Consider the following 144,179-nt stretch of genomic DNA (forward strand, 5'->3'; position numbering starts at 1 on the left):
TATTGATTATTATTATTATTATTATTATTATTATTATTATACAATTGTATCACAGCGGCCAGTTGTTTCGCCGGATTTGGCATTGGTTACTAGTTGGGCCCCACCCAGGGGCCTAGGATGTTGTAACGTATTTTCGTAATATGCGTGCAGATCCAAGCAGTGCGGCTTTTTGCATTTGACTGATGGTGATTTTGTCAATTTTTAACTGTTTTAAATGTAATTCCAGTGCTTTTGGAATAGCACCCAGTGTGCCAATTACCACTGGAATTACCACTGCTGGTTTGTGCCATAGTCGTTGAATTTCGATTTTTAAGTCCTGGTATTTTGCGATTTTTTCATGTTCCTTCTCAGCGACCCTGCTATCACCTGGTATTGTGATGTCTATGATTGTGACCTTATTTTTCTCAACCAATGTGATGTCTGGTGAATTATGCGCCAATATTTTGTCTGTTTGTATGCGAAAATCCCACAAGATCTTGACCATCTGATTTTCGGTGACTTTTCCAGGCTGATGTTCCCACCAGTTTGTTGCTGTTTTAATATTATAATTTTTGCACAAATTCCAATGGATCATTTGTGCTACTGAATTGTGCCGCAATTTATAATCAGTCTGTGCGATTTTTTTACAGTAGCTGAATATGTGATCAACAGTTTCATCAGCTTCTTTGCAAAGTCTGCATTTGGCATCATCAGAGGATTTTTCGATTTTGGCCTTAATGGCATTTGTGTGGATAGCTTGTTCTTGCGCAACCAGGATTGGTGACACTGTTTCTTTCTTTAATGTACCTGTTGTTAACCATAACCAGTTTGTTCACTGTCCACTTTATCTTTTATTTTTTCCAGAAATTGGCCATGCAGTGCTTTGTTCTGCCAACTCTCCATTCTTGATTTTATCACATCTTTTCTGTATTCTTGTTTTGTCTGTTGGGCCTTCAGTAGATTTTTGTTCTTTACTTCAATTAATAGATGTTCTTGACTTTCTTTTAAATAATCAGCCAGTGCATGTTTTTCTTCTTCAACTGTTTGCTTCACTTGTAATAATCCTCTGTCACCTGATTTTTGGGGCAGATATAGTCTATCAGTAGCAATAGCAATAGCAATAGCAGTAGACTTATATACCGCTTCATAGGCCTTTCAGGCCTCTCTAAGCGGTTTACAGAGAGTCAGCATATTGCCCCCAACAATCTGGGTCCTCATTTTACCCACCTCGGAAGGATGGAAGGCTGAGTCAACCCTGAGCCGGTGAGATTTGAACCGCTGACCTGCTGATCTAGCAGTAGCCTGCAGTGCTGCATTTAACCACTGCGCCACCTTGGCTCTTACCACGTGGATGTAAACTGTAGTGCATCACCACGTGGATGTAAACTGTAGTGCATTGTCATTAGTTTCCTGGTTTTTTGGTCCAAAAGGTCCAAATCAGCTTGTGTCCAGTTAACTATACCAGCTGTGTATCTTATAACTGGTATTGCCCAGGTATTTATGGCCTTGATTGTATGTCCACCATTCAATTTAGATTTCAAAATTTTCCTAACTCTGTTGGTGTACTCTCGTCTGACAATAGTTTTTACTTCTCCATGTTTGATATTATCCAACTGCAGAATGCCTAAGTATTTGTAGGCTTCATTTTCGTTGCATTTAATTAGTTGGCCTTTGGGCATTTCAATTCCCTCACATGCAGTGATTTTGCCCCTTTTTATGGATACAGTGGCGCATTTTTCTATACCAAACTGCATTGAAATCTCGGTGCTGAGTACTCGGACTGTGTTTGTCAATGATTGGATTTCTATTTCTTACTTTCCATAGAGTTTCAAATCATCTATCTTTGGCTGTTTGGTAGCCTAATTTCATTTTTTTAAAATTACTGATAGTGGGATCATTGCAATGATGAAGAGAAGAGGTGAAAGTGAATCACCCTGGAAAATTCCTCACTTGATATTAACCATTCCGTAGATCTCATTCCCTACTGCCAACTCAGTTCTCCATTGTTTCATCGCCTTTTCAGTAAAGGATGTAATATTTTTGCTAATGGCAGTTGTTTGTAAGCATTTTATGATCCAACTATGTGGCAGTAAGTCAAATGCCTTTTTGTAATCAATCTAGACCATATTCAAGTTCGTTTTTCTGTTCTTACAATTTTCTAATATCATTTTATCAATTAGGAGCTGATCTTTTGTGTCCCTGCTCCTTCTTTTGTTGCCTTTTTGCTCTACTGGCAAGATGTTGTTTGTTTCCAAATAATCCATCATGTTATCTGCAATAATGCCTGTGAGTAATTTGAAGGTTGTTGGCAAGCATGTTATTGGTCTGTAGTTTTCAGGTGTTGTTCCTTTAGTTGCATCTTTCTGAATCTAGTATGTTTTTCCAGTTGTCAACCATTCATCAACTTGGCCCTTTTGTAAAATTTCATTCAGTTGCCTGGCCAATATTGCATGTAAACTGGTCAGATATTTGAGCCAGAAACCATGTAATTGGTCCTTTCCAGGTGATGTCCAATTCTTTACCTTTTTTACTCGATTTTGGACCATCTCAGTTGTTATTTCTAATCCTTGCATTTGTTTGTTGCCAATGCTTTTCTCAAAGTCATGTATCCACTTTGCTTCCTTATTGTAGTCCTTTGCATTTTCCCACAATTCTTTCCAGAATTCAACTGTGGCCTGTTTTTCTGGTTTTTCACTTTTGGTGTCACCATTCACATTAAGACTTTGATAAAAACGCCATTGGTCTGATCGAAATTGCTGATTTTGTTTATATTGGATGATTCGTGCCTCATATCTTTCAATTTTTCTAGCTGTTGCTGTTATTCGCTGTTTTACAATCTCTACAGCTTCATTGATGTTTCTTGTATCCAATCTATATCTTCTGATTAGCCGATCTATGGTTTTGTTGTTTTTAAGCCGTTGCTCATGCATGTTCTTTAAGTTACTAGCATCTGCCCTTAATTTTTTGACTTTTTGTTCTAATCGGATTTTCCACTTTGCCTTTGATGCTTTTCCTGTTGTGTGACTAGATACTTTGATTTTAATGCCTAGTTCATTAGTGACTATTACAGCTGCGCTGTACATTAACTGGTTCGTTTTCAAGATGGATCCCGATTCAATTGTTGAAAACACTGCATTAACCATTTTCATGATAGGGGCCAAAATTTTCTTAGATACAGTTTTTAGTGATGGTAAACATTGCCTTTCCTCATTAAGCAGAAAATGTTCCATGATCTTATCCTTCAATTCTTTTTGTTTTTGAGTTAGTTCATCAGTTGGTTCAGTGATAACTGGTTCTAGTGGTGGTGGTGTTATTTACTCCCCGAGAGCTTCTTCTGGGAGTTCTACTATAATGTCTTTAGTTGTGTCTTGAATATCAGTTATTTCTGCTTGTGATATTGTTTTTCTGGTTTTGCAATTTGCCTGAATTTCCTGAAGTTCAACTTCACTAAACACTTTATTCCGTATACCTTTGATCTGCTAGTCATTGTTCACTAACATTTGAATCTGGATATTGTTCTTTCCATAGTTCATACATTCGATTTAAATAACCTCTTTTTTCTGGCTCTAAGTTGTAGTAACAGGACATTATGGCATGGTTTTCATCTGCACTATATTTTTGTTGTTTTGTTGGCTGGTCCACTTGTAGCCCACTTGTCGATGGATGTCCAGGGACCCCAACATCCACCGCGGCCCTTGTTAACCCGCGCAACGACCGATGCGGTATAAAATTTTTATTCGTTTCTTTCACCATATTGTATGGGTTGGCAGGGTTTTTTTTATGGGGCCAGTTGCAAACCTGACCCCAACCCTCCTCCTTTCACATCCGGGCTTGGGACCGGCAACGGCGGAGTTGTTATTATTATTATTACTATTACTATTACTATTATTATTATTATTATTATTACACAATTGTATCACAGCGGCCAGTTGTTTCGCCGGATTTGGCATTGGTTACTAGTCGGGCCCCACCCAGGGGCCTAGGACGTCGTAACATATTTTTGTAATATGCGTGCAGATCCAAGCAGTGCACTTTTTGCATTTGACTGATGGTTATTTTGTCAATTCTTAACTGTTTTAAATGTAATTCCAGTGCTTTTGGAATAGCACCCAGTGTGCCAATTACCACTGGAATTACCACTGCTGGTTTGTGCCATAGTCATTGAATTTCGATTTTTAAGTCCTGGTATTTTGTGATTTTTTCCTGTTCCTTCTCGGCGACCCTGCTATCAACTGGTATTGCAATGTCTACGATTGTGACCTTGTTTTTCTCAACCAGTGTGATGTCTGGTGTATTGTGCGCCAGTACTTTGTCTGTTTGTATATGGAAATCCCACAAGATCTTGACCATCAGATTTTCAGTGACTTTTTCAGGCTGATGTTCCCACCAGTTTGTTGCTGTTTTAATATTATAATTTTTGCACGAATTCCAATGAATCATTTGTGCTACTGAATTGTGCCGCAATTTATTATTATTATTATTATTATTATTATTATTATTATTATTATTATTATTATTATTATTATTATACAATTGTATCACAGCGGCCAGTTGTTTCGCCGGATTTGGCATTGGTTACTACTCGGGCCCCACCCAGGGGCCTAGGACGTTGTAACGTATTTTCGTAATATGCGTGCAGATCCAAGCAATGCGGCTTTTTGCATTTGACTGATGGTGATTTTGTCAATTTTTAACTGTTTTAAATGTAATTCCAGTGCTTTTGGTATAGCAACCAGTGTGCCAATTACCACTGGAATTATCACTGCTGGTTTGTGCCATAATTGTTGAATTTCGATTTTTAAGTCCTGGTATCTTGCAATTTTTTCATGTTCCTTCTCGGCGACCCTGCTATCACCTGGTATTGCGATGTCTATGATTGTGACCTTATTTTTCTCAACCAGTGTGATGTCTGGTGTATTATGCGCCAGTATTTTGTCCGTTTGTATACGTTAATCCCACAAGATCTTGACCATCTGTTTTTCGGTGACTTTTTCAGGCTGATGTTCCCACCAGTTTGTTGCTGTTTTAATATTATAATTTTTGCACAAATTCCAATGGATCATTTGTGCTACTGAATTGTGCCGCAATTTATAATCAGTCTGCGCAATTTTTTTACAGCAGCTGAGTATGTGATCAACAGTTTCATCAGCTTCTTTGCAAAGTCTGCATTTGGCATCATCAGAGGATTTTTCGATTTTGGCCTTAATGGCATTTGTGTGGATAGCTTGTTCTTGCGCAGCCAGGATTAGTGACTCTGTTTCTTTCTTTAATGTACCTGTAGTTAACCATAACCAAGTTTGTTCACTGTCCACTTTATCTTTTATTTTTTCCAGAAATTGGCCATGCAGTGCTTTGTTCTGCCAACTCTCCATTCTTGATTTTATCACATCTTTTCTGTATTCTTGTTTCGTCTGTTGGGCCTTCAGTAGATTTTTGTTCTTTACTTCGATTAATAGATGTTTTTGACTTTCTTTTAAATAATCAGCCAGTGCATGTTTTTCTTCTTCAACTGTTTACTTCACTTGTAATAATCCTCTGCCACCTGATTTTTGGGGCAGATATAGTCTATCAGTATCACCACGTGGATGTAAACTGTAGTGCATTGTCATTAGTTTCCTGGTTTTTCGGTCCAAAAGGTGCAAATCAGCTTGTGTCCAGTTAACTATACCAGCTGTGTATCTTATAACTGGTATTGCCCAGGTATTTATGGCCCTGATTGTATTTCCACCATTCAATTTAGATTTCAAAATTTTCCTAACTCTGTTGGTGTACTCTCGCCTGACAATAGTTTTTACTTCTCCATGCTTGATGTTATCCAACTGCAGAATGCCTAAGTATTTGTAGGCTTCATTTTCTTTGCATTTAATTAATTGGCCATTGGGCATTTCAATTCCCTCACATGCAGTGATTTTGCCCCTTTTTATGGATACAGTGGCGCATTTTTCCATGCCAAACTGCATTGAAATATCGGTGCTGAATACTCGGACTGTGTTTGTCAGTGATTGGATTTCTATTTCTAACTTTCCATAGAGTTTCAAATCATCCATATATAGTAAATGCGAAATTTTTTCAGCTTCTTTGGCTGTTTGGTAGCCTAATTTCATTTTTTTAAGATTACTGATAGTGGGATCATTGCGATGATGAAGAGAAGAGGTGAAAGTGAATCACCCTGGAAAATTCCTCTCTTGATATTAACCAATCTGTAGATCTCATTCCCTACTGCCAATTCAGTTCTCCATTGTTTCATCGCCTTTTCAGTAAAGGATGTAATATTTTTGCTAATGGCAGTTGTTTGTAAGCATTTTATGATCCAACTATGTGGCAGTAAGTCAAATGCCTTTTTGTAATCAATCCAGACCATATTCAAGTTCGTTTTTCTGTTCTTACAATTTTCTAATATCATTTTATCAATTAGGAGCTGATCTTTTGTGTCCCTGCTCCTTCGTTTGTTGCCTTTTTGCTCTACTGGCAAGATGTTGTTTGTTTCCAAATAATCCATCATGTTATCTGCAATAATGCCTGTGAGTAATTTGAAGGTTGTTGGCAAGCATGTTATTGGTCTGTAGTTTTCAGGTGTTGTTCCTTTAGTTGCATCTTTCTGAATCTAGTATGTTTTTCCAGTTGTCAACCATTCATCAACTTGGCCCTTTTGTAAAATTTCATTCAGTTGCCTGGCCAATATTGCATGTAAACTGGTCAGATATTTGAGCCAGAAACCATGTAATTGGTCCTTTCCAGGTGATGTCCAATTCTTTACCTTTTTTACTCGATTTTGGACCATCTCAGTTGTTATTTCTAATCCTTGCATTTGTTTGTTGCCAATGCTTTTCTCAAAGTCATGTATCCACTTTGCTTCCTTATTGTAGTCCTTTGCATTTTCCCACAATTCTTTCCAGAATTCAACTGTGGCCTGTTTTTCTGGTTTTTCACTTTTGGTGTCACCATTCACATTAAGACTTTGATAAAAACGCCGTTGGTCTGATCGAAATTGGTGATTTTTTTTATATTGGATGATTCGTGCCTCATATCTTTCAATTTTTCTAGCTGTTGCTGTTATCTGCTGTTTTACAATCTCTACTTATTATTATTATTATTATTATTATTATTATTATTATTATACAATTGTATCACAGCGGCCAGTTGTTTCGCTGGATTTGGCATTGGTTACTAGTCAGGCCCCACCCAGGGGCCTAGGACGTCGTAACGTATTTTCGTAATATGCGTGCAGATCCAAGCAGTGCGGCTTTTTTATTTTTATTTATTATTATTATTATTATTGTTCTTGTTGTACAATTGTATCACAGCGGCCAGTTGTTTCGCCGGATTTGGCATTGGTTACTAGTCGGGCCCCACCCAGGGGCCTAGGACGTCGTAACGTATTTTCGTAATATGCGTGCAGATCCAAGCAGTGCGGCTTTTTGCATTTGACTGATGGTGATTTTGTCAATTTTTAACTGTTTTAAATGTAATTCCAGTGCTTTTGGAATAGCACCCAGTGTGCCAATTACCACTGGAATTACCACTGCTGCTGGTTTGTGCCATAGTCGTTGAATTTCGATTTTTAAGTCCTGGTATCTTGTGATTTTTTCATGTTCCTTCTCGGCGACCCTGCTATCACCTGGTATTGCGATGTCTATGATTGTGACCTTATTTTTCTCAACCAGTGTGATGTCTGGTGTATTATGCGCCAGTATTTTGTCGGTTTGTATACGGAAATCCCACAAGATCTTGACCATCTGATTTTCGGTGACTTTTTCAGGCTGATGTTCCCACCAGTTTGTTGCTGTTTTAATATTATAATTTTTGCACAAATTCCAATGGATCATTTGTGCTACTGAATTGTGCCGCAATTTATAATCAGTCTGCGCGATTTTTTTACAGCAGCTGAGTATGTGATCAATAGTTTCATCAGCTTCTTTGCAAAGTCTGCATTTGGCATCATCAGAGGATTTTTCGATTTTGGCCTTAATGGCATTTGTGTGGATAGCTTGTTCTTGCGCAGCCAGGAGTAGTGACTCTGTTTCTTTCTTTAATGTACCTGTTGTTAACCATAACCAAGTTTGTTCACTGTCCACTTTATCTTTTATTTTTTCCAGAAATTGACCATGCAGTGCTTTGTTCTGCCAACTCTCCATTCTTGATTTTATCACATCTTTTCTGTATTCTTGTTTTGTCTGTTGGGCCTTCAGTAGATTTTTGTTCTTTACTTCGATTAATAGATGTTCTTGACTTTCTTTTAAATAATCAGCCAGTGCATGTTTTTCTTCTTCAACTGTTTGCTTCACTTGTAATAATCCTCTGCCACCTGATTTTCGGGGCAGATATAGTCTATCAGTATCACCACGTGGATGTAAACTGTAGTGCATTGTCATTAGTTTCCTGGTTTTTCGGTCCAAAAGGTCCAAATCAGCTTGTGTCCAGTTAACTATGCCAGCTGTGTATCTTATAACTGGTATTGCCCAGGTATTTATGGCCTTGATTGTATTTCCACCATTCAATTTAGATTTCAAAATTTTCCTAACTCTGTTGGTGTACTCTCGCCTGACAATAGTTTTTACTTCTCCATGCTTGATGTTATCCAACTGCAGAATGCCTAAGTATTTGTAGGCTTCATTTTCTTTGCATTTAATTAATTGGCCATTGGGCATTTCAATTCCCTCACATACAGTGATTTTGCCCCTTTTTATGGATACAGTGGCGCATTTTTCCATGCCAAACTGCATTGAAATATCGGTGCTGAATACTCGGACTGTGTTTGTCAATGATTGGATTTCTATTTCTGACTTTCCATAGAGTTTCAAATCATCCATATATAGTAAATGCGAAATTTTTTCAGCTTCTTTGGCTGTTTGGTAGCCTAATTTCATTTTTTTTAAGATTACTGATAGTGGGATCATTGCGATGATGAAGAGAAGAGGTGAAAGTGTATCACCCTGGAAAATTCCTCTCTTGATATTAACCAATCTGTAGATCTCATTCCCTACTGCCAATTCAGTTCTCCATTGTTTCATCGCCTTTTCAGTAAAGGATGTAATATTTTTGCTAATGGCAGTTGTTTGTAAGCATTTTATGATCCAACTATGTGGCAGTAAGTCAAATGCCTTTTTGTAATCAATCCAGACCATATTCAAGTTCGTTTTTCTGTTCTTACAATTTTCTAATATCATTTTATCAATTAGGAGCTGATCTTTTGTGTCCCTGCTCCTTCTTTTGTTGCCTTTTTGCTCTACTGGCAAGATGTTGTTTGTTTCCAAATAATCCATCATGTTATCTGCAATAATGCCTGTGAGTAATTTGAAGGTTGTTGGCAAGCATGTTGTTGGTCTGTAGTTTTCAGGTGTTGTTCCTTTAGTTGCATCTTTCTGAATCTAGTATGTTTTTCCAGTTGTCAACCATTCATCAATTTGGCCCTTTTGTAAAATTTCATTCAGTTGCCTGGCCAATATTGCATGTAAACTGGTCAGATATTTGAGCCAGAAACCATGTAATTGGTCCTTTCCAGGTGATGTCCAATTCTTTACCTTTTTTACTCGATTTTGGACCATCTTAGTTGTTATTTCTAATATTTGCATTTGTTTGTTGCCAATGCTTTTCTCAAAGTCATCTTTCCTCTTTGCTTCCTTGTTGTAGTCCTTTGCATTTTCCCACATTTCTTTCCAGAATTCAAGTGTGGCCTGCTTTTCTGGTTTTTCACTTTTGGTGTCACCATTCACATTAAGACTTTGATAAAAACACTGTTGGTTTGATCGAAATTGCTGATTTTTTTTATATTGGATGATTTGTGCCTCATATCTTTCAATTTTTCTAGCTGTTGCTGTTATTCGCTGTTTTACAATCTCTACAGCTTCATTGATGTTTCTTGTATCCAATCTATATCTTCTGATTAGCCGATCTATGGTTTTGTTGTTTTTAAGCCGTTGCTCATGCATGTTCTTTAAGTTAGTAGCATCTGCCCTTAATTTTTTGACTTTTTGTTCTAATCGGATTTTCCACTTTGGCTTTGATGCTTTTTCTGTTGTGTGACTAGGTACTTTGATTTTAATGCCTAGTTCATTAGTGACTATTACAGCTGCGCTGTACATTAACTGGTTTGTTTCCAAGATGGATCCCGATTCAATTGTTGAAAACACTGCATTAACCATTTTCATGATAGGGGCCAAAATTTTCTTAGGCACAGTTTTTAGTGATGGTAAACGTTGCCTTTCCTCATTAAGCAGAAAATGCTCCATGATCTTATCCTTCAATTCTTTTTGTTTTTGAGTTAGTTCATCAGTTGGTTCAGTGATAACTGGTTCTAGTGGTGGTGGTGTTATTTCCTCCCCAAGAGCTTCTTCTGGGAGTTCTACTATAATGTCTTTAGTTGTGTCTTGAATATCAGTTATTTCTGCTTGTGATATTGTTTTTTTGGTTTTGCAATTTGCCTGAATTTCCTCTAGTTCAACTTCACTAAACACTTTATTCCGTATAATAAATCGCCTTTGATCTGCTAGTCGTTGTTCACTAACATTTGAATCTGGATATTGTTGTTTCCATAATTCATACATTCGCTTTAAATAGCCTCTTTTTTCTGGCTCTGGGTTGTAGTAACAGGCCATTATGGCACGGTTTTCATCTGCACTATATTTTTGTCGTTTTGTTGGCTGGTCCACTTGTAGCCCACTTGTCGACAGATGTCCAGGGACCCCAACATCTGCCGCGGCCCTTGTTAACCTGCGTGACGACCGATGCGGTATGGAATTCTTATTCGTTTTTTTCACCATATTGTATGGGTTGGCGGGGTTTTTTTTATGGGACCAGATGCCAACCTGACCCCAACCCTCCTCCTTTCTCATCCGGGCCTTGGACCGGCAATGGCGGAGTTGTTGTTGTAGTAGTAGTAGTAGTAGTAGTAGTAGTAGTAGTAGTTGTTGTTGTTGTTATTATTATTATTATTATTATTATCAGATCTATCTATGCTTTTAAATTTTTGCAGCATCTCTTCCAGTCTCTAGATGTGATGCGTTAAAAATACCAAGTAAACTCAATTCAAGCTGATTGTGTTTTAAACCCAAATTTAACAGAGATGCCAACTTTCTAAGTATCCCCTTAAATACAATGCAATATTTTCATAATGAAGTTTACACTTTTTTTTGCAACTAAGCCCAAGCTCTATCAGTTTCCTCTGTTATATTTCATTTATCAATGCTTTGTGTTAATGGGAATGTTTGTTTTGAAATGACATTTCCACAATTCAGCCAAATACCCAGGAATTTAATCTTATCCTAGATAGTTCCTGCTGCTCCTAAATATTATTTTATGGAATTAATGTATATTAAAATAATCTTTTTAAATATGGATAAATTTTAATCAGTGCTAGGAACTCAAGATAGATATATCAAGCTGTGGTAGTGCAGTGCTTAGAATACAGTATTGCAGGCAAACTCTGTCCACAGCCAGAAGTTCAATCCTGACTGGCTCAAGGTTGACTCAGCCTTCCATACTTCCGAAGTCTGTAAAATGAAGACCCAGATTGCTGGGGGCAATGTGCCTGCTGTGTAAACTGGTCAGAACGTGCTGTAAAGCACTATGGAGTGGTATATAAGTCTAAGTGCTATTGCTATATAGTCCCTTGCTATTCCCTGTGACATTTTACAGAAGTGAACGTTGAACTTTAGCGAAGCAGATAGGAAAAGTATCGACGCCTTTCAATTTTGGTGGTGGAGGAGAGTGAGAATACTATGAATAGGCAACATAACCAATTGATAAGATCATCAAAAATCAACCCTGTTCTTACTTGAGGCACCAATAACCAGGCTCAAACTTTGGACACATGATGTGAATACCCAACTATTTGTAAAAGGCTCTAATGCTGGTGTTAGATAGGGTGAACAGAAGAGACAAGACACAGACTTTTAGTATAAGCATTATATATGCCTCTGTCCATGTTTCTGGCATTTTTGCTTCCCTTAATAAGTCATTAAATAGTTCCAACCTTACTTTGCTTAATACTTCTTGTAGTGTTTGGTACAGTTCTGCCGGTAATCCATATGGTCCTGGTTTTCCCCCCTTCTTTTGCCTTTTGATGCCTTCTGTTACCTCCATCATTGTAATTCTTTCTTCTAGTGCCTTCTTAAATTTTTCTGGGATTTTGGTTATTCTCATTTTCTCTAAATGTTGCCTTTTTTCCCTCTTCTGGAACCTTCTCATGTTAATACAACTTATTGTAGAAGTTATCAATTATTTTTCTCTTTTTTCATTTAAATGTTGTATATTCCCTTCTCCATCCACGAATTGACTTATCAGCCTTTTTTCTTTCTTTATCCATCTTGTAAGACAACCAACATCCTGGTTTATTTGCATTTTCAAAAAAGTTTGTTTTTGCCGATTTTATTTTATTTGCCAAGTCCTCATTTTCTATCAGGTTCAATTTATGTTTTTGCAATTCCATCATATTTTTTACTTTTTTTATTTTGTGGGTTTTTCTGAAGTTCCGTCTCCAAACTTTTGTACTCTGATTACACTTCTTTTGAATTTGTCTATTCTGTCTATTCTTTTCCCCTAAGTATGTCATTGCGAGGCCCCTAATATATGTTTTATAAGTGTCCCATACGTTCTGTAATGATATGTCTTCCTTTCTATTTTCCTGGAAGAAATATGTCAATTCTTTTTCCATATATTGCTGAAAACTTTTTTTTCAATATTCTTGAGTTTAAAGTCCATCTCCCCTTTTTCCTTTGTCCCTTCCAAGTCACTGATATTGGATTGTAATCTGCCCAAGTGCCTATATCTATAGTAATTGTTTTGAGTGTTAGCTCTGTTGACATCCACATCATATCAATTCTTGACCACAACAAATGTCTGTTTGAATAGAATGTATATTGCCTTTCTTTCTGGTGTCTTATTCTCCTTTCCACCCAGAGAACAGATTCAACTTAATGTTAGGGCTGCTTCACTTAATAACCAAGAAAGAAACCACTCAACTCCATTTTGCAGAATTAAGAGTACTTTTACTGGTTATAAGTAGATAGTAGCTAAGCAAAGCTGGATCTGAGATAAAAGCGTGCGCAAACATAGATATCAATGTATGACATATTCCCCTCCCTTTGCTAACCCCAGCCCATAGTCCAATTCAATTACTCCACAGGTGTCATGTGGGAGACATCTTCAAAAATCATCATCAGGTTGGTATGCTAGAAGTTGGCCTTGGCGGGAAACTCCTCTCCCCGCTACATGTACAGTAGATGGTGAGAACAACTCCCTTCTTACAGTCTCTCCTGTATTTCCCACACCCAAATACCATGCCCCCCTCCCCATTTCAATGGCAGCTGAAAAGCAAGCAGCAAAACAGAAGCTGTCTGATTCCCTGTTCTGCTAGGAAGTTTTCAAACTGGATGGCTGTAAATTGTGGCCCGTTGTCAGAAACCAAGACATTGGGCAGGCCGTGTGTGGAGAAAAGTCTCCATAGCACCTTGATGACTGCCTCTGCCATGGTGGTGGTCATGAGGACTACCTTGAGCCATTTTGAGTATGTGTCCTCTACGAGTATGCATCCACTACTATGAGGAAAGTTTGACCATGTATGGGGCCTGCAAAACCTATGTGCATCCTGGACCAGGGTGCCTTTGGCTCTCCCATTCGTGCATGGGCACCTCTGGGGCAGCTGGTCAGGATTCTTGGCATGGTGTGCAAGTTGCTACTCACTCTGCAATTTCCACGTCCATGTTAGGCCACCACATATAACTCCTAGCCAATGCTTTCATCCAGACAATCCCCAGATGCTCCACATGCAATGGATTCAATACTGGAACTCTCAGTTTAGGAGGAACAATCACCCAGTCCCTCCACAGTAGACACCCCCATTCAGCAGACAATTCATTTTGTTTCAATACAAACCATTTAAATTCCACCCTAACCAGCCCTTTGTGTCACCCCCTCCACATCCAGTTCAGAACCTGAGCAATGGTTCTGTCTTTAGTAGAGTGTCTTGCTATTTCACTGGATGTTACAAGGCCAGCATTCAAACACTCAATTAGTAAGACTGGTGTGCCCAGAGTGGGGTCTTCCAATAGTTCCGGCAGTGGGCATCTGCTGAGGGCATTAGCATAGCCCAGAGTCTTTCCAGGCAATAGATGAGTCTGTAGCAATACGCCATCATATTGTCCCAATGCCAAAGGATGGGTGTCACAGGTGAAGATTAAAGGGAGAGTCTGGTTGTACTGAACCATCAGGCTGTCCACTGACAGCAACCATTTGACAGTAGTAAATGCGGCAGCTTCAGTTTTGCCCCAGGTCCATTTGACTTCTTTCCCCAAAAGCAACGGTGCAACGGTTCTGCTACAGTCGTCTTCTATTTTAAGAAAAAATTGTAAAAATTAAGTAAGCTGAGAAATGTCTGCAGCTCGGTCTGGTTGCAAGGTGTGGGGGCATCCTGAATAGCCTTAATTTTTGAATTTACAGGGTGTATCCTAGAGCCATCTACCAGGTACCTTATAAATTCAACCTTGGGCACCACAATTTGGCATTTCTCCTTTTTTTTTTTTTACATGGAGGCCCTTTTCTCTAAATCTATTTAAGACAATCCTCAGACAATTGAGAAATTGCTCCTTATTTGAGTGGATACCAGGACATTGTCGAAGTAGATGACTACTCCTGATATGCCCTGCAAAAGTCGTTCCATGACATTTTGTAACAATCCTGGTGCTATGTTGATTCCAAATAGTAGTCTATTGCATTTGAATGTACCCCTATGTGTCACAATGTTTTGAGCCTCCACGGTAGCATCATCATCGGCAACTGCTGGTAGGATTGTGCAAGGTCTAATTTTGCAAATATTGTACCATAGCCCAAGAGAATGAAGCAAATGTTGCATGATTGGTACTGGGTATGCGCTTTGTTGGAGGGCTTTATTCAGTGTGCACTAATAATCCACACAGATGCAGATCGACCCATCAGATTTTACTGGTGTCCCTATTGGGATTTCCCACTGGGCATGGTCGACAGGCTCCAGGATTCCCTGGCCAATTAATTTGTCCAATTCCTTGTCAATTTTGGGACAGAGGGCGAAAGCGACCCTCTGGGGCTTCATTCTAAATGGTGTAATCTTGGGGTCTAGGCTAAAGGATATAGTAGTCCCCATGTACTTGCTCAGGTCTCCACTGAAGACATCCTCAAACTCGCAGATTAATTTGTCAGCACTGTCATTGGTGATGGCATTGATGTTGGTTACCCCCATGCCTAGAAACTCAAACCAATCCAAGCCGAGCAGGCTTGGAAGGATGCAGCTGACCACCGTCAGTGTGAGTGTCCTGTCAAAAGTCTTGAATTGTACCTGGAAGGTACCGCAGCCAAGGACCGGGATACGGTTTCCCTGATAATCGCTGAGCCATAGTTGCTGGCGTTTCAGCTGGTTCCTCTTGAGGCTCAGGATTGCCTTCTCAAAGTTGCCCAGAAGGCGATGGTCAATGATGACCCAGTGTCAATCTCCATAATGCACAGAGGGCCCTCAATCTTAATTGTTACATGCAGTTTCTTATTTTGCGGCGTGCTGGCCTGCCAGATTTTTGTGTGGAACATGTCCATTGACTCCATCCATTTGTGCTTTTGCTGGGGCTTCCAGGTCTCGCATCTGGATAGCCTCGAATGTCACGGCTGGTTTGTTGTTGGCCTAGGCTGTTGCACGGCTGGTTGGCTGGCATGGCAGACTCAGACCAGGTGCCCCTTCATCCGAGAAGTCTTGCTCTGCTTTCTTGCGATGCACAGTGACAGCTTGGTGGGAACTCTGTGGGCTGCCATGTTTTTGGAGTGTTTCTGTAGACTGGGTCAACGATTCCGTTGCTCTGGCCTCATCTAATGCGATCTGCAGGGTGAGGTTTGTCTTGGTTAGTAGCTGCCACTGCAGGTTGATGTCCCTTACTCCACAGATGATTTGATTGAGCAACAACTCATCCAAGTCTCTGAACTCACAGTACGCCACAGCCTTTTGAAGTGTGGCAACGTACTGGTTAATGGTTTCTCCCTCTTTTTGGTTCCGCAAGTTGAATTCGTGCCACCTCACGAATTTGCACGGCTTTGGCCCATAGTGCATCTTGAGAGTGTTCTGTAGTATGGACCAAGTGACCGTCTATACTGGAGTTGGTTCGGAAAGTGTCTTTGTCATATCAAAAACCTTGGAGCCACAATAACTCAGGAAGAGAGCCCTCTTCCTGTTATGCGATAGGCTGAGAAGGTCGTTGGCCTCCATGAAGCACTCAAATCTCATCATATAGGAGTCCCAGCGCTCTGTGGCTGGATTGTAGGCAGCTGGTGGGGCATGCGTTGTCATTGTGACAGGCATAGGCAACTTTGAATTTCCTGCTCAAAATGGCCACTTGGCACCCAACGTTGATCGCTCCAACTGGGATAGCTCTTTTTGTGCCCAATCATCTTCCAATCCCACCCTCATTGCCAGTGTTATATAGGGTGAACAAAGGAGACAGGACTCAGGCTTGAGTGATAACAACAGCTCTTTATTCAGCAACTATATACAGATCCAGTGCTGGCCTGTCTGACAGCTTGTCCTTATATAGGGAACTATCAGATGACTCGGCCAATCAGCTCAAAGTATTTTCCCACCAGAAAGGAGGAACTTGGTGAAGCCTATTGCTTTAGTCTTAATATCTAACAGGTAGAAAGGTAGAAGAAAAGAAGAGGACAACCAATAGCAAAGTAGATGAGATTCCATTATAGTGCATTGAGTGCACCATTGGGAGACTTCAAAGAACATGTTAGGGATACATCATTGTGTGTGGGAGGGGAGGGAATCTATGCAGTTGCTAGGGATTGAAAACAATTTGAAATCATCCATCAGTCAATAGGAGTGAAGAGTTGCAGCACATCTTTTTATAAGAGTACAGGAAGCAATTAAAAATTGAGACAGCACACTGATCCATCTAGTGCAGAATTTTCAGCTCTAACCAGCCTTCCAGTTTCATACACGAGTTTTTTCTAACCCAATTTGTTGATGTCAAAAACTTTGGATCATTTACCGCATCACTGAACTAAGGGCTAGCATGTCCCTCTAATTCAGAGGGAGGCATTTCCACTAAAAATGTCCCAGTTTCCAGGAACCCAGCTGGTGGAATAGCAGTTGCTGCAACCCAAGTAACAGTAGGATTCACTGTTAAAAGTGGCTGAAACCTCACACATGACAGCAAGGAGAACAATTTCTGCATTCATTGCTTGTATTGGCTACCATAACTTGACTCCAAAAACCTAGCATTGAATGCAAAGAACTGAGATCCAGAATGCTGCATGGCATAGTGTAGAATATGTCAAAATATAAATAAAGATTATTATTATTTTAAGCCAGAACTTGGGATATTGTATCCGTAGATGGCAGCAATGTTCACTGAGAAATCTGTAACTAAAAGTAATTCTATACCAATTAAGTATGTATGGTTACCAAATCATGTAGCATAAATACAGTTGACTACTGTGAGGAAGCAAAGTGTCAAGACTTTTTTTATCCCTCTTTGCTGTTATATAGTAGTTTTTGGATTTTTTTTTTGAAGTCCAAATGTGATATCATACACCATTTATTTAATTCTACCCCAACATTCATTCTGGAGTTTGAAATAGATCAGGCTGAGAGTGAGTGACTGGCCTACAATCATTTAGTGAGCCTCTGTAGGGTCTTATATTTTCACCACCAACTCACCCTGATTCTTTGAATATTTCATACAGAATTGCTTCCAGCTGCACTTTGTAGTAGAAAATTGCTGCCTTATTGTTGTGAATTTCACAGCTCAGAGATGCAGGTCCAACTCCACTATCATGAGTATTTGAGGTTGTGGAACATTAATGTGTAAATTTATACAAATTAATGTACCGGTTTTGCTCTTCACAATGAAGCAGTACCATTTAGTAGTAGAAGTTAGTAGTAGTAGTAGTAGTAGTAGTAGTAGTAGTAGTAGTAGTAGTAGTAGTAAAAATACTGGCCTTTCCTTACTGACATAGTTTTTTCCTTTTCCCTCACCGCATTTTATTGTTATTTACATTCAATATATATTTACATATAATAGGAATTGAATATTTCCAATCTTTTTTCCAAGTTATTGCTGAAGAAATGTTTGCAATATATTTTATCATGTAAGTTAATGATATAAAGAGGTGAATATCATTGTTTTGTTTTCAACTAAACATTCAAGGATTTTCCCTTTTTGATATACAGCCAAAGGAAACTGAATAGCTGCTTAATATGTGTTCAAGAAATTGCCACAAGATGATTGAGCAAGATCAGCATTTTTTGCTGTTCAGAGACCAAACTGAATATTTATATTTGTTGCTAAAAATCCCTCTAGGTTAGAGTTCATAATAATACAGTGGGTTTATAACATTTTATCAATTATAAAGATGTGAAAGTATTTCTTGATTCATTGGACACAATGGAATTGCATTGGTGAAGTTTATCTGCATACCACACTTGCAATCTTAAATAAAAGGACCTCTTTAGAGGTTCGTAATAATTGAATCGTCCTGCACTGTATTATGAGATACATTACATAATCCAATTTCCAACAAACATCTATGAGAAAAATTATGTTTTCACCAAGCAGAAAAATCTACATTTTCTATGAATAATTAATTATATCATAAAATACTGTACCACTATCCACAAAAAAATATTAAAATGTACTTTTTGTTTATTGAGTGTGATCTTTTAGTTTTGCAGCAAACTTCAAGGCTGGAAACCAGTAACAGGACAGTGCTTGTAATGGAAACACTCAGAGGGTTATATGATGCACTCATTGCATGCAGTTCAGGGGTGAAATTCAGCAGGTTGTGACAGGTTCTGGAGAACCGGTAGCGGAAATTTTGGGTAGTTCGGAAAACCGACAAATACCACCTCTGGCTGGCCCCAGAGTGAGATGGGAATGGAGATTTTGCAGTATCCTTCCCCTGTCAGGCCCACCAAGCCACACCCACAGAACCAGTAGTAAAAAAAATTGAATTTCACCACTGATTGAGTTGCCCTGTTTTCACTTCAAAAATACTTCCTGCCTTCCAAAATTTATCACAAACTCCATGACACCACGGTTTTGCTTGTGCAATTCTGTTTATGGTATGATTGTGGAGGGTTTTGTTTGAAAAAATAGATTATTTCTTCTAAAATAACTTTCTATACATATATAAAATCTTATACATGATGCTATTTTCTAGAGACAAAAATACAAAAAAGATTTTTAAAAAGACTGAATACAAATATTGGCTGAATGCTGACCACTGTCCTTATCTTGATTCATAGTCAAAACTGCAGCTTGGGAAACTGTGGTATAGATCCTGGAGCAATGAATAAGGTAAATTTCCAGCCAGCCAGATCCATGTGCTATAATACCAAAATAAGAGTTGTTAATGTTCAGTGCTGAAAAAGCTTTTATTGTCACAGATTCTTTTATCTATATCCAGGTTCAGTGGGCCCCAGCTGAGCACAAGCCTTCTTGGTGTTTAAGGCAACCCACAAACAAGCACACAATGGGTAGTGTTTGCAGTTCCTTCTCACACACTTCCCCAGGAACTCCTACTACTAGAACTGAACTACTGCAATTCGTGTTCCCTACTGCTAAAGAAAAGCATTTCTGTCTATTAGCGCTAGGCTGCTCCCAGTGGGTCTATTCCCATAAAGCAATAGAAACCATCTGCCCTCTCACGTTCCGAACAATGCCAACATCATCTAACCCAACTCAGCTGCCTCTCTGCTTGGCTTTTACAGCTGTTCATTGCTGGACAGCTAGGCTGGCTAGGGAGAGGGTTGGGGTTAGGTCTTAAAGGGGCAGGGCTGCATCAGTCCAGGTGCTAGACAATTTTCAGGTGGCCTGCCCTCTCACATAAACCACTGAAACAATAAACCACTGAAACCTTGAAGTAAGCATAAATGGATGGCAATATCTACCCAATTGTGGCTGATTTTAAAAGTGATAAGCAAACTGGGTTGGACTTGGTTATTACTTATGAGAGACACTATCTAAAAATCTTAAAAGTTGTAAAACAGACCGGGAAACCATTATAATCTCTCTATATACTACTAAAACTCTCATTGTATTCATCTGTCTGTACTAAAATCTGCTAACTTAAAGAATATATTAAAAAATAGGACTTATGACTCCTGTGGAATTAAAATTTCCATGATGTTCAGACCAGGTTTTTTCGCAAAATTACGGCCAGCATCCTCAAATTCAGATGATCACAATTTCTGGTGTTCCCCTATCATCTTACAACAAACAAAGTCAATGGGGAAGTTGGATATCAGTCCTAGTACCACTGCTCGTGTCATTCTGTTTAGGTAACACAAACTTTTTATTGAAGTTCATTTGCCACAATTATTTTTTTCTATTTATGATCTATTATTTTCATAAAATATATCCTTCTTAGAATATATTCTTTTTATCTTCAGCATTGTCAGCATAAAAGTTTATGTTCTTTCTAGACTCATCAGATTGTACTATCTTTCTCTCAAAGAATGACCCAATGGATCACAGGGTTTTCTAGTAATTTTTAGGATCCACAGGGGAAAAAAAACCTTGTAAATGACTTACAGGTCACATTATGGAAGTCATGTTTGATCTGATGAAACTATACTTGATACTGCAGAAATTTCAATGGATTATATATCTTAGAATATATTAGAATTTGGAAGAGTAAAACACTGAGCTATTGCTAAAAATATTATCTACCAAAGGCTTAGTTAGCTGTCATTGCTAACTTGAAGATTTTTATAGCATTTGGCTAGCCATTAAGAATGGCATTACCACAGGATGCCAAATTCTGTAAGGGCTTTGTTTTGAATCGATCTCAATTTCAGTCTGGAAAAAGTGTTGGTAAAATTGATAGCCATAAATGTTGCGTCCGGCCCGACGCAGCAGACAACCGCAGCCAGAGCCGGAAGAAGATCTGATTGGCTCTGGCGCGGCTGCCGGCTGGCGGGAGAAACGCCGCCTCGCAATTGGTTCCCCGCCTCACAGCTGTCAGTATAAATAGCTGTCAGGCGGGCGCAGTTCTTGTTCTTGCGTTCTGAAGTGTTCTGCTGTTCTAATAAAGACTGTGTTGCTGAAACGTTCCTCAGTGTCTGCCTACTTAAAAATAAACCCCATGCTAATTATTTCTAAGAAAATGTGCTTTTAAAGATTAGTGTTTTTAAGTATTGCAACCAAAATTCAGGAATCATGAAAATTTTTGGACCAATTTTGTAAAAGTGTGGAAAGTATGGAATTGGCACTCTTTGATAGAGCTAAACCCAAATAATAGTTATTCAGATTAGATTTTATTAGATTCCGAAAGCACAATATATACCCATCAAACATATTACACAGCGGTTTCTATGACATTAACTGTGGTGTTTTCTTGCTTTTAATGGTTTAGATAAATTACAAAAGAAAGTTATACATGTGAGTTTTGAACTTATGTTAACCTTACGGATTTTAATTAATTACATCCCTCCAAAAATCTAAAAAATGTTGTTTTAGAACTTCAAAACAACAATTCTTATTAGATGGTTCTTATAAAAAAATCATAATCATGAAAGCATCTTCAGAATGTGCTATTGCAAAGCATCCTTTGAAAAGACGATTCGGGTTCGTTTTATTGCCAAGGCAAATGATAGACAAATACGAGGTAGCGTTTGAAAAGATTCGTCAGAGAAATTTACCGCAAGTTTAAGTTTTCTAATATTCTATTTTTCTATCTCTATGGAGCACTCCGCCGACCTCCTCCGTCCTCCCAGGATCACCGGGTCTGCGCTTCCGTTTTGTCACGTGGGCCGCTGAGAGGCGGAGATTCCGCGCCGCCGCGAAGTGAGAGCAGCATGGCGGCCTCTGGGAAGGCTCAACGCCGGAAACGCGGAGCTGCGACCCAACTCCCCAAGACCGACAACGCGGCTCCAGGTGATACCATCCTCCCGTGTCGAAGCGTGACTGATAGTTGGACTTACCATGGTGGCTTCTGCTTCTTTTTTAAAGGAAGCACTTGGACGCATGTGTTGAAGTCGGTTGTAAATACTATGTTGAGGTCGCTGGCTGTTTGGGGTCGGTGCTAATTACCGTAGCTGGGCTTCAAAATCCGCATCATTAAGAAATGCAAAGCACCTTTTAGCCATCCGTATTTTTGCAGGCCAGAGAGGGTATTCTTATCCTTACGTCGGGGTCTCCAACCTTGGCAACTTTAAGACCTGTGGACTTCAATTCCCAGAGTTCCTCAGCCATCTTTGCTGCCAGAGGAACTCTGGGAGTTGAAGTCCACACGTCTTAAAGTTGCCAAGGTTGGAGACCACTGCTTTATGATAAATTAAATTCATCTTAGTATATGCCAGACATTTGTAACTAACTTTTTAGTGTGTTCAGATTTGTTTTTTTCTTTAATATATTACTAATTGCTGTGAATGCTTTTAGGGCTAAAGTGCAAAATAGCTAAATTTGGAGTGGCTGTACTTTTCTTTCACGATAAGATGTATAAAGGCATACTGTAGTGTCAGCCTCCAGCAAGTTCGATATATGGGGAGATGAAGTACTTTTGTATGTCTAGAATGAGAGGGAACATCAACTCACTGGTGTCTGAAAGAAAAGAGACATTGCTTCACTGTTACCTGTTGTGGGAGGGGTTGGTTGTTGTTGTTTGCAGCAGCAGCAAGTCTTAAGGAATGCTCTGCTTTTAGAATTTTTTTCCAAAGCTGCAGTGTAAACATTCTGAAGAGGATTGCAAGAAAATATATAGAAGTCATCAGTTATTTAAATAAAATGGCTTATTTAGAACTTAGAATAATTTTATTATCACTTTGAATGTACACTGCCATCGGGCAGAAGACATCAAAGTATAGCCAGCCGAACAAATAGGTTTAAAAATAGTTTCTATCCTTGGGCTGTCAAGACTTTTAAATACAACCACAATCACTCCATGCACACGCAGAAACATATGACTAGTTTTTTTCTTTTTCTTTCTTTTTTAGTTTCCGCTATAATTTTGCACCAGTGAAGCTAAAACCAATTTTGTTGTATTTATTTTTTACAATGACAATAAAGATTATACTATACTATATACTAATTGGCATACATTAAAATAAAATTTCATTGCATATAGCCTCCTTTAATTATCCTTTTTATGAAAGTCTTATATGGCTGCATTTATAATCAGTAATTGGTGGATTATAGTAAAATTGCCACCAATAAAAGGGCAAATACCGTATTTTTCGGAGTGTAAGACACACCTTTTTCCCTCAAAAAAGAGACTGAAAAACTGGGTGTGTCTTATACACTGAATTCAGCATTTTTTGCCTCCCGAAACCCCACCCTCTTCACCAAAATGGCCGTGCAGATCCTATAGAAAGCTTTCAGAGAGCTCCTGGGGGCTGGGGAAGGCAGAAATGAGTGAAAAACGGGGCGTTTTTTGCTCAATTTTGCCCCCTCCAGCCCCCAGGAGTACTCTATAAGCCTCCTAAAGGCTATGCATACAATTTTTTTAATAAAAAACAGGCCTGTTTTTGTTTGTTTTTGCCCCCCCCAGGAGCACTCTGCAAGTCCCCTAAAGGCTATTCATGCCTTTGGGGGGGGGATGGGCCTGTTTTTGCGAAAAACGGACCATTTTGGGGAGGTTTACAGAGTGCAAAAACTTTTTTTTTTTTTTTGCCTCTTGAAAACTGGTGTGTCTTATACTCCGGTTTGTCTTATACTCTGAAAAATATGGTACATCTCCTTGCCAGTTGTTCTTTTTCTTGCTCCACATTGGCACTGTCATAGCATTGCTTCCTTTTGATCGGCTAGGGAGCCTCATTACTAGATGCACACTTGAGTGCTATTCTGTCTTTGAAGAGGTGGAATAGAACTTGTTGCTGAACCTTCTGTCTCGCCAGGTAATAATCTTCAATCCAAATGTCTTTATGTTTGAAAGACATTGTAACATAAATATTTTTGCAAACAGAAGATGAATCAGGACTTCTCACAGTTCCCGATGGATGGAAAGAACCACCTTTTACCAGAGAAGATAACCCTAAAGGGCTTCTGGAAGAAAGCAGCTTTGCTACTCTTTTCCCTAAATACAGAGAAGCTTACTTGAAGGAATGCTGGCCATTAGTGCAGAAAGCTTTGAATGAACATGTAAGAATCTTTACTTACACTTTTATAGAGATAATGTTTTCAATCTACTTAAACAGCATGGATTTTGAGGAAAGTCATGACTTAGCTATATTGATGGATAACAAGTATTTACTATAGATGACTCTCTTTTTCACTGTCTACTTTGTGAATTCCCAAATATGCAGATAAAGAGGCCTGTAGTAATATGGTCCATAAGCATCCTATTTCTATATTCACTGCACAAGAGTTCCTATAATACTTAAATACAATGTGTATTATATCAGTTATTTAGAAATAACATTATTTCAGATGATTTATTAATAAGCTTATGTTACAAACATGTTTGAAAGTAAAAGAGGTAATACTGATTCCAAGATTTTGGTATCCCCAGAGCAGGCTCTAATTAATGAGTTACATGCCTTAAAATGTGCCCATCTGATCATCCCCTCTGTTCTACCATTTGCTTGATTCTTCTGGCTCCAGATTGACTTTCCAAGTAAAAAGTGCAGGCTATTTGGAGATGGCAGAGAATAGATGAAAAAAGTAGGAAATAGGACCTGGAGATTTCAAAGGCTGCAGCGGAAGCATCATTGGGGCATGGGCCACGATCCCTAATTGACAACACAAATCCAAAGATGCTTCATATAACAACTTTTAATTTAAAAGGGCATCAGCTTGAGGTTTTTAAGTAAAACCCTTACCATTATGAAAATGTTTAGTTCTTCTTTGTTCCTAGATACCAATACTTTTTTTTTGTAAATTTTATTGATCATACATTTCTGAGATCATTAAGAATTTGTTCTGTTCTTCTGAGAATAGTTTGTTGTCCTTTGCTACAGCATATAAATGCAATTTTAGACCTAATTGAAGGAAGCATGACTGTCAGCACAACAAAGAAGACCTTTGATCCATATATCATCATCAGAGCCCGAGATTTAATAAAACTTATAGCCAGAAGTGTTCCATTTGAACAGGTTTGTTTTTCAATCTTTTTATATTTAATTCTTTAATTTCAATAGCTCTGATAACAAACTCAATCTGATTAAGAATCCTGATTCAGAAGTTTTCTAAAAGAAAATGAATATGTTATAATAAGATACTTGATTATATATCTCTGATTTCCATTCAGTCTGTACGTGTCCTTGAAGATGATATTGCATGTGACATCATTAAAATAGGGTCCTTGGTCAGAAATAGAGAAAGATTTATAAAAAGAAGGCAAAGGCTTATTGGTCCAAATGGATCTACTCTAAAGGTATGTCTTGTTCTTTTAACTCCTATGCATGCTTAATCAAAAATAGGTCCTCTGTAAATGTGACCTAAATGCTTGCTTTCATATTCAGTAAAATATATGCCTATGAGAATTGCATCCTGAAATGTATATTATTCTCTTATTTTGATGTAGGCGCTAGAAATATTAACCAGCTGCTATATCATGGTTCAGGGGAACACTGTTTCAGCTCTTGGACCTTTTAATGGTTTAAAAGAGGTAAGATCACCTTGGGATAGAACATTTTGCACATTCAATCCAAGTATTTCATTTAAATTTGTTAATGTTATATATTAGTATAAAATGAATATGCAATCAAAATAAATAACCTATATACTAGTCCATAATTGTAATAAAGATTTGATGTTGGGAAATTACCTAGGAAATCAGTAGTTGTATTGAAGTTTTATATATTGTATTAACAGAATTTTATCTAACAAGCTAAACTCTTTGATTATACTGTGCAAGACAAAACATGATATAGATGGAGCATTGTATCAAAATGTCTTGCTGTCAGAAATCTGATCGTTGCCAAACAAATCACAGTGGGCAGCTTAAGAATAGAATACAAATTTGACCTGATACAAATTCTTGCCCACTAGTAGCCCTTTGTGCAATATATATAATTTAACTGCCAATCTCCTGCTCCAGTTTATATCTTGATTAGTTTTCTTACATGGCTAAAGGATACATAATCATACTTACAGAAAATAACATTGTTTTAAAAATAATCTTCCAGTGTTAGAAAAGTAATCATCTAGGAATTAGATATTTTAACTCAGGGTAACTAACTACAGGTTACATGCAGCCTTTACCATTCATTAGCAGTTCCAGAGTTTTCGCCCCCTTCAGAGTATAAGATACCAGTTTTGCCTCTTAACATCCCCCACTCTTACTGTCCAACAAAAAATATCCAAAAGGAGAAATGGAACCTAAATTTCAGTCCTACACCTGCAGGACTTGGACGGGCAGAAACAGTGTTCAGTATGTGGCCACATGGCTGAAAAAGTTTGCTCACCTTTGGTTTAAATCATTAAAATTAATCAGTTTGCAATCTTGTCTTTTAAAAAAAAATAGGTTAGGAAAGTTGTTTTGGATACCATGAAGAATATTCATCCGATATATAATATCAAGGTAAAATAAAAATATTTGATCTAAAATCATTTTGGATGACTTGTTGATATGTTAGCTATTTAGCATCCCTTTGAACATGCTGTGTTTTGGGCAGAGGGGTTGTATGTTTTCCCAGAATTCTGCAGTGAAATTGATTGAATTGAATCCCAAACCCAATATTCAATAGACATCAGGGAATAAAAATAAACCCATCAAATAAAAATAAATTAATGATATCAGTTCTACAGAATGTGGGTTATAATTCTGACTTATTGTAAGCCATGATCAGACAACAAGGGAATGCAATAACTTTGCATCCTTAATTGATTCTTAGCTGTTTTATTTTCAGTTTCCCTGCTGTTCAAAATGGCAAAAAATTCCTCCAACTGCCCAAGGCAAGAGTCCATGAAAAGATCATGGAAGTTTTTTATACCTAGCAGTCTCTCAGTCAGAAGAGTATAGATTACAAATACATTTGAACACAAAATTCAAATAAATGTGCCTTTTGTTTTTTGCAGTTTATTGGTTCTACAGGTAGTCCTTGACATACAACCACAATACAGTCCCGAATTTTGGTCATATGTCATTGGAATCATTAAGCAGGTCACCACATAACATGGCTCAACTTTAGGACCATGTCATGGTTTTCCTTAAGTGACCATGCAGATTGTTAAATAAAGCCTGGGGTACCTCAGACAGTAAAGCAATCCTCATCTAGTGCAACCATATGCAAGTTATGGGGGTGCTCTAGTGTGGCTGCTTCCATTTAAATGGAAACGGCTTCCTCTATTGAAGCCAATCTCCTTTAGGAATGTGTGCTTTTGTTTTAACCCACAAATCTCAAGCCAAAACCTCTTAAATCCATTGGACTTAGCAGCCATACTGAAAAGAGATTGTAAGTCTTTTTGTTCAGCAATCAATTTTGAATGTTCGATGAAGGAACTGTCACATCAAGAACTACTTTTTAAAAAAAGTCACCTGAAGAGAAGAAATCATTAAATTGAGCTAATTTTTACTTATAATTGGATCACTTTCACCTGTATTAATATGTACAGTTACTAAATGAGTCTGTTTCATATCTGATATGATACCTGATTTTTCCTTAGGCTAAATAGTAAGAGTTTTTCTTCTAACTAACTGTTTGATTTTTTAATATGTTTGAAGACACTAATGATTAAGAGAGAATTATCAAAAGATCCTGAATTAAGATTGGAAAACTGGGAACGTTTTTTGCCCAAGTTCAAGCATAAGAATTTGAACAAACGGAAGGAACCAAAGAAGAAAAATGTCAAGAAAGAATACACTCCCTTCCCACCTCCACAACCAGAGAGTCAGGTCTGTTTAATCTGAAATTTTACTGAACAACCTAAAGCCTTGATGATGAAAAGGTTAGCCATCAATGACCTAAAGGAACTTTCTGACAGCTGGTGCCTTTAGTATATGGATACCAAACTATGATGTACCAGATGTTTGAGATGGTAGCCTTCAAATGTGGATAGTGAGGGAGATGGGCGGTCCCAAAATGTAATGAATAAATGATAACTCTATATCAGAGGTGTCAAACACAAGGCCTGTGGGCCAGATCCAGCCCGCAGGGTGCTTAAATATGTCCGTGGGACTGGCCTGGATATATCAAAGGACCAGCCCACAGTGCCTCTGCTGGCCAAAACAAGCCTCCTGCAGCACACTGCCGGCCAAAAACAGGCCGTGTGGACACCCCACGAGGCCCCCACGCCTGTTTTTGGCCAACAGTGTGCTGCTGGAGGTGTCCGTACAGTTTCTCTTCCCCCCTGCTCCCCACCCCTATGGAGAATGGAGAACTACCAATGATCCAGCCCTCAAAGAAATCCAGTTTGATACCCCTGCTCTACACCATCTGGATAGCACAGGTTCCCCATTCCTTATTTTAGTGTACTATAAAATTTAACCAAGGTTTCCCTACAAATATAGCCTAAAAATAACAATAACCAATTGCAGTTTATTAGAAATAATTGTCTTTCATTGCAATATATGTGTGCAGAGATTTGCTACCCAAAATGAACAGGTTAAATCAATAGTATAAATTGTGTATAAATGAAAAGTGTTTTATGTTTAACTTTTCAATTTTAATATGATTTGGCTTTGATGTTGCATTATGAAAACTATTAACTTCAGATTTTTTAAATAAGGAATTATAGCAACTTATTTTTTAAAATATGGAAACAAGGCAACAATTTTTACTGTGGAATATGTATGCTCATGTACTATTTTTACAGGTTGATAAAGAATTAGCAAGTGGTGAATATTTCTTGAAAGAAAGTCAAAAGAAGCGTAAGAGAATAGAAGAAATAAAGGTACAGTCCCTTGATTTCTTTGTTAATTAATTAATTAACAATTTCTTTGTTATAGTTTCTGGTTGTGTCCAGAACAAAGATTAATTTGTTAATTGAAATATGTATTTAATTTTGTATTATAAATAAATATGTATTTAATATATATATGTATGTATGAATGTATGTATGTATGCATGCATGCATGCATGTATGTATTTAATTTTGTACAACCAATTCCGTTGTGTTTAAGTACAATGATAATAAAGATTATACTATATATGCTACATGATCTTTTTTTATTTTTAGGCAAAGCAAGCAGAAGCAATTAACAAGCGACAAGAAGAGAGAAATAAAGCTTTTATTCCACCTAAAGAAAAGCCTGTTGTAAAACCAAGGAAAAGTAAGATTGGTTTCTTATTATTATTAATGTTTTATAAAGACCAGTCTTCATATTGAGAGGAAGCATTTTGATCTGTTACTTACAGAACAAATTAATACTTCCAGAGCTCTCTGTTGAGAAGACTGAGGACCAAAATTACAAATGGAAGTCTAATTTTATAAAAATATAATTATATTCTAATCCAAAAAAATACATTGGTTATTTGAAATGCTTATGGAATCAAGAATATCTCTCTTGACATTTACATTTTGAAAATGCCTGAAAAGTTAATTTATAAAATTAAGTTGTGATATGCAAGATCAAGAACTGATTCTCCCCATAAATAGTATTTTAAACAAGATGGGATAAATCAAAGTTCACTGATATTAAAGGACTCTACTCCTTTAGCATGGACTCTACCTACCTTTTGTAGACAAAAACAGTTACAAAATTCCTTTGTAAAATTACCTTCAGATAACTTCTATTCTCCCATAGTTCCTATTCTCTAATATTTGTTTTAAGACCAAGCTTACTATTCAGAGTATTAATAGCTAGATTAATCTAAAATACTATATTAATAGGCCTTGGAAGTTATTTAAGTTTAATTCATAGCTTTGGATCCAAAATCTATATCTTTTGAATTAAAAGCTTACATTGTAAAATAATATCTTTTAGCAACATCTTTGTAGGGCACTTTAATATAACTGGATTCATTAGCTTGGCATCTTAACTGATTTTTTTTTTGTGCATTTTATGCAACTCATTGAAAAGTTAATATATTTGTTATTTCTTGGAAATGTTTTCTATAATTCTTGGATAAGTCAATAAGAAAAATATACTCTTTTACTCTGTAGCGACAACTGAAACAAAGATTGATATTGATGCAATTAAAGAAAAGATTAAAAAAGCAAAGAAGAAGAAGCTTGGAGCACTACCAGAAGAAGAAGTTAAATTAAAAATTGCAGCAGGTGAAAAGAAAAAGAAACCATCTTTAAAGCTATAGCACTTCACTTTTTGCAATGAGGAAAGCTATGAACTCAGCTAATGTAGAAGATGAAAAGGTGAATTCCTGAAGGAAGAAAGGAAAAATACCTTTCCAAATTTTTAACCTAAAACTGACATCTTGCTCTGTTGTATTTTAAGCAATATGGGAAATAGTTCCATACATGTGATATCCATTAGAATAAACAATTGACTTTTAGCTGTTGGTGTAAAAGTGGCAGTATACACAGGATTATCATTGAGAAGATTTTATGCAGTATACAAAGACTTACCAACAAACTTGGATTTATTTGTTTTATTGCATGGGACTCTGAAAAATTGTTATCTAGAACATTACAAAAAATAACAGGTTTTCTGAGTGGCAGCTGAAACATTTTCTAAATAAATGTATATTGTTTCATTAATTGATGTTTTTTGTTTACTAGACTTTCATAAACTTTTTGGAAGAGGACTACTTTACATTTTGGTTATATTACTGGAGAATTTTGCTTTCCAAATGCTGGTTGCAGTTGAATGTTGAGTTACTTTTTTCATTCAGATCAACAAAGAGCCAGAGTATGATAAGCAGAGTAGAATGTTACTTTGTGAATGTTGTTATCAATAATAATTTTATATTGAATGTTTACCTGTCCAAGATCTTTTTCTGCTACTTGTACTTTTTTAATTCCTAAAAAAACATTTTGAAAATGTATCTAAAAATCATGGATGTCTTACTATTATTATCAATTCATTGTTTAATACCTTACAAAAGTGCTTATTTTTGTTCCAATTTATTTATACATATCCATTCTGGGATAATGTTGCTTCAGAAAAAAGACAGTTACAAAAGTTATTAAAAATGAAGATGTTCTCAGGACTAGAACAATGATGTAGTAGGAATCACTATCTGGCTTCACCCATAGTTCACCTACAAATAAATTATTTAAATAAGTTATTTACAGTTGCATCTAGGTTAATGACAAATCAATATAAACATAAGAAACTTGTACATTTGGAGCTTTCTAGCTAGATAATTAAAGATTGGTATTTCATTCATGGAAGTTCTGTTTTGAAATGTTTTTTTTTAAAGACCCTAACTTATGACAGGAGAGGAAGAAATGCATGCTAGACCTTTAACTTACCACAAAGTCTGTCTATGCAAGGCTCTTTGTAACATTCACTGCATGTTACTCCTGATTTATATGGCCATCTTGGATAATTCCCACTGCAAAACAACAATTTTGTCAGCTCACTTGATACAGAGACAGGAGAGAAGGTTGAACTTTTCAGGTTAGTGCTTTAGCTGAATTATAATCTGGAATAATTTTTGGTAAATACTGGTCATTAAAACCACAGAATGGTGTTATTAGAAACTAACACAGCCAAATACAACAGATGTTTTCTTACATTTAAATCAATGAAATGGACCCTTGAAACTGAAGCTGTAAACTTATTTGCCAGTATTTACTATTTCCAAATTATTTCAGTTTGATTTATGAAAGGATATTGAATTAGATTGAATTGTCCAGTTTATATTAAAGGCAAAAATAGTTATTAAATATTCAGTGATAGTGTTAAGTGCAATGAATTCTTTCTTTGTCAGCCTTTATGTTCTACTATTGTCACCTTACATAAAAGGGGGATTGAATACCAACTTTGCTTTAAACATTTCAAACCACTAAATAAGTAATAGTATTTAACTATAGTATTCCCCAGTTTTTATGTGCTCAACACCAATAAATGAATGGACAAATGTTTTTAAAAAATCACTGACCATATCAGTGGCATCTATAATTATCAAAATATTATACATTAAATTAGTAATTGAGAAATTGACATAGTGGCCTGAACTTGAAGGTAACACATGAACAAAGATTACTAGTTTAAAAAATGCTTTCTTGGAACTTTTTGCTTTATTTTGCTGTGCTTGTTCTAATTCTATTGCTGATAATATTTGAAGTTTGTGTTTAAACAAATTTAATGATTCAGTGAAGTTGGACTCTACAGTTCCCACCCATCTTGAATCTCTCGACTTTATATTTTCCATGATGGCTTTTAATGAGAGATTCTTTTAAGATGTTAGTTTTAGACTACTATATGTTTTGTCCAATACTTATTTTTTTTGTTTCTACATAAAGTTACAAAGGAGTTTATACATTATAACTTGTGTTACTGATCTGCTCTCCAGAGAAGGAAGAAAGCTACTTCCTTTCTTAGCCACATATTTCAAAACTAGGAACAAGAAGTGACATAGCATTTATTTTATTTCCACTTTTTTTTGCTGGCAAGTAAGGCCACAGGCTGTGTGAGACTTATCTCTCATATGATCGTATTAAAAGGGTGAATATCAGGTAAAGGTCTCCAAGAAAATATGTCATGGCACTGTAACTACAATAATAAGACACTAAGGCAGGGTCAAGATGTGTAAAATCAGAAAACTTCAGGAGATGTCTTTTTCTCTGTTTCAACTACATTTCTATCTGCCTTTAAAAAACATTCCCAGAGTGCCTTAGTTCCTCACCTCATAATAATATAACAAAAAAAAAACAGATCCTTAGCAGTAACAAATAATTACATCCACCAAAATAAAATGATGAAGCTCAGCTGAGAATTTAATTATTTGAAAAGCTTATAACATTAACAGAGTTGGAAGGGATCTTGTAGGTCATCTAGTCCAAACCCCCCCTGCCTAAGCGGGAGATCCTACACCATTTCTGACAAATGGCAGTCTAATCTCTTCTTGAAAGCCTCCAGTGATGAAGCTTCCACAAATTTCCGAAGGCAAGCTGTTCCATTGGTTAAATGTTCTCACTGTCAGAAAATTTATCTCTATTTCTAGATTGAATCTCTCCTTGTTCAATTTCCATCCATTATTCCATGTCTGGCCTTTGGGTGCCTTGGAAAATAGCTTGACCCCTTCCTCTCTGTGGCAGCCCCTCAAATATTGGAACGCTGCAATCATGTCTGCCATAGTTCTTCTCTTCACTAGACTAGCCATGCCCAGTTCTACAATTGTTCATTGTATGTTTTAGCTTCTAGTCCCCTAATCAATTACAATCAAAAAGATCATCACAGTCAAGGTTTTGGGGGTGGGGTGGGGGGAGAGACCTTGGATTCATCTAGTAGAATTATACAGTTGCTGCTTGCAATGCTTTTGTCCCTGACATTAACCAATCTTACAGGAATGGCCCACTATTGGGCCTTCCATTAGTACAGTGTTTCACAACTTTAAAATGTATGGATAGTGAGTCCCCAGCCAATTAGAAAATATTAACCATACTGGTTTGGAGCTTTTTAAATTGTAGTTTACATATCTGAAGTATGGGGAAGGTTAGCCTAAATTATTTAGGATTTTAAAACTTGTCCCAGCACTTTAAAAGGATCCAGAATATTGATTGATTTTCTCATAATTCAGCCCATTCCATGTAATTAGTTAATCTTGTATGGATAGATCTGGTGCATGATCAACCACATCTAAATTTGCATTCTGGAGATAGAAGTCAACATTTGTTTTTACGGTGGGTTTTAATATTGAGTTATAATTATTCATATCAAAGGAGTAAATGGTCCTGAATATACATAGGTACCAGTTTCTCAATTCCTAAAGGAGTTAAAGGTTTTCCTTCTAAGATAATTTCTGACAAATTGCAATTTAAAATCCTTACCCAGGTCCATAGTCACAAATGAAGTGTGCAGCATTAGATCCACGAAAGCCTTGTACTATAGGACAAAAGTGAACAGCACAGCCAACTTTGTAAGTTTCTGCCCAAACCATCTGAAAATAAAATAGTAAATTCTGTGCTAATTTATTGTACATGATGGTATTTTCGGTGATAATTTAGTGTATACGATTAGGCCACAGTTGTGCTAAAAATTGGACATCTATATAGCATTGTCTTTAACGATGATCACTTATAATGTAAATGCTCAAAGAATTGATTTACAGGCATATTAAATAAATTGCTGAGAGCTAATATATTGAAGTAGGCTTAACAAACTTATATGAAGTACTCTTGCTGCTTTGCCTGACCAAACTCACTGCTGCTGTTTTTTTTAGACAGGATGCATAGACTTAGATTGTGAAATTATTTTGAAAACACCACTTCTTTTATTTTTTCATATCTAAATACTAATAAAACTTTCACAATAAATTTCAGCTTTTTTACATACAGCCTGGGATGGGGATAGAGAAGAGTAGTGTGATGAACTTGTAGGTTTATTATGACTAAAAAGTGTTTCCTTAAACATATGGAAAATTGTTTCCATGGTCAGAGATGTGAATAAATGAGATTCAACTTTTATTTGCTCCAAAACTATTTATATACTAAAAACAACTGATGAAAACTTCTCTGTGACTTTATCATTCCATCAAGAATCATTAGAAATGGAGGATTTCTGATTTATTAGCTAGACCCAAAATATTAGAGAAGGAACATTTTCTGTGATTGGGCAAAGCAATATATTGTGTATTTCCTTTTCTTTCAGGTTATTAAATAAAACGGATGCAAGAATAGCTAGTGAGTTGCTGTTAAGCTTGAGATTGGGTTCAATTGCAATGCCACAACAAATGCCAACAGGGATAAGTAAGGCACAAAGCCATTGGACCATGGAAAATGGGGATTATTTTTAAAAAGTTGGGATTGGTGGGGTGGGATTTGTGATGGGTCAACATTTGCCTTTATAGATTGGTCACTTTTTTTTTTGCCTAGGCAATTTTAAAGTACAATTGCAGGCTTGCCAAGTTGAATCAAGCAATTTGCAAGTTGTAACCACATTAGTAATTTTTTAAAAAATAACTGCCATCCAGAGGTGTGTTCCTACCGGTTTGAATCGGTTCGGTCGAGTCAATAGTAACTTGGTCTGCCACACCCCCGAACAAGTGCACACCAAGCGTTAAGCCCCGCATCAAGTGCGTCTCTGAGCAAACTGACAGTAGCAGCAGCTGGAACCCACCCCATTAAAATACCCAATGGTTCCAGTCCAAATATTTTCTCCAACTATTGTGAAGTTTGGGTGGGCCTTCCCTGTGTTGAGATCAGGATTATGTTTAAATTGGCACATATTTGCCCAGCCAAGAGCAGTCTTCGCAAGATCATGGTCCCAGCTCTATTTTTAGAAGTCATATGCAAGATATAATTAATGACTTACCTGAGTATAGTGCCCACATACATGTTTACAAATTCGAGTAGCATAATTGTAATGTTGGACTTCACTGTGCCAAGAAGTGAGGGCTGAAGTCACATTAAAATACCCAATGGTTCCAGTCCAAATATTTTCTCCAACTATTGTGAAGTTTGGGTGGGCCTTCCCTGTGTTGAGATCAGGATTATGTTTAAATTGGCACATATTTGCCCAGCCAAGAGCAGTCTTCGCAAGATCATGGTCCCAGCTCTACAAAAATATAATATATATTATGATCACTTTATTTGGTATTCTTGGATTATTTTTTAAAATAATGCAATTGTCTTTTACAAAGTAATTCCCCATCCCACCCTGCCACATACCGGTAGATTTGTATATAATTTTTATTCTTGTTCTAACTCACTTCTACTGCGGATTGGGGAATATATAAACCAGTATGTTCAATGCCTCCTGCCCTGGCTTTGCACTCTGCTTTGTAGTTTTTACAAAAATGAGCTAGTTGTCTGCTTGTTCCTGACTCATCAGTATGGATATGAATGTAACTATATAAATAAATGTGCAAAAATGTAAAAATTTGACATTATTATGCATTGCATTGTACCATATGTTGTGGAGTAAACTACAACTACACTAAGACGAAATCAAATAAATCATTATATAATCTGCGAATCCAAACCGGCATACTAGTTTTGAAGAAAAGTCAGGAAAGGCATAAACATTATTTTATATACTATCTTTTTCTTTAAAAAGTAACTGGCTGTTAGAGGGGAGGGGATTCTGTGGGACCATGTTCATTTTGCATCACACTGGTTTGTGATTTTCTTCTCACACCTGCTATTTAAAATTTGCCTCAATAGCTGGTCACATTAAATGGAATACACATTTAATCTCTGGTTAGATACTGGTTCTCAGCCTTTCATCTGAGTTCAACCATGTGTGTAGTCCGTTTTCATAAAGTGCTTCAGTGGATCATTGGTTAGATTTACTCCCAAGGTATTCAGATTAAACTGATTCTAGCCAATCACTTGGGTAGAACTAGAACAACTAAAGCCAAGTCTTTTGTCTATGTAGACCACCAAGAAAGGGATAGGTGAAACAGCCCATATATTCATTACAGAGCTCCATGCCAAGGCCCAGAATGAACCATACACCTCAAACATTGAGTGGCTTTGATATTATGAAGTATTGCCAACTTGTTCTTGAAGCCAAGGTTCATGGGATGCTAGTAACATTTCTTGGAGAAAGTGGGTGAAACTTGGTATTCCTTAAATAATTTTAGACCCAATTGGTATGATTGTTTGCTGCACAAATGATTGGTAAGTTCAGTGACACAATTATCAGAACATGGCTTTGATACAATACCAAATTTGTTCCTCCCAGAAAAGGGGAGGAAATGTAATGTAGTGCAAAAAATGGGCCCTCTTTGAGATTTCTGTATTAATTATATAATTTCATTATTTTTGAATTTGGCATACAACCAAGCAGATGGTCTTGGGTGATAGAGACATATTTAAGGGGGTGGGGGGAAGATTAGTGCTTTGTTTGAAAATGTGCCTACCTGCTCAGAAAAGAGATAAATGAATGTTAGGACAAGAAAAAGGACCTAAAGGGTTAAAGTGTAACTGGTATTTTGACTAGCTATGTCTCCCATAGCAACTATTTTGCCAAAAGTGGGAGCCCTCACAGCTTCCATTTGGAATTGATGTTTGCTATACGCTTTCAAAATTTCCAAAGTTTCAAAAGAAACAAAATTAGTACCAAGCCTTGTCAGAAAATTAATTTCAGCACAGCAAAATTATCTTAAAAGAACTAGAAATATCTAAGCCAATTCTAAACATGCAGGGTATGAATTGTACATTGCTACAAATTATGATGATTTCCTTACCATCCGTTTCATGTTGCTAGCTGGTGGGTCCACCATTGATCGGAATCTATTATGCACTCTGACACATTCTTCAATAAACTGTGCATTTTCAATATCCGGTAAGGTATGTTGGGTATAAAAACAACAGCACACTTGCAGTTTCAGGAATAATAAAATCAGGCCTTTTTCTGTCATTCTGGACTGCTACACAATCAGCCAAAATAGTTTAAACAAAAGCCAACTTATAAACAAGTCCTTAAGGCTATTCCGTTTGACAACTTCTGCTTGGCTTTTACTTCATCTTTCTTTGGTTCCCTTGTTAAGGATAAAAGCACCCGGAAATGAATTTAACAAATAACTTCAAGCTGAAGGGAGAGGCTAGTGATGAGTCATTTTCACTACTGAATTGTTCCTTTTCTTACACTCTCTTATATAATCCTTCCTATCTTGTATGTAAATCTTAAGTAATGAGATAACATTAACATTAACAAAATTAGGATAGAGTATTGACACTTTTGAAATTTGGTACTGATGGACCAGTTTCCTAGGAATACTATGAATAGCCAATAAAAGCAAAAATAATCATAAAAGAAAAAAGTCCTCATTTGAGGGATAAATGAGTGGGCTCACATTATATTTCAGACAGATTATGTAGACACATTGAGAAATCCATGTTACTGGAATGTGTAGAAAAAAAGAAAAAAGATTGAACAGCAGTTAGATGAATGGGCCTGATTAGACTGGCTATGGGTCTACTGTTGAAAGACTTAAAAAGCCAGGTGGGATCAAATCATTCTGGAAAAGTCCTTCTGTGTGATTGATGCAACACGATGCAAACAATCAATAAAATATTCAATCAGGCAAATATTCATTATGCATCATTATATGGAACTTTCTTCTGCCACCACATCTCCTTCATATGAAGGTATCAGCTTCTCAAGTTAGTTACTTTACTGAAAATTAAGAATAAAAATCTTTGCAGTTTGATACCAGAAGTCCTGCCTTTTCACTCCACTCTACATGGGAAAAATGAACTGTTTACATGTCCTCCATCCATATCTTTATTTCATGTTTCTTACCTGATCATATGCCCACCCTCTCAATTCTAGTGAGATTTGAAAATGGCCTTTCACCATTGTCCTTGAAAGACCTTAACCCTAGAAACCATAAAGGGTCCTTGCAAATGGGGAAATAGACCACCTGCAAATTCCAATATTTTCTTGTACTTCCAAAAAGTAAGATTTCTCAGCTTATCTCTTGAATACAGCTTAGACCATGAAATACCATCAATTCAAAGTTCCTTTGGAAATACCAGGAAGGAGAGCAGCGGTGGCACAGTGGTTAGAATGCAGTACTGCAGGCTACTTCTGCTGATTACTGGCTGCCAGCAGTTTAGCAGTTCTGATCCCACCAGGCTCAAAATTGACTTAGTCTTCCGTCCTTCTGAGGTGGGTAAAATGAGGACCCAGATTGTTGAGGGCTATATGCTGTGAAGCACTGTGAAGTGGTATATAAGTCTAAGTGCTATTGCTAAGGGCCCTACTGCCGTGATGGTGAACCCATGGCATGGGTGCCATAGGTAGTACGCGGAACTCTCTCTGCAGGCACACAAGCTGTCACCCCAGCTCAGGTTAACCGCACATGCATGCACCCCTCCCGCCAGCCAGCTGATTTTTGTGTCTGCCACATATGCGGGAGATGAGTGTGCATGTGTGGGGAGCATGTGGTCACACGCGCATGCGCAGGACGGAGCGCAGGGATGGTGTGGCACCCCCCATGCACCCTGTGTTTGGTCTCAGGAGGCTTCAGGGAGGCCTGCTAGGCCCAAAATGGGGTGCAGGGTTTCGTGCACGCATGCGCAGGGGGAATGCAGGGTGGGTCATACACTCATGCGCAGGGGCACGGGCACAGAGGGGGGGTGTTGCGCACACATTGCATTATGGATGCGGGCAATGTTGTTTTTATGAAACTTTCTGTCAGTATGATGTGAAACTTTATTAGAATAGTAGTGTCACATGGTACTTACTATTACAGTAAACAAGAGCTGTGGTGGTACAGTGGTTAGAATGCAGTAATACAGGCTAATTCAGATCACTGCCAGGAGTTTAATCCTCACTGTCTCAAGGTTGACTCAGCCTTCCATCCTTCCGAGGTCAGTAAAATGAGGACCTAGATTGTTGGGAGCAATATGTTGACTGTAAACCACTTAGAGAGTGCTGTAAAGCACTATGAAGTGGTATATAAGGCTTAGGGCTATTCCCATTACTAAATTACTGCATCCTGACCTTGTGCTTTACTAAATCTAAATGCACTGCCTGAGCAACCATCAGCCACACAATTGTGTCCTATTCAATAATCAGATATGTACTTTCTGAATATGACTGCTGCTGCATGTGCAAGCTCGTGATGGCCGGGAACTCCTGCTCCAGCATGGGACAGATGAAAGATCGGAAAAAGCATTGCGTTCCTATCGGCGAGCCCCCGCAGGAAAAGGGGCGAGCAATGGGGTATGACCTGGAGGACCGGGCGGGGTGGTCAACTGGGGGTTTGCTCTCTCGGGCTGGTCGCCTACCTGTGTGGTTGTTGGCGGTCTTGCTGCTTTGGCGGCGAAAATGGCAGCGCTAGGCAGCTTCTAATGACACTGGCGCCCTTGGTCTGCCTCTTGATTTAAAAACCCAGGAGAAAACTTGGAGGAAATTCGGGGGACCTTTTGGGACAGCGCTGCGCTATTCTGCCAACAAGGGGTGGCTGGTCCAGATGATGCCAAACGGAATCAAGGGGCTGGCTTTGCTGCTGCCGCCACGGCTCTCCCCGCACCCCCCTCCCTTCTCCTCATTGTATCCTGGCTTGAGGTAGTCCCGGCAGCTTTTGCTTCAGTTTTTCGTGACTGGGAGAGCCCTGGAAGCTTTGGGAACCTACAGGATGGTATTGCCTTGTTGTCTGTCTTCACGGGGTGGGGTGGCTGCTTCATGTGGCACCGGACGGAGGTGGACAGCTGTTGGTTTACCATCACCACGACCCCTCCGGGCGCCCCCTCCCACCTCCCACCCACCCCATTTGATCGGATGCTTTCACACTGTGACTTTTCCTTGCCCTTTGGTAGCTTCCTGCTTTATTACTCTTACCACCTGGCCCTCTTGGCTTATGACCATTGGAGTGTTTATGAACTTTGGACTGCCTATGAACTTTGGACCTTGGTTTTCGGACTCCTGGATTTCCGGACATATAATCCGTTTTCCCTATTACGACCATTACTATCTATTATTACTCTAGAGACACCACCTCAACCACCCAGACCTCTGCCTCCCTCCATTATACTATCTGGGAGAGAAGACGAACTATTTCACCTGCATCCCCTTGTCATCGATCTGACCCTTGTGTCCCTACTTCATGAACCAGAGACCTTACTTGCACAATTTTAACATCAATCTTAATATAGCGCACCCCCACTTTTTCTTTGTATGTGGAATGTATGTGTATGCCTGTGAATGAATGAACCCACCTTCTTTTAAACTAGTATAATTACTTTATTATATTGTTGTATCTTTTAAACTGTAGTGGGGTATCTCTGTGGGGAATGCTTGGTTGACATGTATGAGGGGATTGAGAGTGCAGCCTGGAACTCCCTCCACTGAGTGCTGCAGCAGAAGTGGATGGGGGCGCGGATCCGCCTCTCATCCCAGAATGCATGGTAGAAACGTCCTGCCGGGAAGAACGGAGCCTACGGGAGGGGAAGAGGGGTCTACGGGTGCGGGGATGGGCCGGTGCATCCCAGTCATAGTTGGGAGAGGCAGGTTTGACGGGAGTTACAGGGCTAGCCATTACCGGGGAAGGAGGGTTCGCTAGGTCACAGTGATCCCTCCTTTGGCCCTGTTAGCTCCACTCCAGGACCAGATGGCGAGAGTTGTCAGGGCCCTGGTCTCAGGCTGCTGTTGCTAAATGCCAGGTCTGTGGTTCAAAAAGCTCCCCTCGTCCGGGACCTAATACTAGATGAGGGGGCAGACCTGGCATGTATTACTGAGACCTGGCTGGGTCATGAGGGAAGAGTCCCCCTCACTGAAATGTGCCCAGAAGGGTTTCGGGTGCTACATCAGCCGTGACATCAGAGAAGGGGTAGGGGAGTGGCAGTCATCATCCAAGAGTCCCTACTTCCTCGTAGGATCCCTGCTCCGGAGATTGTCGGGTGTGAGTCCCTTCTGGTGAAGTTGGACCTTGGGGGTCAAATGGGTTTGTTGCTAACGTACCTACCTCCCAACAGCGTTACAACAGCCCTGCCTGTGCTCCTCGAGTCAGTAGCCGAGCTGGTGGTTGAGCTCCCCAGGCTTATAGTGCTCGGGGATTTCAACCTGCCATCACTTGGTGAATGCTCTGATGGAGCACAGGAGTTCATAGCTTCCATGACAGCCATGGACTTGACCCAGGTAATTCAGGGTCCGACTCACTCAGCGGGACACACGCTCGACCTCGTGTTTCTCTCGGAGCAGTGGAGACGTGATCTAGATTTGAAGGGCATTAAGATCTTGCCATTGTCATGGTCGGATCACTTCCTACTAAGGCTCGACTTTAGGAAACCAATCCCCCACTGTAGGGAGGGGGAACCGATTAGGTGGTTCCGCCCCAGGCGCCTGATGGACCCTATGGGATTTCAGACGGCACTTGGTGAGATACCTGACTCTCTGGCCCACAGTCCGGCGGAGTCCTTGGTCACTGCTTGGAATATAGCGGCGGCGGAGGCTCTAACCCGGATTGTGCCTTTACGGCCTCTCCGCAGCAGTGGATCCAGGAGGGCTCCTTGGTTCACTGAGGAACTCCGGGAGATGAAGCGCCAAAAGAGACGCCTAGAGCGACGCTGGAGGGCTAGTAAGTCCGAATCTGATCGAACACAATTAAGAGCCTTTATTAGGACGTATCTAGTGGCGATACGGGCAGCAAAATACGCGCATTTCTCCGCTCTTATTGCATCCGCAGAATCTCGCCCAGCCGCCATGTTTAGGATAGCCTGCTCCCTCTTGAAAGGGAGGGATGCGGACGAACCCTTACAGGGTAGAGCTATTTGTTCAGTTTCTGTTGGATAGTCACTCGGATCCGGACAGACCTGGACTCCACTTGGACGGTACCAGCCGAGGCGCCGGGGGAAGGTCCTGATTGGATTTTATGGAGCGAGTTTCAACTTGTCGCTCCTGAGGAAGTGGACAAGGCCATGGGAGCGGTGAGTGCCTCCACCTGTTTACTGGACCTGTGTCCCTCCTGGCTGGTCTCGACCAGCAGGGAGGTGACACGTGGCTGGCTCCAGAGGATTGTTAACACCTCTCTTCTGGAGGGATCCTTCCCGCATCCTCTAAAGGATGCGGTGGTGAGACCCCTCCTTAAGAAACCATCCCTGGATCCAGCCATTTTAAACAACTATCGCCCAGTCTCCAACCTCCTGTTCGTAGGGAAGGTTGTTGAGAAGGTGGTGGCCTTTCAACTCTGGTGGACCTTGGATGAAACAGATTATCTGGGTCTCTTTCAGTCGGGTTTCAGGCCTGGTTACAGCACAGAAACTGCTTTGGTCGCGCTGATCGATGATCTCTGGCGGGCCAGGGATAGAGGACATTCCTCTATCCTAGTGCTCCTTGTCCTCTCAGCGGCCTTCGATACCATCGACCATGGTATCCTTCTGCAACGGTTACAAGAGGTGGGAGTGGGAGGCACCATTTTAAGGTGGTTCTCCTCCTACTCTTGGACAGGTCGCAGTCGGTGTTGGTTGGAGGACAGAGGTCGACCCCTAGGCCCCTCAAATATGGGGTGCCACAGGGTTTGGTCCTGTCCCCCCTCCTATTTAACATCTACATGAAGCCGCTGGATGAGATCATACGCCGGCACGGGATCAAATACCTTCAATACGCGGACGATACTCAATTGTATCTGTCCGCCCCGTGCCAACTCAGCGAAGCAGTAGAAGTGATGTGCCAGTGCCTGGAGGCTGTCAGGATCTGGATGGGAGCGAACAAGCTTGCACTCAATCCAGACAAGACCGAGTGGCTATTGATATTGCCTCCCAAGGTTAGTCCAGACATTCCACCTCTTAGCCTGGGGGGTGAAATTATACACCCCTCAAGAGAGGGCCCGCAATTTGGGTGTCCTCCTGGATCCACAGCTGACGTTAGAGCACCATCTGTCGGCTGTGACCAGGGGGGCCTTAGCCCAGTTCGCCTGGTGCACCAGTTGCGGCCCTACATGGACCGGGAGGCACTTCGAATAGTCACTCATGCCCTTGTCACCTCAAGACTGGATTACTGTAACGCCCTCTACATGGGGCTGCCCCTGAAGAGTGTTCGAAGACTACAGCTGGTCCAGAACGCAGCCGCGCGAGCGATATGGGGAGTATCTAGATACACCCATGTTACATCTATCTTCCACGAGCTGCACTGGCTCCCCATTGGTCTCCAGACGCGCTTCAAGGTGCTAGTCGTTACTTTTACTACATGGTTTAGGACCTGGCTACCTGAGAGACCGCCTCCTGCCACTTACCTCCCAACAACCAACAAGATCACACAGGTTGGGCCTCCTCCGGGTGCCGTCAACTGGACAATGCCGGCTGGCGGCTCCCCACGGGAGGGCCTTCTCTGTTGCTGCACCGGCCCTGTGGAACGATCTACCCGCAGAGATCCGAACACTTACCACTCTCCTGGCCTTCTGTAAAGCCATCAAGACTTGGCTGTTCCGGCAGGCCTGGGGCTGTTGATTGATATCCAGCCCCGCTTAGATGGAATGGATGATGTGGAATTTTAATATTGTATTTTTTATTTTTAAATTTTAAATATTTCTTTGTCTTGTTGTGAGCCGCCCAGAGTCCCAATGGGAGTGGGCGGCATACAAATTTTATTAAACTTGGAAACTTGCAATCATGCATAGACCTCCTACTGCCACATACCTCCCAACGGCCGATAAGATCCCACAGGGTGGGCCTCCTTAGGACGCCGTCAGCCGGACAGTGTCGGCTGGCCGGGCCTTGGAGGAGAGCCTTCTCTGTGGCTGCTCCGACCCTGTGGAATCAGCTACCCCCAGAGGTCCGGACCTCACCCACCCTTATGGCCTTTAGAAAAGCTGTTAAAACCTGGCTGTTCCAGCAGGCCTGGGGCTGTTGACCTTATTATGTAGGGTCCAGCCCCGATCAGAACGTATGCGTGTTGGGGAATTTTAAAATTATTTTTTATTTTGTTTTTCTTTTCTTGTTCTTTGTAAGCCGCCCGGAGTCCTCCGGGATTGGGTGGCCTATAAATCTAATAAATTGAATTAAATTGAATACTTGAGTTAAGGGAGTTTAACATATACAGAAAGTATGTGCAATTTATCACATTAACATTTATTAATCACAACTCCCTAATTTTAATATACATGTTTACAAAACATGGAACATATTAAATATATTTTGTTTTATATGTGTATCAACAGAATTAAAAGGCATTAAGAAGTGGACAAAATTCCATAAAAACAATGAATTGAACCAAATCTACTTTTAAAAAAGAAAACAGGAAAATAATGTAACAATTCATATAAATATAATCTTATAATTAATCAAAGTAGTCAAAGAAAGTTTTATGCATACAAAATACTGAAGATTATTTAGAAAAACTTAAACCCGGATAATAGATTTGTAAGCAATAAACAGCAGCAAATGCCAGGAACATTAACAATGGTCTTAAAACAGCAACAGCAATGCAAGATGGATCACATATAATCCGCCTTTCAAATGGTGGATACCATCGTGAATAACCTAGGATAAAAAAAGAGAGGGAGTGTAATGATCCTCTTTTCAAAGTAAATTTAAAATATAAAAGTCAATTGTAATACATACGTAAATTGTTTTCTTTCTCACGTTCAGGATTTCCTGTTTTTTAAAAACAAACAAGGTTCAGACAAGCCAGTTAAAGCTTTTAGAATATTTTCTTTTCATACATTTTCATTTCTTATATAAATGAATACATTAATTAATAGTAGCAGTGATGCCACATTAATCGGTCTTTAAAATACAAGAAGAGCTATCAATTTTTTTATAATGCAATGTTTACTCCTATTTCTATGAGATACTCATTTGAGCAATGGAAAGAAGCCCCACATAAAAGTTAACACTGCTCTACTAAAATAAAATCTGAAAAGACTGAATATCAAAATGATTTTAATAAACTATAATAGGATCCTTTTTTCTCCTCCTCGAACTACTATTTTATTCAGATTGTACTCACTACAGAGATTGTCTTTACAAGTGTCACCTTTTGGACAGTTACTGCATGGCTTCCCCTCTTTATAAGGACGTACTCCACCGTAATTGCCCCTAAAAAACAGTGGATAAATATATTCTTAATCATACCAAAAATTATTAAGTAGACAAAGATACGCTGAAAATTTAGCTGAAAATGTTAGCGACCTTCCCTGAAGCTCCCAAGTCAAGATGCCAAAAAGTGCAAAATCTTGAAGAAGTTTTGAGTCACAGTACATCTTACAGAATTTCAATTATTTTTTGTGGTACTGCTAAGTTTTCATTATTCTTGAAAATAATCTGATTTTTTTTAAAAAAATAACAATTAAGTGACTCCATGTTTAATGTTCTTCGGTATAATAGATGCACTTGTGTCCAGATGTCCCAAAAGTGTTTTTTCAGGAGGGAACTGGACTTTGTTTTTCTTTGAAGACGTTTCACTTCTCATTCAAGAAGCTTCCTCAGCTCTGATTGAGGATTTATATGCCTTGCAGATAGCTGATCATTGGAGGTTTATCTGTGTTCTCGGGGTCACCTAAGTAGTGCAAATAGGTGGGTGGGGGCTTCTTGGAACGGCTGAAAAGACTGTTATCCTGGTTCAGCAGTCCATCTGCATTTAAAAGACAAAAGCCACTCTTTGAAGACAACAAAAATATTTTTGACAGAGTACTGGTTTGAAAGAGGGATCAAAGAGGCCATCTATGTCAAAATTGAACAGCAAAGGAGAAGGGATACGACCTCATCTATATCCAATCTACAACAGTCCTTTCAGTCAGAGCGGAAGAAGCTTCTGGGATCAGAAGTGAAATATCTTCAAAGAAAAACAAGGAAGTCCAGTTGCCTCTTGAAAAAGCACCTTTGGGATAGTCATGACCTGGATGACTGAGAAGGTACACAGACATTGGGCCTTGATGTTATAGGGCCAACACATGGTCTAAACAACTGACTGGCAGATTTTGGGCCAGTCATTCCCCTCTCAGCCCAGCCTACCTCACAGGACTGTGGTGGGGAAAATAGAAGAAAGGATGGTGGTGATTTTAATCCTGGAACATCAGATGCCTTTTAACTTTCCATTAATCCTGTAGTTGCTACGTCCCCTTTCTTCCCTCCCTCGCCTCCTTTGCTTTGAAAAGTTGCGGGGGGGACGGGACAACTTTTTCATCCCTCTGTTGTGACAGGGAGCCTCAGTAGAGGGATGAAAGAGCCACATGTGGCTCCAGAGTTGCAGGTTGTCAACCCGTTCTAGAGGTTGCTGGCTCAGTGCAATGTATGAATTAGAGAATGGTACCTGTAACACTACTGCTGCACGAGCTGCGTTAGTCTGCTTCCGGGTGCAATTCAAAGTGTTGGTGATCACCTTTAAAGCCCTTTATGGAATGTGTCCAGGTTATTTGAGGGGCTGTCTCACCTCACTTCGATTGGCCCGTACCCCTCTGCAGGCAGAGGAGGCATGCTGCAGGTCCCATCATTATTATTAATCCAGCTGGGTGAGTGCAGGAGGGCCTTCTCTGCTGTTCCTCATGCCATCTGGAATATCTCCCCTCCTCCCGATGTGAGGTTGGCCCTAAACCTCCTATCTTTTTGTAAGGGCCTAAAGACATGGCTTTGCCAGTCAGCTTGGACCCTTGAGTAAGAGATTATAAAATAGGAACTTTTCTTTTTTAACAGTAGGAAAAGATTTACAGAATAAAGTTGCAAAATAATTCAAGTAAATTTTGGAATAAAAAAGTACCAATGACATTTATCTTGCCACCTTTTTTCCAGAACATAAATATATTTATCAGATGCATGAAGCTGGACCAGAATTTCTCAATGATTAAATGTGTTATCACATAACTGGACCAAGGGTAGGTTCTGGCAAGCAGTACTGCTGGTTTGCTTGTGCGCGTGCTTGATATGCGCAGTGCAAGTAAAATGGTTGTGCGCATGCACAGAACTGAAAAACAAGATGGCGCCACCTGAGGAACTGGTTTGGGGGTGTGACAGGCCTGGGAAGATGGAAGGAAGCAGGAAGTAGCTCCAACTGTTTTTGCCCTCCCCCCGTTCCCCCCCACTTTCATGGATGGTCTAGGAACTAAATATATTTCTAGTTATGTTCTTCTACAGTTTGAAATTTTTCTATTATAACTCACCAGCTGATTTTTTAAATAAAGTTAATAAAAATATGTCAAACATTTAAAGTTGGTACAGAAAGCAAACTAACTGAAAATAAATTGTTCAAGATTATATATGTAAATACATGAATACAATTTCAGATTTCTTTAATATGTATTAACTTACGCTGGAGCGTAATTGCAAACTAAAATGTTATTATTTTTTTCCTTTCCACCCATATAACGGCAGTAAACAACAGCGCAGCCAACTTTGTGTGAAGCAGCCCAAACTACCTGAAAAAGAAAGAACATCTATTTTGAATAATTTAAGTTTCTCTTCAATTTCTTTCTATTTTCATCTGCATTTGACTGAGGAATATTTATTTATTTTTCACATTCGTAAACCACCTATATCCATCAAAGAGGGAGTTAATTACATTAAGATTTGCCTAAAAAATAGATAGTCCTCAACTTATAACCACAATTGAGCCCAAAATGTATGTTGCTAAGTGAGGCATTTGTTAGGTGAGTTTTGCCCATTTTACGACCTTTCTTGCCACAGTTGTTAAGTGAATCATTGTAGCTGTTAAATTAGAGACATGGTTGTGAAGTGAATCTGGCTTCCCCATTGACTTTGTCAGAAGGTCACAAAAGTGGATCATATGACCCTGGCATTCTATAACTGTCATAAATATGAGTCAGTTGTGAAGTAGCTGAATTTTATCATGTGACTATGAGGATGGTATAATGGTCATAAGTTGAAAAACAGTCATAAGTCACTCTTTTCAGTGCTGTCACTAAATGAACTGTTTTAAGTCGAGGATTACCTGTACTTTGAAACAAAACAATCCTTCTTTAAAGTGTTAACATCAAAATATTGCAATCTGGTTGTATTTCACTTGAATTGGCCAAGGTGTACACCCCTCCCCACCCCTTATCTGTGAGTTTTTGCAGGCTCTTCAGATAATCAGATGTGAGGATCTCTGGAGTTGAGCTTTAGAGAGCAGCTGGGAAGGTTGCTGCTATCGTACCATTCTTGCTCCACAGTATCCTTGCCTGGCCAGTTAAGTTCCATTCCTGGGCCTGGTGATAAGAGTATATGGGATTTTAATCTGCCACCTAATCATGTAGAGTTCGGAATAGTGTCATGGACTTGTTTCTGATGGCCCAACACATACCAGAGGTTGCATTTTAGATCTTTTTTTATTATGTCTTGGGAAACTTGTAACTGATGTGATAGCAAAGGACATTAATATCAATCCATTGCCATAGACATATTACTTTGTTTACTTTCTTGTCTTGTTGGTGCCACTTTTACTACAGGGGGATAGGACCAATTCAATCAGGCTGTTCCAAGCAACTGATGAACATTATGGGGTTCCAAAGGTTTGAGGGTTTTCCAAGGATGTAGGAAGCTTCCAGCTGAGGTCTTGGCTACTGCATACAATGAGCGGCTGTCCTTGGACTGCACTGTCCCTATTTGGCTCCTCCCTGTGTGTTGATCCTAGAGAACATTTTAGTTTATTGAGGGGATTCAGGAGATGAAGGATCAGAAGAGACTGATCAAATATGAGGAAGAGCCATGTTAGGGATTACTTTGTGGATAAAGAACATAGAAACCTCACTATTTATCTGAAGGGGCTTAGTCTTAGGTGACTTGGGATGGGTTTGAACTGTTGACTCCTGAAGAATTGGACAGGATTCTTTGTGCTGTTAGCTTAGCCACTAATATACTGCATTTGGGGCCCTTCCACATTGTCAAAGCAGCCAAGGATATGATCTGTAATTGGGTCCATGATATGATGCCTGACTGTTTGCGGGAGAGATGGCACACAGTGATATGCCTGCCAGAATCAAAGCCAATTTATTTCCAACTTTCCCTTTTGGTCAGACTGTAGCTGCAGTCTAGGAACTCCAGAATTCTAGAGAAAGTGGATTATTTTGATCCATTTGAGTTGGGTTTCAGGCCAGGATTTGATACTGAGACCGCCTTGATTGTCCTTGTAGACTACTGGCAAATCTGCAATGGGAGTGATGCATCCATTCTTCTGCTCCTTGATTTCTCAGAAGCTTTTGATACCATCATCCATGGTATCCTGGACTGGCTCCAGGAATTGCAAAGGGAGTGGCAGTTTATTTTACAGTTGTTCTCTTGTTTCCTTCAGGGACAATTCTAGTTTATGTTGTTTGGGGAGAAAAGTCATTCTCGAGGCCCCTACTCTGTAAAATACCACAATGTTCAACTTTCTCTCTCTTTCTATTATTTCTATTCAACATCAACATGAACCCACTGTGTGATGTCCTACATCACTTGGGGTTTAGTATCATCAGTATCATGATGGTAATTAAAAGCAATGACTTTGACAAAGATCTGTTAGCCAAAGCCATGAGGAGAAAGACATGGCTTAAATCCAAAATAATGTAATGTATGCACAAATGGCTAAAATAGACATAGCACAACCAGACTTCCAAAATTCTATTATTATAGCCAATCTCAATAAAAGGAGTTGTAGCTTCCTGTGGAGTGGATTCTCAGTCTGGTTTACTTGACAATAAGCAATTATAGTTGCTGACTGAGACTTTTTGATATACTGTCCCAGGACATAAAGGCATGTAGAATGTGGAAGAACTATCTCTGACTCAATCCTACCAAGAGGAAGTGGCTGTGGGTTCTAGGACCACCTGGTTCTGAGTTATTTCATCTCTGACCTTGGATGGGGTTGCACTTCTCCATTCAAATCTAGGGAACTTTAGAAAAGTCTTTGTTCAGCTTCATCTGGTGCAACAGTTGTAGCCTTTCCTCAATTGGAAAGCCCTTCAGTAGCCACTCATGTCTTGACTATTTCAACACTTTATATGGGACTGCCTCAAAAGCAACTTGGAACCTTCAACAGGTCCATAAGTACAACAGTGTGAGCAGTTATTCACATGCCACATGACTATGTGACACCCCTGCTCCATAACGTGCACGGGATGCCAATTTGCTTCAAAATACTGGCTATTACCTATGAAGTGCTACATGGTATAGGAATTGTTATTTGAGGGACAGCATATCTTCTCTGGAAGCTGTCTTGCCAATTAGAACTAATAGTGTTGATGCACTCTGAGTTCTTCAATTAAACAATGTCATTTACCTGATCCCAGGAAACACCCTTCTCTGTTGCAGCACCGGCCTTATGAAATGAGGTATCTGCTGAGATCTGTATGATTCCCACTTTGTTGGTGTTCCAAACAGCTATACAAATCTCAATAGGTGGTTTTCCATTTTGCTCATTTTTTTTTCTTTGTTAAAGTCTAGTACTATTGTTTCTCTCTTAATATTGTTTTTATATTGGAGGTATTATATCTAGCAGAGACATCTGGAGTTGGGTATCATAAAACCAAGCAAATAAGTGAACAGATATTTAGAGATGAAATTGTTTTCTTTTTGAATTTTTCAGTTGCCTTTTACCATTCTATATGTTTGTAAATAAGCAATCTTATACAATAACTTCACCTACTAAGCAACTATAATCAGTATTCATAATTTACTGTCACAATGGAGTATATAAAGACAAAAATACATATCTTACCTGCGTATAATGTCCACATACACGGCTGCAATGATGGGTAGAAAAGGTATAGTAATTTACTTCACTATGAAATGCTCGAATTGGACCCTCGACATTAATTGGATTTCTGCTTGCACTTCCCAACCACATATTTTCTCCGGTTGGCTTAAACATACGATCAGGATGGTACCTTTGATTAGGATTATGTTTCCAAACACATTTATTTGCCCATGCTCTAGCAATTCTAGCTAAAGCTAAATCAAATGTCTGCAAAAGATAAAATTATCAGTTAAGCTTTTGATCATATTTATCTCCCTTAGTAAAAACACAAATATCAAACTGAGTCCCATCCAAATATTGATAGGAATTTCCATGCATTAGTTCATATAAAGAAAATTATTTTATTACATTCTGGAATTTTGCAGAAGATATAACATCTAAAACACTTTCAGAGATGATTCTTACTTATTTGTAATGTCTATATAAAAAGTTGATTTTGTATTTTTAAAACTATAAATATTATAAAAATAACATTTGTGCATAATAATAATACATAATATTTGTGCAAGAGAAAATTATATATATGCTTTGAATCACATATGTAGATACTGATTACATCAGTGATGTGCGGTGAGGTTTATGGCTGGTGAGGCACTGACACAGTGGTGGGTTTCAAAATTTTTTAGACTTGTGGACTTCAACTCCCAGAATTCCACAGCCAGGCATGCTCAGTTCCGATTTAAAGCAACAGCATTTGTTTTTCTCTTTTGCGAAAAAGTTTCCTTCGTTCTTTTTCTCTTCCTTCCTCCCTCTCCCTCCCTCACCCCTCTCTCAAACAGACACGCACACAGAGAAGTTGGATTGGACTATCTCTCCTACCCCCTTCCCTCTCACACTCACTCTCTCTCAAACAAACACAAACACAGAAGTTGGATTGGATATATTTTCCAATGGCTTGAAAGCAGCTCCTCTGCCATACCCCCCCCCAATTCCCCTGCTGCCTTCCGATCTGAGCCTTTGATTGCAGGCGGAGCCACGTTGCTTTTTAAACTTGTAATCAGTGAAGCTGGGCTTATATAGTTTTATCCAGCTGTGTGTGTGTGTGTTTGAAAAGGCAACGTGGCTCTGCCTGCAATCAAACTACACTTGGGGAGGGATCTACACTTGAGGATGAAGTTTGAATTCCTCCCCCTCCGTCCGACCCACACATACCTTGCCTGTCATCATGAAAAGAAAAAAAAATGTAAAAGGAAAAAGGCAAGAGCTGAGGTCAGGCTGAGCTAGTTGCTGTCAGAGTCACTGTGTGGATGACTCTGCTTAACTGTTTAAAAGAGCCTCTGAAAAAGCGCCTTCTACAGGAGGAGGCAGGAGAATGACGTGCCTCACCTACGTCAGGAATTTTTAGGCTTTTAACCCTTGCTTAACTCTGCTTGAGTGATCATAAAACGCCTAAAGTCAGACTAGATGAGGCACATTGTTCTCCTGCCTTCTCCTGTAGAGAGAGCTTTTTAGAGGCTTTTTTAAACAGTTAAGCAGAGTCATCCACGGTGACTCTGGCAGCAACTAGCTCAGCCTGACCTCAGCTCTTGCCTTTTTCCTTTTACATTTTTTTTCTTTTCATGATAACAGTGGTGAGGCTGTGCCTCCCTTGCCTCCCCTGACTGCACGTCCCTGGATTACATATTGAAGCAGAATGGTTGCGCGACAAACTGTTGCAATGTGGATTGATTCTGTAAATGACAGCTATATCTTTTCCCAAGATATTCTTTTCATCTTTCTATTCTTAGCCTACCTGTCAGTAAACTAGAATTTAACACAAACTTTACTTAATATGTGTAGATCTTCTGCACCTTTGCTTCCACCAAGCTTCACTTTATACATCTAAAGATATTAATGTAAGTACATTAAAACATGTAAGTGTACTTCAAAGCAATATGGTTTCAAAATAAATTATCAATTATTTTGGTGGCTCATAATATGAATATGAACTAGCATAAGATTTTCAGGTAAAATATCTTTCTGCTTACCAGATGTGAAGAAAAAACATCATGAACTATCACCACCTAGTACCATCTATAAATCCAGAGTTATTGTATATGGCATATGTTAGCAAATCTCATTTTTAAAGGAATAGAGAAAAAAAGCTACCAGAACCAGGACAAGATCATCATAATTCCTCTTCTCTAAGACGTTATTACTATGTTAGAAATTACTTCTGCTTTTACTTAGATCACACCCTTTCATATTGCCATAGGTTGTATATTCCAGACCCATAGTGGGTTTTTTAAATGCATTTCAATGTTACCAGTAGATGTGTGGATTAGCAGAAAGAACAGTAGTAATTATACAGGATAGAGAACAGAGTATATCTGCCTTCCTCTATGGCAGTAGTGGCAAACTTCAGTGTGGGTTGCATACAACTACCAGCCTTAGTTCTGTACATTATGGTCAGTTTTGGGATCCATCTGTGAACTGACAGATTTCCTATCACATGTTCTTTCAACTTTAAAATGTCCCCACAATGGGTAGAAATAACATACCCTAAAATGAAGAGAAGGGAGCTATAAATAACTAGAATCAGCAAAGTAAATGTTGCTACAGCATGAGATAGAATAATCTACTCCTCCCAGTGCAGAATTCAGGGACGTGCAGTCACTGGAGGCAGGGGAGGCAGGGCCTCACCAGTCTCAGGAGGAAAAGGAAATAATTTTAAAAAATAATTAAAAAGACCAAGGTAGTTGCTGCAAGACTCCAAGTCACAGTGATTTTGAGTCTGCTTAGTGTTAACTGTAGGGGGAGGCTAGGGAACTATGGGCCTCCTTTGCATAAGGAATTTTTCGCCTTTTAAGAGTTAAGCAAGGATTAAAAAGTGAAAAATTTCTTATGCAAATGAGGCATGTGATTCTCTCACCTCCTCCTGCAGAGGGCTTAGAGGCTTTTTAAAAACATTTAAGCAGAGTCATCCACATGGTGACTCTAGCAGCAACTATCTTAGCCTGCCTGGCCCTGGCTAGACCAAATCTTGCATTTTTGACACAGCTGGAAGGTATGTGGGTCAGAGGGAGGGGGCAGGGGGAAGGAATTCAAAATTATTGTAATTTGTAAGTAATGTTTTATTGTGAGTAATTTGTGTGTGTGTGTGTGTGTTTCTTCACTTCACTCAAACAAACTCAATTTGAGAGTTTGTTTGAGAAGAGAGAAAAGGGGCAAAGGCAGGGAGGGCAGCATAGTTTGAGAAGAGAGGGGCAGCCCTCTCCCCCCCACCAGGAGCCCCATCCTGCTCCCCTTTCCCTTTCCTACTCCTCTCCTCTTTCTTCGCCGGCTGCCACCTCCTCCGTCCCTGCCGCTGTGTCCGACAGGCGTCTCGTGTTTATGTCTGCCATAAACGCGATGCCTGGTGGACACAGAGGGGGGACGGAGGAGGTGGGGGGGGGCGAGGCGGCTGAGTGCAGCAATGGTGAGAAGCAGCACCTCCAATGCTATGTCCGACGGGCGTCTCACATTTATGTCCGCCATAAATGTGAGACGCCTGGCGGACACAGTGGGGGAGGCGAGGCGGCAGAGCGCGGCAATGGTGAGAGAAGCAGCACCCCCACCGCTGTGTCCAACAGGCGTCTCGTGTTTATGCCCGCCATAAACACGAGATGCCTGGCGGACACAGAGGGGGGATGGAGGAGGTGGGGGGCGAGGCGGCAGAGCGCAGCAGCGGCGAGAAGCAGCACCCCCGCCACTGTGTCCGCCAGGCGTCTCGTGTTTATGGTGGGCATAAACGTGAGATACCTGGCAGACACAGAGGCGGGGACGGAGGAGGTGGGGGGGCGAGGCGGCAGAGCGCAGCAGTGGCGAAAAGCAGCACCCCCGCCACTGTGTCCGCCAGGCATCTCGTGTTTACATCCCCGCCACTGCTGCGCTCCCCTGCCTCGACCCCCCACCTCCTCCGTCCCTGTCTGCTGCAGGTGTTCCCTTCCCCCCAAGCCATTTCATGAACGGCCACTAACGAAGAATCGGACCCCCACCAGCCATGGCATGATTCAACTTCTGCTTTTCTTTTCGAGGTGCCCTTCTCTGCCTCCCAGCCCCCCCCAAAAAACCTCCCACTTCCAACCGGTTTCCCCCTTTTTACTTTTTTTTTTTTTTAAATAAAGGATGGCATTGCCAAGCGGAGAGCGATGTGCCAGGGGGAAATGCCAGCCCGACCGAGGCTTTAATGGGCTATGGAGGCGAAGGGGAATTAATTGGGTTGGCTCTTGGTTGGCACCGAGGGTGCCCCGAGCGGGTTTCATGGGAAGAGGGCGGGGGGGGGCTTTTCTGCAACTGGCTGCGCCCTGAATGGAGGCAGCTTTTTCCCGGCTTCTTTATGGCTTTGTCAGCAGCGGTATCGCTTCGTGCGGGCGCGATTCATATGCAAATGGAGACGCGGGGAAGCAGGGAAGTTGGCAGGAGTTGAAGAAAAGAGGAGGCGGGGGGCGAGGTGGGGGAGCGCGGCAGCGGCAGGGACGTTCTTGCTGCTGCCGGGCTCTTGCCTCACCAACCGTAATCCTCACCGCACATCACTGGCAGAATTTATAACCAAATTCCTTGCTTGCCTTCTGATTTATTAAATGACAATCACCAATCTTTTCAGGCCAATTTTTTCAGCAGGCTGAGACTTCTGATGGGAGTCCAGCAGCCAGACTCCAATGCTCATTTGGAAGTTAACATTCTGAGAGAATTGGGGAAGGTCTCAAACTTCCAGCAGCTTGCTTGCTTTGATGCTTAAATATGCTTTTAACAACTTAATATTTTAAAACTTAATTTTTTTTTTACATGGTTTTGATTAACTTTTAACTTCTGGATGTGGCTCAGGAATCACTGGTAGCGTTCACAATGAGATGCTTATTGTTAACTAATGGAAACCTTGTGTGCATTAGTTTGCATTTTGTTTTCTTACATACATGCATTCATTTCCTTGTATTTATTTGTTGAATTTATATACTCTTTTACTGTAAAATTGCAGCTTATATGTAATTCAACACATACAATACCCCAAAATAGAGTAAAAATATACATAAATTAATTAAACCAAGCAATAAAAAATATTATTGTGAAAAAGATGCATCTATCTACTTGTTTGGGAAAAAGTAAACTCCTGATACCGGTAATAGGTACTAGGTCAGGGGTCAGCAACCCACGACTCTGGAGCCGCATGTGATTCTTTCATCCCTCTGCTGCAGCTCCCTGTCACTCAAAATATGTGTCACCCAAAATATGTCACTCAAAATATGTGTCGCAACCACCAATGTGTGACACCCGCCAAAATGCAATTTATTGAGCTTTTAGACCCCTGATAGGTTTTTTGGCTCTTGGTGTTTTCTTTTCTGTGGGAAACAGATTCAAATGGCTCTTTGAGGGTTTAAGGTTGCCAACCCCTGCACTGGGGTGAAAGTAGTCAGGAAAATCCCTACTGAAAACAAGTCAGGAATCATGGCCTGTTCGCCAAGGACTGCAAAATCAGGTGGAGATAAGCACCTTCAGATTTGCTGGTTCGAGCTTGGAAACTTGCTGAGTGACTTTGTCCCCGCCCCAACCTTTCAGCCCTGGTTATCCCATACTGTGGGAATGGGATCCACTTTGGAAGAATGATTCAATTGAAGCTCCTGGAAAAAAAACGGGGGCTGTTTCTTATTTTCCTGAGGTACCTGTTCTCCCCCTCGTTAAACTCTTCCAACTCGACGGTCCAACAAACTTTCCCCACTATTGCAGGCACAAATCCGAATGACTTTCGGCCCCAGAAAGCAGCACCCTCCGCGGGCAAACTATTATTTGGGCAGGTCTTCAAACTTGGCAACTTTAACACTTGTGGACTTCAACTCCCAGAATTCTCCAGCCAGTTTTGCTGAAGGAATTCTGGGAGTTGAAGTCCACAAGTCTTAAGGTTGCCAAATTAGGGAGACCCCTGTCTTTGGGTGTCCCCTAAGGGGCAGCACGCTAACAGGCAGAGCTGAGGCTTCTCTTTTCCTCACGGCTTCCCCCTCTAACGCCTTCGGGCCTCCTGCCCCCCCCCCCGCTCCCATTCGGCGGCAACCTTCCAACCGCTCACCATGTAGAGCATGTTGGAGGCAGAGGGCTTGACTTCGCTGCGGAACTTGTTGTGGATGTCGAGGTATTGCTTGATAAAGGTGCGGTTGGTGATGTCGGGTAAAGGCGCGTATTTACTTCTCACTTCCCCGAGGAGGAGAGTCAGCAGGACCGACGGACCACAGCACCACCACCACCAGAGGCTCCTCATGGCCGCGGCAACAGGCGATCTGGCGGGAAACTGCGCGCGCGCTAATGGCCCTCCCTGAGGCCGCCGTCGCGGGACAAGGGTGGCCGGCTAAGTCTTGCTAAAACTGTGAGAAACGGTTGCTTTCAGTTTCCAGAGACATCCTCTTCCGTTACGATTGCTAGCCCTCATCTGAAACTTTTAAGACTTGTGGCCGGCTGGAGAATTCTGGGAGTTGAAGTCCACAAGTCTTAAAGTTGCCAAGTTTGAAGACCTGCCATAAGGCATACTTGGCAGTAAATTCTACCCTAGACCTTGAAGTTTATTTCTCAGAAGTGGGATTCCACTTTGTTCTGTTTTTAAATCTAGGCAGGGTTTAGTTAGCAGTCTCCTGGAAAGAACCAAGTGGTGTTTTCTCTCTCTCAGAAGAATAAATATACTATGTTTTATTAATAGAAGTCTATTCCTTTTTCTAAATATCCTTTTCTATTTTGAAAAAAAAATCAGGATCTGTCAGATGAAGTTCCACTGAATGTCAACAAAGTATCTGCCTCCTATTCTTCTCATCTGCTCTGTGTGGGAGGCTGTTATTTTGAGTTAGGCCTGTAAAATGTGCTGTGTTTAAATAGATGTATGTATATGCATGTCATATTGAAACAAATCTAAGATGCTGTTGGAAGTCAAAGGACATGAAATGAAAGAAATGACTAATACAGGCAAGTAATACAAACTGCCTGGCGAGACACTATCTGCATTATTAAATATATGCATATATATACTCCTACTGTATAAATGTTAGAGAAATGTCATATACGTTTTGTGATTTTCTTCCAAAGAAAGTCACCCTTCTCTTCTGGGATATCAGTTTATATTTGTATATTCTTTCAAGAAAAGTCACTCTAAGACTTAGGACGCAAACAAAAGGCTGGATAGCATCAATTGAGTATGCTGGTCACTTTTTAGTTAGATAATATAACATGAAAATCATAGCAATCTAGAAGTAATAACATAGCAATTCAACTAATGATAAATCGGAAACTTTGCCTATTGACAGTTCTATTGTAAAGATGGTGTGTGAAAGTAATGCTACTTCTCCAAAATGTGTTACTGTAATTCACACAAAACCATAATCAGATAATGCAGTAAAGGCCTTTCCATCCAGTTAAGGGCTGAAAATAACATCTAATTACATCTATTATATCAATCTCAAAAAACCCTAAAATTTCACTATAAGGGAAATAAGGTCATATCTCTATAAATCTGTAGGGAAGAATCTGATTAAGACAATATCCGATTTAGATTTTCTTTTCCTCAATTTTCCTCAGTGGTATTTTGATAGGTCTCTGAGAGAAATTGAATCCTCAATTATCAAGTATTAATACTTTGAAAGACACTGGAAGATAAATTAACTTGCATCTGTCTGGGGTTTTAAATCAATATTACAATTCAATTAATGGAAATATCTCAAGTATACTTTTGTTCTATTTTATAGGGTGAGTTTCAATAAGGATGAGCAGTCTACAATCCTACCACCAGTTCATTACCTCTGAACAACTTTTGTGGCCTTTTGAATTCTATGTGCAGTTATTGAAACTAAAGGAACAAAATGTATTTCCATTTTGAGCTGGGAAAAACATAACTACAGTGGTATCCCTAAAATGAACATTTTGGTTTGTTCATTTTATTGATTGTACTTTTATTGGTCAATGACTGAAATAAAATTCTGCCTATCTTACTATATTTTCTTTTCTTATCATTGATAAAGCAAAATGTATCCCTTTATCTGTGAGTGCAAAAGAATGATAGCATAAAATGGACTGACAATATCAATCCCTCTTCTCTGCTTCCATTGCAACTCCATGCAGAATCATGTACTTCTGATTTTTGGGTCACCAGCCACAACCGTAATGGGTTTTCTCCCTGCCTTTGTTACTATCTTCCTTAGCAGATTACCAAGTAGTAGGAAAACACCCATTAATTATAACATTGTTGTATAAATGGGTTTTGAAAATACAGGTAATCCCCGGGTTACGAGCATTCCCTTAGTGAATGTTGGAACTTACGCGATCAGTGCCCCCTAGCATTTCCGAACAAGGCCTGAAACTACATCTTGCAGTACCACAGCAGTTGATCACCATTATGAACAACCACAGAGGCTCTGCAATATTCGTCTTGCATGTTGCTGGCAGAAATCGAGCTGAGGGATGTATCCGCCCCTCAGAAGCCCCGTTCCGCCCTCCGTGGGCCTCCCCTGGCCTGTACAGGCTGAAATGAGGGCCTGCAGAGGGCCGAACGGAGCTTCAGAGGGCTGTATCCTTGGGTGATCTTAGGCAGGTGGCCTGTTTCATCGGTAGGCACCCCCATGGCCTTCTGCCACTTTTAAATACCTCATGTGCACTTAACAAGCCTCGCATTTGATTAGCGAATGTGTGGGTAAAAGGAGGAAGTGATCCTGTTCAAGGTACGACATTCACTCCCACAAATCCTCAGGTTATGAATGAAATGGGCAGGCTCCATTATATTCGTAACTCGAGGACTACCTGTATTGTGCAATTATGCTATTTGCAGACTCTGCCTCAACTTCAGTAGGTTTGTTTGTCTGGCTTTCCTCCCACATCCCATCTGGGCAAAAAATGTGAAGTAAAGAAACATATGAGATTGCCTCCAATCATAAAAATGTTTCTACAAAAGTGTTTAATGAAACAGTGCCAAATATATTCTAATTTTGAAAGGGTACACAAATAGACACAGTGGTAGAGCAGTTTTAAGGGGAAACAGTCTTGCATATGATTGTGCAAGAAACTAGGTTTTGTACAGCTGGAGAACTAAACCTGACTTAGTACTAGTTCTATATTCCCAGGAGGAGGAAGAAATTGAAACTGACAAAATATTTATTAAAGCCTAGTTTGATACCCCTCAGTATTTTTAAGTTACTGCAACAAGCAAATGCAAGGCCCACTGCATCTAAAAATGTTCCACTGACATCAGTCCAGACTTGCACAGATAAATCCAAAATAAAATAGTAGAGACCTTCTGATTAATCACACCAAACATTTTTTGAAAGCTGAACCAAATTAAATGGCAAGCACTAGAATTAATGTATAGGAACCACAGGTAAATCTGAAACTATTTTTTGTATGGAGTGCCTTTACAATAATTTCATTTATTCTAAACTTATTCTGTCCACAGATTTTCTCAGATTATAGTTTCAGAATTCCATACACTTCCAAGCATAATTTGTATATCTGCAAAGGATGCAAGATCCAGCTTTAATTACATTTTGTAAACCATCTCTGTTAACTGCACTATCAAATCTTCACCCTTGTAAATCCATAAAATGAGGTGATTTCCTGACAAAACTATGAATATTCTAATATTTTTAGAATTAAAGAAACACGGTGAAATCAATTCCTTAAACATACAACCGTATCTACAATTTTATTTTAGATCTTTTGAAATATTGTAGCACTCCTTAGGCACTCCTTCATTCTCATTCAACACCTGTGGAGATGACCTTAGTTCCCATGAGAAAAATTGGTGCTGTGTCTGGCAGTACATTCCAGCCTCCTTCCCACCCCACGACACTGTGGCAATTGACAACCAACAAAATGGTTTGGTTCAAAATTGACAGCTGTTCTATAGAGTGTTTCTACTTAGAATTAGATAAAAAGGGGATACATTGGCCTATTCTACTATAACAATGTTCTCCCTTTCCCCCTGGTGAAATAGTAAAGGCTGTTCTGATAATCTAGAGACAACTGTCGAAAGTATAAGGGAAGGGGAGATGATAAGTATGGGAGGGGAGGAGAGATAATCAGTATGAAGCAGAGGTATCCATAAGTGGCTACAGTGATGCCAAAAGTTTGTATTGACATCACAATGAAACAGATAGTTAGGGTGGAGGAGACCAAGGAGGAAAGGCAACTTTGTATCCTAACATCCCCCAAACACATCCATGACACATCATGACTTCTTTTGAAGATAAACTGAGAAACTTTATCAGGTTTGTACATTTTGAAGCTATAGTAGAACACTGTAATATCAACCTAAGGAGGGACATACTACTTTAAAACTAATGTATCTAAGAATAACTTAAGGCTCTTTCAATTACAGGAGCATATACACTATGCCTGCAGGATATAATAAAATGTCAAAATGGCAGCTGTGATGGTATGATCTGTCCAGTTTTTTTTAATGAAACACAGATAAAAATAGTTGGAGCTTTGATCACACCACTGCGGCTATCAATTTGACTTTTTTGACCACACCCAGAAGATAAAAGGCTCTGAAGATAAAAGTACCAAGTTGTAGTGCACCCTAGTCAACTGTTCATTTCTTTTCCACTGCCACAATCCATTAGCAGAAAAAAATGTTTCAATACGATATTTCTTCTGGTCTGTTTTGTGACCTGGTTTACCTTGAAGGGCCGTGATAATAGGGACAGATGAAGACTGATAAGCGCCATAGATAGGACAACACAGAAACTAAATTGGCTCTAGTGGGGAGGCAATATAAAATTAATGCAATAAATTAATTTGTTTAATAGATTGATGGTCCATTAATCCTATTAATATACAATCTTGCTTTCCCCCAATTTTCGGAGGCTGTGCATTGATTCAGGGCAAGGGAAATGATTGTTGCATCATGTTTTGCCTGCAATTAGGCAGTTGACTGAGGGGTGTATATGTGTGAATTGATACACACACACACACACACACACACACACACACACACACACAGTAGGGTGAGATAAAATAAAAATGGAGCAGAGAGTTAACCCTTCAGATGACATGGCTATGGGTGGTAAACAAGATAGTTGTAGGTGCACTGATACATATACAGTGGGCACTCAGGTCACGAACACTTCTGACCACGACCAAATTGGGTGCCAATCAAAAAATCCACTAAATGTTTCACTCTGTTCACGAACACATCCTTGGGTGGTGATCAAACACAGCCACAGCGATTTTCCCTGTCTCAGCGATTTCCCCTTCCACGCTTTTTTTGTGTGCATGCACATGCACAGTCAGTTTTCCCGTCACGACCAAATTGTGTGCTGACTGAAGTCCTGGAATGGATTACGGTCGTGATTGGAGCTCCCACTGTACATATTCTCCAAAAATAAATAAGGCTCTTGTTTTATCACTTTACAGCTCAGAGGGTAAAGGCTATGTAAATTTGCCCAAAGTCTGCACAGTATGTAGTATTTAATATTCTATATGCCTTCCATCCTTCTGAGATGGGTAAAATGAGGACCCAGATTGTTGCAGGCAATATGCTAACTCTGTAAACCGCTTAGAGAGGACTGTAAAAGCACTGTGAAGCAGTATGTAAGTCAAAGTGCTATTGATATTGCTATTAAATTGTTTCTGATATCAGCTACATTTTTCAGTATCCATTTATATGCTCTATGACATTAGAATTTATGTGCCCCGTTTTTAATAAATAGTCTTTAGCTTTCTTCTGCATTTACAACAGTGATAATGAACTGAAATTGAATTCTGATTTCAAAACACTGGATTAATGATCCTGTTTACCCTTTTCTCATCAGCTTTATTGCAGAACTACATATTTATAATATCCTTTCCTTTCACAATTGTCAGCAGCGTTTTCCCCTCTTTTGTGAACAAAAGCGAGATTTTATGCTGGAGGTTCATGGCTAGGCTTCCGTTGACTTCACTCCTCTTCCTGCCACTTATCGCCACGCCAACAGTGCCTGGAGCCCATTAGGGGGAGCTACACAAAAATGAACCGAAGATGAAGGTCTTCTTCGCAAATCTATGGTTTGTTTGTCTTCCGCTCCCCTTTTCCAGCTTCCTTCCAGCCGGTATTGGTTTATTTGAGTGACTGTAACTGGGCGAGAGTATAGCCGACAGCCCCTTCTCGGAGGGCAGTGTTGTCACCGCGTGACGCCATGGCGATTTCTTCGATGCAGCAGGTGTTGGTCTCCGTCGTGCTGGTGCTTTGCCTGTTCGCAGTGATGCCGAGGATATTCAGTGGGGGAGGGAAGTCTCCGCGAAGTGCCAAAAGCTCCTCTGGCCGGCCAGCTCCTCACCAGCCCCCCCGACACGGTATCGTACCGGCGACTCCATCCCTTCGTGGCAGGCAAAGGGAGACCACGTACATATTGGCTTGATGTCAGGTTCCGTCTGCAACTAGGGGACTTATGTTAAAAGAAAATAGTCCAAAAGTGCCTTATCGATAAGTTCCTTAACATTTATACCATGTTCAACTGTAAGTGGAATTAGTTAGAGAAACTGGGACTTCCATAAGCTAGGTCGACCTTCCTTGGGCTCATGTCCCTGTTGGTTGGGTTAATATGTCCTTTCTAGACAGCCTGACCAGTAAAGTAAGCACAGTTGAAAGGCACCAGTATTGATCAGGTTGCTTTGGATTATTTCTTAGAAAGATAAATAATTGCCTTTTGTGTTGTAGAGATGGCTTTTGCTGTCTTTCTCTTAAGGAAAAACGTGTGTTGTCTTTATAATAATTCCTATCCCTTTTCCCACAAACTGTTAATAAAGCTAAAATAATACAGGGATTCTTAATGTGTTTGTTGACAAGGAACTATCCATACAAATAAATTTCAATCCCAGATTACAGCCCTAGTTTTTATTAACTGGCTTTGGATTTAACTGGCTCTGAATTATTAAAATGTTTATTCTGTAGGTGGAGCTGAGAAAATCCTGCACACACCAAGGAATTTTGAAACTCCTGAAACTAAAACATATCAAAGCATCAAGCAAATGAAGAATGCAATGGAGAAGGAGTTGAAGACTGAACGGACTAGAGGCAATGGCAGAGACTTTGCTTTAACCCTAATGCCGCTATATGCTATTAGTGTGGGTGTGTTTGCTTTGTACAAATTCTTAAAGGTAAATATTAAAAAAATATCAAATCTAGACATGGAGTTATTTTGTAATAAGCACCTTTATAAATATGTCTTAATTTGCCAAATATATAGTATCATATAGAAATTAAAGTTTTCTTATCTTAATAAATGTTGAGGTAAAAGTTAAAATATCATGGCACATAATCTAATGAAAAGTGCCAGTACACATGAGGAGTGAACAACTTACATCTCCAGGTCTACTTGTATTTTCTGCATAGTTTTTATGGCAGCTCCTAGAACATTTCAGAATACTTTTTTTGAGACAAAGGGGGAAAATAATGCATATATGAGAAGTAATTAAATTTGCTATATTTAAAAATTGCATTTTGTCCTTGTGTTGCTAACTTTTTGGGACTCACATTATGCAACTGAAAGCATAAGGAAATTATAATTTTATTATAATTTACTTCATCTCAATATTCTGGATATTCTTAATTTTATTAAAGGACTGAAAGTAAACAGAAAACATGCTAATGTAGGAATGTTTTGGAATATTATGTAAATATTTTGTTTACATTATATAGTACTGATACTTTTATTAGTCTTACATATTTGAGACACTTATAGAGATTGTTTTATGATTTTATAGATGAAATCGCAGGAAGAAAGTTTATCCCAAAAAGAAAAAAATGCAGAAGAAAAAACAAAAGAAACAGGTACGAATTGGGTCAAAATGTTTTGCTTATAGTTTTTACATCCTTATTAACTTAATACAAATTATCAACTGTTAACTTGATATTGAGATTTATACATGAGTTCATTAATCATGGCTTCTCCATTCAGACAAAACAATTTATTCCAGTTTTTATTATTGCTTCATTGGCAAGTGGAAAACTTTTTGTCTTCAAAGTACAGTTCTGTGGTGATAAATCCCCCCCCCCCACACACACACCTACCTTCTTATCCAAAGAGAACAATTTCTTACAACTGAAAACAGCCAAAAGTTTAATTTACTTTGACAGAATGTGAATGCAACAGCAAAGAAAAAAAGTTATGTGGAATAGCATTTCTTTAACTTTCTTTTTCATGATTGACATTCTTTTAGAAAGAGGGAACTCATGTTGTTACTAATTGCAGCAGATGAGTGCAACAGCTTTTTGGAGACAAAGAAGAGACTTGATTTTTTAGATCAGAAAATGGCATAGTTAAAAGCTTTAATGATTAATTCATCTGAAAGATTCACCTACCTGGAAAATCCTGATAAATAATATGTCTTAGATGTTGACACATTGTTTAAAGTGAATAAAGACATTCAAGATGAAATGACCCATTTCCTAGGCAGAAATAACTATTTATTTTATTTATTTATTCACTTACTTACTTACACTCCTTATTATGCTGAGAAACATCACCAGTAATTATAAAGAAATATATACATGGGTTCTTTTCATTCCAGATATGCTTATTGTGAGATTTCTATTTCAATTCCTTGTTAGAATGGAAGTTCTGTTGCAGTACATTGTTTTCCTTTGGCAAGATGGAATCATATCTGATTTCATAAACAGATAAGCTATTTAGCAGTGTTATTTTGGCAGTTAAACAATGACATCATCTCATTTTAATTTTTAAATAATATTTTGTTTTAACTCTGGGGAAACAGTATACTGTATAACTGCATCCAAAAGGGTTTAATCAATATTTTTTTCAAATTGGAAAAATTACATTGTTTATGTGGAAGTACTATTTGAGAATAAGGTTTGGAATTTATTGAATCTTACGTTCAATAAAACAGACTGCTAATTATACCACGTTGTATATACCATGACAGTGTAAATATAACTTCAGAGAAATACAGTATTAAAGTCTATCTAAATGGGACATTTATTGTGTTGCTTTTATTGGGACTAGATCAGTTTAAATTCCTCTTCAATGCATTGTGGCTTTGTCTGCTTGTTAGAAATAGTACTTCATTTTCAGTTCGAACCTTCAAATATTTTTAAATCATTTTTGAAAAATATCTAAGGCATAAAACAATTTGTTTTAGAATCCAGTAGGGATTCTTTCATGTGTATTTATTAGAAAAATGCTTTGTTTCAGATCCTACAATCTGAAAAGAACTGTATACTTCCACTTCTGCCTGCTGCTTAACCTTAAAGATGTTCAGTTTATGCTAGGTTTTAAAAAGTGTATATTCTCACTTCAGAGCATCAACTTTTGGAATTGGAGCAACATCTTGCACAAACAGAAAAAATGTTAAATTCATTATTGACTCAGTTAGATCCACTTTCAAGCTGGTGAGTCAAAATAGAATAAATCATAGCATTTCATTTAAATGTTATGTTGTTTATTTCAGATGTGGGAAAGAGATCTGAGAGATCATGGTTGTGAACTTAAAATAAGAACATAATGCCAATATATCACAAATGACACATTTCTTCTTATTTTTAGCAATGTTTATTACAAATATGTTTCACGGAGACAATTTTACCCCTTTTAGGGGCAAAAAGGAATGATAATTAGAATTTAAAGGTGCCATCATTTTTAACCATTTCTTTCAAGCACAGAATTTGAATTTATTTTTGAAAAACTTATACCACTACCACATTACTGAGGTAATTTACAATTTTTAACATTAATTATGCCGTTAAATAGAAAAAATAAAAATACTGTAAATCAAATGTACTTTATTTCTTTTGTTATACCTGTGTGTACAAGTACAAGTATGTAAAATATCTATAGTTGCTTATGCCTACTTTAAAGTAAATATGGCTGGATTCTGTTTCTGCATTATCAAAATAACCACAGATTTGTATTTTAGAACTTTTGCAGCAATGGCTTTTTAATATAATTAAAATCATGTAGTGACTGACAAATTGAAGGAATTTCCAGTACTTTTAAAGACTATACTGATATTATTCAACAATTCCATGTAAAAAGTAATTCGATTTTAAGTTTATAAGCTGGTTTGGATATAGTACTAATCTGCGTTTTAGTACTATATGTAAAAAATCCTGGAATTGCTTTAATACAGTGGACAGAAATATAATGAATTTTATATTAGCTTGGTTTTCACCTAAAGCTGTGTGGGGCTGATTACAAATGAACAAGTAATCTTAGTTTGAAATTTAGTTTCATTTAAGTAAAATATAGGTAATGTGGTTGATCTAAATTTACCAATAATACTAATGAATTCAATATTATTTTAATAAAATGGTAATTATTTTTTGTCCTGATTAATTCTGATCCAGCTTTTTGGCTTTTCAGTATTAATACTTTGGCTTCTGAGCAGAAAGATGAAATTATGGAACAACTTGAGTCGATTAGAAAGCTGATGAAAGAAAGTGGATTAGACAAATCGGCCATGAAACCACAAGGTACTTTTGGAGGATTTTAACACTCTCTAATAAATTACTACTAGATATCTTGATTATTTTAGTTTTCCTACTCTAACAAGTATTGCACTAATCTGCATGTTCTTTTGTGCATATGAATTGGCTTGTTCCATTTGATCTATTCTAAAGTTCCAAGCAAGACCAGAGTTCTTATTGTTTCTTACCCCTTCACTACCATATTATATATGACCTATTAACTGACTTATTAACTTGCTTTTAGAACAAACTGCAAAAACTTGCTTTATGATTTAATAGATAATATAAAAACTGGTGATCAATCAAACTATTTTAATACATTCTCTATTGTAACGAAAACAAAATATCTTGTTTCTAATTTTCTGGTAGTAAATTGGTTTAATTGCAAAAACAGTAACTTAATTTTAATGTTACTGTTTCCCCTTTTATATATTAAGATATCAGCCACCATACGTGCCAAGAGAAGCTTGAAGGTCTTATAGAGTCATTCAGCGAACATCCAGAAGTAAAAATAGATGAGAATATTTACAAGAAATGTGAGCATGATGCCTTATTTGAAGATATGGAAGAGTCTTACAGTGTAAAAAAGTATCAGCGTTTTGATCATGAATGCTTACTCAGCACAATGGAAGAACCAAAGAAGATGGATAATCAAGATACAACAGAATTAGATACTGGGTTAAGAAGACGTCTTAGGAACGAATGAACAAACTAATGAATATTGGACATACTATACAACACACTTTAAAATTTTAAAATATATTCACAATAATTGCTGTATATTTTAAAATGATTATGAAAATTTCCTATTTATTATGAATAAAATAATTTCTGCATATTCTGCACAGAAAGTGTATATTCTATCCAGTATCATAATCACAGTTTCACTTTTAAAGTTATTAAAGTGTGGGCATGGGCATAAAAATATTGTATTTGTGTTATACGGCTCTGCAGAAATTATTTGCAACAAATATGGAATGTACCAGTATTAATTATTTAGTTACTTGACATTTCATGTAACTTTAATATGGATTCTGATATTCTCTTTTTTGGGAACAGTGGAAACAGGTTTATTTCTTTGAGAAAAACTACCTATGTTTGAGACAAACTACCTACCTTTCATTAAATATCAATAAGCCCTAGATTTTATTTGTAACTGATTAGTATTGAAAATATAAAATGGAGCAGTTAAATATAATGCATGCATTATGATAGCTAATTATATGATGAATTGCCAAACACGTTACCCTGATTCTATTATTGTGCTTAATTTAGTAAGGTGTTTTGCTATTGTTTAATCATCTGATTTTTGCAGGCTATTGATGCAAATTTGACCATGTTATGCAGTTCCAAAATCCTCATAGATGATTAATTGACTGACTGACTATTTATTTATTTGCTCATCTCCCTCAAAGAGGGGCTCTGGGCAGTGATATCGCCCATCTGTTTTCTCAGAATAATGTGAGAATAGTTGCTAAGAATATTATGGCATTTTCTGTAGAAGTCATAAAGCAGGACATGACCATACACTCTACAAGGGTAGATTCTTTTTTCAAAGCTGGTTTCATAATTTATTTATTTATTTATTGATGATGGTAAAGTAGCAAATTGAATCCCTATAAAACTTTTTGATATTCATAAATTGATTGAGGTAGCAGGGCAATTTCCCTCTTCGTAGAAATTCTGTGACATTGAGTTTGTCCAGAATTTTTTCCTTATCCTTTATCATGGTTATTATTATAAAATAAGGGCAGCAGTGACTCTGGAGAATATATAACAGAGTTATTTATCAACCGTGCTCCCTTGCCAGGAAATTCAATAGTTACCACAATGTTAGAGGGGTTTGTCTTATAATGAAAAATATAATTTTAGGTAATGGGATACTTTGTCCTTTATTGAAAGTTAACACTGGCAACATATATTTTTTTATTGTAAAGTTTTAAGCCCAGATGAGAGTGGATTGGCTTGGTTGAAGGCCTGCCTATACGACTGCTAAAATATTCTTCCCCCAACAAAGTTTCTAGTATAAAATCTGACATGGAGTTTGCTAATAATATCTACTAAATTGATAAGCCAGTACTATAGTTCTTTAAATAATATGTTGTATCTTTCCAGATGCTCTTGAAAATGATGATAAATATAGCCAAGCCCCGTTCTGTGGTATATAGACTGTTTTTAATTGCATAAATCAAATTATGGGTTGCATGGTAGAAAAGTCAAGAGTATTGTACATCAGTCAGTATGATTTTGTATCAATTTGGAATGGATTATTTGTCTTCTACAGCCTTTCTAAGTTTAAGAACTAAAAATATAGTAAGTCAATTTAGGACTGCTTTGCCAGTATGAATGGTCTCCTAATGCAGTGTTTTTCAACCACTGTGCCGCGGCACACTAGTGTGCCGTGACATAGTGTAAGGTGTGCCGTGGGAAAATTACTTTATATATAGTCAATATAGGCACAGAGTTAAAATTTTTTAACATTTTCTAATGGTGGTGTGCCTTGTGATTTTTTTCATGAAAAAAGTGTGCCTTTGCACAAAAAAGGTTGAAAAACACTGTCTAATGTATAGACTTTAGCTGTCAGGATTTTTAAGCAATATGGACAAATAGCCAGTGTCAGATTATCCTGTGGATACCTACAAAAACCTAGCTTTCTGAACAAAGCTGTAATCCTGGGTGGAAAGAGAAGAGGATGAGTAGCAGTCAAGTGAATGAACTCGGTTACGGTGGCAATGAATGAAGATTTGAAGACCTAAAGGAATAGGTTAGGTACAAATTAAGAGATCTGTCATCATGGAGAAAATCTATATAGTTGTTAAGAGTTCACACCAATTTAGTCATAAATTAATAGGCTTTGCTGAGAATTCTGGAAACTGAAACAATATACATAAAGAACTTCAGGTTGTGGAGGATTGCTATAAACTACTGGCAATAGTCCATGTAACAATTTGATTTATGCCCGTGGGTCTCAACTTTCCTAATGCCGCGACTCTTTAATACAGTTCCTCATGTTGCGGTGACCCCCAACCATAAAATTATTTTGTTTTCTGTATTTTTTTGAAAACATGTGTTTTCCGATGGTCTTAGGCGACCCCTGTGGAAGGGTCGTTCGACCCCCAAAGGGGTCCTTACCCACAGGTTGAGAACCACTGATTTATGCAATCAAAAACAAATGATCATCTGCATTTGCTGCAGCATATTTGGCATTTATTGTGAGCATATTACCAGGAGAAACTGGGTAAAGGATGAGAAAAGAGTACAACTATTTTTATAACTGGAAATCTTATAAACTTTGCTGAAAATGGATAAAAATGAACTAATTTTGTGATTTGTTTAAAAGTTTTGTTTATGGGAAAAAGGGAACTAATGTGCAATATGAGAGTGAAGACAGTAATTGCTTAACTGCTGCAAAGTACATCAGAATTTGCTGCTTTTTATGTTTTCTTGGGTTTTTACTTTTAATTTTCTTTTATAATATTTTTATATTTCTATGTTTCTGTAGTTTTTAAAACCTTTGTACAATCTTTTAATAAAATTATTCATACAAAATAGAGAAAAATTGAGAAAGTTGGGTCTGTCCAGATTTATTCATTTGTCACACTGAAGTTCCAGACAATGGCCAATTGTTAAGATGAAGGAATTATAAAAAAATACCCCATAAACAGAATCCTTACGGATTAACGAACACCGGTGTAGAATAATTCTTATAATCTGCTGCCCTATAATAATTTTCGAAATTACCGGGATCCCTGTTTAGCGGAAGACAGCACAACCTGGGAGAAACGTACATCGGAACAAACAGGTTCTTCCTAAATAAAACCAGACGGAAATCAGGAAAAGGGAAACCCGGTTAGGAGCGCGCATCAGACTCTTCGTGGAGAGACGCGAAAAAAGGACGGCAGGAGCGAGAGCTGGAGACCGAGCGAGAAAAACGTAGGTGGAAAAAAAGAAGCGTCGGTCACTCGCGTCCTTTCCCCGTTTAGAGATCACTTTCTAATTTTCAAAGCGTGACGCGGAGGAAAAGAAAACGTTCCGGCCTGTTTACAAGGGAACCTTGGCAACCATGGCAGTGTGTGTACGTGCGCGCGTCCCCCAGCAAGGGCGATGAGACGCAGGTAGAATATTCTGCCATTAAAAAAACATAAACAAAAACAAGCCTGAAGCGCCTCATTACAGCTGTAAAGTGAAAACAGTTGGAAATGCCTATTTCGCCCTTCGCTTTCCTGACTTTGTACACCTGTTAAGTGTTATTTTACAGAAACAAGCTGGGTCAACGCATGTAAGAAGGAAGCGTCTGCCTCTCGTTTTCGGCGTGCAAGGCATTTTGTCTGATGGGTGTTGACCTGCTGCAGGGAAATCAAGCTTTGTTTGTCCCTATCCGCGAAAGCCTCCGTTTTGCTTAGTTCGCTACAAAATCAGTTGACTTCCTAGCTAGCTGGTTCTCGAGACAACAGGCTCTGTTCTGTTCTATTTGGCTGAGAAAATATGGATACTTCCAGCAGGTCCTCCAAGGGGTAGAACTTACTGTTTTCTTCTTGCTCTCCAGCTTTGATTTGAATTTTTAGTGCAAGTCGGATATTAATTATTTTTAAATAACTCAAGACAGGGAACATAATATTCTTCCCCCCCTCCTATTTTCCCCACTACAACACTGTGAGGTGAGTTGGGGGGGGAGAGGGAGGGACCCTCTTATTTTGTTGAAACCCTTCTTATAGTATCTGATCATCCCTCTCCAGTCAACTTTATAATTTTACTTTTCAGCTCCCATTTAAGTTATAAGTTCAGATGGATTTGGAGGTTAAAGGAATTGCTGCATCTCCAAAAAGACCAGTTCTACTGTCCTCTCAGGTACATTTAAAATTAACTTTACAAAATTAAAAAAAAAAAAGAATGTTCATTTTGAAACACAGACACACACTATCACTTTACCTTGTGATCAGAAATGTATATGCATCTTTAACTAGAGAAACAAGGCTGTACATAATTGAAACCTGGTTTTGTGTGTATGTGTATGGGAGAGTTCCCTTTCTAATAAACAAAGTGTGACCTGGTTTGGAGCATGGCACTGAGTGGAGTGACTAGGAGTGCTGCTTCGGAGATAGCCAGATATGAGACTTTGTGAGATTGGGCCAAGGGATCAGTTGGGACTCCTGCTTGCTTATCTTCCCCCCTGTAGTTTAGTAAGAACCCTGTTCTGTGACTGACAGTATCTTCTCATTTCACCAGGTTATGAAGAGTGGGTATATTCCAAGTCCCTTCCCTTAAATGTTTCCAGTTAGTGAGATCTAGGAAGCACACCTTCTCTGTAGCAGATCCTGTTCTATGGAATGCCTTCCCACTGAGATCTGGCAAGAACCCCTCTCCTAGCCCTTGAGGGGACCCTGAAGAGCTCAAGCATTGGGGTAGAATGAGGGTGAAGCCCAGTGAAGTTGACTGTTGATGTGTGGAGGAGTATATTATTTGGGCCCCGGAGGTTTCCATGGTAGATTTATTTTAGAATGTTTTGCTGTTGTTTCTGTTTATAGGCCACCCAGAGTTATGGTGCATAAGATAGCTACATAAATTTTCTAAATGAATAAATAATTTAGAGATTATTTTTGTTAGCTAAAGGAATGATGTGTAATTTTTTTAACTGGAAATGCTGAGTAATATTTCAGAAAAAACAGACCTGGATTTGTTTTAGATATCTTTCTGAAGAGCACATCATAGATCTGTTCTTCCAGTTAAATGTTAGGAAAGTGGAGAAAATTAAAGATATTTGCAAAGTGAAAGCAAAAAAGATTCATATTCCCAAACATTGCATATTGCTGGGTTAGATCTAAAATTATTACATTTCTCCATTTTTACAATTATTCTTTTAAATATATAATTATTTTCCAAAAGCTACAATTTTGTTGTACTGTATCTGCACCCTTAGAGCATACCAGTTATATTTATATAATCAATATAGTTTATATTAGGAGTGTCAAACTCAGATCCAGCCCATGGAGTACTTAGGCCTGGCCCACCGGCCCACCCTGGAAACAGCAAAAGACCATCCCATTGTGTCTCTGCCAGCAAAAACAGAGCTCGGGAGGCTGCCCATGGCCTTCCTGAGTTCCATTTTCACTGGCAGGGAGTTGCAGGAGGCTGTCGCAGCCAAAAATGGAGCTCGGGAGCCCATTTTCGCTGGCAGAGACCTCGGGCCACCACAGGCACCCCCGACATAAGTGACGTCAACCTGGCCACGTGCACCATGGCCACGCCCACTCGGATCCCTGAGGTCAAACACAACCCTCAAAGAAATCAAGTTTGACACCCCTGCTTTATATAATATAATCTGCAAAATTTAAATGAAATTTCTTTCTTGCAATCTATTTCTTGTTTTGGTTATAGGAAAGCCAGTGTTTCATTAAACAACTGTAATTTTTTTGTGTGAAATGGCCCTAGTGATCTTTCAACGGATTATGTAAGGAACACACACAGACACAAATATATATTACTAATAATACTATATAATAGCATTAATTTATTCTTTCAAATAGCCAACTAATTTACTTGTTCAACTATCTGCTTGAAAGGGCAAATTGATATGTTTTTCCCCAAAATATTGGAAACAACATATATATTATAATATTTATATATTATCTCCAATATATAAGGAAACACCATGAAGTAATAAAAGGAGGAGGAAGCTTACCCTACCCAATGGATATTTATGTTCCCTGCCAGGGCTCTGGATACCATACTTCAGAACAAAATTAAATAATCATATTTTTTTATTTAGCTATTAAAAAAGAATCCATCAGAGTTTGGTATAAGATGGGTGGTTATGTAAATGTTTGAAATAAATAAATAAAGTAACTTTTGATAGATAAACTTGTTACTCCATAAAGTACCACAGAACTGACCAAAATTCTTTTAAAATCCTAGCTTCCATTCCCTTGGATTTCCCCTGAATTAAACTACTATTCTTATTGTATTTCTTTGTTTCTTTTAATAATTGATTCTTATTTATGTTCACACTTTCATTGAGTATGGAGGAACATGAAAACAAACAAAACAAGCAAACAAAAGCTTTGTATTCTTTTTTCAGGGTTGGAGGCCAAACACAAGATTAAGCCATGGTCCTCGACCAGCCGAGTAAGTATTTTCCTTTTAAAAACTGTTTTTGCAAATATGATAGTATAATAGAATACTAATATGAAATAAATCAAACAGATCAAGAAACACTTTTCCCCCTTAAAATGTTCTGATCTAGGAATGTCACATTTTGTTTGGCAGACAGCTGAGAAGAGATGATAGTGCAAAGAAAGAAGTGTCTTGTGTTGTGATATCAAATCATAATTATGCTTTATAAAACTTGTCAAATATTTCACTGATGGAATTGCTGACTGTTGAGTGGTAGTGTCAGACTCAGAAATTGTCTAGCTTCATTAAAGGTTTCAATAGCTGAAAGTTCTGTGTTTTAAAATATTTAAGCAGACTGAAATTTCAGTATTTTTTAACTCTAATGTCACATTGTTCATGTGCTAATATTAATTTTAAGTAGCAGATTTCAAAGAGAGATTAGCAAAAATTGGCATTCCTTTGCTTCTGTATGCATGACGTTCTATGGCTGTCTAGATACAATGATTTGAAAATAAAAGTGATTAATATTAGAATTCCTCAAATGTATTTTTACTTTTATATCTCATCTTTCTTCTGGTAACAAAGCAGCATACACAGTATTCTTACTTGCCCATCTATTTTTAGCTACTCCTATTGATGTATTTTTTCTGCTTTTATTTTATTGTTCTCTTATTTTACTTTTGCTTTGTTTAAATTTCCTTTTCATTTCTCCAATTTTTATTTTTGTAAACCATGTAGAGTAGTCTACATTGAGATGGCCAGCAAAAAATTAATTTAATAATTGTTATTATTTTACTTATTTAGCAATATAGATAATTAATGTTCATAGATTAAGAAATAACAACAGAGTATAATGTTTAGTTCTATTAGAATAAAATACTATTATTTTAGAGTTTTGTATGTAAAGTTTATAAATATATTTGCATATGTGTGAAACAATTTTGCACAAACCTAATAAATATATTTATCGAAAATATACTTAAAGATGTTTGGGAAAGTTTTGGGTGGGACTAAAAGTTTTATGCATGCAAATATAGGGGTATATTGTTCCTATTGATGTTTGTATCAGGTATTGGCATCTTTCAAATTATGTGCTAGAGAATTTAGGAAAATTGCAAAGGTAGAATACTAGAGTTGATTCCTAATTAATATTATACATTAGTAATTCTCCATTTTAAGATTGTAATTAATTGGTAATCTCTCAATCTGTTTCACATGAATCTATCTAATGCTATAAATTAATTGTGTTCTATATGTTTCTTTCTTAATTAAGTTCAGAAAAAACTCAAATGTGATATAGATATTTTTTGTAATCAAGTGATATAAATGGAAGATGGTTTGTATGATAATAAGCAACCCCTCTGCTATCAATTAATTGTGAGAATAGAAATGGATGATTTTGACGTTGATTTTTAATCCATTTTCAAAAATCAGCAACCTTACTTTGAAGGAAAAAGTTGTGTGACATCTAAAAACCAGGGAAGTATTATAATTTTAAATTTCTAATTCTCCATAGTGTGCCATGTCTTGACTTGGGAAAGTTGGGAGATTCAGAAGATGAGGTAATAGCTATTTGGCTTTTTTGATATTATTTAAAAATATGAAAATATTAAATATGACAGTTGTTTGAATACAAACACTGGAACAGAAATGAAAACAGTTTTCATGGTCTATGTTAGCTTTTATTTTATTTTCATTTGCTAATTTTCCTGGATTTATATCAATTTTTTAAAGGAAGTTTATCTGCAGCTATATTTAGCAGTTAGTGATTTAATAAGTGAAAAACTCATTTTCTTTTATCTTCTTATTGTTAATTTACAAAAGCTAGACAAGTGTATAGCAAATACTATGCATTCTGAAAACAAAGCAGGTGATTAAATTCCAGACTATGGAAAAATAATTGCTAAGTATAATAAGGCCTAATTTAGGACAAATTGGCAATCGCTGCTTGTTTTCACTCTAATTTCATAGTGATGACCAAATCTGGCTGTAGGTTCTACCTTGGCTTACTTTCTCTAATAAGCAGCCAAGTCAGAGGTTCATTTAAACGTTTTAGAGTACTAAAGAGGGCTCCCCCTATAAAATGGAGGGTCTTGAAAAATGGCTTATATTTACTTTTTATAGTTAGTGCAACAAAGAACTTCTAAGTAAAAGTTGATTGCTTCAGAAATGATAATCTGTCCAGTTACATCATAGAAATTAAGATATCCGATAATATGTGAGCATAGCAATAGAAAAGAGCATTGTATTAAAGTATTAAAGAAGTAAAACGTTAGCATGGAAAAACATATCATGAGTCTCATAGAGTCCATTTTGAAAAAAAATACAATTTCACCTAAGCTGAAATTTCTTAACATGCTCAGTTAAAAAAAAGGCTTTTGCTATTCAGCCTGAGAAAGTTCTTATTTTTCAGTTAGTTTTCAGCAAGTTGGTTGCTAAGGGAAAACTTTAGCATTCCATTCTTATGCTCAAAATGTAAACTAAATTAAAGAAGGTAAACCCATATTAGTTTGACAGTGCAACAGTACTACAAAACTCATAGTATTAGTCTAACTTATGTGGACTACAATAGGCAGCATATACATTTAATACATTATTATTAATTATAATTATTTAAAATTTTCCGATCATTGCTATTCTTTGTACAGGTATTCCTCAACTTACGACCACAATTAACCTTAGCATTTCTGTTGCTTAAGTGAAACATTTGTTAAGTGAGTTTTGCTCATTTTATTTTTCTTGCCACAATTGTTAAGTGTATCCCTGCAATTGTTAAGTTAGTAACATCGTTGTTAAGGGACTTAGCTTTCCCATTGATATTGAAGGTTACAGAAGGTGATCACATGAGCCCAGGACATCATAAATATGAGTCAGTTGCCAAGTGTCTGAATTTTGATCATGTGACCATGAAGATGCTGCAATGTCACTTTTTCAATGCTGTTGTAACTTCAAAGAGTCACTAACTGAACTGTTGTAAGTCAAGGACTACCTGTATGTGGCATTTTACTTATCTGTGTATTTATTTGACACAAGTCCATAATATACCTCCCAGATTTCGTCTTGGTTTTAACTCAAAGTAAAGGGAATCAAAAACAAAAACCAAATAATTCTTTAATTTCAGAGTTAATTAGATACAGTTATCTGGTGTCCATTATATATGTTTGATTTGTTTTTAAATTCTTTACACATAAAAATAATACTGATGAGTAGCAAATCTGAGCAAGAAAATTCCTTAAGTTATTTGCTATCTGTACTGGTGCTGGGTTACTAGGATCTGTTTCTATCATCTCAATAATATGAAATTTCTGAATTTTTTAGACAAGCTTATTTGATTACATGTCTGTGGAGAATCTCAGTTGTCCATGTCACAGTTGTCCCAAAGATGCTTTTCAAAAGACAAGTGGGCTTCCTTAGTTTTTTCTTGAAAATGTTTTGCTTCTCATCCAAGAACCTTCAGAACTGAAGAAGCTTCTTGGATGAGAAGCAAAACATTTTCAAGAAAAAACTAAGAAAGTCCAGTTTATTTGATTACAGAGAAATAAATGTGTCTTATGTTTTAGGATGGAGATAATGGCTCACTGTACAATGGTGTACGACCTTACACTGGCCCTCCACGTGTATCTTCATCTTTTAGGAGGGGCACTCAAAGTACTCACACACAATATCATAACATAGAACAGGTAAGTTGGCTTATTGAAGGAGGTATTTTCAAACATAACTCTTCCAGAAACAAATCTCATCTAAATGTATGTAACAACTGAATCACTGTAGTTAAAATGATTAGCATTGTTTTAGGAAAGATAATATTCAACAGAGTTACATGATCACAGAATAATGCATACATTCTCATATCTTCAGAATTCCTAAGCAGATGAGATAATAAAAATTAGAAAATACTGTGAGAAAAAAGAGATTGATTCTATTGAAGCTGTGGGATCTGTCAGGGCCTTAAATTAAATAGGATAGATTCAACTTGTGCTCTATTTGGTGCTCTTAAACTTCAAATTTTTGAGTCATATGACAGTTGTATAAGCATTTTGTGTATTGGAGTATCTTTGTTTATTTTGAAATACCGGTTACCATTCTTTGGAATTTTTATTAGTGAAAATAACTGAAATATACTGATTTTTTAAAAAAAATCCTTCAGTTTTAAATAATATTTTGTACAGCGTGATTTTAGTTATCATTTTCAGAATCCTATTTTGAAACTCTGTCTGCCATAAAAAGTATCAAGCCTCTTATAAGCATGGTTAAGAGGAGCCATTATTTGAAAGACCCATTTATTATGATATTATATCTGGGTGAACAGGCAGAATGAAAATGGTCCACAACTTCCTTCTCTTAGATTACTCGATTTTGATACCAGAATTTAAAAATGGAAATGTTGCTACCTGCTTAGTTCTGAATCACAGCCAGCATGTTAGAATTGTATTTTGCCCTATAGTTCTGTTATTCTTACCTAGAAATACTTTCCCCTGTATAATAGGGCTTACTTTTAAATACAAATATATGATTTGTGATTAATGTTGCTAATTCCAGAATTAAGATATTCTGATTTTTTCTTCATTATTAAAACATATCACATTTTGTTAATTAGTTTAAATAATGATTTTTTTAAAAAAAAAGAATATTGTAATATGTATTTTCTTCCCTTTTTATTGTATAGGCAGCAAGGAGACATGACCTGAAGAAAATTGAGGTAAATAATTTAAGAAGTAAAATGAATCACATTTTAAAATAACAAATACGAATTTTTTTTGTAATGATGGTGATGATATGTGTATATTTGTTCTACTACTCTGTAACAAATCCTATTAGTAAAAATGTAACTTCATATTTTCAATTTTTTTTGCTTTAGATTTGCAGTTATATCTAGCATCTCTGCAAATCTGAACAATCTTGAGTTGGACAATTGATAAATATTTAAATGTTATGTTTGATTCCATTCAATTGATTATACCGTTATTACTGTTCTAATTATTTATTTGCAGCTGTCTTCAAAGGAGCAAAAAACAATACCAGAAAATCTGCCACTCCCAACAGACATATACAAGCTGAAATATCAGCAATATGAAACAGAAATGAAAGAGGGCTATAAGCAGTATTCTCAGAGAGCTGCAAAAAAGAAAATAAATAATAACCTGTTTCATGAACTTCCATGCAAGATAGCTGAAAAAAAGGTAACATTCATATATTACCCCAGCATAACAAATCTATCTAAAACACTGTATGGAGATTAGCTTCACTAAAGCAAATGTAGGGTGTAAGGTATAATAAGGACAATCTAAACAGTGAATAGATTTTTATTATGGACGAATGTAAGTGTTAAGTCCCCCCCATAGCCCCCCAATTCTGCTTTTTCCAACCTCTGCATATTCAACTACATTTTTCCCCTTTGATGCTCATTGTATTTCCCTCTTTGTTTTATAGTTCTATGTTCCATTTCTTTGCATTTTAATTTGTATATAGTTGCTTGGCTAATATGCTGTTTTCATTTTTGCCCTTAGTGATTTGTGAATTTGCACTGATAAGGAGTTGGCTTGGTCTTCTAGAATGGTAACAGTTTCCCAGTTGAAACTATGGTTAAGTCTGTCCACATCTTATGAAATTAAAAAAGTTTTCAGCATCTCTTCTGACAGCTAATTGGTGTTCATGGATGCGTTCTGCCAGTCTTCTGCCTGTTTGTTTTACGTAGTGGTTGTTGCAGTTATTATACTATATATTGTAGATTATTATGTTTTTTCTTGAGGGGCTACTGGGTCTTTTGGTTTGCTTGGAATGTTTTCAAGGACTTTAGTTGTCTTGTGTGCTATGCTGATTCCATGTGGTTGTAGTAATTTCTGAGATATGTGAATATTCAGCAATTTCTTTAAGGTCAGAGATAACATTAACATGTTTTGCATAATGGGTTTCTATTTATTTTAGTAGAAACAGCTGCTGTATACAAGATTTATAAATGTCTCAGTTCTTTTTAATTCTTTTTAATTTCTCAAAAATTCAAGAGGAGAAGTTAGATATAGGAAATATGTACAGGTTACTTCCTGTGCATATTTTAGCAGCAAGGAATTAAAATGAAATAAATAGTAGTGATAATACTCCCTGGCATCACCTATTTCATCCAAATATTATGTTTTGTTCCCATGCAGGATTTACCACCAGAAAAACAAAGAGTGGATGAATTCACAGTTCTTGATGAGAAAGCCCTTTTACAGCAAGGTTATACAAACAAACCATATACTATGCAGCATAGCATAAGAAAATTTGATGTTGTAAGTTTAGTAGGCTAAATTAAAGTACTTGAAAATTCACACATATTTTTACAGTTAAGCAATGTAAATAAATAAAATTAACCCAATATAACTTGGTTTAGTGCCCTTCTAGTTTAAGTACATACTGTAGATAATGATTTTTTATTGTGCACAGATGAAATGGAGCCAGTCTGGTCTGCTGCTTAAGGCTCCAGGCTAGAAAATGGAATATTGTGAGTTCTAGTGCCATTTTAACCATGAAAGGCAGGTGGGTGACTTTGGGCCAGTCACTCTCTCTCTCACCCAACCCACCTCAAGGGATTGTTGTTGTAGGGGAATTAGGAGGGTATTGGGTATTTGCCTACTTGAGTTATTTTAAAAATAATAAATGTGGGATGTAATTACTATCTTACTATTTTTATTTTCCATTAAGAATATAAACAAAACTTTATTTAAACAATTGAAACTCTGAGTTTAATATGTGTCAAGATGGCATAGAACCAGTTTTATGTCAGCATGTTAATATTCATGCATGGTTTGATGGCTGAATTGATACTAAAATATTTTTTTATTTATTAGATTTATATTCCCCCTTTCATTTAGGAAAGCAAGGCAGTGTGCATAATGCTATGCCTTATTTCTCTTCAAAAAGCTTTGTGAGGTGGTTTTCAGAGAAAAGTACTCTCAAATTCCACCAGAGGGTTTCTGTGTATGTGGGTAGACTACAATCTGAGTTTCCTGGTAGAGCTTTTTAACAGCTACACAATGAGTAAATTGTACTTTAGTTACAGTTTAGGATAAACTGTAACTAAATAAACTTTGTCTATTTATTCCCCCTTCCCTTGTCTATTGTGAGCCGCCCGGAGTTCTTCGGGAGTGGGCGGCATACAAGACAAACAAACAAACAAACAAACGAACGAACGAATGAATGAATGAATGAATGAATAAATAAGTCTGACTCCAATTTGAAACAAAAGTAATACTATTTTTAAATTTTCCTTTTGATGTAATCTGCCCATATTGTAGCTTTAAACCCATTAAACCCAATTCAATAAAAATGTTGGCTTTTTCCCTAGATTCTGCATTAATTATTTGTAAAACCTTTATAACAAGGTAGTGTTTTATATCTGTTTTATTTTTAAAACAACAGTCCCACTGCTGCTTTAAGAGTGCTAAATCCTATGGTTTATTACACTTGTAGCAATACTGTTGAAAGTATTTAAATGGCTCTTTTATTCTGTTCAATGGTTACTTTGCAGGAAGAAGTAGCAGCAGAAAGAAAAAAACAAGCTGTTGTAGAACAAGTGATGTTAGATCAATTGTGTAGGTAAGATAATTAAATGCTAATTAAGTAGCTAGAAAAGTACTAATATATAGCAGGGCTATGTATTTCCCTTGAAAGAGATGGTTCACAACAAGCAGAAGTACATACAAAGTTGTATTGTTGAATCATTAAACTAGCTTCTTTTTTCTCATAATATTATGGTTGCGTCTGGTCATCTTATCTATATAGTTGATTTACTATATTACTTGAAATTACTTGATTTACAAGGTCAAACCTAAACAAATAGCATTGTTATAATACAATACAATAGCAGAGTTGGAAGGGACCTTGGAGGTCTTCTAGTCCAACCTCCTGCCTATGCAGGAAGCCCTATACTGTTTCAGACAGATGGTTATCCAACATCTTCTTAAAGACTTGCAGTGTTGGGGCATTCACAACTTCTGGAGGCAAGCTGTTCCACTAATTAATTGTTCTAACTGTCAGGAAATTTATCCTCAGTTCTGAGTTGCTTCTCTCCTTGATTAGTTTCCACCCATTGCTTCTTGTTCTTCATATGTTTTAGTCTCTAGTCCCCTAATCATCTTTGTTGCTCTTCTCTGCACTCTTTCTAGAGTCTCCACATATTTTCTACATCGTGGCGACCAGAACTGAATGCAGTATTCCAAGTGTGGCCTTATCAAGGCATTATAAAGTGGTATTAACACTTCACGTGATCTTGATTTTATCCCTCTATTTATTTAATACAATATTTGAACCCAGTATTTGAAGAGCAGAGAATCATGCATCCATTCACAAGAAATATCACAGTAGCTGAACAGCAAACAGATTTGGGGAGGGAGGGAGCAAAAAAGATGTTAAATATGTTGTGAAGCTTTGTTCTATTTCTCCCACAAGTCATCTGTTGTATGTTGATTTATTTACTTTATAGTTCTCTGAGCATCAAAATTCAGTGGATCAGTGAATATGAGACCTGTTTGGGGAAGTAAATTTGAGATCAAATAATTGGTTATAAAGGGGAATTAAAAGGCAACAGTATTGCTTATTGTTGCCATTATGGAAACTTGGTGGGATGAAACCCACAAATGGAATTTTGGGTTTTACCAAGTAGATTGATAGATCTTTATAGAAATGGCTTGGTCAGATTTATGTGAAAAAGCAAAAAGTTATGATTTGATGTTAATGCCTTATTTTACTGTAACAGAGAGAGTCAGAAGTCAATCTTTTTTCTTTTTTATCTTTCTCACTTTTCTTTCCCCTTTCCACCACCCCACTACTTTTATTTTTACTTTGTATTTTGTATTTATAATACTTTATACTCAATAAAATGATTTACTTGAAATGGAATAGAAAGCCAGAGGGATTTAATTTATTTAAAAGAAACACACCAAATAAAAGAGGAGGTAGAATTGTATTATATATAAGAAATAACTATATCTCTACAGAAATAGAGCACAACAATGATAAAAACTATCTTGAATGCATATTGGGTCAATATAAGAAAAAGAAGCAGGGGAATGATATTGCCATAGATATATACTACAGGCCAGCCAACCAAACAGAGGAAATAGATGAATTTTTACTAGTCAATTAACTAAGGTATGTAGGAAAAACATCACAGTAGTAATGGGGGACTTTACTTCCCTGACATCAACTGAAAGACAAACCCTGCACCAACTGGAAGATCAAATAGGTTCCTGACAAACCTAGCAAACAACTTTGTCTCCCAAAACGTACAGGAGGGAACCAGAGGATCAGCCATATTGGACTTCGTTCTCAATAGCAGAGATGAAATGATAGGTGTTGAAGCTACAGGATCCTTGGGTGGGGGTGGGGAAATGATCATCCAATATTGGAATTCAACATAATATGCAAGCAAAAGCAATAGAACAAAGTCAAACTAGAGTCATGGGATTTAAGAGAGCTAATTTCAATAAACTTTAAAAAAGCATGGTAAGGATTCCATGGATAAGAATCCCTAAGAGGAAAACAACCCAAGAAGCTTGGGAAACTTTGAAAAGTGAGAGTATAAAAGCCCAGTCTAACACAATATAAATGAAGAAGAAAAATAACAGTTCTCAAAAAAAAAGCCAGCATGCCTGCATAAAGAATTCTCTGATAAATTGAAAGAAAAAAGGGACATAACTAAAGCAGATTATTAAGAGCCCATGCCTGCAAAGATGACATGAGGAAAGCAAAGGCTTAAAATGAACTAAAGTTTGCGTCAAAAGTCAAAAATAACAAAAAAGCGCTTCTTTCAACATGTAAAAAACAAGAAAAAAACTCAAAGAAATGATCGATCCAGTAATGCGGGAATGTGGCAAGAAGGTGACAAGCAGCAGGGAAAAAGCAGAACTGCTTAACTCGTTTTTTTGTATCCTTCCTTACACAAAAGGAAAAAAAACAGTCCATATGGTTAATTGTGTGACTAGATTATTTATTTTGTTGATTTATTTAAAAGTCTTAAAAACACAACTGTTAAATGGCTCACAATAACAATAAAAACTATAGTAATAGAAATGATAAAATTGTGCCTCAACCATCCTTGTCTGGTGCAGCCAAAAAAACCCAGTTTTGGCAATCTAATCTCATTCTGTCTCAATCTTGGGCGAAGAACCAGCATAGCTTTAGAGATATAACACTCAGTATCTTTCTCTGTGGCTCAATTCAGTGCCCATAAGAACATTGTAAAGGATATCATAAGCCATTGAGAGATCAGATCTACAGCTACGCCCTACCATTCTCCCTTGTCCAGAAGCTATTTGTAGTTGTCAAATGCTTGCATCCAGAGAGTGATAAGGAATAGAAAGATCAGTTGGGACGACCACTTCCTCATGCTTTCACTACTCCCTGAATCTGCCAGGCATCTACCCTAGGCTGGCTCAAGTGAGACCCAGATGGCTGAGGTCAAGAGAACAGGTGAAGGGACTGCTTTAGCATTAAAATATTTAGACTTCATATTTTGAACAATCATAATGTATGAGTAACCCCATACATTAGCATCACATAGTGTTCTGGATACCTGTGTTTACTGTATTAGAAGCAAATTTGTGCAAATGCCTTGTAGTATCTGTCACTTGAATGTTTTTATGAACTCTGCTAGGTTTTATGAGACAGATAACAATTTATATGAATTTGAAATATTCATAATACTTGAGTATTGCTAACAAAGAGGATAATGTATAGTGTATTTATACTCCTATCAGTACAATTTAGAAAAGTTGCAATGTATATAAGATAATTTAAGCACTTTTATGTTACATGAAAAGTATTGGTAATTTTATTGCTATTTCTCTTGATTGTTCAAGACTTATTTAACATGTAAATATTAATAATTAAATTTGAAATAAAACATTAAATAGATTTATAATTTGATAAACCAGTTCCGTATTATTATTTTTTAGAGCTGTGATAAGCGATCCAGAGCAAAATGGAAATTCAGATATTTATAAGATGTATCCTGTTCTTCCCGGATTAAGCACAGCACCTCTGCGCTTTAGAAAAAGAACATTACATGAAACAAAGTAAGAAATCTTACACTATATTGCTTTATGGATAATGTCCCCAAAATTATTTCAATATGAATTTTCATTAATTTCAGATTGCGCACCTAAATAAAATCTGTTTTTGTAATAGTAATGCTTATCCAACAATGGTTTTCAGCTTTTTAAAAAACTTTCATGTATTTCACTGCATTTTTAAATTATAACGTATTACTCCCCATTTTATAGACATGAAATAAATTAAAGAACTATTGCTCCCATGAGCCAAGAAGGTCTATGATTATTTGTAGCTCATGCCTTTATGCAATTAATTTGAAATATATCTATTGTTACTTTGGAGAATTTTTTTTTTCTTGGGCAAAATAAATCATTTATTATTATTATTATTATTTTTTTCTTCAAATGTTTTATTCATTTTCATTTTCAATTTTATACATTCACTTATATACTGAATATTTGCAATAATAATAATATAATAATAATAAAAAAAAACCCACCTCATAAACCCAACCTGTCACTTTCATACACCCCTTCTTCTCCCCCTCCAACTTTCCTTTCTCCCTCCAACAATCACCCCTCCTACTTCCCTTTCCCCTCCTATCTTCCTTTCTCGCCTTCCTCACCCTCCTTCCCCTCTCATCCTCCTTACATTCCCCTCTTCCTCCCTCCTTACTTCTCCCTCTTCCTTTCCTTTACTTCTCACTTTGGTGCATTTCTCTATTCATTAATCTATTCAGTTACTAAAAATTGCGCTAAAAAGAAAAGAAAAGGAAAAAAAAAAAGAAAAAGAAAAAAAAGAGAAAAATAAAAAGAAAAGATAAGGAACAACAGTATACAAGTGTATTCTTCTTATTCTATATATTGAGACTATATCTCCACCCACCCACCCACCCCCAATGAAGCCCCCTCCCTAATCCCCTCCGACTTCCCAGGTCCCACACCCGGCACAGTTCAATACCATTCACCTTCTAGAATATCTTATAATCAAATAGATTAACAATAATAATGAAAATAAAATAAAAAGAACACTCCGAAAAAGAAAAAAAGAAAAAAAAAAGAAATAAAAAAAGAAAATCTTTTGCATTATGCTCAGCCTCCCATCATTCTTAAAATTTAAACAGTATAGATCATTCCATTTATATTTTGTCTTCGTCCCTTGCTTCTTTGATATTTACCCCCATCTTCCTGTAGACTTTCCAAATAGCCTTTCTTAACCTTATATTCAAATAATAGTTTATACAAAAATCAATTTACCTTCAAATACAGAACAATCTAATCATACTTTCGCTACTCTTCTTCCTACCCCTCGTTTCTCATCTCCATTCCTCCCAAGCCCAAATTCCATAAGATTAGGATCTCGCTCTTCACTTTAAAATCCTGAGCTTTTTATGTTATACTTCAAGCATGTAAATCCGTAAAATGTGTGCCCAAAATCCATACCACTTCATTCAGTCCCAAGATCCCTTCATCAATATCCCGCTCCACCTTCCCTTCTGTCCCACTCCTCCCAACTCCATTCATCCCAAACCGCAATTCAAATAAATCTTGGTCTCCGCTTTCCTCACCCCAGAAAACAATTCATGCGCAGTTTGGATTAAAATTCAAATAAGTCTTATAAAGATCCCATACAATATCTGTCCAAAATAAGAGATGCTTCTTTCCGTTCCTCATCGGTACACAGCTTTACCATTTCATACCAAACAGGAATCCTAAAATTTTAATCAATCCAAGAGTTTAAAAAGTATTTTAAAGACATCGCTGGATCTTTATTCTTTACTCTTAAATCCTCAGTTTCCGCTCTTCTGCCTCTCCGGTAGGGGGAGAACAACTCCCTCCGTCTTGTAACCAAGTAAATTGCTGCTTGTCTTTCCTTCACCTTGTCTTTCCACATTTCCGAGTGAGTCAGGAAGCCCCGCCTTCAGAGTTTTATAATAAAAGTCCCGAGCTTCCGAAACAGAATTGAGACGAAATCTTTGATTCTCGAATGTAACTGTGATTCCAGCTGGAGCTCCCCATTTATACTGTATTTGATGATTTCTAAGTTCTTGGGTTAAAAAAGTATAGTCTCTCCTTGCTTGCAGCATCTGGAGTGGTATTTCTTTAAAGACAAACAAATCTTGCCCGTCGATTCGCAGCCTGTTGTTGTGAAATTTTTGGATGATCGCATTTCTGGATTCTCTTGTAAAAAAGTATATAATTATGTCTCTTGGAAGCTGTCGCTGTTCTGCTACACACGAATTCTGGCGATAGATTTTTCGAATATTCCAATCAAAATTAAATCCCGGACTTCCCACCGCTTGACTGAAAGCCTCTACAAACGTCTGTTTCAAGTTCTCTCCTTTCTTTTCGGGCAGTCCTCTAACTCTTATTGCAAACGCCTTTCTGTTATAGTTTATCATTATAAGTTGTGTTTGAGTATCTCTAATCTCTTGTTGTAATGCTTGAATGTTGGAAGTCAAATTAGAATTAGCCTCCTCCAAAGTTTCCAGTTTAGTCTCCATTTCTTCGATATAATCTGTCAAAGTAGACATAGCTTCAAAGATATCCGTCTTTATCTGGGCAATCTTGGTCTGTATTTTGTCGCATAAATCCAGCACAAATTCTTTGATTTCTTGTTTAAAATCATTAAGTATTTGAAAAAGAAGCTCCTGTGTTGAGGAATCTCCAGTAGGGGGTGTAGGAGGCAAGGGCAGCAATTTTCTAACAAGTTCTTTAGGCACATGCAGGGGGGAGCGTTTTGCCTGCTTAGACCTGGGAGGCATTATAGATAAAAGCTGAGAATAAACAGATAAACAGTATCTTCACCTGTTCAGTTCTCAATAAGTTATTTGTAGATTTTGCTTGTTAATGGAGCAGTCTCCAGGGAGAAGCCGGTTAATTACGTCATCAATCACCAACACAGTAAAAACGCCATTTTGTTGAACAAAGAAGCTTCAAAGGAAAACAGGGCTGGTGTTTAGATAGTTATAAAAATAGGAACATCTCAGGAGTAAAACCCGCTCGTGTTATTCTTGCTTTAAGCAGTTTATCATTGTCCTGAGGGGGGGGGGATCGCCTGTCTAGGGCTGCAAAAAAAAAGCAGCTAAGAAGAACTGGCTGGAGATAAGAGCTCAGTTACGCTGGATCTTTTCTCCGTTCGCAGCCCAAAAAAAAAAAGAAAAGGGGCTGTGAACTATGAATAAATCCTAGCACCTGAGCTTCTGCCTGCCCCTTTCTGCCAAAAAGGGGTGATATCTATTGATCTTAATTAGATATACAGACCAGAACTCTGAGAGGAGCTCCGTTGAGCTCCTTCGTCGACAGGCTCCGCCCCCAGAAGCCGTTACTTTGGAGAATTTTAATCAACTAGGATACAATTCATTTTTAAAAAATTAAAAATAGAAAATAAGGAAGACCTGATAGAAATTTATAAAGTGAAGCATTATAATGAAATTAAGTAGGTAGTGGGTTTTCCCCAATCTACTGCTAGAATCTGGGATCATCCACTCACACTCAATGAAGGGGGATCTGCATAGTCAAAATATTGTACTTAACGTGGATATTTCAGATGTTCACCTATGAAATTAGCTGCCACATGAAGTGATAGATTCCAACTTAACTGAAATTCACAGATGACAAGACTGTCAAATCGTTATTAATCATGTGACATCAAAGTAATATGCTTTTAAAAACCAATTGTTCTGAAAAAGCCCAGCATAGTGCTTCAGATTAGTATTTGATTAGACATGGTTAGAAATAGATTAATCATGGTTGGAAGCTGGGTATCAGAATTAAATAGACCATTAATTTAAACTGCTTTGCTATGTTCAGTTGTTCTTATATCTGTTTTTATAAAATTGTAGTCTCCCATCTAGAATTTAATATGCTCTCTGTGAATCTCTATTTAAGGTATGTGATTTCGCCCCCCCCCCCCCAAAATGAGCTAATCAGGGATAGTGTTTCAGATGTACTGTCACTGGGTCTAGCGATACACATGTATGGTGCAGTCCGTATAATGGTTATGTTGATTTTTGTTGGTGCATTGTTTTTACTTTGTCTATAGATTACTTGTATATTTTTGTTTCACTGATTTTATGGCTTTTTGCTGTTTTAATAATAATAATTAGTTTCCTATAGTCATGAGTTTGAGATAGGCAGTGATATAAATTTAAATAAATAAATAATATTCCACTAATTTATTTTCTGGCTACACTGAATGGTGATTGCTTCTTAACACATTTAGAATAATAATTTAATTTTAATATATAATATTTGTGTAATGTCCATTCAACTGTGTGTTCCTGCAACCAGGAACTAAGCTTTCCTAAAATGTTCTAGGAATGTATTAATTGCTGTGACTAATTTTGTAAAAATATCACTTATTTTATTGAAAATATGAATTATGTGCAATTACATACACACAGATATTTTATTAAATAAATAAAATCAACTTTACTGCTAATGGTATGAAGTACATAGTTTGAATCATCAGTAAGATTTTATTAAACATTGATATCTACTAGAAAGACTTTAAAAGGCTTCAGATTCTTGAAGATACCACTCATAAGCAGAGAAAATAGACATAATTTTATAGTTCCAGTGAAATATATAACCTGTATATTATTTTAAGCTTATTTGTAGTGGCAGTAATCAGAATTTGTTTTGTCTTTGCTGTATCTTTTCATGATAACTCTATTGAACTCTGTTCATGAACATGTAAATTCTACAAGCAGTGGGCATGCAAAATGACTTATTTTACTTGCATAGTAACTTATATTATATATGTTTCTTACAGAATTAAGACTAGGTCAGCACTGACAGAAAATATGCTTTCTAATAAATTACGGTTTGATGGTAGATTGATATTAAGGTATGCGTACAAAACTTTTAAATATTGTTTTCTGTTCAGAAGTTGCTACTTGCATAACCACATTTTAGTTCAATTGCTTTCCAATACAATAGAATAGCAACATTACAGTTTACATTAGACTTTCATCCAGTGTTGTTTATACTCATGGTGATTTGCTCTATGCATATTTCATGAAATCATAATCAAGTACTAGCTAGATTGATGAGAAAATGCTGACTTCCCTGTCTATGTAGGAGGGATAAACTAGTAAATTGTATTGGTGTCCTTTAATTGATTGTTGTGGATCTTGTGAATACAAGAATTTACTCTGTTTATCTTTCCTCCTTATGTCATGGTCCAGCAGTATGATCTATTGCAGGAATTATTGGTGTTATTATTTTACCTTAAATACTAAATACTAAAATATGTAATGTTTGGTCCTTAGATCTGTTAGTCGGGTGGAGCTTTGAGGCACTGGAAGTAGAACACTTATAGATAGTGGGCCTACTTTGAAATAACATGCATTCCCCAAGTCTCATATTCTGATCAGGATTAGTGGAGAACTCTCAGCAGAGGAAAACATTGGTTAAATTTATATTATATAAACTGTAGCAACATGAGGGTTGCTTAAAATGTAATATTTTTTTCTGTCTACTTGGCAGTTAAGGAATCATTCTGCTTTATTTATAAGAAGTCTAATCCTTTTTTTTTCCATTATAGAAATGGACGTGATGCTTGTCGAGAACTGATTGGATTTTACTTTACTTGTGACAAATCTTTAACTATTTATGAATATCGAAAGTTTGGTAAAAATAGGTATACATATATAAATATATAAAAGTCTCCTCAGAATTTTATTTAGCCATTAATACTTAGTAAAATCACTTCAAGAGTTTTTTTGTTTTAATTTCATGCAGAACAAATGCTCTACCATTCATTCTGAAAGGTATTTATATGCATCAGCGCGGACAGAGGAAAGGAAAACCATACAGACTTAATGATTTCTTTGTTGTAAGTATTCTAAGTCCAGATAGGAGGAAAGTATGAGCAACTTTTGGGGTCCAGAAACTACATGATTGCTGCGCAGTGGGTTTGAACCATGCAGGTATATGAACAAATAAGATGGTCTTGCAGGGTAGAGAGAAATAGACTGTTTTTACAGGAGTAAGTGGAGAAAATACTTTTAAAAAAGTATCACTGGTACAGTTTTGTTTATAGAGGCTTTTTGAGCTGGAAGAAGCACAGAAAATTTCTTATATTAAGGAAGGATGGTGTTCCCTCCCTGCAAACGGGGGCTAAGAAGATTTCATGGTCTTGAAAATGGGAATATGCTACAAATAATCTCTTATTTTGTAGTGATTCTGCTTGAAATAATTGAATGTGAATTTATTCACATTTATTTTCAGTAATCCTGACCAAAATCTACTCTACCTATGCTAGTACGTATCTTATTGTGCAGTCGCTAGGTCATGTCCAATTCTTTACTATCTCATGGACCGTAGCACTCCAGGCTCCCCTGTCTTATCTGCTGCAGTTTGCCCAAATTCATGTTTATTGCATCAGTGGCACTATCAGATCAGTGACATCTCATCCTCTACTGTCCCCTCCACCTTTTGCCTTTGATCTTTCCCAACATCAGGGTCTTTTCCAAATACTCCTCTCTTCTCATTAGATGGCTAAAGTATTTGAGCTTCAGCTGTCCTTCTGTCCTTCCAAAGAACAGTCGGGGTTGATTTCCTTTAGGATTGACTGATTTGATCTCCTTGCAGTCGAAGGGACTCTCAAGAGTCTTCTCCAGCACCACAATTCAAAAGCATCAATTCTTCAGCGCTTTAGCCTTCCTTATGGTCCAACTCTCAAAACCATACATCACTACTGGGAAAATATAGCTTTGACTATATGAACCTTTGTCAGCAATGTGATGTCTCTGCTTTTAATATGCTGCTTAGGTTTGCCATAGCTTTCCTCCCATGGAGGAAGTGTCTTTTAATTTCAGTCACCGTCTGCAGTGATCTTGGAGTCCAAGAAAATAAAACCTTTCTCTGCTTTCATTTCTTCCCATTTTATTTGCCAGGAGGTGATAGGACCAGATACTATGATCTTAGTTGTTTAAATATTGAGTTTCAAGCTAACCTTTGCACTCTCCTGTTTCACCCACATCAAGAGATTCTTTAGTAACTCTTCACTTTCTGCCATTAGAGTGATATTGTCAGCATATCTAAGGTTGTTGATATTTCTCCTGGAAATCTTAACGGTGATTCATCCATCCTGTCATTTTGTATGATGTACTTTGCATATAAGTTAAATAAGCAGGGTGACAACATGCAGCCTTGTCATATTCATTTTCCTATTTTGAACCAATCAATGGTTCCATGTCCAGTTCTAACTGTTGCTTCTTGACTCACATACAGACTTCTTGGGAGACATGTAAGGTGATCTGGTACTCCTTATCCCTTTAAGAATTTGCCATAGTTGTTGTGATCCACACTATCAAAGGCTTTAGCATAGTCAGTGAAGAAGTAGATGTTTTTCTGGAACTTCCTTGCTTTCTCCATAATTTAGCAAATGTTGGCAATTTGATCTCTAGTTATTCTGCTTCTTTGAAACCCAGCTTGTAGTTCTTCCATCTACTAACTGCTAATTAAATTTATTTCAAAGAACATAGGCAATACTACCCGGAACATTGTGAGCTGGTTTAAGATTGCCAGTAATGGGCAGGCAATGATACTTTATTTTCAATTGTTGTTTTCATTTTTTTTCTTGAATATTTTCGGTGTTTGTTGTTAAATGGATTCAAACCATGATTTAATGTACTTAGAGAATGCAGGAAGACATTTTTTTCTGATTACATTGATCAGATCCACAATCAAAGTAATATTCAGAAAGATCTTACTCTAATTCTTTAGTTGCAAGTTAAATAAAAAATACTTGCTTTTTTGTTGCTTTAAGGCTACATATCTTCCCTTGGCCACAAGAGGGCAGATGACCAGTTGAGGAAAATTACTGAGCTCAACTTTTATGATTAAATGAATAGGATTGTCTTGCTTCTTAAAGCGATTAATCCTTATTTATTTAATTTGGTAAAACATAAACCAACTTTTTAATCAAAGTGTTGAGAATCAAAACGCATACACTGGAACTTCTAAAAATGGAGGAATTTACTCGTTTAGGTGTTTATGGCTGGTTTCTGTTGGGCAATATTGAACTTCAGGATTAGACCATGGGGACTAAACCCTGATGCTCAACCTTGCCCCACAAAGGAATTTCTTTCAAAATATAGTTATTTGTCTCTTTTTTTAGAATTCAAGAAATTATTACTAATAACAGTATAACAATAATGTTCATTACAGGAGCTGCACTTTTAGGCTATAAAGAAATGTGTACATAGAGTCATTTGTCACTGTATTAACCTGACAGTAATTTGGGTAACAAAACAATATTAGAACATTTAGAATTTACAGCTTAAAATCTTGGGAGTATGAATTTTTACATTAAACCGAAGAAGTGTTAAGCAGATAACATAGTGTTTTATATCCTTAATACAATTATTCAATGAGTATCGGAATGAAGAATACTTATGCCTTAGTAAATGCATACATTGGATGCTGATATATAGTCTCTGATGTGGCTATAAGTGATAATAGCAAGTCTGTAGTCATTCTTATCCCTTCTTATCCCCACTTCCCGATTAGTTTGTTAGCCGCCCTGAGTCCCCCTGGGAATAGGGCAGCATACAAGTTTAATAAACTAAACTAAACTAAACTAAACTAAGTTTAATAAACTAAACTACAGCAAGTCTGTAGGCACTCTGTGACAATTATTTTTGCCTGTTGGAATCTGTGTAGATTTTTATAGCCTGAAAACTATATTGTTCACACACTATGCATTCTATATTAAGTTTTATCAACATCTTAATATATACACCTGATTAAGAGAAAAAAATAAACCAATTAAAAGAAAAATACAAAAGTTACTGGAATTACTGTATGAAACGTCTATATGGATTTTCTTCCTGCTTCTTTGAAGATTATAGATTTCTCAGAATTACATTTTTTTCTATATAAAGAGTGTTGCATCTACATACAACTGGACGTGGATTAGTTGAATCAAGATATTACTTTCTTTCAATTTGTCAAAAAAGTTACAAAAGAACTTGAGCAATTGAATGACTTAAAAATATTTTTCTGTTAGATGAGAAACAGAATTTTTCTGTTCTGTTCATCTATAAAGATAAGGAATTCAACTCTTAACCTTGAATAAATTCTGCTTCCCTTGGATCTCAAAAGAATATTTTAGTCTTGAAACTTATAATCCTGTACTCCAACTCTTCTCAGTTGTGGGATAAATTCAGAGGCAATAAGTAAAACAGTCAAAATCATGGAAGTTAGATGTTGTCTGTTAGTAAATGAGTATTGTGACAGAAAAGCCGCTTATTTAGAGATCATTTGGCAATTGAGGGAGAATGCACAAAATATTCATATATAATTGGGCAGGCGTACAGCAGAAAAGATAACTGGAGACAAAACAGTAGATAGATGTTGTCCATTAAAATTACTGTCCTTGCAGAAAACTGAATGGATAACACAGAAGATTTTATCTTGTATTGCATCATGCTTTCTAATTTTTCAAAGTCAGACATATTTGAAATAATTCACCTCTTTAAGATTGTACTAATATTTTGTGGAATAGAATAAAAATTGACTGTACTTTTAAATCATTCTTATATTATTGATCACAGGGGGCAGACCTAACTTTTTTGAGCCTTCAGCATCCTGGTCTTCCTGAAAGTATTAAGCAGAAACCATTGTTTACAATCCGTGTCACAAATATTGATGAAATGGCCAAAACATTTCTAAAGTAAGTGGAATTAGACTATCTGCTCATGAATCCTCTTTGTTGATCAAAAATATTTTATATATCTATTGGCTTGAGGGTTTGTTTGTGTTTCTCTAACATAAATGTTAATACCTGATTAGAGGTACACATAGCAAAATGTAAATATATGACTGGGTGTTTGTAGAAGATAGAAACTTTTCTGGAGCACAGAAAAAATGTGTATCTACATCTAACATTACTTATGTTATAGTTACTGTTTCTAAAAAAGGCAATTTGGAATTTGTTTGAAGAGAGGTACCATACAATTCAAAATGGCATTTTTTTTCCCATTTCAGGTCAAAGCTAATTTCCCCTTAAATTGCAGTCTTATATAATTCAAACAAAAAAGAATTGCAGAACTATATGTAATGTAGGTCCCTCAGAAATATTGAAATTATATGTCCAAGAATTCCAAACCAGTTCTTAACACATATGAAGAAAATTTGATTATTTAAGGCTAGTTAATAGTTTCATTTCAAAAGTTAGAATTAATTGACGGTTACATTATTGTTTATAAAGGAAAACCTGTAAATAGAAGAAAAGAATTACCAGTGTCTTACTGTAATGGTTATTTCATGCTTCTGTCTGATTCTTGTTGGTCTTTCTAGAACTTTAATGATAGTCTAATAAATCAGTAGGAGTTATTTCGGGTAAGAAAAAGAATATGCTATAATCTTCAAAAATAATAGATTAGAAGATATAGCCACTGATAATACATCATTTTGATATATAATGTAGTTTATTTGGCTTTGCCAAATAATTCATGTTTTATGAATTTAGAGATTATAAGAAGTAAATTGTAAGGTATAAGTCATATTTTTTGGCTTAGTATATTTGCATATCATATGTATCTATCCTATGACGACTTGTTCAATAATCCATAATTAGGCAGTCTATGAACTGGGCCAGTAAGTACTGGTAAGAGCAGGAATTTTAAAGATTTATATAAAATGGGTGTTGTCTAGAAGTCAGACTTTCTAATCAGACTTTCAAAGAAACATCTTTGGCATATTATGGATCTCTAGGAAGTAAAGAAGATGGTTGTGGTCTCAAATAAGCATGGCATGATACATCTTGAATGGGTGATTGAAAGTATCTCTTTATGGGTCTGTTGTTAAAAGAAAGTTCAGAAATAGTTTGTACAGATTGTGGCTTCTAAAGTGAAAAGTAGTAAGATGGAGAAAGATAATATATATTCTGTATCTTCTAATGGGATATTTCTAGCACTGTTGATTAAAATGCACAATGTTTTTTGCTTTTGCAGATTTAATAGATTCATTAAATGTTTTTATATAATGTCTGACTGAAATCCCATTTAATGTAATTTTTTTCTGGATAATATAAATACATATACAATATTTTACAAATCAGAAAATCTGTTTTTCCTAATTTATATGTAGAGTATAATACATATCTATGAAAGTAACCTTTTACATTTATGACTGCTTAACAAATGCATATATTTTAGGACCTATAATGTGGAAACTGAGGAAAATCCTATTGAAGATGATCAGAAGAAAACTTTGAGGAATATTCAAGGTTTGTATATTCTGTTTGCTGTAAATTTTTGTCTATGAGTTCTATAAAAATATTTTCATGGAACTTAGATTGTACTTTATTCTACAGTAATTGTATTTCAGTATACTTTCAGAATAGGCTTTTGATTGTAGCAGGGGTGGGTTCCGGCTGCTGCTACTGCTGATTCACTCAGGGATGTGCTGCATGTGTGTGTGTGTGCGCGCATTTGTGTGCATGCATGTGCAGTACTAAAAAAAATGTTTTTGCACATGCGCAGAAGCAAAAAACAAGATGGCAGTGCCTAAGCTGCCACCGAGAGAACTGGTTCGGGGGCATGGCAGGCCAAGCCGAACCAGTCCAAACCGGTAGGAACCCATCTCTGGATTGTAGGTAATATAATTTTTTGATATAGAAAAAATAATGAGAGTTTTCTTCGATATTAGTAATGTTCTGTGGGATAATTCTTTATGTGTAGAATATCCTAGGATAAATTCTGAGCATCTCCAGTGATTTCCTAATATAGCAGGATTAGAAAATAATTATTCTTCAGCTTTATCATACTATGTCATTAAAAGGCAATATTGAGGTAATTAGGTCATACTTTTTACATATTTGAAAACAATTACTGTATTTAAGAGAAAAAAATTAATCAACAATTTTAATCAACCATTTAAAATTTCTTCTCTAGATAATCTGAGAACAAAATTAAGTAAAAGAGGAGTTCGTATTGTATCAGGACTAGGAAAATATTTCCGCAAACTGGACAAGAAGCAAAATGGAAATATTACAAAAGCAGACTACAGGCAAGCACTAAAAGTATTTCATTTAGAAATGACTGAAGAGGTATGTCAAAATCCTTATCTAAGAGGGTAGATACAATTTAATAGGCATTTCTTCAACATTGTGGGATGTAATTCATGAACAATTTACAAAGATTGAAAGATAACAATTTACTGGAAAGAAATAGAACAGACAAAGCAGGAGGATGAGATGGCATTATATATAAAGAACATGTACAGTTTTTCAGATTGGGAATTTAAGAGACTCCAATTAGAGGTTTCATATGGGGGGAAAAAACCCAGTGATATTATTTCAGGATGGCCTTTGGACAACCTAGCCAGGCAGAAGATCTTGATAATGCCCTTCAGGGCCAAAGCACAAGGACTTTCATGGTTTGGGGGTATTTTGCATTGTGCTTTTACAGTCATTATGTTTATTGATTACTTTCTCATGTGTTTCAATCTGATGTTACCCCACATAACTTGTAGTTAGCAAATTGGTAAATATGAATGCATGCATATATAAATAAGAAATATAATACTAAAAGGAACTTGGTTATTTGGACATTCATGGAAAGTAACTCTTGAGGTTGGTGAACAGTGCAATTGCCCCGCAGGCAGGACCAGCCTGTTGCTTACTTTCTGCTGCTTACTTTTAGGCCATATTCTCTTTCTGTTGATATATGCCCCTATGCCTATGGCCTACCTGAGGCTACTCTAAGTTTTATGAGGCCTTCATTCTTGAAGTAGCTTCGAAGAATGCTCTTCTGTGTCTCTGAAAACCATGTGAAAGCATGCCTCATTCTTGCATGATTTTCAGAAGCTCCAGAGATTATGTGAGAGCACAGCCCTCTCATGTAACTTTTGCCGGGTCTAAAGGCTGCATGAGAGCATATCCCATTCTTGCACACTGTAGCCTCCAAAAATTGCACGCGGACAGGACACATTTTAAGCGTAGTTATTGGTTGTTGGTGAATGCTGGCATGTCATCCAAAACATAGTGATGTATCACTTTTGACATGCATGCTATAGACTCATCATCATTGTTCTAGCCAATAGGAGAAGAGCTGTAACATAAGCTGGAGGTGAATTATACTTACTTACCTGGTTGTTGTTATAGTAAATATGAAGAAAGCAAATGAAGCTAGTTAGTCTTTGTCTCCCCTTCTTCAACCTGATGGATTGTTTGACCTGCTGCTTTGGTGACATCTGAAACACTAAATATTAATGTTGGTGTTTTAAAATTTACATCAATTTTTTTAAAGAAATGCCCAATTTTAAGATTAATGCCCTGAAACATTAATTTGGGTTTTGCTAATGTTTATGTCGCAGTACTTACTTTGTTAGTTACATATGCAGCACTTAATTTAACTTGGTATTTTAAATCTAGGATTTTGAATCTTTGTGGTTAGTTCTACATGATGACAATGATGGTGAACTTGATTACACTGAATTTATTCGTGCTATTCTTGGAGAAATGGATGAATACAGAAAAGCATTTGTTAGGAAAGTAAGTAATCTTATTTAAGACTATAATTCATGTATTAAAAGTTTAATACTCTTAACCTGCATAATGCTTCACTGGTTTTGGGCGGGAGAATGTCAAGTTTTGGTTTACTGTAAGAAAAATTCTTTCTGTGTCATCTGAAGAAAATTGTCAGTGTGAAAATAAGTGAGTCAGTGAGAAATTTTTTTACTGTTTATGCAACAGGGAAAATGTGTTAAGGAATTGGTAGTGTTGACAAAAAAAACCGTTCAGATTTCTAAGTAGAAAATATATTGTTATAAGATATTGATTGAACAAAACTTACTGTCCTGAGAAAATTTTAAAAGCTTCCTTGCACGGATGTTGATTTCAGTTAGGAGTACCCAATTCTTTAATTTCTTTTTCCAAACATTTATGTAAGGTCAGTTATTCCACAAATAAAGATTGTACATGTAGCATGTTTATTTAATTTTGTTAATATTACTTTGTTTATTTTTATGTAAAAATAAGATGTGTATAAACATTTGTTTCATATATTTGATGCTCACATTTTTTTCTGATTTATTTTTAGGCTTATATGAAGCTGGATTACAATAAAATTGGCAGGATCCCTATGGTAGATATCAAGAAATGTTATTGTGCTAGAAAACATCCTCAGGTTATAGCAGGTATCTATATACTACTAAAACTCTTGTTGTCATAACTAGGTAAAACAATGCATTAGAAGGGCAACAATTTTTGAATCTAGGTACCTCAAAGCAGCTAATTTACAGATCTAAAATCTGGGACCCATGACTCCCAAGAGAATAAAATTTGTGAAATTTGAGGTTGCCTTGAGCTACTGGCTATTTCTGCGGTCATGTGATCTTCCTTTCCATTGTTCCATGACAGTTTCCCAGCCAGTTTTGCAGTTCCTCGCTCTATCCCCCACCCAGCAGCAGCCACTTGCTTGCATCCTTCTTGACTTATTCCACTCTCCCGCAGACTCTACCCATCCAATCCTCACCTCTTCTTCATCCACCCTTCCCAACCTACAAAGTCACCTGTGCACCAGTGGTGGGTTGCTAACTTGTTTACTACTGGTTCTCTCATGCTCGCACACTGCTTCTGCACAGAAGTGGGTGGGTGGACGGAGCCTCCGTCTGCCACCACTACCGGTTTGGCTGAACTGGGCCGAACCAGCAGCAACCCACCTCTGCTGTGCACCCTCCCCAGCCCATGCGGCATCTATGGCACACACCCACATATCCCTCCAAATGTAGATGGCACCTCTCACACATCTCATGTACATTCCTGACCTGCATCCCTGTGCATCCCCTCTCTTCCTCCCCCACCTGGCAGCATCATCTTACCTGAAGTTAATCTTGCAACTTCTGCTGGCTTCCCCATTGATTTTACCCCTGGGATGGATGGAAGGAAGGTAGGAAGGGGGAGGAAGGACAATAATAGCAAATTGACAGGGAGTGAGGAAAAGACAGGGGGAAGGCAAGGAGAGGAGGAGGCAGGGAAGCAAGAAAGGGAGGGCGGGAGGGAGGGAAAGAAGGAAGAAGGGCGAAGGGAGGGAGAAAAGGAAGGAAGATAATGACAGAATGACAGGGAAGGAGGTAGGAAGAAAAGGGAAGAAAAGAAAGAAAATGACAATGATAGGAAGGAGTGGAAGAAAGGAGGAGGGAAGAAGGTAGAAAGGAAGAGTGGAAGAGAAGAAGAAAGGAAGATCAATTTCTAATGCTTCCTACCAGTTTCCCACAAGGAAAGTCAAGGGGAAATAAGCAGGAAGTTGGACACTCCCACTGTTTTTTTTTTGCCTGTCCATGGTCATTCTGTTTTTCTGTTTAGGTAAGAAAATATCTGAAATGATGACCAATGTGCACAGCTTGTCTAGTTAATAAAAATGGTTTGTATTGCTACCATTTTTAGGTGCAGGGAGATTATAGTCATTCAGTTTAAAAAACACTTTAATTTATTATATCTGTTTTGGGTAATCATTATCTTAGTTTACATAACTTCAGTCTTTTGGGGCAAATTTACATTCTACCTTTGAGCTTCTAAAACCATTTGATTTCAAGATCCTTACCATGAAACTGTTCCAATGGCCATTTCTTTAGCTGCATGGTTTTCTGGACAGACTGACATTACTTATTTTTTTCTGCAGATAAGGACTAATCATTACATATATATCATGCTTCCATTAGATCAGCCTTAATATTACTTGCAAGCATTTGTTTTTTCAGGGTGCTTGATCATTCAAAAATATTATAAAAATACATTTTAAAAAATGGAATGGAAAAAAACAAGAATGTTTTTTTTAAAAAGCTCAGATGTTTCAGTATGAAGTATTTAATTCATGTGCAGTCTTAAATATTTGTCTGCTGAATGTACTTATGTTGACAACATAGACAACATTCCTATGTTGATCAACGGAACACCCAAGACCAGATTCATTTTTCAATTAGCTGCCAACATAATGATGTTGTTTTCTTTCAGCATCTTTTTTTTAGAATAGAATAGAATTCTTTATTGTCCAAGTGTGATTGGACACACAAGGAATTTGTCTTTGTTGCATATGCTCTCAGTGTACATAAAAAGACATGAAAAGGTACATTCATCAAGAATCATAAGGTACAATACTTAATGATAGTCATAGAGTACAAATAAGAAATCAGGAAACAATATCAATATAAATCATAAGGATACAAGCAACAAAGTTACAGTCCTGCAGTTATAAGCGGGAGGAGATGGGTGATAGGAACGATGAGAAGACTAATAGTAATACAGCCTTAGTGAATAGTTTGACAGTGGTGAGGGAATTATTTGTTTAGTAGGGTGATGGCATTCGGGGAAAAATTGATGTTGTGTCTAGTTGTCTTGGTGTGGAGTGCTCTATAGCGTCGTTTTGAAGGTAGGAGTTGAAACCATTTATGTCCAGGATGCGAGGGGGTCTGTAAATATTTTCATGACCCTCTTTTTGACTTGTGCAAGTGTACAGGTCCTCAATAGAAGGCAGGTTGGCAGTAATTGTTTTTTCTGCAGTTCGAATTATCCTCTGAAGTCTGTGTCTCTCTTGTTGGGTTGCAGAGCCAAACCAGACAGTTATGGAGGTGCAGATGACAGACTCAATAATTCCTCTGTAGAACTGTATCAGCAGCTCCTTGGGCAGTTTGAGCTTCCTGAGCTGGCACAGAAAGAACATTCTTTGTTGTGCTTTTTTGATGATTTTTTTGATGTTAGGTATCCATTTTAGGTCCTGAGATATGATAGAACCTAGAAATGTGAAGGTCTCTACTATTGATACTGTCTAGTATTGTAAGAGGTGGTAGTATGGTAGGGTTTCTTCTAAAGTCTACCACAATTTCTACGGCTTTGAGTGTGTTCAGTTCCAGATTGTTCCAGTCGCACCACAAGGCTAGTTCTTCAACCTCCTGTCTGTATCCGGTTTCATTGTTGTCTCGAATGAGACCAATCACTGTTGTATCATCTACGAACTTCAGTAGTTTAATGGATGGGAAATCTGTCCCAAATCTTCCGAAAACATTGCAATCTGAGCATGCCCAGGGCCTTCATTTGGTGTATATTGTAGTCTACTATATTTGGAGAAAGACATTATAATGTTTGGGATAAATGTAGGCTTAAAGTATGAGACAGAATTATTGTAAGCATCTGTGCAGTAACATTACAAAACAAAAGTATTTGCATACTGATGTTGTATGCAAGTATCTAAGTAACACTATTTTGCATTGTGACATGGTGATGCACATTTTGTTCTTTGCCCTCTGGACTCCTACACAAGTTATTTTTAGTAACATATCCCTTGAATTTTCTATCTTAACTTGCTTTTCTTTGGAAGTTTTTTTGTTTGATATATAATATATCTTTAACATACTGTAGAACAGAGATTTATTTTTTAATGTTTTACTACAGTTTTGACATGCTTAGTAACAACTTTAATAGTAAAAAATATTTTAACAGGTTATGCAACAGAGGAAGAAATTAAATCTTCATTTCTTGAAACACTGGAGGATGCCTGCAGCAATCCCAGTGAAGTTTCCTTTGGTGAATTTGAGGATTATTATGAAGGATTAAGTATTGGCATTCCGGATGATGAAGATTTCATTAACATATTAAGGAATCCCTGGGGAATTTAGAAGTGAAAAATATAATGTAAAAATTAGGAATAGAGATTCTGAACATTGTTAACTTTCAAAATACCTTTAATAAATTGGGGTTCGTAATCTTAAGGTACAGTAATGTTTAACGCATGGCTTGTTTCTCTTCTTGCAACATTAAAATAGTATTTTTTTATCAAATTGCCTGAGAGTATATCCCATGTAATAGAATAATATGTTTAATCAATGAATTGTGAAACTGGATAAAAGAATGTATACAAGATAGAACTATAATGTTGTGCTATGTTAAAACAATTGTATCACAAGTCATATATGGCCCTTTATTAAAGTGAATATTTTTATTTTGGTTGTTCTGTGAGCGACTGTTTTAATCCCACAATATATAAGCATAGAGAAGTTTAGGTTGATTCTATCCATCCAGATAGAAGAGCTTGATTAAGTGATCCCCTCCCTCCAAGAAACATTTTGTTTTAATTAATTTACTGCAGTCAGATAGTACAGAAAGTCCTTTATGAATATATTCTTAGAGTATAAGACGCAGCAAGGTTTTGAAGAGGAAATTTTTTTTAAAAAGTTTTTGCACTCTGCAAACCTCCCCAAAACGCCCCATTTTTGCGAAAATGGGCTTGTTTTTTCCTCCCAAAAGGGCATGAATACACCTTAGGAGGCTTGTAGAGTGCTCCTGGGGATTGGGGGGGGGGGGGGCAAAAACAAGCAAAAACTGGCCTCACTTTTCGTCAAAAAAGGGCCCATTTTTCGTTAAAAAAAGGGCATGGATAGTTTTTAGTAAGCTTATAGAGTGCTACTGAGGGCTGAGGGGGCAAAACACAGGCCGTTTTGCTCATTTCTGCCTTCTCCAACCCCTTTCAGAACTCTCTGAAAGCCTTCTTCTAAAAGCTATGCACGGCCATTTTGTTGAAGGGGCGGAGTTTTGAGAGGCAAAAAGTGCTGTATTCAGTGTATAAGACGAACCCAGATTTTCAGCCTCTTTTTTAAAAAAATATTTTTTTAAATTTAAAACAAATACAACATCCTTCTTTACATGCTATTGAAAGTATCAGTTGGTTACAAAAAGACTTTCGTGCATCTCTTCCACAGTCAACAAACATAATTCATATTAACTTAAGTATTTTAACTCAAATATTCATTCATGTCACCATCATCATATCTCCATTTTCATTTGACTATAATTGTTTAAGCGTCCTTAATCATAAAATATACCAAAATTTAATACATAACCACATACTGGCCTTTCAATTACTATTTCCAAAATCCTCCACTAACACTATATCCTTATGTCCTATTCTAGCTAAACATCCATAATATTTAATAACAAAGTTTTCTAATCCTCCTTTCCAAATCACTATTTAAAGTTTACATCCAGTTTCCTTATGTTATACCCATATCTATATATACGTTGTTATTCTTATCCCTTTTTTATTTGACTATATCCTATATCATAACATTTCCCCCCTAATAATCAAAACTTTGTATCTAACTTAGTTAGATGTTGTTGTTGTTGTTGTTGTTATTATTGTATAATCCAAAGGGATTGCTAATCTTCTTTACATGGGTACCATTCAATATTCATGTCCAATTATACTCATCATAACACTACACATTGTATACATTAGTAACATTATCAGTTATTTATTTAAGCTATATCTATTGTCAATAAATTTCACTAAATTTAACTAGTTTTAAATTATATTTTTCCATCTATCAACTTGTATCTTTCCAATAGCAAAACAGTCTCATATTTTCTGCCATTTGTGGTGCCAGTCCTCTAATCATCTTCTTGATCAGCTTTGTATAGACTCTTCTTAGCAACTCCTTGCTTATAAGATCTCTCAAATAATCTTAATGCCCTCTTTCTGATTCCTTATTCACCTTATCTTTGATTGTCAACAGTGTTATCAATGCTTTTGCTAATAGAATTTCTCTCTTTAAATCCATAGATTCTTTGGTTGTTTTCTTCTTATGTATCTTTTCCCCTGGAATAAATTTCCTCTCCATTTAATTCCTCTTTTAGTATTCCATTTTTTCCATTTTCAGAGACACACTAATCACCATAAATATCAGCAGTTTAATCTCTTTATATTCATTTTCCACTTTGATTTTTTTAGTTTAAACCCCCACATTTTGTATTTGATACATCCTCAATTTCTTCATCATATTTTGCTGTTATATGCTCTAAGTCTTCCAGTTTCTTCTCTATCCTTTCATATGTATTTGATAATTTCTGTATTTCTTTTGCAAGCTTGAGATTTCTGTTTTCTTTTGAAATTGTGCCATTCTCTCAGCTAACAAACACAGCTGCTCTAGCTTGGAAGGTTAATAAAATTAAAACATACATTCACAAAGAACATTTGTTTTCACTTTTCTCTGATTAAAAATATACTTCAAAGGGACATCTGTGAGCTTCCCTTCTTATCACTCTCTGTAGCCAAGCAGTGAAACCTTGTAGTGCCAAGTCAAAATAATCAGTGGAGAAAAAAAAAGTATTCCATTTTCAATACACAAACTCCAATCCACAAACCCTCCCAGCCTCCGAGCAGCAGTGACACCATTGCAAATCTAGTTTCTTTTGTATCTTTTTTATATTTCAAGTTAGAAAAAAAGTCCAATCTTTAAATGAGTTAGAAAAATACCCACCGCAATGAAAGAGGAAAACTAGTCCATAGGTTACAGAGAACAATAAAAGAAAAAATAGAAGAAGAAAACTTAATCCATCTTTTTAAAAGGCTTGCATAAATTCCATCCATGAAGATAACATTTAAAAAGTAAGATAATCACTGTCCAAAACCATTCCAAATTTAATTCCACCACTTGATTCTTCTGTTCTCCAATTTAGATTAATTTTAAGTTTTTTTATAGGCAGTCTCTTTTTAAAACAGTAAAAGTTCCTCACCAGCTGAAAACACTTTCTCTTTACGTATCCTTCCATTTTGGAGCTGCCCGACTTCATCAGCCTTGGCTGGATTTTTTGTCACCGGCTTTAAGAACTTCTCTTGCTTCTTTCAGGGACTTTGCGATATCCCTGAGGTCAGCAAGACATATTATTCCTGTTCACCATCTCTTTGGGATGGTTTAGGTCCGATTGGACCACCCAGCAGCAAAAGTATTGGCTGCGGTCTTGGAGCATCGAGACCGCACGTCCATAATGTTGCAACGTTGGCCCCTCCTCCCAAATTTTCAGCCTCTTTTTTGTGGGAAAAATGTCCATCTTATACTCTGAAAAATATGGTACTTTGTTATTCACTAATTCCACTGTTTATATGTGGAGTCTTTTACTTAAAATATAATATGTGCTTTTTAAATTCATCTAAATACTGTATCTAGATTTTTAGTATTTGATTTTAAAAACCGTATTCCTTCATTATGTTAGAATTCAGTTCTACGACTAACATAATATGTTAGCTTTGCTCAAAAGTATTCAATTTATATAACAGTTTAATTGATCTTGACTCTAATTTGTTGCCAGAACATTTTCGGAATCAAAAAACAGATTTGTCCTCTGTTAAATCCTGGACATGCAGATATGAACTTTTGGAGTTCTATCATTCAGAATACCATTAATCAGTCATATATAATCTATGCTATTCAGACATCCTCAAGGTCACATAACAGTAGTATTTGTCTTCACCTCCAAGTCTTGAGAGCTTGAACTTGGGAGGTTGGGAGGAAAAAAATAATGTTATTTCAAAACCATTTCATCAATTCAGCCAAAATATATTCTCTGTAGGCTAAGATATTTTTAAAAAGCTCATTCAAGCCACAGCAGACAGCCTCAAAAACAGACTAATGGTGCTGGAGTTGTGTGAAAGCTATGTTAAATTTGTCTGCAGAAGATTTAATGTTCCACCTAGGAGGAAAAAATGGAGCCTTTCTATATATACACTCATCAGGATACATGTAGGGATTGTCTGAATGGAATTCAGGAGTCTGACAAGGATTACTATTTCAATCTTTATTGATTCACCCATTCTACTGGAAAACAATGTTTTTCTACTAACAAAAGATGAAGAGAAGTAGGCCTATGCTGAGAGGCTAAATTACTGAGTGACAGGATCCTTCAGATGTAATTTTCTAATTGACCAAATTAGATAGCTGCCAAAAAAGTACATACGGAACAACAGAGGAGAAGACTCGCAGAGGGAGTTTTCAACACAATCACTACTTATGGAAGTAGTGGCTAATAGTACTCTTGGCAGCCTACTTCAGGGTACACTATGCTTTCAGTGCCTGAGGATGAGAATAACAGTATACCCTTTATTTAGCCAAATTTAATATGATAATTTTTTAGAAGACTTGGATGCAAGAAGGAACTAGTCTTAATGGATGTTATTAGACCTCCCTGACAATAAAAAGAAGTCAAGTCAAGGAGATACAACATTGAGGGGCTCAAAATATTTATTTCTACTAAATTCTAAGTTTTGGAAATTAATCTTGACCCATTGAATTTTGCAATAGTAGCATTAATAAAATTCAGCCACTGAAATATTATGGCACATCAACACACTTCCCCCTTCCCAAGAATCTACTTAAGAAGTAATCAGTAATATGTCAGTAATTTCAGTGTCAGAAGTTGGTGAGCAAAGAATGTCCACAATGTCTTCCATATCTAGAATCTTTCCACTTTGCAGCTTGCCATTCTCAATATGCTGCTAACTAACTATGCTGAATTGTACTTAGTGCAGAACTTCAGCAGACTGAATCTGATTATTTTAAATGGTGTCACAAAGGGAGATTTTTCATGACTACCCTGGGTTATAGGGACTGGCACTTACAGCTTTCTGTAATTTGTAGATAGTAGAAAGCTGTTTGAAAGATTACTACTATCATGGACTTTAAGCCTCCATCAAACAGGGCAAGAAATATGTTTTTCATCCTGCAATATAAGATGTGGAACTGCTTATTTAAGGTAGTCAATGCAAACATGGCAGAAATGTTGAATTTGATGTAAATTTTACAATTTGGGGGCATCTATTGTAGAGACATTAATTGATTCAAAATCCTCAATTGGAGCATTCCTTGTTAGCTGATTTCAGTTCATAGATAATTAAGAACAGTGTTAAGTATAAAATACTCTGAATAATGCAGTGCTAATTGTAACTAAACATCAACTTGGATATTTCTAGATTTTTAATAGTACAAGTATCTGATTGCAAACTAAAATAGTTGGCAGCGGGCTTGCGGTGGTGACGTCACCGTGTTTAGAGCGGAGGAAAAGGAGCTCTTCTAACTTCTAACTCTAACCTCTTCGTTTGGGCTCATTTTTGAGTGCTGTTGATCCTGAAGGGGCCAGCAGATTAAGGGGGATACTCTGTAGACGCTGGGGTGATAAGGCAAATCCTCCAGCGGATAGGAGAAACCCCCTAAATGGACGAGGAACTATCCTGCCATTTAGTTAGGGCCAGAATGATGGCGACCGCATAAGAAGGAAGGAAACAGAGAGAGAAGCAGTTAAAATTGGATACTTGTTACTATTACTGACAACCCAAAGAGGAGGGCAACGCGAAATTGGCAGAGAGGATGAGCTGGAAAGAAGAAGGCGTGAGGAAGGAGGCTGTTTTTGCAGTTCAATTTTGCTGAAAAGAAGTGGAGCTGAGATGCTGAGTTGGAAGGGACAGCCGGAATAAGTTAAAGGAATTAGCCACAGTGAGAACGAAAACCCGACATGAACAACAGGAGTGGAAAATAATATTTGCTGAAAAGATTTGGAAACTTCAAAGAAGAGATTGTTTAACAGTCGGGTTGGTATACTGAGTTCCTTTTTTTTCTGCTCACTCTTCCTTCTGCTGCTTTGTTGAACTTATAAGTACTTGATATTTATTTGCGTCGGAGCTTGGAACAGTGTCAGAGACAATAGATAGAGGACTGTCTTGGAAGGAGACCTTTGCTTCATGGATACTAACAGTGACACTGAGGAGAGGGTGACACCTAGTGGACTGTAAATCTGAACCGTGAAGTCTGATGCAAGAAAATTAATGGTGACATAAGCTGATACATACATACATATATACATACATACATACATATATATACACACACACATACATAGAGAGACTAATTACTAGAATTGAATACTTGTATAATTGATAAAATTGAGAGACATTTATTGGTATAACATAATAGTGTGATATATAAATTTATGATATATATTAATTAAAGAACCAAAAATCAAATAATCAAATAGGATAGAATACTACATAGGAATGTTTAGGTATTGAAACGTGATATTAAGGAAGGTTAATTATTGTTGAATATTGAAATATACAATTATTTATATCATTGATATTACTGATAAAGTAGAAGTAAAAGTAAAACTTATATGCAATTGTGGGCAAGGATAAATAGGGGGATAAAAATGGCAACTTCAGTAAAATTAGTGAAAAAAACTACACCCAATGTGATCTCAGCAACACCCCCCCTCCTCAAATCAAATCAAAGATCAATTGAGAGTGCGTTGGGGTTGGAGAAAGGTGAAAAGATGGCAGAAACAGCGGGACCAGCTCCAATGATGCAGAGTATGCAATTGATGCTCCAGATGATACAAGAGACATTGGTGAAAAGCCAAGAAGTGACAACTACTAATCATGAAGAGACAAGGAGGAATCATGAAGAAATGAAAAATGAAATGGGAGAATTGAAAGGAACTATCAAGAATGTAGATGATAAAATTGAAAAAATACAGAATGCCTTAGCAATCAATGAACAGAAAATCCAGTGTATGGAAGAAAAAATAGAACAATCAGATCAGAAGATGGGAAAAATGGAATTGGAATATAAACAACTTAATAAAGAATTAGAACTATCAATAATCTGACTTGAAAATGAAAGAGCTGCATTCTATCTAAGATTCCAAAACATACTGGAAGAGGAGGAAGACCTGAAAGGAAAAATGATTAAAATCCTCACTGAATCTCTTCAAAAGAAAAGAACAAGGGTTGAGAGGAGACATCGATGAAGCTTATCGGGTGCATACTAATTATGCCAGAAGACATAGACTCCCAAGAGAAGTGCATGTAAAAGTGCATCTAAAGTGCATCTAAAGTGCATCTAAAAAAACGAGAGATGAAGCGTACAAAAAAACCAGAGAAGAGACGATTACACTACAGGGAAAAGAGTTGTTCACGCTCAAACAGATTCCACGAAGAATTCAGGAACAACGTAGGCAGTACCAATTTTTAACAAACCAATTAAATAAAAACAGAATAATGTACAGATGGTTGGTACTAGAAGGGGTTCTGGTATCTTGGCAAGGAAAAAGATATAAGATAGAGAATATAGAAGAAGCACAGAAATTCTATGAAGTATACTGCAAGAGGGAAGTAGAACAAGGAAGCAAAGAGGAATTAGAAAGTAGAGGTCAAGAGGAAGAAACATCAGAAGACAATGAAAGAAACAGGAGAGAAGAACAGAGGCAAGAAAGAGAGAGAGCAGAGAAGGAACGCGCGAGAGGGAAAAGTCAGATACAAACTACAAGTAAAAAAAAACAACCCCAGCTAAAGATGGATCAAGAAATAATTATCTTGATAAACTTGAATGGACTGAAAGCACCAAAAAAAAAGAGCCCAGATGTTTAATAAAATAAGAGGGTTAAGAATGGTGAAATCAATTCAGGACTATAGCTGGCATATAGACTGTAGAACGAAAGAGAAAAAAGGAAATGATATGAAACTATATGGGTTTGTGGAAATACCATCCCCAAGAAAACATAAATTTAGATTTGAAAGAGACACCTATAACATAGAAAAAGAAAGGGAGGGAAGAAGGAAGGAAAAGAGAGGAGGAAAGAAGTAGAGAAGGGAGGGAAGAAGGAAGGGAAAGGAGAAGAGGGTGGAAGGGAGAGAAAGAGAAGGAGAGATAGTAGGAAAGGAAGAGGAAGAGTGGAGGAGAGGTAAGGGAAGAAGAAAGAGGTAAGAAGAGGTGGGTAGAAGGGAGAGAAAGAGAAGGAGAGGAGGGAGGAAGGGAGAGAAAGAGAAGGAGAGAGGGTAGGAAGGGGAAGAGAGAGGGTAAGAGTAGGGGAGAGGTAAGGGAGAAAGAAGGGGAAGGAGAGGAGGAAGAAATGAAGTAGAGAAGGAAGGGAGGAAGAAAAGAAAAGAAAGAGAAAATAAGGTGGTGTTACAACAGGCGCTAGCGATGGTAAACAAAGCAATCCAAACTGTACCTTATAATCTTTTAAATGGAATAACAATAGTGTAAGAATGGCAAAGAAAAAGAATAACTATGTGAATGTATACCTATAATTGTATGTAAGAGAATAAATGACAGTAAGAATATAAAGCACAATATAAGTCTTGTGATCTGAAAAGATGAATAAAATTTATATTTATAAGCTCCAATTTTGGCTTCATAATTCACAGGTATAAATTAAATCTGGGAATTGTAATGATCAGAAATTTATTTAAAGCTCATGACCCCAATCTTACATGGCCAGAGAATTCTATTTGGTAATCTGCCACATGATCTAGAAATGGAACAGAAGAGAAGGACAGCTAAGGAGATGAGGATGATAGGGATGTGGAGGGGTAGCATTTCAGCATTTTACCATGCTACTAATCTAGTATTCTGTTTTAGTAATCTACTGATCTAGTAATTTTTAAAATTTCCCAGTATTTAATCCTTCATGCATATTGTACTCTGGCTTACTTTACTTTAATTTCTGTGTAGTACTTTATCTTTTTTTTGGTCACATTTCTGTCCAACTGTGCAATGACTATATTAAATAATTGATTGATTATGAAAATGCACTCTTGGTATACGTAGTTTTATTTTGGGAATTGTTTTAATGAGATATAGAATGAACACATATTTCTTTTAAGTTTTATTTCTGAATATAAAGGCAGATGAAAAATTTAAGGGGAAATCCATAATTCTGGAAAACAGAGACATTGTGTTACTAATTCTCTGTATTCTGATCATTTAGCTAAGTATAGTACTCTAAGAAAATGTTTGACTTATCTTATAAATAGTTCTATGATTTAACTTTAAAAATGAATTAACATTCAATCAGTTATTGCTTGAACATTAAATGATTAAATGTGCATTATTAGTATTTAGTATTTAGTCTATATTTCTAAAGATATGAGGAAAAGCACCAGTCAATATATATCATTTCTGATTACATTTTAAAATGAGATCTGTTTTTAGTGAATAGTTATTGTGATAACATAAAAATAGTTATGTAATTCTTGATGCCTATTAACTAACATTTTGATACCCATGCTTTATTTCTACTGTAGAAGAAGCAGAACACAAAAACCTTTCTCTGTTTTAACTATTTGGATAACTATAGAAAGTAAAATGAAACTGTGCAATTACATGTTATATGTATTTGTTAACAAATCAAATTATTTGGTTATAAATAATCTTTTTTGATCCCTGTTGTAGGTTTGTTCATTGTGTTCTGTAGTTCCATTACATCTTTATTATGCTATAAGTACTCCTTCACTTATGACCAGAACTGAGCCCAAAATTTTCTTTTCTAAGCAAGATAGTTGTTAAGTGAGTTTTGCCCCATTTTATGACCTTTCTTGCCACAGTTACTACGTGAATCATTGCAGCTACTAAGTTAGTTACACTGTAGTTAAGTGGATCTGGCTTCCCCACTGACTTTGCTTGTCAGAAGTTTGTAAAAGATAACTACATGACCTGGGAAGCTGCAATTGTCATTAAATAAATGCCAGTTGCCAAGTGTCCATATTTTGATCATGTGACTACGGGGATCCTCCAATGATCGTAAGTATGAAAAATGGTCATGTCATATTTTCAGTGCTTGTAACTTCTAATGGTCATTAAGTAGAAGGCTGTAAGTTGAGGACTACCTGTAGTCATAATACAACTAGAACAAGTATTGTTCAAAGAACAATATTCAGTAATAACAATACAGTATATCTAAATATATACATTTCGACACTCACTTCAAGTAACTTATTTGAGTCAATATGAGGTTATAATTTCTAGTAACTTTTTGTTGGTCAGAAAATTTGGAAATTAGAAGCATAACGTTAGAATTCCTATCAGTTAAAAGGAGCTACATTTAAAAGAAACACATTTCAATAGCCTTTACTATAGTCTGAATTAAATTAAGCCAAGATATCAAAGTAAAACTTGCATGGGGCGACTTCCCAGCAGAATATACTTATCAGGGAGCAGGAAGAAAATCCACAGTTGATTACTGGATAATATCATATTACCTCCTGAAGTTCTTACAGAAGATGGAGGTAGACTCACGACTGGAAAGTGATCATAATACTCTCTCACATTGCACCAGAATTCTCTAAGGGCAGGCACAGCCTACCTACCCAGTTTAGAGACTCAAAATACCCAGGTAAAAATTAAATGGAACGAGAAAAATGCTAAGGAAGTTACCAAATGGATGTTAGCCCCTAAAACCTTAGAGTTACGTACATCTCTACTAAGAAATAACTGTGGGGGGTCTTACCTAGAGGGGTTTGAATCCTTAATTTTAAATTTGAATTCGGTAGATCACCCCCAAATGCTAGTTTCAAAAAACAAAAAATGGTTTGATAGAGATTGCGTTCAACTAAAAAAGATATATAATAATGATGAATACAAGAAAAGTAAAAGTGCCCCCTCCAAGGAGCACACTTACTACTTAAAGCAGCTGAAAGCACAATATAAGAAGCTTCTAAAAGAAAAGAAAAGTGCAGCCCTGAAGGAGTCTTGGCATAGACTAATTACGGCAGTCAGGACAAAAAATACATCCCTTTTTTGGTACATCACCAGGGGACTGGGAAAATCTCCCCTACCCTCAACAAATCAGGTTCCTATCCATGCCTGGGAAGAGTATTTTAGGGAGCTTTATACAGATCCTGACTATGTAACCAAGGAGAGCCAAGCTAGTTTGGACCAAACTCCTTACTGGCCCCCTGTTACACCAGAAGAGATATCCCGGTTGATTGGAGCCCTAAAGGCTAATAAGGCACCCGGAGCTGATAATGTCCTGCCAGAAATAATTAAAAAGAACGCCAGTTGGTGGGTTCCACTGTTTACATTTATGGACAAAACAGGCCATATGCCTAGGGATTGGGGAGTAGCAATTATCATACCAATTTATAAAAAAGGGAATAGAAATGACCCAGGCAACTATAGGCCCATTAGTCTTCTAAGCGTTATTAGTAAACTGTATGCCAAACACTTAAATTATAAACTTCAAGATTGGCTAATTTCAGGGGGGATGATCAAAGATGAACAAGCCGGTTTTAGAGAAGGAAGATCGACAGTGGATCATATCTTGGTACTCCACCATTTCCTACAAAAATACACATATAAAAAAAATCCTCTCTTTTTGTGGCCTTCCTGGATTTTAAACAGGCCTTCGATTCAATATCCAGGATCACCCTCTGGGAGAAGTTAAAATGCACCACTATCGATAAACGCCTCCTCTTCCTCATACAAAAATTGTATGCCAATTCCACCCTGAAAGTGAGGTGCAATCCACAAGGGAGTTTAACCGGCTCAGCAAGGGTACAAAAAGGGGTATGGCAGGGTTGCATCCTGTCCCCCTCCCTCTTCAACTTCTATATTAATCCCCTGATTGATCTTTTACAGAACCCTGATTTCCATCCTCCTAACCTAGAACAACGCAAAGTGCCAATTCTCTTTTATGCTGATGATGCCGCTATCATTTCACAAACCCCCATAGGACTGAAGAGAGCAATTAGGGCAACACTCGGCTATTGCAGGCAAAACAAGCTGGTCCTTAACTTGGATAAATCAAAAATTTTAGTTTTTACTAAAAGACCAAGCCAATACTCATGGAAAATAGAAGCATATAGTTTGGAACAGGTTAGAACATTTAGATATCTTGGTGTGGTTTTCCACTCACTAGGGACTTGGAAGGCACACCTGGATCACACATTGCAAGTAGCCATTAGGTCCTCAAATGCAATCAAACATTTCTTTTATACAGGTGGAGGTCAGTTAGTACCTGCTGCCTTAAAACTTTTTGAGGCCAAAACATTGGCACAAATTCTTAACGGGGCACAAACAGGAATCCTTGCAAAGAGAGACTTTTTAGAAAACATACAAACAAAATTCCTGCGAGCCATCTTAGCTGCACCCAATGGAACTCCAAATGCTCAGTTAAGAATTGAGACAGGGATGCCTCAAATTCAGGTAAGAGCCTGGAAGATGATGATCATTTATTGGCTTAAAATGCATTTCTTTCCTGAGGGACTGTCCCCACTAGTGTTGACTGACAATTTCCCTTCCCTCTGGAAACAAGCAATTGATCACAAGCTGAGCTCTTATGGGCTCTCACCATTATTCTTAATGTTCCTAGGCTTTGAGCAAGCAAAGCAAGTAGTAATTAATAGAATGAGGGACATGGAGTTCCAAGAAGAACTAAATAGGTTGCCTCTCCACAGTAGGGACAGAATCAAACAGGGTGTGTGGGAATCAGCAAGATATCTAAATGACCTGATCTCCCCAAAACAAAGAATAGCTTTCTTCAGAGCCAGATTTAACATTCTTCCTTTTGCACTCTTCCAGGGGGGGTATAAGAGAACACCTATAGCAGAACGGGTTTGTATATGTGGTACAGGAGAAGTGGAAGATAATTCACATGTTCTATTACACTGCGAACTATACAGAGCTTGTAGGTCTGCACATATTCTCCCCTTATTAGAGGGATTGCCAGGGAGGGCAGACAATTTTTATCTAGGCGTTCTCCTCCAGGACACTAACCCGGTTACCATGTATGCAGTGGCAAAGTTCTGTGCTGCTGCAATGTACATAAGAAAAACATTGGCTACAGAAGTATAGTACCATCTTGTACCAATTATCTGGACATACCTCTAACAATCTTTGGACCATTATGTTATTATCCACTTTTAATGTCAATACTTTTTAATTATATTTTAATGTTATATTTTTTAATATAGTGTAAAAACTAATGTGTATTGCTGGTCTTTGACTGTAATAAAGATTTTACTTACTTACTTACTTACACTAATATAGTGCAAAAGTATATTCATTTTACCCAGTGTTTGATGGGCAATGCTTCTAAGAAACAGATTTTGCAATATGTTCCTCTTAATAGAAATACAGGTAGTTCTTGACTTACGTTGTTTGTTCAGTGATTGTTTGGAATTGTGATGGCACTGAATGAAGGGATTATACCCCTGCCTGAAATTATATCTCTGAATCATCCTCCCCCTGTTGCATAAAATTATGGTGCTTGTCAATTCACCTGCCTTTATGACCAACCACAATGATGATGCTGTGCCCCCGCTTATCTTTCTCCCCCTCCTGCCTTGCTGAGTCCCAAGCCGCCCTCCCCAACTCTCGTCATGGCTCTGTCATCTTTTCAGTAGTTCTTTGGAAAGCAGCCAATCTGCTGCACCACTTGGTGCTGACCCAGAAATGGGGCCATTTTGGGAGCGGCCACAATGAATTGCTGCTGCTATGAAATTGCATCTATTTCTGGTATGGTGTTATGCAACCTATCTACTGTATAAGAAACCAGAGGAACAGATTGGCCAGCTTACCTTTCCCTATGTGATCTTGAAGATTCTCGGGGGGGGGGGTGTCATTTTGCTTATCCAGTGCTAGTCATGGGCTACTCCCTGGTTGTGTCAGGAACTATCTGCTGTTAGCAGTGCTATTCCTTTGCAATATTTAACAGATCTGGAATATTTTGGAATTAACTACTGAAGAATTTTGCTGTTTTTTTTCCCCTTTCCTGGGTGAAAGGTCACATGGACAGCCAAAAACTGTAGAGAGGAAATGAATGTTAATCTCGCCTTGGGAATGGCAAAGAAACAGTTAAATGAGGAAATTTGTCAATTTTGAGAGATCGGAAAGAGGAAAAGAACTCCTTTGCTGTTGTTTAGCATAGGATTGTGTAGTGAAAACTGACATTCAAGATTTAGTTATCTATCCTATAATAATAAAAACTGCATTCCTGAAAGCCTTTCCTGACCTGTTTCTTGATGTACTTGAGAGACCGCCTACTGCCGATCACCTCCACACGACCTATTAGATCTCATCGATTAGGCCTCCTCCGAGTTCCATCCGCTGGCCAATGCCGACTGGCAACCACGCGGAGGAGAGCCTTCTCGGTGGTAGCTCCGACCCAATGGAACGATCTCCCCGTGGGGATTCGTACCCTCACCACCCTCCAGACCTTCCGCACAGCCCTTAGAATCTGGCTATCCCGTCAGGCCTGGGGCTAAAGATTGTAACCCGCCCGAATGGTATGAATGTTGTGTTTTAATCATGTATTGTCTTCTATGTAAAAGTCTGTTTTCCCCCTTTCCTTTGGATTGTGAGCCGCCCTGAGTCCCCCCAGGGAAAAGGGCGGCATATAAATAAACCTTCTAATCTAATCTAATCTACCCATTCAAAGGGCTGACACAGACTTAACCAAGTGATGCATTCTATGCTTTAGCCTTCATCCCTATTCCTTGTGTGTGATCTGTTCAGCTAGGCTGTTTTTTAAAAGATACATTTAGTGTTATTTTAAAGGAACATTAAACTTTTTTTTCCAAAACAGAGCTAGCAGATTTGCAAAGTATTATAAGTCTGTGTTCAAGTATAGCCCAGGTGACAAGTTATTAGGCAGAGAAGTTCAATGATGGCAACTTGTCACTTGGAGAACTTGAATGGTGGTTAAAGCTTGCTCCCAGACACTTTTCCAGAGTCACTCAAGCTCATCCTGCCACATGCTGAGGACAGTGATTAGCGGTTGTTTTCCCTGCCAGCAGATGGCACAGGGTGGGAGAAGAAACAGAGGCAGAACAATACACCAATCACTGGTTTTAAATTCCTCCCCATGAAAGCTGTACAAACAGCACTGTCATTAGCTCTTCCACTAAGATAGATTACAGCTTGCTGACTACAGATTTGAACAAATGCATATTAATGTAACTGTGGGGAAGATTTGCTAGATCTCTGTACTTGAATAGACATTTATGTATACTTCTGGACATGTACTGCTTTTCTCACAAGTTTTCCACTTGTGAAATTCAAGATACAAGTTCATGTTTACATACAAGTGATTATGTACATATAAAAAGCTTTTCAGCATACACATCTGAATTAGACATGCAAATTCCAATGTCAAGACAATGTTACAGGTCTATCAACAGAGGTCGAATTTATTGCTGTGGTTTGCATAGTGATTTTTAATGCCTGAATAAGCTGAACTCTATGCTTACAAAATTCTAACCATGTACACTGATATTACTAGGTAATAATTTGTTAGATATTGTTACTCAGAGTAGCAAGAGGAAGTGTATAAGATAACAGTTAGTTGATTGACCAGTTCCTCATAGTCCTAGAATGAAACACATGTGAATATACCATGGTGTAGTAATTAGGATCATACACGGGGAAAGATGCAAATTAGGTTCAGGAACTGAGAGACTAAAAGTCAATGACAAAGTGATGTTGTTAGTGAAGTGTGAAGACATTCTATAGTTTGCAGTTGCCATATGTTGCTCACTTAGGAAATACATTATTAATTAATAGAAAAGAACCTCTTTTACAGATTATTTGAGCCTTGGAGAACTTTGAATAATATATAAAGATCACAGGTACAGCTATGCATCTGGTTATGCTTTGCATTGGTTGTAAACAGATTCCAGTATGAAGCCTCAGCAACCCTTATTCCCTCATCTTGTAATGGTATCTGCAAAGAGAAAGTATGGATGAAAAGTGTATTTCTTTGGATTGTCCTCAGTAATATTTCCAGAAATGAAAAACTGTAATTCCCACAGATGAAGTTCGCTATTCTTTATATGGCAAAGCAAAATGTCCAGTTGATAGGGTATGACAGAAAACCACTTAAACTTCCCTTTCAGAATTTTGTAAAAAATACTATACTACTTGAAAACAAGCAGAGCAATCTCACCACTGGTCCTTTGTTGTGCGTAGTTCGGTTTCCATGGCAGTAGACAGCTCAGTCCAAACACAGGCAGCTTTTTCTACCAAAAAATAAAGAACTAAAAAATGGAAGCGATGCAGTAGTGGGGAGGGGACACAATCCAATAAATTATAAGTAGTGGTTCATATGCAGGGACCATATTCCTTGTGCTATAAATGCTTAAGAGATTTATAACAAAGATTTCCCCATTTTTGGTATGTACATCTGCATTATGGTGCTGCAAAGCATTCAGGAGTGCTTTGCAGAACATATTAGCATTTCTATTTCAAAGACTCTCCCTGGATATCTGTATATGAACCTGCATGCAGATCCAACATTTTTCTTAGAACATCAATGAAATAAGATGCTGAGCATCCATATACACAAATGAACAGCTGGTAAAAATCTTTAACTGTCTGAGCATGTCAAAGGACTTGGCCATGTTTATCTTATTTATTTATTAAATTTATCTGCCACCCATCTCCCCTCTAAGGTGACTTTGGGTGACTATGTTAAAGGTTTGAGGAAGGGTTGTTCATTTGCCATAAACATCAGGTTTTTCAATAATTTAGTACAGCTTTGATCTGCACAGCCGATGATATGCCTTATAGTGCAAATGCATATTGCTCTGTTAATGACACAGGCAGTTATATCATCCTTTGCCTGCTCTGTAACTTAGAAGAAAGGAAAAAATCACTTTCATAATCTGTGAAGAGTTTCGTGGTATTATTATTATTATTATTATTATTATTATTATTATTATTATTGCGCTAGTATCCTTTTTCTGCTTGGTACCAAGAACATCAGGAATACATTTTGGGCACTCAAACACCATCTCTCTCATATTTTCCTTTTCCATTTGTTTTTACTTTCTCTTTTTCCATAGAAGGAAATGAAAAGGAGGAGAAGAAAGAGAAAGTTCTAACATGTCTCTTAATAGCTTCAGGCAAATATTCTTGGCAGAATCACCCTGTATTTTCTGTCATTCTTTTACTTTCTTTGACATCCTTAATTAATATTTTCTTTAAATTATCCTCTTTTAACTTGAACAAACACATTTTGCTTCTGATCAAACAATACCAGCATAAGGTTCTTCCCACATAAATAGACAAGGAAAGTAATAGGCCAGTCTTGAAAAACTGAATGGCCATTTAAAACAAAAGGCTGCATTTACATCATGTTAAAAAATAATACTATTTCACTTTCAACAGATAGGAATTTTTATTTGAGCTAGCTTTAACACTGTTGACTGTTCTAAATAAGACTTTAAAAAAGAGTTGCAGGAGTGGATTCCAGCAGACACTACTGCCGGTTTGCTCTTGTGCGCACTTTGCATGCATACACAGTAGAATTAAAATTGTTCTGTGCAGAAGTAAAAAACAAGATGGCGACGCCAATGGTGCCAACCAGGGAACCGGTTCAGGGGGGTGGCAGGTCTGCCGGTTCCAGCAACCCAGGCCACCAAACCACTACCAGTTCGGCCAAACCGGTCCAAACCAGTAGGAACCCACCTTTGACGACTTGCACTAGAATTATTACGGTGAATTCACGGAACTATTTTCAGTTCTGCTAAATGTTCTTGTTGACAAAAAAAATAACAGACCAGCCTTGAAGGTGTCTGCTATTCCACCAATATGGGTTTTGATGGGAAAAAAATAGAAATAGAAAACATAGTACTCCATTCTCCCAGTTTCTATTTCTATCATTATTGTAGTAGCTAAAATATAATTTATTTTTAGGAAATGAAATATATATTTAAAATGTCTCAATTCTCTTTTTATTGTAATTATTGCATTGTTATTTTCTATCCTAGACCCACCAGTTTGGTATATCTTTAAGGTACCAATCTAGAAATAGGAGATAGTGGGTCTGCCTTAGGCATGAAGTCAGCAGGGTGATTTTGAGCCAGTCATTCTCTCTCAGTCTAGGAAATAGGCAATGGCAAACCACTTTTGAATTCTTTCCAAGAAAGCTAGTCCAGGAAATTACCATAAATAAAGTCTGATTCATTTATAAACAATACTTTTTATTGAGAATTTTCATTTGAATGAAAAGAAATCAAAACTGATTCAAAGGCGTGGATGTGTGCATGTCCACACACAGGCACAAACACAAATCTATCCTAAGTACTCTGCTATTGTCAGTCAGTTTTTTTGCTACATTTCAGAAGTTATGACCCCTTTAATCCTAATTAACATTGGCTATTCTAGTGAACTCTAGACGCGCTCTACATAGGGCTGCCCTTGAAGAGTATTCGGAGACTTCAGCTGGTCCAGAATGCAGCCGCGCAAGCGATAGTACACCCGCACCTTGGTACACCCACGTTACACCTATCCTCCGCGAGCTGCACTGGCTGCCAATTACGCTCCGGACATGCTTCAAGGTGCTAGTCGTTACTTTTAAAGCCCTACATGGTATTGGACCTGGGTACTTGAGAGACCGCCTCCTGCTGATTACCTCCCTACGATCTATTAGATCCCACAGACTAGGCCTCCTCTGAATACCATCTGCCAGCCAGTGGCAACTCCTCGGGGGAGGGCCTTCTCTGTGGCTGCTCCGGCCCTCTGGAACGATCTCCCCGTTGAGATCAGGACCCTTACCACCCTTCCGGCTTTCCGCAAAGCCACTAAGACCTGGTTGTTCCGGCAGGCCTGGGGCTGAAGAATCGTCCAGCCCCACTCGAATGTTGCGACTGTTGTTAAATTTTAATTTGTTTGTCTGTAATTGTTGTTATTTGTACCCCTTCCCCTATGGTTGTTAGCCGCCCTGAGTCTCTCGGGAATAGGGCGGCATACAAGTTGAATAAACCTAAACCTAAATCTAACTGATTTACCAGGAGTTTTTAGATAGAAGAATGAGATAAAAGGAGGTATGTTTCTCAATTTAATTATGAAATTTAGGAGCAAATTATATGTACAGAAAAAAAAGTTGAATGACAAAAGATGAAATATTCTGATGAGGTGGTTTGCATTTAACTCATAAATTTAAGTTAACACATTAGAATTGTCTTTTGGTTAGGCATTGGATTTGGTTGTCTTCAAATAATTTCACATATTGAAAAGCAGTAATTCTAGGTGAGGTTTTTAGCAGATTTAGTCTGATTTATCTATGGAATATCATGAGACAACTAGATAGCCACCCTCCCATTTTTTTAATCATGTTTAATGTTTATTTCCTTTAGTAGAAAAAATGAAAAAGCTGCACAATATCTTTTGATAATGTTTGGAGACTCTGAAATTAATTTTAGAGTACTTTCCTCAGATGTTGATCATAGCTGCAAATGGTTAGACATACTTGCAGGGATGCTGTTTTCCATGCCCTCTAATTCTTCCTCTGTGTACAACTGCCCTCTTTATGGAAAGAGGAAGGGAAAGCCTATAGCTTCTTGTTTCCTTTCCTCCTTGTAAATGCCCCATCTGACCAATGCTGGCACAATAAGAGAAATTACAGTACAGCAGGAAGTAAATTGGGCTGAAAAAAAACCAGATTCCTTCATTTGGGAAGCTGGAGAGAGCTGAAAGCTCCTCAATCCCATAGAGCAGTAAAGCTGAACAAAGCTGAAAGTTAAGTTGCTGAACAGCCAGCAATAAGAGTTGTACACAAAGAGAGAATTGGAGATCACGGAACACAGCACCCCTGCAAATACTATCTGCACCTGCAGCAGCAAGAGAAGCAGTAAGGAAAAAACAGTGCCAATGATATGTGGAAGCCTAGCAGTAGTAGAGCAGTAAGATCAAGGATGGATTAGAGGTTGAATGCCTCTAGAAAGGTCAGCTTTTAATGGGACTTGGTGGGAAAGGCTAGGTAATACTAGCTCTCAGATTTTTTTTGTTGTTCATCTCTTGCCTTGTTTTTTTTTTATATCTTCCATCCAACTTCTAGGTCATCCTCTGGGCCCAACTGCTTTTTAAAAATCTTCTGGCTGCAGACTATTGCCTATAGTCTTCCTTCAAGCTGCATAAATTATGTTCCTGTCCTGTTTATGTTTAGTAAAATCTATATGATTGGAAGAGAAGGCATTCCCACCTAGATTTGCTATAGAGATAAATAATACAGTACCAAATAACGATAATGTGCACACATTCAAATATTTAGTTTAGTAGAGCAGACTGTTCCCATCTACTCTAAAAAGGTCTATTCAACTCAGTAGGTATGACTTAGTAGGTATGACTTAGTAGGTATGACTTGCACATAAACTAAGTCAAAGGGCTTTTATCTCTTTGCAGTGTAACATGTTTTGAGATACTATGTATTGACTTCCCAAATTTCCTGATTACGTATCATATATAATAAAAAAATATCATCTTCTAGTTTCGATTTTAATTAGCCATTGTTAATAGCTATAGCATTTTGACATTGCAACTATTATTAACCGATCATTATTTTTCATTAATACATCCTTATTCTAATATATATGTGCATTTTGTTACTATATTCTTCAATGGATTTTGTAGTTAACATTGAATAATATTGTTACTTAATATATAGTATGAACAGAAATAATATGCATGTGTTTTGTTCCCCTCTGAATTCTAGTTAAATTCTTCAAATTGCATTTAGTTTTAGAAAATGTGCTATTCAATATGTAAATTTCAGAATTGTTTAGTATTGTTGTTACCCTTGTGGATCAATACATTATTCAAGTAAAGTACTAATAATTAAGCAAAATGTATAAATGTATACATTTTATAGTAAAATGTTTATAATTGATTAAAAGAGAAAAAAACATAAAACACTAAAGCCAAGAGTTAAGTACACATTTAAAATTACAAGTAAAACTCATTAAAAATTCTTACATAGAAAAACTTTATTCCAATTTTAGAAACTGTACCAACCTTGAAGTGTGGTAAACAATTTCTAGATGTCTGTGGATATTCTCGGTCATCCAGGTCATGTTGTCTCAAAGGTGCTTTTTCAAGAGGCAACTGGTCTTTCTTTGTTTTTCCTTGAAGATGTCTTGCTTTGTATCCAGGAGAACTGGAGAAGCTTCTTGGATGAGAAGTGAAATGTCTTCAAGGAAAAACAAAGAAAATCCAGTTATCTTTTTAAAAGTAGCTTTGGGCAATTTCTAGATATATTTATCCATTTTGGCCTTTCATGAACGATACTTGTGGATGGTTGTTTTTGAAATCAATGTTTAAAAATAAGTATATATTTTAATTTAAGTGATTTTATTTTGTATCACTTAATATTGTATTTTGTATGGAAGTGATATGAATGTGGATAACATGAAAAATAACAAAGTAGTGTGGGTACATCACTTTTTAAAATTGTACTTACACATGATCATTAAATACATTAAACATATTTTTATTCATATTTTAGTTAACAAAACACTGTCATTTTTCCTTTCCTCAAGGTTATTTATTGCTGGATTTTTATTGCATTGAAAGCCTCATTACATAAAATGGCTATGGATTTAAGAAAACTTGCAGGAAACTTTTCTTTCCCTTTTTCTTCCAGGAAGAATTCTGTGCAATAGTATTTAAATGTCTGTGTTATTCTTTACTTTTGATAATGCAAGAATTTGTTTTTTCTCTCAAATGATGCAGTATTTTTTTTAAGTAAAACTGGTAGTTTCTTTGTTCCTTCAAACATTTATGCAATTATAAACTACTTTCCATGAGTAATTTTCAGCAGATATGATTAAGGGTGTTGTGAATATGTACATAAAATATATGCAAAATATTGTAACCTACTGTATATAGAGAAACAAAGTTAAGAAATATATTTGTCAATTTTTTAAATAATAAAAAATTATGATTATGTCTATATGTCTTTCCTTTATTTTGCAAAAATATATAGATCTTATTCTCAGGAATAATTCTAGACATCTTACATGATAAAAGATAGAAATGGTCCTTCACATTAAATAAAAAGCTACTTGTAAAAGTGCCCCTACCCCATCAAGTATATATAACCTAAAGCTTCCCAAGTAAATTACATTTCCCAACATAGCCATTTCAGAGATGCTATGAACCAACTTTTAGCAGTATCTGAAGGAACACAAATACCTCATTGGATCTGAATAGTAGATTTGTTCATTGATTAGAAACTAACAATGTATAATACAAAAGAGAGACAGATTCAGAAAAAAAATGTTTCTGGAATGGGCATTTCACTGAAAGAAAAGGCTTACAAAGGGGCAAAAGACTTGTCCTGCTTTCTGCTCTATGTGTGGACTAAAAGGGGACAGGGATATGTATCTGTTCCTATCCCTCTGTGTCATACCTTGTTGGGCTGCTTGGCAAAGCCCGAAGGGTTCTGAATGATCTCAGACAACAATATCACATAAAGGGTTTTATTTTTCAACTGAACATAAGTAGAATTTATATGTTCAGTTTTAACTTACCACTGTCAGTCAGCTCTCAGTGGGTTATAATTTGTCATTTGTAATAAAAACACTCACAATATATCATAGTAAACAGCTGAAAGCTAAAAATCACAAAATGAAACCAAAAAATAAGTTCTTACAAGTATAAGCCAAAATGAGAAGTAAACAATTAAATGGTCTCTTTCAGATATCAAAAGCCTTCTTGAGCAACTTGTGTTTTAATTATTTCTTAAAACTTTATAAAGTAGGATCTTCATAGTTTCCAGCTACTGTGAGGAAATCCATGCCTAAATAGGCAGAAGTATAAATAAGGATCTAGCATGAATGGCCATATTTTCTTATAGTGTTCACATCCTTATATTTATTTTCTGAACTGGAATTGCTCCACAAGTGAAAATAAAGATGTGTAGACATTCAGCCTCATATATGACAATATTTAGGTGATATAATTATAAAACATGTTATTGTATTGTACTTAAAGAATTTCAGTACAGAGAAATATTGATTAGAAATTGTAGCCTTAACAGCACATATTTAATTAGTTCTCTCTGCACAATAACCATTGAAGTTCAAAAGAAATAAAGTGTAAGAATGTGAGCAGAGTTGTTGGGAGCCTACAAAATAATTCCACGTGCCACATATCATTTGCTTCAGTGAGCTTGTGCTTTCTTATATGTAACATTTCTGTTCAGCAAAAACATGATGGATCAGAGGCCCTGGGAGAGATACGAGAAAGGGCAAGATGACACGACCCTTCTCACAGATACTGATAGTTACTGACATAATTCATAAGGATGCCCGAGACAAAAAAAAAAAAAAAAAAAAAAAAAAAAGTTCTGCAATGCATTCTTGATGTTATCTTTCAGAGCAGGAGTGTGGAACAGATAGGTTTGATCTATCAGTTACCCATATGATATGAGTTTTGATTATTTTAAAAACAAGAGCAGAAATTAAGGTCGTCTTTGGCTGTTATGGATTTTACATGGCAGCGTTGTGACTTCTATTCAGTGTTGGTGTACAGTATCAAATAATTTCCTGAACTCTAAATGCTCCACATTTCTTTTCAAATGTTGGTTTTGCACTAGGCTTCTAGTTTTAAAACAATCATAAAATAAAATCAAAGTGGACTATGAAGTGGATTATGAAGCTGAAAATATTAGGATAAGATATGTAACATCAGGAAATGCTTATTGTGCTGGAGAAAAGTTGTACATCACGTTTTGCCTTTTTATCTTCTTTTACTTACACTAATAAACATGGACAAGTGTATATGTCTGACTTACTTTGTTTTAATAGAATTTCACATAGAGTTGAAGCAGAGACTATTACAAATTTATTTCATATTTTAATTTATTTTCAAACATGAAAAACTGCTAAGCATATTCTTCTAAACTACCTTTCAATAATATATGTTGCTGAATTCTCTGTAGTATGAGTCTCATGTGTTAATAATTCTTTATGGATTCTTCAGACTGGGGACTGTGTTTTTAAAAATATATTATGTTTTGATTTCTTAAGCACTAATAATAGTGAAAGAAAAAACATAATATACAAGAAAGAGTTTAATAAGTTTATAGTTGCAAATATAATTCTGAAATCAATTATTAACAATAATTTTATTAAAAAAGAAATTGATATAAACAAACAAAAAAATTTCCCCAGGACTGACTGGTTAATCCAAAAACATCTCATATAGTCACAGAATGTGTTTCTAATAAAATAAAGCTGGAAGGAACACACATATAAATTTGATATAAGCAATGCAGTTACCTGCTCTGCAAATACATTCCTAGACTTTATTGGGTGGAGGCAGTTTCTATCTAGCCTCAGGGTTATTTGGGATGTTTCTCTCAGGGTCTCCTATGTATATTTTCACTATCCAGTATATACATTTCATTTGATATCTTGGAGATATCAGAGATTACTTTGGAGATTCAATTGATATTCACTTGCGAGAGTATGTAAAAGTGCACTTAAATATTTCATAGTTACCTTCAGAAGGTTCTTGAGATTATCAACAATTAAATGCTATCAAATACAAAAAAAGTCTAACTGCTGAGAATTTGAATGGGAAGCACACATCACAACCTGACCTTCGGATTCCCTGAACCCTGCTCAAAAGAGAGTGATGATCATAAATGAATCGTATTCCTTTTTTATGATTGCATATCCATTACTGAAAGATATTTAAAAATATATTTGTGCGATGCAGTGATTTCTCTCTTCCACTTTCTGAAGGAGGTAGAAGCGTTCATCTCATTCTTCATTTCAAGGTACTTCTAAAGGATTCTCTAGAACTTTGGAATCATTAAGTGCATGCTACTAAATTTGAATTCCTAAGTATTATGGTAGTGTTGTGTTGATCCAAGATATTTATTCACAGAGACAGCTAGAATATTATAGAAAATATGATCAATGAGATAGAGAGGTAAAACACGAAGCAGATACCTAAAGAAATATCATCATCATCATCATCATCATCATCATCACTTTTATGTTTCCTTCAGTGTTAAGGTGGTCAGTCACTGAATCCTTGAAACCATTAAATATTCTACCAAAGTATTCAGGTTCTCTGTGTTGTTCTCACCTGTAGCTAAGTGTCACTTTGCTGCTCCTATCAGATCAAATTAGATGCTCCTATTTTGGTGTAATCAGCATGTAAAGGGAAAAGAGTTAGAGCGTTTTTGTATCTTTTTGATTTTTGGAGGTTTGTTTTTAATGATTGTCGCAATTACACTATCTCCCCCTCCCTCCCCCAAAATTGCAAAAGGTCCCTGCCACGAACAGTAATCGCTGGAGAGTGGTGCTGAAAGGACAGCTCTCTTCCTCCGCGTCTCTTAAAAAGAGAAGCAAAGCGAGGAGTCTCTTTCTGGTTCACCTTGGGAGTCATAGAAGGGCCAGTTGAAGAGTCGCCTGCTTAAAGCAGCAGTGGTTCCTTCCTTTGCTGGGAGCCCATTATGTTGATACGCTTTCCACTCCCCATGTTTTTGTGGTGGTTTTACTCTGCCTGATGCTAAAGCGTCTCATCTATTTTGCACAAGGACAGGAGATAGGTTTCCTAGCAGCAGGTGGGGGTTGCTTTTATTGCGTTCGGAGCTGGCAGTCAAGGGCGCTGGAATGGCCACCTGAAGATGGACGGAAAAGCCGCACAAGGAGGAATTCTTTGTTTGGAACGGACACACAAGGAGTCTGGAGGCAACTGAGAAAGGACAAAGAGCGGCTGGAACGTGAAGAAAAGCCTCTTTCTCTCCGTGATTAAGGTATTGAAATGGATTTGAAAATAAGGGGGGAGGGGAGCGACCATCACAAGATGTTTCTGTTAAACAATTGACAAATAAAATCTAGTATTGGCGATAGGAATGTGCTGGTAAGGTTACATTGGTTCTATTTAGGGTGTGCCCACAGAACGACTTGCTGGGGAGGGGCGTAAAGACTGTTTTTGTCACCAGTCAAGCTCTGGTATTTTCCACCTGGAGGTCTTCTTTTAAAATTAGAAGACGAACAGATGACACTCTTGAGTTTAGGCAACTTGATCTCAAGAATTCCAAAGAGGAAATATGAGTAAGGTTGACCAAGCTGACCGCTGCTAAAGGGAAACGACGTTTTAGCGCTGACTGTATTGGAATGGGTGGGCGGGTGCACGTTTATAGGAAGAGTCCAGACCATCATTGAAACAGGAAGGAGGGGAGGAGACAGGGATGAGGGACAGAAGCCACCTGATAATAAGCTAAATAAGGATGCTTTTGCAGGAGTGTGAGGACTCTGCGCTGAATTTTGCTCAGGACAATAGCTATTAGGAGTGCCAGGTTTGTTCCTGAGTCGTTATAGAGTAACTTTCTCGCTGCTGAGGTCCAATGACCTCCCTGCTATCCCCACTTTGGAAAGAACTTTGAAGGAGCAAATTAAGAGATGCGGTAAGAGATTGATTTTGCTCAAGGATAAGAGTGTGGAACGGAAAAATAAGGGAAAGGAAGATTCCAGAGTGGGACGATTTCACGGTGGGTACAAGCAGGAGACGGATTCCAAAGGAGGTGCCTAAGTTGGAAAGAGGGGTCCCAGTGCTATGGCTCTGGGATTGTTCTTGTCCACGGGTGTTGGCCCTTCCTTTAAGATCCCGTCTCTTTCCCCATAGGGACGCCCTGGGAGGAGGCTCCTTTCTCCCCCGGCACCCGGCTGGATTCCTTGGTACTTAGTACTCTGTTGTCTTTTCCACAGGCGGCCTTAAAATAAGCGCCTTGCACATTGCCCGTCTCTTCTCTCTTTCTCGCCCGCAGTCATGTCTGAGTCACAGAGATGGGGAAGCTCGACGATAACGAGAGGGTGATCCTCAACGTCGGGGGCACCAGGCACGAGACCTACCGAAGCACCCTGAAAACGCTGCCGGGAACCCGGCTGGCTCTGCTCGCCTGCCAGCCCCAAGGCGATTCCCCTGGCGGCGGAGAGGAGCACCACCAGCCGCCGCTTCTCCCCGCCCCCAACCCGGCCCCCAACCCTGGAGGTGGCGGCGGCGGCGGCCCCCTGGATACTGTGGGCGGGAGCGGCTGGAGTTCGCGCGCCAATGGCGTCGTCGTCGCACGTGGCGGGAGCGGCGCGTGCTGCGAATTCTTCTTCGACCGCCACCCGGGGGTCTTCGCCTACGTGCTCAACTACTACCGCACCGGGAAGTTGCACTGCCCGGCCGACGTGTGCGGGCCCCTCTTCGAGGAAGAGCTGGCTTTCTGGGGCATCGACGAGACCGACGTGGAGCCCTGCTGCTGGATGACCTACAGGCAGCACCGCGACGCTGAGGAGGCGCTGGACATCTTTGAGGCGCCCGACCTGATCACCGGCGAGCCACCTGGCGACCCGGACGACGACGAGTTAGCAGCCAAGCGCTTGGGCATCGAGGACGTGGGGGCTCTGGGCGCCTCCTCGTCTTCCTCTGCTAACGGGTCCCCTCTTGACGGAAACGGCGGCCGCTGGAAAAGGCTCCAACCGCGCATGTGGGCACTCTTCGAGGATCCCTATTCTTCCCGCGCCGCCAGGGTAAGCGAGAAGAGCCGGGGAAGGAGGGAGAGCGCACCTAGACAGAGAGTAGGAAGCGCTCCTAATCTTTGAAAGGCCCCCGCTACACCATCCTACATGTGCTTTTTCAAAAGAATCTCCTGAAGGAAATAGAGTTGCAACTTTTGCTGTCTTTATTTTATATATCACCACCACAACCACCATAAAAAGCACTTTAATGTACCTTCCCCAGTGTGGCTTCTGCCCAAAATCTAGCCAGTTTGGGGAAGGCTGCCTTTCCCCTTTCCCCCATTTCAGGTAAGGCAGATCAAGGCTTATAATGGTGATTCGATGTTACATTGACACAGGTAAGTGTCTTGCCAGCATATATATCTCAGGTAAACAAGCTCTTGCCATGTACACTAGACTCATATATCTATGGCTATAGCAGCTGGAATAATGATATACTAACATTACACAAAATAGCCCTGAATGATGATGGTGCTCCAGGGAGGTTATGCACATTATTTGGTATCCAGATGTTGCATAATACCTGTCTTGTTGTAGTGAATGGGTATGAAATTAGAAGGCATACCTGTCATACAAAGGGAGAGTAACTCATAGTCCCATTCCCATTGAAGACTAACCATCATTAAGTACATTGCACAAAAAGTCCAAATTCTTACATCTGTATATTTGTCATGATTATTTCCCCAATAGCTCAGATTGGCATATGCTTGTGAAGTTATTTTGTATGAATAGGTCACCTGTCCATTTTTAAAGAAAAAATGATGACAGTTGTTAGATGTAGGAATATGTTGACATCTGGATTTTTTTTGTGTGTGAAAGAGATGGTACCTTATGAAGGAAATGACTTAGTTTTCTGGTATCCACAAAATCAGGTGTGTAAAAGAGAACACTATTTATAAGAGATACTGTGGGAAAAGTCTTAATAATAAAAACTGGCATGAAGCTATGTAATAATTCATTTACTATGTATTTAAATAACAAAGTTGGGAAACTTCAGAAGAATCTATAGGCCTGTCTACTGAAGTACAGAATAGAGTATCAAGTGTGTAACAAATAGCATTATCTGATTACCCGCCCCCCCCTTCCTAGTCCAGGTGCTGGCCACCTAGCAGTTCGAAAGCATGCAAATGGGAGTAGATTAATAGGTATCATTTTGGTGGGAAGGTAACAGAATTCCATATGCCTTTGATTGTCTTCAGACAACACTTGCTCCATTGGCCAAGAAACGGAGAGTCAGGCACAACTGGACAGGGAAACCTTTACCTTTACTGCAACAAAACATTTGATCCTCAGTAGAATACCTTATACTAGGAATAAGTTCCAGCAAAAAGGAATGAGTTACATCTACACAGAATTGATCTGAAATCTTGTAGAATAGCTATGTCAGAGAAGTAGAACAGAATGGGTAGCTTATACCTTATTGACCTGTGCTTATAACTGGCTAGCACACTTTTGAATAAACATCCAATGATAAAAATGCAAATATACCAAATAAAAAAACAGAAAATTTATTAATCACCACAAAGTGGCAAGAGTTTTCCAGAATTGTTTGAAATAAGTACTTCTTCATCTAAAACGATCCACAGAAAGCTAGAGAAACATTTGGTATTATCCATAAGCTAGATCTTGGTGTGACAATATTTGTTTGTTCAGATGCTTTAAAATGTTGAATCCAGATGTGTAGTGTGAAAATAATAACTACTATTTTAGATTATTTAATGGATTAAAACTTTCATGGAAAGAAAATGCTACCTCTATGTAGAAATATATTAAGAGGCAATTTATTTTGAATATGAATTATTGAGGTGCAAATGACAATGGAGGATTTTTCTAGGAACAAGAAATCAAAAGAATATGAGTATTGAACATTATTTTATATTAATTCAATTTCAGAAAGTGTTGCACAGAGAAAAAATAAAATAAAACAAAAATGTGGCCATTTATGTATTAAAAGACATATTAACATTGAAAGGCTAACCTTTGCAGCTGATTGTTTAATGGATAAGCTGCTATTAAAAGTTATAAAAGTCCCTGATAATGTTATAGCAGTTAAGCAGTTTTACTTAAATTAAAAATTAGTTTTGTAATTAAACCAAAAAGTTAAACTAATTTCACTTCCACTTTATTGTCATAGTCAGCTAAGTAGTGTTATTTCTGAACTTCAACTGATATTTCTATTTTATTCACTCTTTACTATAGTGTTCCAGTTGGAACTGTGAACTTAAGTACTTCATTTCTCTGCTTGTAATGGAGAGATGGACTGTGGCTATATGTAAACTAACTGCCTATTGGAAAAGACCCTCACTGGGAAGGTTGTCTCAAGGGACAAGTGGTGTGGGTGGAAAAATGCAGTTTTAGTTATATTAAAAGCCACCACTTATATACCTTACCTATGGAATATCTCCAGTATTCCATAGGTAAGATAAATTTGTCCCAGGCTCACTTGTTCTAAGTGTAAGCAATAGGTGTATAAAAGAACTGCCACAAGCTAGTCACCCATCTTCCGCTTCATCTTAAGCTTTCCTTCAGGTAACCTGTTTATTCCTCCTAGCTATGGCTGCATATGACCAGCTAGCATATCCTACATATGAAAGGAACATCTATTTACATTGAGCTATTGACTTGGAGGCTGAGTAGAAGGGAGAATACTACGATACAGTGGTTTCACTAAATCTCATCTCCTCAATTGCCTGCTGCATTTTTCTGGTACTATAAAATAATTTTCTTTCAAAAGTGTCTGAACCTCACTGTAGAGAGACAGGGTGTAGAACAATGGGGTCCCATTTTTTTCACACTGTGATGGCTGGTGTGGTGACCTAAGACTAAAGAGTTGTAAAGTGTGTGTGTGTGTGTGTGTGTGTGTGTGTGTGTATATATATATATATATGTGTGTGTGTGTGTGTGTGTGTGTGTGTGCGTGTGTATACATATGCACACATACACATATATGCACACATACACATACAAACACTCACACATATACGGCACATATATAATACATAACACACATACTCACCTGTTCTGACCTCCTCTGTCCAGTAATGAAAGCCGAGACAAGTTTAATTAGAATGTCCTTTAGTAACAAGACCAGAATCTCGGTGGCTGAAAGCCAAGCAAACAAACAGATAAGGACCTTGGCAGCAAGTCCGACAAACCTTGGCAGCAATTCAGACAAACCTTGGCAGCAATCCAGCCTGCCAAGTTAGTTATGTTCTCTTTAGTCAATGCGTTGACTTCTGCAAGAGGGGCGTGTCACAAGCAGTTTTTTTATAGCCTGGAGAGGAGCCTAATGACCACCAGCTGAGCGCAATTACCTCCTATAATTGCGTAATTATTCTTGACGCCGAGTAGCTCTTCGATGGCGTGCATCCAGGAACAACTCACTGCTGGTTTCTGGATCACTCTCCCTTGTTTCCTCCCCACTGGTCCAAGGCTCAGGCGCCACCTGGTGGCCAACCAGTCTCTTTGCGCCCTGCTCAGAGTTGGAACCCTGTCCAGGGTCCTCCACATCCTCCAGGGCCGACTCATAGGGCCCCTTGCTGTCGGAGTCTGGTGGCAGCTCCAACGGCTCCTGCTGGGCCACAACACTCACCATTGCATGATATGAATAGAACCTGATTACTAAAGTATACTTTTCAAAAATACCACATATATATAAGAAATAGATATGTGTAGCTGTCAAGCTTGATACCTGGTGCCTATATGGACACATCCATAGTTTTCTTGGAAATAATACAATTTAGGAACAATATAGAATCTATTCCATCGACTTTTGAGAGGAATATTGTTCAGTTTTTGATCCTAGTCTACATTCTTAAAAATCCTAGGAAGTGCCCCCTCCAAAGCTAATTTTAAGTCACAGGTATAAAGTCAACTATGTATTGTTATTTTCTGAGGTATATAGAATATAATAGCTAGGAAAGAATACCATAAAAGGTTGCTATTAAATTATAGATAATTGTATTGCTGTCTATTAAAATAAATAAAATAGTTCAACAATATTATAAGAAAGAATGAACCATACTTTAAAAAAAATGCACATGAATCTCATAAAAAAGTACATAATAATATAATCACTTAGAAGTTTGATAACTCCAGTGTTATGTGTTGATTGAAGTGGGATTGTGCCTAATTTGAAGTAGACTTTTGAATGGGAGTTGCTCAGAGTTGGCTGGAAGATGGGAAACTATATACATTTTAAAATAAATAAATACCATTCTTCTTTAATTGACAATTTCCAGAAATCCTGTCATATAATTTCTACCATTTAAAGATAAAAAAATGTGAAAATTATTAAACTGGAAAGGGTTGGGTGATATAGTTCTTGCTCCTCCATGACAGAATGCTGAATTTCTTTATTCATCAGGAACTGTATTTTATAAATATGTTTTTATAATATATAGATATATCCTTAAAATTTTTAAAAATATATCAGATGATTTCCATTCAATTTTCCTTACTGATATCCACGTCCTATTTTCATATAACAATCTTTGTTTCTGCCTTGATTTAATTTCTAGATCCACAAAGATTCCTAATTAATATTAAAACCATTACATTCACTGGAGAATAAATAGTGAATTCAGAGGGATGTGGTTTTGAATAAGCAGATTTAGATTGCTATTTATATTGACATAAAAGATTTGTGAGATCCAGTTTAATGTATGGTTGTAGCACTAACTTAGAAACCTGGAAACTCATGGGGAACCATGCATTCTACTCCTGCCTAAGACACAAAACCAATTAGGTAATCTTCAGCCAGTTTTAGCCCTGGGAAGCAGGAAATGGCAAACCACTTTGAAAAACCTTGTCAAAAAATTGTATGTATTTGTCAGACTACTGCCAAATATCAACAATGACTTGCAGGAATACACAAAAAAGTTATATTGGGTGAGCCCTTGATTCACAAGATGATTTGTAATATAATTTCTATTACATGTAAAAAGAAAGGAACGTGATTACAGTGTATTAGAATTTAAGAATTTCCTTTTTTCCTGTTTTGTATATGGTATTGACCTTAAACTTTTTAAAAATTCTATGTAGCTACAGTTACCTATATCAGATCTCCTTCATTTAATCTATATGATTGGTATTTTCTTTTCTAAAGCAATCACAAAGGGAATGAACATCTTGAATCATATGAAATTCATTGACTAGTGCTATATTTGCCAGAGGCAGATGATGGTTCATGTGATCAGTGAGATTCACCTCAAACAGATTTGAGGCATGGAAGGTTTCTACAGTGAGAATAACTTTAAATAGTCATCAAGCAATACATTTCGACTGAACCTAGATAAAACAAATAATTAATCTTCATGCTTCATACCAAGTATTTAATATATTATTATTATTTTTCTTTTAAAAACACAATTGCAACTAACAACTTATAATGAATAGCAGAGTATTTTGGATCAGGAGTCTGAAGATCAATGTTTGAAGGCAGTTGATCCTCATGGATTAACATTTGATTGGATGTGGGTGACGAGTGAGCAATTGCTATAGAAAAAAGGAGGTTTGACTACTAATTTTAGGCTTCCCATGACTCATACTCTTGCTACATATTTATTAAAGATAATTTCTTTCATTTTGTAACAAAAGTAGTTTCTAATGGTGTCTTTTCTGTCCCAAACAACTTACTCTATGCCTTAGCTATAATTTGGAAGATTTTTTAAATTTATGGCATCTTTATGAAACTGCAATATTGAACATGTACATGGCATATATATTAAAAGCAGAAATTAAAAAAAAACATAGCATTAAGCTAGCATTTCAAAAATAGATAATTCTGATTTTTTATTATATTAATTTCAGTTTGGTCAACTCAATTGTTTCAATTCCTTGATGATAGTAATTGCCATTTTTTCATATTTTGCAGCTGAACAAAATCTTTTCTGAAATGTGAAATCCAAAATTGTATGTATCATTCTTAGTGCTCTTGTACTACAGATTTACACAACAATGTTACAATATTGGTAATTTTGCTTTCAAATTCTTTTCTCTAATAAACACAAAACTAAATTTGCCTTTACCATAGCGATCATTTGTCACTTTCATGCACTTTGTCACAGTTTGAAAAGATCCTTTAAGAACTTTTTCATTGTAATCATTGGCTGCCTCATTTTTCATCCCTTTTGTTAAATTATAGACTGAATAACAGAGAGCAAAGGATTATCTATATCAAAAAGTTCCTGCAATTGATATTGTAATCTTATCTGGTAATTGGTACTTTTACGTTCTGCCCCCAGAAATATCTCCAGATACTTCCTGAAGATTAAGGTACAATCTCTCTATGACAACTCATTCCTTTAATTCCTTGGTCCCGAAGCCAAGGAATGGTTCCATGTAAAACAATGGTTCCATATAAATGAAATTCATCCTAACCTTCACAACTTCAATCAAGAATCAGTTGGAACCATGTCTAACTTTCCCAGCTTTTAATGTTAGAGAAATGCAGCTAGGTGTCATTAGATACTTCCTTGATTCACCTAAGTATAAGAAGAGTACAACCTTAGACTTACAAGAGTCTGTTATTATAGCCACCTTCAATAAAAGTAGTTTTAGTTTCTTGTGGAGTTGATTGTTGATCTGATCTATTTGGTGGAGTAACCAACTTGCATCCCCTTTGTTGAATCCCAGTAAAATGATTATATCAGGCAGGCCCAAGCTAATTAGCCCAAGCTAGTAATCCATATCTTTAAAAAACACTAGAAGCTTCATACTCAACAAGTTTTAAATAGTGATTACATATATTTTCTAGGAGAAAATGGTTTTGAAATTGTCCCTAGGAAACGAATTTGAGTACATTTATTTATTCATTTTTATGTATTATGAAATACAAGTTTAATATACTTGTTTAGAAAACAGTTTTATCAGTACTGACTATCATTTTTCAGTCACACTATTTGACTATTCTTTAGAGTCTGGCAATGAAGGACTATTATTATATACAACAATGGGAATACAAAATATTTATTATGGGTCTTATTATGTTATATTCATATTTCTAAAGCTGGTATAAATTAAAGTTGAGGGATTCTTTTTAACATTTTCGAAAAAGCTTGAGAGAAAGCAATCAGAAGACCAACTCTTCTGTTAGAGAGATGGAATGAGATTCCTTACTGCCCAGCATCTGCATTTTCCCTATCTTTGGCTCAACTGTCTAATGCTCCTCTTGTTGCCATGGAAACATATCAGCTTCTGGCTTGTTTTCATCAAAAATAACACCCTTCTGCCATTTAAGTTTTAGAAAATATTTCCCATTATTTTCCAATAAATATTTTGTAGATTATCTACAATGTCATTTCAAACAATGGTTTCATATAAATGTATGCGCATATATCCACAATCAACTATGCTACAATAATCCAGAGAAACACTTCAAAATCATGATTCAACCATAGTTTAAGTAAGTCTGTCTGGAACAGAAGTTGGCTTTAAATGTTCATTTAAGCAGCTCCAGATAAACAAAATGTGGGCTTTTAATTTGGAAAGCTTCACAGACTCACTCCCCCCCCTTTCTCTGTGTAAAGCTAAACATAATGGGCACTTTCTCAGATTTTAACATTTGTTTATATTTAAATATTTTAAAATGTAAACTACATGGTAATGAGCATGTAAAATGGAAAACTCAATAAAAATAACTGAGAAGTCTTGACTGTAGTCACAAACATCCATGGTGTAGGATATAATCTTGCAATGATGGGATTCAAGAAAGGGAAGCTGATGAAGAAACACATTTATTTTGTTGCCAATGTAACTGCAAATGTGATGCTATAACCTAGAATTAGTTAAGATTTTTTCTAAGCTTCATAAAGAGTGTAATGAAGATGATGTCAAGTAAAAAAAGCATTCTAAATAATTAATCTACTCTTGCAATTACTTTTGCCCCAATTTTTACTACATGAAGTCAGTATTCTGAACGCACATTAAAATGTATTTATTTTACAAATTTCTCAGAATATCTAGAAGGTATAAAAATACATAACCTATATCTGTTATTCATTGAGATTGGCTGTTTCAGAATTTAAGTCATGAAATGTAGTATTGACAATTATAAATCTGTAGCCTGTTTTTAGGGAGTCACTGTGGTAAAGCAAAAGCAAAACAGATTACTTATTTGATGTACTGTCAACTATAAGCACAATATTTGGCATTCTATCAAACATTTCTCTTCCTAGTCTATTCTTTAATTGTTTAAGTTAGGAGTTAGCATTGGGATCTCTGGCATATCATTAATTTGGCTTTGTAAAGTTAATTTATGTGTAAAAAGCATAACAAAAGTAATGCAGGATACTATTATTACTGCATGTCAGTATTCATGAATGACTTCAAATTAATATTCAAGAAATATGTAGTTTATACTTTATATACATTCATTTAAAAGTTAGCATTTCAAATTCAGCATTTCAAAGATATTTAGACACTTTTTACTAATTCAATTCTAATGTGGCATAGTTCACTGACTTCAGTTTGTACAGTAAATAAATCACTTTACTTAACAATTATAATTAAACTAAAATACTTCCTTCATAAGTAAACATTAATGAAATGGCTGTAAAATACCATAGATTAATTCTATGAATTTCCCTGAAACGAATAATCCACCATACATAGATCTGAATTAAATCCATTATTACTACGGGTAATCCTCAACTTGAAACAGTTCATTTAGTAACCATTCAAAGTTACAATGGCACTGAAAAATGCGACTTGTGATTATTTTTTAAACTTATGATCATTGCAGCATCCCCATGGTATGGGATCAAAATTTAAACACTCGGCAACAGACTCATATTTATAACAATTGCAGTGTCCTGTGGATATGTGATCACCTTTTGCAACATTATGACAAAGTCAATGGGAAAGCCAGATTCACTTACCAACCGTATTATAAAAACATGTTAAGATTGCTAAAATAAATACAAAATCTAAATGATTAAAATGATTCCATAAAAGAAAAGATAATCAAGGATGCACATACAACCTGGAAAACAAAACAAAATGAAGCAAAATAGAATACAACACAATGTTACTAATACTATTCATAAAATTATGATTTAGTAATAAAAGGTATTGGAAGGTTTAATAAATGGATTTATTAAAATTCTAATGTACATAGTAGAAAGCAGACATTTACAAATAATTATAACTTAGACAGTATCTTTATAGTAAATAGACAGCTAACAAATGAACCACAAGATAAAGAATACAATAAGATAAATGTATGTTCAGTGAATATGCAGCAACCATAGCTAAGAACCATAAATAATAAAAATGAGAATAACTTTTGGTAAATTAATGAACTGGGAATGGAACATCAGGAGCTCAACAAAGGTTAAGGTTGTTACTATTCTAGTTATCATAGCTGGCTTTTCCTATTCCTGTTTTAAATACATTACATCCAACACCTATGGAAGGCATAACCTTTGCATTTCTCTGAGAAGTCTGTTTAAAAACTGAAGTAATCTTTTTGAGTAATGAGATTGAATGTGAGTAGCTGCTGAGGGAGGAAAGAATTGCTTGGAAATAGTTGGAGACCATGTGATTTTGAAAGGTTTTTCCTCTTAAAACAGCCACATCCCACACAATTTAAAATCTGGAGGGCCATTTCAAAGACACAGATCAAAAATATAGGAAGATCTTACTTCCATATTTTTTTAAAAAAAGAATATCTCTTAAAGTTCTTTGATTTCTTAAATTCTCTAATATCTTTTAAGAATTTATGTATTAAATAAATAGATACCAAGAAACTTAAATGGTAGTTACATTATTCATAGAAATGAAAGGCAGCATGGAATTACGTGAAAAGAAGAAAACTAAAACAAATCATCACAAAATCTGCCACATGATCTAAGAATGCAAACCCATGAAGCTACCACTAATGAAATTCTAAAATTATTACAAGTTTATATATACTCTATTAAAAGAAGAAATCCATTAATTTCACAATATTTCACTACCATTTTTAATATCCACATTAAAATTATATTATTTCTACTACAGCGTTTTATCTCTTGTCACTTAGGTTCAGACCAAATCACTATTATAGGTAGTTATCAGTGAGCTAAGTTATCTTGGTATCATTATAGTATCCTATTGATAATTCTGTCTAGTTTGATACAAATTGCACTTCAAAAATTGTTGGTGGGTCTATCCTATTGGGAGAGTATATAAATGTATACTGCATATCATCATGGACAGGATTACTCTGTGAGTCAAATCATTCTAAAATTGCTTGATATTGCATTCAACATCTATCTGGTGTGCAAACATGTATAATACAATCATATCTGAGAAAATGGTTGATTGGAACAGTCCTTTATATGCTAATTTTTCACTATATGGGAACATTTTGATTTGTGGAATGATTTGAAAAAAGCTTATCTGTCCTAAAACAGTCCTGTAAAAATACTAGTTAATGCCATGCTTAGTAGACGCAATCCTTGACTTGCAACCAGTTGTTTAATGACAATTTGAAGTTACATCAGCACTGAAAAAAATGATTTATGACCATTTTTCATACTTACAACCATTGCAGGAACTCCAAGGTCATGTGATCAAAGTTTGGATGCTTGGCAACTCGAATGTGTTCATGACAATTGTAATCTTCCCAGCCGGCTTCCAGCAAGAAAAGTCAATGGGGAAAGCCAGATTTGCTTAATGACTGCAGTGATTTGCTTAACACCTGTGGTGAAAGGATCATAAAATGAGGCACAATTCACTTAACAACTGCCTTGGTTAGCAATAGAAATTTTGGGCTCAATTGTGGTCATAAGTCAAGGACTACCTGTATCTGAACTAAAATTTGAAAGAAAAGATTGAAGGTATTAATTCTGTTGGCCTAGGCCCTTTACAGTATTGTACAGGTTTGGAAACAGTTGTGTGAAATTATGTAGTTCCTTGTGTTTTACAAGAAATTGAGATTATTTTTAAATCTTGGTTCTATAACCCTTTTTAATTTCATATTGGTGTACAATTTACATGGGAACAGCAAGAAGCAGAGAATATCCATCCAATTCATTATGTACAATATCTTGAATATGGAATTCTGGGCACAGCAAAGTTCTGGTTCTGATATACTTCATCAGGGAGAAGTTGCTATTTGCTAAATGAATACAAACATAAGAATTCAAATTCAGTTCTGTGGAACTAGAGATGCGATAACAGAAAAACATTCCTTAAAAAGCATTCATGTTTTACTTTATCACAAGTCACATTGCCTTCTATAATACATGCAGCTGTTTGAATGACTCATACGCGTGACAACATCTTATTGTTACTTGTGGACTTCTTTTTGAGAAGAAAAGTCCACAGCTTTGAAATGTGATTATAAAGTAAAAGCACTAGGATTAACTATCCACAATCATCTTTTAAAAGGAACTTTTTCCTCTCAAAGACCTTATAGGACCTAACAGTATCAGAAAAATACTGATAGATTGAAGTAGCATGACTATTCTATTGCAATGGCCATTTAGCTGATTTTTTTGGTATAGTTCCTTATATTAATCTATAGAGTTTTAATTACATAGTGTACTTCCCAACTGAGAAATAGCTTTGAAATTCCAAGCTATAATAGAGAAAATAAGTGGAAATAGAACATGGAGTATTGAATATTGTAAATTCTGTAATCTGCATTAATACAATAATAATATCCATTTACAATAAATAATAGTGCAACTATATTTTGCATTATTCAGTCTGCATTTGGAATAAAATGCACTGGTTACACAAGCTAACTGGAGTGAAATGAATCAAATGACATCTAGACAATGAATCATTTGTCTAGATGTCACAATGCAGGCTCTGCCCATTATGTACTTTTGTGCAGTACTGTCACATAAGTACAAAAGGGTAGTGTTTTTGTAATAATTTCACAGCACACATTTTGTCACTTCCTCCCCTTTAGCATCCTTATGTGGACATCCATGTTTGGGCAACATATCTTAAAAGGATATTTGCAAACCATATTGTGTCTAGACAGGAACAGCCAGGAGTCTGGAAATCAAAATCAGTGAGACATGATTTAAAGAGCCTGCTATGTTTAGCTGGAGAAAATGAAATCAAGGGGAGATGCAACAGTAATATTCAAGTATTGCAAAAGCTGACCTGTGGAAAAGAAGTTATATGCTATTCAATATAACTACCATAGAAGAGCTACAGAACTCTACCAGTAGGTAAAATGGCAGAGAATTGAAATTTGGCTAAAAGGTAGAGGAAAGAAAGTTATTATCTGTGGAAATAGTACAAAAATCCTGAACTGACAATATTTAAATTGTGGCATTGACAACTATCTGTCAAGATAGACTGTTTAAATTATTATACAAACCTTTTTTGTTAGAAAGTTTTCCTTATATTTAAATTCAATCTAAATAGTTGCACTTTTTACTTATTATTTTTGATCCTAGTTTCTGTGACAATATAAAATGCAGAGTAGTTCCTGAGCTTCCTCTCTATGGCACTGTTTTATATAGTTGAACATTGATATCATCTTTGTTTCTCCAGGCTGAGCATTCAGTTTTTTCTCACCAAGTCCATCCAGCACTTTTGCCACTCTCCTCTAAATCTGTTCTAACATATGCAAATACTTTTGAAGTTATGGTGACCAGAAGCAAATACCAAATGCAAGTCAAGGTGTGGTCTTATTAGTGCATAGCAGAAGGGAATAAGGTCTTCATCTTAATGCAACATTTCTTATACAGCCTAGAATTGTGCTAACTTTTCCAGTAACTGTCTCACATTGACAGCATTCATCTTTCTGTCAATGACTACACTGTTCTTTCTTGTGAAGTAATACTCCAAAGCCATGAATTCCCCAGCTTGGCTCTGTCTCATTTTTTCTTCCCCAGCTTTCTTTTTAGTCCAGTCTTTAAAGTGGTCCAGATTATAGTCACATTCTCTCTTCCTGGGTATTGGTCAAACCTTCCAATTTTGCAACAGCTACAAATTTAATAAGCAATTCAACAGTCATGCTATCCAGTTCATAAAAAAGTTTAATAATATTGCAGCAAGAGAGACCTATAAAAATCCTACTGGTTTTTGTTCTCAGTTTGATGTAGACCATCATAGCTGGATCTCTGAATATGGTTTTTAGCCATTATGGACTCATCCTACTGTAACTTATCCTCTCTGTAATTCTGCCACCTATTCAAAATTAGTATAAATGATTGCAAGGACATTCTGATTTGAGAATGGAGCTGCCAATATTGGAATCAAAATGTTTTGACACCTTCAGAATTGGCAGTCTTTAAAGAACATTTTTCCTGTTGAATGTGGCTGCTACTTAGTGTGCTATATACCCAAATTACACATTGGAATATGAGAGAGAAACCTCAGGAAAGGATTGTGAATCAGACCGAAGATGAATTAGATATCTCTAACGTGTTTTGCGTGCATTAAAAACTAATCAGAATTGCCCCATATGCCCAGGATCAGTTTTGTGGTGACCTGTCAGACCACAACCATATTCTATGTAGCCTTTGAGGTCAATTCTTTTTATCTGACAAAGCTAGCGCCTGGCATAAAAAGCTGAGAAATAAATATAAACCAATTTGCTTTTAACACAGAGAAAGCATAACCATTTCTGTAGGTAAATTGCCTTGAATATGTATCCAAGAACCAAGAGCCAGCTGCAGCCTGACAGTCTGATTTGAAAGAGGCTCATTAACTATGACATGTCTTTGAAATCCAGATGAAAAACATTGCAGCCCAAGCTTAACATTTAGACAGAAATATAACCAA

At 37.1% G+C, this 144,179-nt stretch overlaps 6 protein-coding genes and 1 long non-coding RNA gene across 15 annotated transcripts in view; 5 read left to right on the top strand and 2 right to left on the bottom strand.

Annotated features, from left to right (window-relative positions):
- The first annotated feature begins 21,751 nt into the window (after window positions 1-21,751).
- Window positions 21,752-30,533, top strand: KRR1 (KRR1 small subunit processome component homolog). 2 transcript variants are annotated; one of them, XM_032221574.1, is made up of 10 exons: window positions 21,752-21,872; window positions 23,899-24,074; window positions 24,893-25,027; window positions 25,183-25,308; window positions 25,459-25,542; window positions 26,401-26,457; window positions 27,601-27,771; window positions 28,692-28,769; window positions 29,055-29,148; window positions 29,982-30,533. In XM_032221574.1, the coding sequence occupies exons 1-10, from the start codon at window positions 21,794-21,796 to the stop codon at window positions 30,128-30,130; spliced, it is 1,149 nt and encodes a 382-aa protein (XP_032077465.1). In that variant the 5' UTR covers window positions 21,752-21,793; the 3' UTR covers window positions 30,131-30,533. The 2 variants fall into 2 exon arrangements, with proteins under 2 accessions (XP_032077465.1, XP_032077466.1); XM_032221575.1 differs by lacking the exon at window positions 26,401-26,457.
- Window positions 30,534-30,591: 58 nt separating this feature from the next.
- Window positions 30,592-37,418, bottom strand: GLIPR1 (GLI pathogenesis related 1). Its single transcript, XM_032221576.1, has 5 exons — window positions 37,136-37,418; window positions 35,257-35,499; window positions 33,774-33,883; window positions 31,251-31,333; window positions 30,592-31,036 (listed from the first exon to the last, which is right to left on the bottom strand). Exons 1-5 carry the CDS (start codon window positions 37,307-37,309, stop codon window positions 30,900-30,902), a joined length of 747 nt encoding a protein of 248 aa, XP_032077467.1. The 5' UTR covers window positions 37,310-37,418; the 3' UTR covers window positions 30,592-30,899.
- A 7,033-nt stretch (window positions 37,419-44,451) lies between these two features.
- On the bottom strand, window positions 44,452-57,428 carry LOC116511850 (GLIPR1-like protein 1). Of its 2 annotated transcripts, none has more exons than XM_032222097.1 (6): window positions 57,080-57,428; window positions 51,022-51,267; window positions 47,637-47,743; window positions 45,370-45,431; window positions 44,955-44,987; window positions 44,452-44,873 (listed from the first exon to the last, which is right to left on the bottom strand). In XM_032222097.1, exons 1-6 carry the CDS (start codon window positions 57,266-57,268, stop codon window positions 44,719-44,721), a joined length of 792 nt encoding a protein of 263 aa, XP_032077988.1. In that variant the 5' UTR covers window positions 57,269-57,428; the 3' UTR covers window positions 44,452-44,718. The 2 variants fall into 2 exon arrangements, with proteins under 2 accessions (XP_032077988.1, XP_032077987.1); XM_032222096.1 differs by having other exon boundaries at window positions 44,453-44,873; window positions 45,343-45,431.
- LOC116511851 lies at window positions 57,292-58,830 on the top strand. Its single transcript, XR_004255779.1, has 2 exons — window positions 57,292-57,373; window positions 58,737-58,830. It is a non-coding gene; the product is annotated as an uncharacterized LOC116511851 (long non-coding RNA).
- Window positions 58,831-63,041: 4,211 nt separating this feature from the next.
- On the top strand, window positions 63,042-69,870 carry CCDC107 (coiled-coil domain containing 107). The gene is made up of 6 exons (XM_032221922.1): window positions 63,042-63,315; window positions 63,914-64,119; window positions 64,726-64,792; window positions 66,280-66,370; window positions 67,341-67,450; window positions 67,882-69,870. The coding sequence occupies exons 1-6, from the start codon at window positions 63,159-63,161 to the stop codon at window positions 68,148-68,150; spliced, it is 900 nt and encodes a 299-aa protein (XP_032077813.1). The 5' UTR covers window positions 63,042-63,158; the 3' UTR covers window positions 68,151-69,870.
- A 1,404-nt stretch (window positions 69,871-71,274) lies between these two features.
- CAPS2 (calcyphosine 2) lies at window positions 71,275-103,543 on the top strand. 3 transcript variants are annotated; one of them, XM_032221490.1, is made up of 19 exons: window positions 71,275-72,102; window positions 72,181-72,292; window positions 74,520-74,566; window positions 76,071-76,116; window positions 78,115-78,234; window positions 79,221-79,253; window positions 79,546-79,734; window positions 80,701-80,823; window positions 82,062-82,129; window positions 85,489-85,608; window positions 90,362-90,436; window positions 91,136-91,231; window positions 91,333-91,426; window positions 95,154-95,272; window positions 96,759-96,829; window positions 97,497-97,651; window positions 98,978-99,097; window positions 99,645-99,741; window positions 103,040-103,543. In XM_032221490.1, exons 2-19 carry the CDS (start codon window positions 72,230-72,232, stop codon window positions 103,213-103,215), a joined length of 1,812 nt encoding a protein of 603 aa, XP_032077381.1. In that variant the 5' UTR covers window positions 71,275-72,102; window positions 72,181-72,229; the 3' UTR covers window positions 103,216-103,543. The 3 variants fall into 3 exon arrangements, with proteins under 3 accessions (XP_032077381.1, XP_032077380.1, XP_032077379.1); XM_032221489.1 differs by having other exon boundaries at window positions 72,206-72,292; XM_032221488.1 differs by having other exon boundaries at window positions 71,275-71,377; window positions 72,206-72,292.
- Window positions 103,544-129,722: 26,179 nt separating this feature from the next.
- The window catches only part of KCNC2 (potassium voltage-gated channel subfamily C member 2), a 60,204-nt gene continuing 45,747 nt past the window's right edge, over window positions 129,723-144,179 (top strand). For all 5 annotated transcript variants that reach the window (XM_032221762.1, XM_032221763.1, XM_032221765.1 and 2 more), the window contains exon 1: window positions 129,723-130,454. In XM_032221762.1, the coding sequence (XP_032077653.1) occupies window positions 129,723-130,454 (732 nt within the window). The remainder of the gene's footprint in view (window positions 130,455-144,179) is intronic.

This window comes from Thamnophis elegans, chromosome 7, assembly GCF_009769535.1.
Source record: "Thamnophis elegans isolate rThaEle1 chromosome 7, rThaEle1.pri, whole genome shotgun sequence".
NCBI classification, from domain to species: Eukaryota; Metazoa; Chordata; class Lepidosauria; order Squamata; family Colubridae; genus Thamnophis; species Thamnophis elegans.

Bases quoted from the DNA above. Each gene is read 5' to 3' on its own strand.
- LOC116511850 (XM_032222096.1), bottom strand. From the start codon at position 57,268: ATGAGGAGCCTCTGGTGGTGGTGGTGCTGTGGTCCGTCGGTCCTGCTG. The intron at 51,268-57,079 runs GTGAGCGGTTGG...TATCTTTTGCAG, and splicing joins CCTCCAACATGCTCTACATG to ACATTTGATTTAGCTTTAGC. The intron at 47,744-51,021 runs GTAAGATATGTA...TTTCTTTTTCAG, and splicing joins TATGTGGACATTATACGCAG to GTAGTTTGGGCTGCTTCACA.
- GLIPR1 (XM_032221576.1), bottom strand. From the start codon at position 37,309: ATGACAGAAAAAGGCCTGATTTTATTATTCCTGAAACTGCAAGTGTGC. The intron at 33,884-35,256 runs GTAAGTCATTAA...TTTTATTTTCAG, and splicing joins TATGTGGGCACTATACTCAG to ATGGTTTGGGCAGAAACTTA. The intron at 31,037-31,250 runs GTAAGTTAAAGG...ATTTATTTGTAG, and splicing joins TTGCATAGACAGACTTTGTG to GTGAACTATGGGTGAAGCCA.
- CCDC107 (XM_032221922.1), top strand. From the start codon at position 63,159: ATGGCGATTTCTTCGATGCAGCAGGTGTTGGTCTCCGTCGTGCTGGTG. The intron at 64,120-64,725 runs GTAAATATTAAA...ATGATTTTATAG, and splicing joins CTTTGTACAAATTCTTAAAG to ATGAAATCGCAGGAAGAAAG. The intron at 66,371-67,340 runs GTGAGTCAAAAT...TTGGCTTTTCAG, and splicing joins TTAGATCCACTTTCAAGCTG to TATTAATACTTTGGCTTCTG.
- CAPS2 (XM_032221490.1), top strand. From the start codon at position 72,230: ATGGATTTGGAGGTTAAAGGAATTGCTGCATCTCCAAAAAGACCAGTT. The intron at 90,437-91,135 runs GTATGCGTACAA...TTTCCATTATAG, and splicing joins GATGGTAGATTGATATTAAG to AAATGGACGTGATGCTTGTC. The intron at 95,273-96,758 runs GTAAGTGGAATT...CATATATTTTAG, and splicing joins ATGGCCAAAACATTTCTAAA to GACCTATAATGTGGAAACTG.
- KRR1 (XM_032221574.1), top strand. From the start codon at position 21,794: ATGGCGGCCTCTGGGAAGGCTCAACGCCGGAAACGCGGAGCTGCGACC. The intron at 27,772-28,691 runs GTCTGTTTAATC...CTATTTTTACAG, and splicing joins CTCCACAACCAGAGAGTCAG to GTTGATAAAGAATTAGCAAG. The intron at 28,770-29,054 runs GTACAGTCCCTT...TTTTATTTTTAG, and splicing joins AGAGAATAGAAGAAATAAAG to GCAAAGCAAGCAGAAGCAAT.